This window comes from Pholcus phalangioides, unplaced genomic scaffold (genome assembly GCF_987345545.1).
Source record: "Pholcus phalangioides strain wild (caught in Gottingen) unplaced genomic scaffold, Ppha-v1.0 ptg000013l_1, whole genome shotgun sequence".
NCBI lineage: Eukaryota > Metazoa > Arthropoda > Arachnida > Araneae > Pholcidae > Pholcus > Pholcus phalangioides.
In genome coordinates this window covers 10,878,392-11,000,133 of record NW_028301606.1, presented here as the reverse complement: position 1 = coordinate 11,000,133, position 121,742 = coordinate 10,878,392, and the positions used below count along the sequence as shown (strand labels likewise).

Below are 121,742 nucleotides of genomic sequence, written 5' to 3'. Positions count from 1 at the left end.
TTGAGTTCCGATGAAGGATATTAAAAAAAGGCAAATTTGTAAAGGTTAATGGGTTTTCTTGTGAATATGGAATTCAAAGCGGACATAAAAAAAACGAGAATATTCAAATTGGCATTTATATCTTCGTGGGCTTTTTTCTCCCCTCATTTTCCCTCATCGCCTGAAGATAAATTAATTAATGAAGAACAAAGTTTTTTTTGCACATTTTCTGGTTGGCGTTTTTGCAAACGGAAGTTTCCTTTCTATTTTCTATATGTATAAGATATTACATTATTATTTCTTTCGTATTGCGTTATCGCTTTCAATTTGCTCAAACACTGAGGTCTCATTAAATTACTATGCTTGTTACGAAATTAATAGAAATAGTTATCATAGTTATCATTAATAGAAATAGTTATGTTTCATCAGTTTGTTCAAATACAGTCGAACTTGGTTAATTCGAAGTCAAAAGTCATTGGAAAAAAAAGTTCGAATTATTCAATTAATTTCTCCTGAATCCATGAAGAGTACAGATTGCAACTTAATCATCAACATTCACATAGGATCATAGTTATCAATTATTAAAATTTTTACATCAGTTAAGAAACTCTTTTCCAAATTATAATAATACTTATAATTGTAATAACTGATCTCAGCTGCTTGCTACACTATTCCACAGTTTTGGAATCGGCATCACTGAAGAATTTCTTGACCATGTTCAAAGCCTGATCTACGGAAAACAGTTCATGACCATCAGTTATGAGACTGTTTCGCAAATTTTGCTTATCAAGGACATATATATCTTCACTGACGTATTATAATCTGAACTCTCCGATAGTTTCCGTACTCTTAATGACGACAAAAAAGATCTCGATTTTCAATGTTACACCTTGATCTATAGGTTGAAAAGTATAATCGGTATTAACTGGTACACAGTGTCGATGTGTACTCAAGCTGAACAATGTTAAAATGAGCATTAAATTATCAAAAAAAAACAAAAAAGTAGAAAAAAAACAGAATTTTCAAACTTTTTATCAGTCTTTGAAAATATGTTGTTCACCAACTTCATCGGAAAAAGATTTGGCTTCTTGTAGAATTTTTGCTTATTCCTGCTTGCAAAACTTGCTTTCCCTCCAACTCACATTTCCACGAGTGTGATTTGATTTTATTTCGATGTTTTGTGCATGGTAGCTAATATTTGTTGCCTATTTACGTTACTGGAAATACAGAGAGGAATGAATATTGTGGTTATCAAGTAACTTATGTATAGTTTTTTTTAGAAGAAAATTCTCATTGTATTGTATTATATCGTATCTGGTTTCATTATATCAGACCAATATACATTATGTCAGTGTAAATTATTTTTCCCTCTGTTAACATGCTTTTTTTTTTTTTTTTCCTTTTCTGTTTCTCTAGTACAGCGGTTCTCAACAGGTGCTCCGCGGAACCCTTGGGGCTCCTTGTGCACTCTCCAGGGGCTCCGCGGCCGCTCGAGGAAACTAAAACGAATCGGTAAAATTAAAAAAAAGATAGTTATAAATATTTTTAAATAGTAAAAATCAGTCAGTAACTTTGATGAATAATTAAAAAATGGTCTACGGGGCTCCGCCATATAGAGTTTTTTACTTGAAAGGGCTCCGCGAGTCAAAAAGATTGAGAGCCGCTGCTCTAGTATGTATAACGCTGTAACATTTCTCTTTTATTTTTAACCAGTTTATCTATTACGAAGTTCATAACTATACTTTCTTCAATCTTTCAAGTGCCATAATTGTTCTTTTTGAGAAATGATTGCTTTTTCAAACAATGGTTGTGCTGGTTGCAAGCAATTTTTTTTGTAAGGAGGTAATAGTAAAAAAGAAGAATCGGTGAACTGCTTGTTTACTTAGCATTTGTTATTGTTCAATACTGATATAATTATATTTGTTTTAAGCACGTATGAGATAATATTAGTGTACACACTTAAGGGGTTTGGTGCACGCAAATTTTCAAAAAATAAATAAAATTTCCAATTTTCAAATACCACGAAATTTTCTGCGTCTAACTGTGTCGTTTCCAGTTTTTGTTCTACCTGTACTAAAAGTATTCTTAAAATATTTAAATATAAACTGCTGGCACGAATTACATATGCTAATGTTTTTCACTAAAATGCTTTTTTTCTTAAAACTAAGTTTTTTGTCAGGTAAGGAACATTTTTTTCTCAAACACCACTCATTCAAATGTTTGAAATTTTGTATGTCGCTCAACACTATGGTGTTACATACTTTAACAACATGAATTTAGAATTTTAGTAGTTGGTTATTTTTTCTTGAATTTCAACTATAACAACATGCGACTTTTTCAAAAATCACCAAAATTTACCTATGTTTTGTTCCATAAAATTTTCAAAAATAATTTTGATAAAAAATTCTCATGTTATAAAGTGTGTAATACCATAGTGTTGAGACACACAAATTTCAAAACATTTAAATAAATGGTGTTTACAAAAACGTTCCTTTTCTAACGAAAAATTAAGTTTTGAGATAAAAGCATTTTAGTGAAAAACAGCCTGTCAGCAGTTTATATTAAAATATTTTAAAAATATTTTTAGTACAGCTATAGAACGGAAACTTCAACACCGTTAGACGCAGAAAATTTCGTAATATTTAAAAATTAAAAAATTGGGAAATGCGTTTTTTGGAAAATTAGCGTGCACCAACCCCCCTAAGATTGATGTCTATCATGATCTTTCATGTTTTTTTTACTGCTCTCTACAGCGCCTTGAAATACCAGGATGACTCATTTGCCTTTTTTAACCAAACGTGTGACGTCAATATTATCACTGTAACCAATTTTAGGGCACCCTATAGAGGAGAAGCTGGCTCATCATCCTTAATTTTTGAATAAAGAAACTGGTTTTGTCGCTTTACGTGGCGTCTAATCGTTGATAAAAAAAATATAATGGGGGAGCATCGATTGGCTATAGCGATAATAATGACGCCACACTGTTGCTCGAAAATGGGGAATGAGTCAGTCTAGTATTTCAAGGAGCTCGTTTTAAACCCCGTGCAAAAGTTGATCTACAAAAATCGAAGATAGCCTGTTTTGGAGAAAAAATTTATTTCTGAGATGTAAATGTTGTAGTGAAAAATAATCAAACCCTCTTCCTCCCATTCATTCGGCCGATTTTTTTAAGAAACAGAAGTAACAATAAGTTTTTCCATCTTATCAATGGCTGCCGCATGCTCGAGGAGGTAATTGTGTACAATATATGTTCAGCCGTGCTTTTCTTTCTTTCAAGAAAGCCAGAGGCGGATTTCAAGGCCACAACAGGCAAATTGTCCAAGAGGTGGCTGAAAATCTGGGTGATTTGAATAGCTTTCGTTAAAAAGAGATTTTCGCTATAACGGTATTCGTTAATACGGGATTCGACTGTATTGAGATGCAAGTGAGAGGACGTGAGTTCCATTCCCCTCAAGGACACAGTTGAATTTCCTTTCTTTCCTAAATTCATTATCATCGGCCAGCTGTTGAAAATCTACGTATATGGATAGCGAAGAGTGACATCGTCCTCGGAGTATTAACCCTTTTAATTTGGCAAGCATTGATATCCGGGGGAGAAAATTGTTGACGGAGTTATGTTAAGTAAATGAGATACCCTGAATGCTATTGCATGACAAGTAAAATTTTATTGTGAATATTTAAAAAAATATGGGATTGTTGCACTGTATTTATATGATTTACATAGATTTGAATAGTGTCATTTATTGTTTGCCAACTTACTTTTCTGTCACTGTTGAAGAACGCACAGCAATATGTCTCCTCCACACATGGCATTTCCTCCAAAATGCAAAGGTTAAAAATCGTTCTTGCTTGGCTTGTCATGAAATAGGAGACGCGTACTTTCGAGCCATTCTGCTGGTAATTATAGAAACTTCGTTAACAGCTCGCAAGTAAAAATCGAATGTTTTGGAGTTGCTTAGAAGCATTAATGCCGAAACGAGCTCAAAATATAAAATGTCTTTTGTGAAAAATTACAAGAAACACGTTGCTTTTGAGAACAACACGGCCAAATAAAGGATTAAAGAAATTTCATTGTTTCGGAGAAGAAAATTTAAAAAAAAACCATGAAAGGAAATTTTCTGAAGCGCATTTCGGATTTGATTAAATGATTTAGAGATTAAATTTCTCTAAAAGATTGTCTGATAACATTGGGGAACACTTTCAAAATCATCTCTCCTTCTTCTCAGCTTCGAAAACAATTTCTGTGTCGCGGAAGCTCTTAATTTCTTTCCATAATTATCCAACTCACGCTTTTTTTTGGTTACTTCATTACTAAAATTCAATTTCTATTATACAAAAGTTTAGGTGAAATAATGCGTGAGAGAACGCTAACATTTCAGGCAGTTTTTGGCGTCGAAATTCTGAATATTATATTCGAAATCGGGGCTACCCTTACTGGACGCGGTTGCATCTCAAAAATTTCGGGGCACAAAATTGTTAGGACCACTTTGCCCCTAATATACATTTTCATAATTCCCCTATCTGATGAAAGAAAAAATTCCCGATTTGATGAAAGAAATAATTCCATATTTGATGAAAGAAATAATTCCAGATTTTATGAAAGAAATATATATATATATATTTCCTGATTTTATGAAATAATTCCAGATTTGATGAAAGACATAATTCCACATAATTCCATATTTGATGAAAGAAATAATTCCCGATTTGATGAAAGAAATAATTCCAGATTTGATGAAAGACATAATTCCACATAATTCCATATTTGATGAAAGAAATAATTCCCGATTTGATGAAAGAAATAATTCCCGATTTGATGAAAGAAATAATTCCAGATTTTATGAAAGAAATATATATATATATATATATTTCCTGATTTTATGAAATAATTCCAGATTTTATGAAAGAAATAATTCCAGATTTTATGAAAGGAATAATTCCAGATTTTATGAAAGGAATAATTCCAGATTTTATGAAAGGAATAATTCCAGATTTTATGAAAGAAATAATTCCAGATTTTATGAAAGGAATAATTCCAGATTTTATGAAAGGAATAATTCCAGATTTTATGAAAGGAATAATTCCAGATGTGATTAATGATTAATTCCATATTTAATTAATGATTAATTCCATATTTGATGAATGATTAATTCCAGAATTGATGTGAAAGCCTCTAATAATTTAACTTGAGTGTGGAGCCTCACAAAGCGCGGAGCCCAGTATGACCGCACCTGGCGCACACTCTCCTAAGAGCGGCTCTGTTCTGAATATTAAATCTTGAACATTCTTAGGTATGATGGGGTGAGATGTTAAATTCATGTGTCGGAACATCTTCTGTACGTGGCTTTTGTTTTTAACTTCCTATTATAGACGATAATTATATAATATTTCTTTAATTATTAAAATTTTAATATATCCCTCTCCCAATCATTATTTTATGGAGGTGTTACTATAACAGCTGAATTTTCTTGCTGATGTCTCTCTTCCGCATTTTACATGAATTTAAAACAAACCACATAAGTTTCATTCCGTTTAGAAACACTTGGTGAAATATCCTGTATCCTCTCTTCAGTATCTATCAACTCAAATTAATCAATTCAATAATTGACTTATTAGTTTGGGTTGATATCTTTTTCTAATACCATTTAAGTTGGGTACACATCTCAGGTCTCTTAACTCGTCGGAAGAATCATTGAAAATTATTTAAAACCGTTAAAAATGAACTCCACGTTATAGGGGCATTCAAGTATTACGTCAGCAGATTTTTAGCCATTTTTAACCCTCCCCCCCCCCGTCAGCGAAATATCGTCAGCTCTGCCCCCCCCCCTTAATGCACATCAGATGCGTTCGCGAGGGGGGTGGCACGTGTCCCCCTATGCCCCCCAGACGTTCAATTTTTTTTTTATGCAAAAAATATTTTAAAAAATGAAATAAAATGCCTTTCACCTGGTTATTATAATCAATTTCTGTTGATTTCAATGCTATTTTAAAGGCTAAGAACTCAAAAATTCTTTTTAAGAAATTCATTGCGAAACACCCCCCCCCCCCATTTGAGCCATATATGCTCAACCCATGGCCCGCCAGCCAAATGTGGCCCTCAGGATTATCTTATGCGTCCAACCACACAAAACCTAATTTTGTAAAATTGAACAAAGCAGCGCATGCCACGGGCACAATTTTAGAGCATTTAAGCTACCCGTGGTGCATTTCAGATCATTCAAGTAAGTAGAATCGTTGCACATTCACAGGGCCGTCATTTCAACTTTTTCCGGGGGGGGGGGGGACAAAGAACATGTACTGGCAAAGTACATGGTGTATATAAACTGAAGAGCCAAAAAAATGGTACAGGCATGCGTATGCAAATAAAAAGATATGTAACGAATCAGAGTACGGCGCTGCGGTCGGCAACGCCTATATAACACAACAAGTGTCTGGCATAGTTGTTAGATCGGTTACTGCTGCTACAATGGCAGGTTATCGAGATTTAAGTGAGTTTGAACGTGGTGTTATAGTCGGTGCACGAGAGATGGGACATAGCATCCCCGAGGTAGCGATGAAATTTGGATTTTCACGTACGACCATTTCACGAGTGTACCGTGAATATCGGGAATCCGGTAAAACATTGAATCTACGACATTCGCTGCGGCCGGAAAAAGATCATGCAAGAACGGGACCAACGACGACTGACGAGAATCATTGAACGTGACAGACGTGCAACCCTTCCGCAAATTGCTGCAGATTTCAACGCTGGGCCATCAACAAGTGTCAGCGTGCGAACCATTCAACGAAACATCATCGATATGGGCTTTCGGACTGCACGACACAAAGCTTTACGCCTCGCCTGGGCCCGACAACACCGACATTGGACTGTTGAGGACTGGAAACACGTTGCCTGGTCTGACGAGTTTCGTTTCCAATTGCTTCGAGCTGATGGACGTGCACGGGTATGGAGACAACCTCATGAATCCGTGGACCATACATGTCAACAGGGGACTGTTCAAGCTGGTGGAGGCTCTGTGATCGTATGGGGCGTGTGCAGTTGGCGTGATATGGTACCCCTGATACGTCTAGATACGACTCTGACAGGTGACAGGTACGTAAGCATCCTGTCTGATCACCTGCACCCATTCATGTCCATTGTGCATTCCGACGGACTTGGACAATTTCAGCAGGACAATGCGACACCCCACACGTCCAGAATTGCTACAAAGTGGCTCCAGGAACACTCTTCTGACTTTAGACACTTCCGCTGGCCACCTAAATCCCCAGACATGAACATTATTGAACATATCTGGGATGCCTTGCAACGGGCTGTTCAGAAGAGATCTCCATCCTCTCTTACTCGTACGGATTTATGGACAGCCCTGCAGGATTCATGGAGTCAATTACCTCCAGCACTACTTCAGACATGAGTCCATGCCACGTCGTGTTGCGGCACTTCTGCGGGCTCGCGGGGGCCCTACACGATATTAGGCAGGTGCACCAGTTTTTTTGGCTCTTCAGTGTGTATATATTTAAAAAAACTGTGTATATATATACAATTTTTTTTAGAGCACTTCAGCGGCCCTCTACATCACTAAAGTTACCCGCAGCACATTCCCAGATTACTTAAGTGATCCACGGCATATTTACGGATCATTTGAGTGATGCACGGCACAGTTCCGGATCACTTCAATGGCCCGAGACACATTTACAGATCACTCAAAGGATCCGCGGAGCTTTTAGAGGTCACTAAAGTGGCTCTACAGAGGATTTGTCAATAGGGGAAATATTCGTTCATGGCCCTGTTCCGCATTACGAACAGGGAAATTCGAGGACAAACATTCACAAATTAGTGAATGGTTTCCTCGTTTTTGGCACACTCAGTGAAGATGCAATTAAGAATATTTCATATTTTTATAAACTGGGGTTGATGACGTAAGTATCATCCCCCCCCCCTTTTACTCAACAGTCGGCAAATCAGAATCTGCCCCCCCCCCAAATTGATGCGTAATACTTGAATGACCCCTTATCATCGTAGCGTAGTTTCTTAATGGGGGTTTGGACGATTTTGAATTGCCAAATTCTCCCTCTCTGATCCGAGTTCTGGAGAAATAATTTAAATATTCTTGGGTATCATGGCGATGTGGAATCTTGCATTGATGTGTCAGGGCGTCTTCGGTAGATAGCTGTGGATTCCAACTCCCCATTATAGATGATAAACGCTCGTCTGCAAATGTCTGCAATCACCAACGACTGCCTTCAAATTGTGAAGATATTCAAAGCTCACCATTTTAGTAATAGTCAACATCCGTGGATTTTAATTCAATAGTCAACTATGTACACACATAATTCCCAATATTGGCATCCCATAATTGTGTTTATACCATACCCTATACAGTAATACCCCCGAGTTACGTCACCATGTCTTTACGTCACTTAGTGTCAACTATGTTCATAGTAAACGGACCACGGGAACCATAATCTACTTATCGTGAAATGCGCATATCAGAAGGACCATGGGAACCATACTCTATCGTGAGATGTACATAGCAGGACCACCGGACCATACTCTATCGTGAGATGTACATAGCAGGACCACCGGACCATACTCTATCGTAAGGTGTACATATCAGAAAGACCACGAGAACCATGCTTTCTTGTACTTGGTACAAGGACCACGGGAATCATGCTCCATCTATAGCGAGATGAACACAGCAGAAAGACCAAGGAAACAATGCTTTATTTATCTTGATATGTACATATGTACATATCGAGAACCATATACCACGAGAGCCATTCTCTATATATCGTAGATATATATATATAGATATCTACGATTATGTATATATCGTAGATATATATATCAGAAGGACCACGGGAACCGAATACCATACCCTATCACGAGATGTAAAGAGCAGAAAGACCACGGTAACCATTCTCTATATATCGCTAGATTTACATATCAGAAGGGCCAAGAGAATCATACTCTATCTATATCGGCAGATGCACGTATCAGGATTATGAGACCTATGCTTTATTTGTCGCGTGATGTACATAGCAGAAGGACCACGGGAACTATGCGCTATTTATAGTGAGATGAGAATACCTACATATCATAAGGGCCACGAGAACCATGCTTTATCTATCGCGAGTTACATAGATGGACCACGTGCGAACCATATTCTGTCTATCGCCAGATGTACATCTATCTAAAGCGAGATGAACTTATCGTAAGGACCACGAGAACCATACTCTACCTATCACCAGACGTACGTATCAGAAAAGACCACGCTAACCATATTCTCTCTCTCGAGATGCTCATATCAGAAGGCCCACGAAAACCCATACTCTATCGAGAGATGTACGTATCAGAAGGACCACGTGAACCATTCTCTATCTATCGCGAGATATTCGTATCACAAGGACCCGGAAAACATGCACCATACTCTATCGGGAGACGCACAGAGCAGATAGACCATAGTATATCTATCGGGAGATATATGTATCTGAAAGACCACACCATACCTTATCGCGAGATGTACATATCGGAAGGACCATGGGAACCATACACCATACCTAATCGCGAGATGTACAGAGCAGTAGGGCCACGGGAACCATATTCTATCTATCTCGAGATGCTCATAGCAGAACCACGAGAAACATGCTCTATCTCGAGATGCCCATAGCAGAACCACGAGAAACATGCTCTATCTCGAGATGCTCATGGCAGAACCACGAGAAACATGCTCTATCTCGAGATATTCATAGTAGAAGAGCCACGGGAACCATACCGTATCTATCACGAGATGTACATATCAGGAGCACCTCGAGAACCTTTTTCTATCGCGAGATGTACATATCAGGAGCACCTCGAGAACCATACTCTATCTAGATGTATATAGCACAAGGATCACGCGGGAACCATATTCTATCTATCGTTAGATGTACATATTAGAAGGACCACGGCAACCATACTCTATCTATCGTGATATGTACATAGAAAGGCCACGGAAATCATACCGTATCTATCTCGAGCTATACATTTCAGATGGACTACGTTAAGCATACTTTATTGCGAGATGTTCGTATCAGAAAGTCCACAGGAACCATACTCTACCGCGAGATTTTTACGCGATTAATTGGTATGAAAAATGATCGCTTCGTGAAACACGTCGTACAGTGAGATCGCGTAAAGCGAAGGATACCCATAACACAAAAACGGGATATGGGCAGGGCCGTCTTAAGAGCATCATGGGCCCCCGGGCCAAATGATTTTTCTGAGGCCCTACCAGGCAAATTTTCAAAAATCTCAAACAGATCCCATTTTGTGAGGCCCCCAGGCCGTGCCCGGGTGGGCCCATGCCTTAAGACGGCACTGGATATGGGAACAAAATTTCTCGTAAGTGAAGGACCGGAATCCGTGTCAGAATAAAGATCGATTTGAAGTGCTTCTCGGTAATTAAAAAGAGGGGTGGTAGAGAAGAGACAGAGAATCGGAATAGATGATGATGCGAACTTCGAATGTAGTTATGGGGGGCGGAGTGTCAATAGAGAGAAGTGTAATGAGAGCGCATGAAATAATGCTAAGCGACTTTAAGTTGTTGGTGTCAGACTTGCGGTAATAAGGTGCTTACTGAGCTGCAAGCCATCACTTCTGAGGGTTGGGTAATGTCTGCCGCAAACAAGAACGAAAGTGATTCCGCTCATGCACGCATACGAACGCCAGTGGCTGTGCTGGTAAGGAAAGCGGCTGTTCAAGGCATAACGGAAAGGGCTGTCTAAGCCCTTCGAAGCAGAATGCAAATCCGAGCCGAAATGGCTGCCCAAGCCCTTCAAAGCAGGACGAAAGCGGCTGTCTAAGCGCTTCAAATCGGAACGATAATTGAAACGGCTGTCCAAGCCGTTGAAACCAGAACGAAAGAGCAGCTCTTTCTAGCTTGTACTTTGGGAACCACTGCATTAACTCATTAAATTTGTTTCGATTACAGAGAAAAGATTATATTGAGTAGATTGGCTTCTCGCGCGCTGAATTTCGGGTGATACTTCATAATTAAACATCGTGATGATTTTGTTTTGGTATCTTTTGTGGTATTTTAATATTTTTCCATATATTTCATCTATAAATAAAATTGATTGCGTGCGAGTGTGTGTGTGTGTTTTCTTTATACAAGTCTGCAATTTTAGACCGATCGTCGCCAACTACAGCATATATATCAAACAGGACCCGAATTTCAACCAGATCTCATTTTGTGAGGCCTCCTTCTTGGCTTGAGGACTCTGGGCCTTGCCCGGGTCGGCCCCATGCCTTAAGACAGCACTGAATGCAACAATAGTTCTTGGGCCTCAACAATGGCTTTTCGAATGTTAAACTTTGGTTCCTTAACAATGCGTTCAAGACACGTTATCTCCTTTACCATGGTTTGACATTTCAATACTCACAATATCGAGAAAACCCGGGCAGCGCCGGATATTATAGCTAGTTTTCTATACTTCTCAAGAAGTCTTAGAGCGCAGACCTTTTACACGATACTCACATAAAGTGAAAATTCTAGCATCTGGTTATTTTTCACTTCAAAATGTGGAGAAAGGTGGTAGCACCATTATAACACGAAACAAACATAACTCTGACAACATAAATTCGTTAGGGCTGCACATATGCACGACACGTTTCTACCTATAACCAAGTCGTTCGAAACTCCCTAAAAGGAATGTTTACGGGCTGCATGTACGGTCAAGTAGTAGAAGGCAATAAACTTCATATTAGGTGCATGACGGCACATTCCGACGTGTACCAATTCATTAAAAGTTCCTCAGAGGAATATACACGAGGTGCGTATCCCTGCCCATGTCGCTCATTTTGGTTAAACCACACTTACGAGTTGAATGGTAAAATTATTCCGAATTCGTTAGGCTCACCGATTCGGGAAATTCTGAAATGACGAACGGTGGCTTAGGTTTCCCCTGAACACCGTTTCCACTGCGGTTAAAAAACCAAATAAAACGTTCGGTTTCCTTCTTATAAAAAAGTTCTCTACGCGTTTTCTCTCTCCTAAGTTCTCTTCTCCTAAAGTCATTCTTCCGCTTTTCCGTGGCCTAGTTTGACTTGGCCCAGAGCAGTGTTTCTCAACCTATAGGAGAGTACGGACCACGTCATTGGTTTTAAAACGTGTCGCGGGCCACTTAAGTGATCTGCGAATGTCCTGCGGACCACTATGATGGTCTGGAACTGTGTTAGTAACTGGAACGTTAGTCAGTCTGGAACTGAGTAACTTGAGTGATGTGGAACTGCACCGCAGGCATCTTCAATGCTCTGGAATTGTGCCGCATGCCACTTAAGAGATCTGTAAGTGTCCCACAGGTTACTCGAGTGATCTGTGAACTGTGCCGTCATTTTAGTGGCACGCAACACGTTTCAAAATCACTGAAGTCATGTGGAAGTGTTCCGCGTGTAACGAGTGATGTGGAAATGCTGCGTGCACCACTTAATTACCCTGGAACGGTGCCACACGTCACTTAAGTGATCAATAAATGCGCCGCGGGTCACTTAAACGGCCCATGGTGCAGTTATACAGCACTCAAGTGTTCTGGAGCTGCGTCAGATGTCACTCAATATGTCACGGGTCACTCAAGTGATCTGTAAATGTGTGCCTGCCGCCTAGTTCATTTTTACAAAATTAGGTTCTTCGAGGTCACGGGCCACTTCAGATGACTCCGAGAGTCACATTTGGTTCGAGCATATGTGGCCTAGAGTATGCCGCAGGCCGGAATCACACTATAAACGTTTTAAAAAAAAAAGTCATTTTTATAAAACTTGGAAAATGAAACCGATAAGCGTATCGGTTACATTGGAGCGATTGTAACCGTAATTATTTGAGTTTTTTCACACAAGTTTTGCAAAAGATATTTTATCAAACTTTCATAGTGTAATCCCGGCATTGCGGTTTTTGAGACTACAGACATACAGAAAGATATAGACTTATAGCAACTCGGGATCTTGTTCGTTCTCAGACCTATTAGAATTTCCCCAAAAGTATAAGCAAGACCTTTTATAAAAGATTATTTTGCTTCTTGTCGATAAGAAATGAATTGACTGAGTTCAAAAACTCAGTAAGCCAAATCAAATTCGAATTGATTTTCGATGAGATATTTCATCTCAAGTTCAAAGAAAGAGTTTTCTTTCAAAATATCTTATAAAGAAGTTCAATTTCTCGGTGACATATACTCTTCCCTAACGTAGAGCAGTGCATTAGAGAAAATAATCTGATTCTGTAATAAAGTAAATTTACGAAAAAGACATCTTTTATTCACTCGATTCAATTTCAAATTTATTTCGATCATAAATGTATCTAATAAATAATGTCCAATACACATAAATATATATTTTTTCCTCTTAGATGAAAATTTGAAATATAACTCAATTCACCACTTAAAATCATTCCATCCAAGTAATAGATTCGAAATTACATTTTAAATCTTGACATTAGTTATTGAAGAATAACTACGTAAGAAATGGGATATTTATATTTTTCTTTTGGATGTGAGTGGATTATGTAATACAGTCGAGCCCTTAATTTCTATAATGAATTTTATGTAAATAATTTTCTTTGATTTAACGAATTTCTTTGAAGTTAATTTGTGCATATAGGTGTTCTCATGTCAACGCCGATTGAAAGTTTTTCTTCGATTTAGCGGACCATAATGTCAGTCTCACTCGGTTCGTTAAATCGGGGTCTCGATTTTACATTTTCCTGTTGTGTATCGTCTTTTTTTTTTTTTCTTTAGTAGTAATGAGTAAATTTATTTACAGTGCGTCCCATAAGTTTGTAAATAGTTTAAAAATTCATAAAAATTGAAGAAAGTGGCATATTTGATTGCTGATTGTGAAAAAGTTATTCTCACGAAAGGGAAATTTTTTTTCGTACAGAAAAAACAAATTTAGTTCAAATTTTCGTCGATAGATCGCAGAACCTTGAGTTTCTTCGATCTCCTGTGAGTTCGAAACGTTCGTAAAACTTCAGCCGGCTGGGATAAAACAACTTCACCTATAAGTCGATAGCCTATATAGTCTTCACTTATATAGTCTTCATCCACCAATGTCGATATCACAATGAAAACCCTATTTTAGCGGCAGTAGCAAGAAAATTAGCCCATGTAGTAGTGAATTTGTGCAGTGTTTGGTGGTCCTAGGTTTGATTCCCGGAAGAAAGAAGGACACTTGGACGCTCGAGTGGTGTGGTGGTAAGAGAGATATCATACCTCATTACCTCTACCACCGTGAAAGTAACCGTCAGGTCCATCCCAGAGAAGAATATAGATAACAAGAATTTTCCCTAATGAGATTGAGGTGACCACCGATAGATGGCACCTTCATTTCAAACCCAACTCGCTAACGGTAATTAATTGCTTTTAGCGATATGACCGGAGTTGTGTGTGGTGAAGCAGTGGTAGCAGGAAAATTCAGAAATAAGCTCTTAATTTTACACCCTGCATTTCATAGGACTATGTGATTTGCGTATTTCCAGTGATTTGTTTTCGTGAAGCGCCTTCTATCGACTAAAATTTAAATTTTTGTTTTTCTTGTACCAAGAAACAATCCCCCTTCGTGATAGTGATCTTTTCGGCAAACCGCATTCAAATTTTCTCTTATATGAATTATTTAATTATTTAAGAATTCATGGGAGAACCTGTAGATTCGTCTGTATTTGAATTATGTCAAATTTAGAATATTTTCAAAAGAGAAATGCTACTTTTAACGATTTTGTTTTTCAAACTTTTGACATCGTACAAACTCCTTTGACTTTATTAGCTTACGGAGCTGCTTTTAACGCATGAGGGGGGCAATTCCCCCGTATCTCCAACCATGTTACTTCCTCAGCTAATACAGTGGACCAGTGTTTCTTCAACTTTTTTTCATCCCTGCCCCCCCCCCCTTTGAATCATATATTTCCTTCTCGTGGCCCCTTTTCTTATCCAGGACCCTTCCATGCCCCTCCCCCCATCAAGGAGAAAGACCCCCTCCTATATACTTATCGAACTAGGATTTTTTTTTTGAGTGAATTCATAGAACAAAATTTTTTTCAGTAAAATCAATAACTGATTCAGTGAGTTTTTGTGTGTGAGTGTGGGGGGAGGGGGGTGAAGGTCTATGGTGTTAATGCGAGTCTATGCAGTACCGTCTCAGCTTCATCGGTCCTTGGGCAAAATGATTTTGTTTGGGGTCTTCCGTATTTAGCTGGAAGTAAAAGCCTAAATATTTATTTAATCTCGCGAATCATGGTACCAGACCACATCATGTTAACCTCCCCTATTGGTATGAGGGTCAGGACTATGATTGGGTGTTCCCCCCCCCCCCACGTTGAGATGGCTCTGATTCTATGCATGGCCATTTAGCACCATCTCGGGAGCAAACCTTCAACATGTCAGCATCAGTAGTACACGGAACTGGCACAACTCTGACAACAAATATACCTTAGAAGTCACGCATAGACTTAGAAAAAACACACATTCTGCATGTACCGATTCATCAGAAATTCTGCAAAGGAATGTGTATGCAGTGCATGAAAAGTTGTATATTAACCCTGCCCTTCTCTACCTGGCTGGGAGTGTACCATATATGTACCTTTCTTTTCTTTCTTTCAAACCGAGCACAACCCAGGTCTATCGCCATGGGCAATTTACTGCCTAGTTAGTAGTGCCGGAAGTGTATATAAGTGCGTTTACCTAACAGTCTGAGTGCTTATCTAGAGTGGCGCCTGATTTTTCAGTCCTGCCATCCAGGCCCGTAGCCAGAAATTTCGTTCTCTGAGGGGACCACTTTCATTTCGGACGGGGGTCAAAGTGATAGAACAATAAATTTTGCCATCTTTTTCCGGTCATTTTCTTCCATTTCGGGAAGAAATGGTCCAAGCCCCCCCCCCCTCCCTTACGACGGCCCTGCTGCCATCTACATTTCAGAAGTGAAGTGTAATGATTGAATATTTGTACTGTTTGTATCCTGTTACTCCCTTTTTAACGGGAAAATCGGCAGTACCCAAGTACCTCCAACAGATACCCTTTACGTTAGAGGTTCCGTAAGGAATATTAACGTGGGTATCTGTCTGGTAGTTCAAGTTCAAGTACCCAAGTACCAATTAACATACTTATTCTCGAAAAACAGTATCAGATATTATCATAGGACCTCCTCGAGGTTCCCAGGATGTGTTCGGGTGATTACCATTTATTTAAATTGCCCTGGTCTTATGGGTAGCTCTGCTTCTCATTCTGACAGTAATCACTTTTACCCACCATGAATCACTTAAAAGCTTCTACGTCTGATTCCCCGCCCCCCCCCCCAGCTCTTTGTGTAGCCTGTCATGGCTCCTCTTAAACTCGACTTTTATCTGTGGGACCTTGCAATATCTCAGGGCCATAAGGGGGGAGGGGGATATAGCCCCAGGTTAAAAACACTGCTGTAGACCAGTATTTGACAAAGTGAGCAATATCGCCCTCTGGTGGGGGGGGGGGGTCCATGAAATGGTCCAAGAGGGCGATAGCTGCTATGGGTCTAGTATAGGATACTATAGGTGGGCTTGATTAGGCGGCGTGGGAGAGGGGGGGTGAGGCGATGAGAAATAAAAAATCTTACGGAAAGGGCGACATTGGAACAAAACGTTCGGGAAAACCATACGGTATGCTGATTTATCCTCATAAGTCAGCATAGGTCAGTACATATTTCTCTGTACTAATCAACCAAACAGTTCTTATTTCATTATATTCACCAATATAGCTACGATTTCAGCAATTTACCTGGGATTATGTTTGAATTTGAAAAATATGCATTTTTCGCAAAAATCTTTGAGTTAGCGTAATTCCGGGGGTTACTGTATTAACTAGAAATTTCTCTAGAAAATTCTTTGTCCCGTCTTTCTTCCCCCCCCCCCCCAGAAAACCCTTCGTGCTTCGGAAAAGTCTAAATAATAACTGTTTTCGACCACTCCTCTCGGGGGGGGGGGGGATATTTAGCTGATAGGAAATTCAGCTGGCACCAAAAAAAAATTTTTTTTCTCAATTCGTCGAGCCCGGATGGCTGCATTTTGAATACATCAAAAAAAAACAAGAGACCATAATTTGCAAAAATGATGATGTATTTCCATTCTGGGAGTCCCGTTCTCTGCGGAAACAATAAAAGCCACGACACATCCGGCAGATATACATAGTATGCTCCACTTCGTCCTCGCACACATAATACGACTTTCAATCAAGACTAATATACATACACACATAAAAAATATATAATAAAAACTTCTATTAAAAATCCGCTTTATCTGCTACGCAGTTTTTGATGGAAGAGAAGAGTCAACATAATATCCGTCCACCGAATGTTTGTTGGAAAGCAGCAGCAACTGCAGCAGTGACAAAGATAATTTAATATCGCCTTGAATAACAGCAACAAAAAGCACGTAATATACAGGAGATGACTCGCTGGAAATTGGCCTGTCAAAAAGTTACTCGGGATGAAGAGGAAAATTAGGACCAAGCTCTGTTCCCCCCCCCCCCCTACCCGAAAGTGGGACAATCATATCTTGAATAAGACAGACCTCTGATGTAGACCTCGTCTTCGACACCAATTGCTCTAGAAGTCAGTTAGGGTATATAGTACTTACGAGATGAGGATGGAAAGTAATTGATTCGGAGACGTGAGGCGACAATCAAGACGAGATTCGGCAATAGTTATTGTTCAAGGAGGAGTAAAGACGTTATGGAAGGTGATGCGTGTTCTTGATGTTTTCGGATGGATGTCTCAATTTTCGGCCGGAATCACATCTAATCCAATTTTCCAGAACTCGTGTCTATCAAGATTGCATCATATTATACTCGAGATGGCACGAGATACTGAAATTATCGAGTCGAATCAACTCATTGCTTTATAAGGAGAAAATGATCCATGAGATTTCATGAGGGAAGTTTTTTTTCGGGTCGGTTTTTGCGGAGAAAAAAAAAATTCAACCCGAGTTCCACTAATAGCCCCCCTTCTAAAGCAGAGTGCTTTGCATTGTTTTGCAACGAGCTCTTGGCTCACTGGAAGTGTTCTGCGGTAAAAATTCCCATAAGTGTTTTCTACACTTTTCTTAAAATTCTTCCAGACTGTTCTGCTACGTACATAACAGATTTCGGCATATGCTGCTTAGGGGACCCCCCCCCCCTTACCGCCCATGGCAGAGATTTACTACATAATTCTGACCCGCAAAGTGTTTTACACCCGGCCCATCTTTGTAGCATCATGGGAGTCCCTTACCAGTTAAACACAATTAACGCTAATTGCTATGCAGTCATCTCAGGCTCATCATACATCAAAAGGCCCCAGGGCAGTGCCCCTAGGTCGAGTCCATGCATTAACCCTTTGAGCCTAGCAGCAGAAATCACTACAGCCCCGCCCCCTCAAAATGTCTCATCTCTTTTGATGAAATAGGCTTTCTTCCGATATTCAGCAGGTGCAAACTAAGGGCTATAAGAGTATCTCATCGAGAAATCAGCTTTACTAATTATCGGGGCTTGCTAATGCAAAATAAGTAGACAAGATATCTCCTCGTCAATGCCCTTTAAGGGTTAAGACCACCCTGCTTCAAAAACGTGTTTCTAAAAAAAAAGTATCAATCCCCACAACGTGATAGGTACTCCAGTTGGCGACGGTAGCCAGCAGGTCTCAACCACGGTCGACTCGACACAAGGCCAACAAAACTAGATTATTGTCAGGCTAAAATATAAAAATTAAACTAGATTAACTATCACGCGATTTTTTTTTTTTTTGTCCTCCGACTTAGGGAATATAAATGTATCCCCTACGCTCATCCACAGCGCGTCAGCTGAAATGTCATGTCACCAAACACAATCGAGTTGGCCATGCCCCAGGTTGCGGAAGGATCGTCACTTGATCTCTAGCTTCGTTGGCCTTGAATTGAGTCGGTCGTAGTGACGGAGTTGCGAACCCGAGTTCAAACCCCACTAGTGGTACTGTCGGTTATCGGCTGAAGTTGGTTTTCTATGGTTCCCAACATCAGAGCGCGAATGCGAGCCGATTACCCCGTTAAAAAGCCTCGCTACAAAGAGACTTTTATTGAAAAACCAGCAACAGACCTACAATTCTACAAGCATTCAATCATTAAACTTCGCTGATAGTTCGAATAGAGATGTCAGTACTAAAAAATTCACGGACAGCATTGGATACTCACTAAAACTGTAAGGTACACACACTTACACTTCCGGTACAATTATTCATTTGGTAGTAAAGGAGATAGGACCATGGCTGTGCTCGGTTTGAAAGAAAGGAAAGCAGGTATGAACATATTGTACACAATTGCCTTCTCGACTATGCAGTAGCCATTGTTACGATGTAAAAACATTATTTCTATCCCTTAAAGTGTCTGCCGAATGAATGGCAGGAAGAGGGTTTAATTATTTTTCACTAACATTTACATCTTATATAGAAACACAATTTTATTCTCTAAAATATCTCTAAATTTTGGGGATCGACTTTTGCACGAGTTTTAAAATGAGCTCCTCGAGATACCAGACTGACTCATTCAGTCTTTGAGTAACAGTGTAACGCCAGTATTATTGCTATAACCAATTGCTGTTCCCATCCTATTATTTATCAACGATTAAATGTCACTTAAATTGGCAAAACTAGTTTTTTTTTTAATTCAAAAATCAAGGATGATTAATATGCTTCTCCTCTATAGGATGCCCTGCAATCGGTTATAGCGATAATATTGAAGTCAAACATTTGGTTAAGAAGGCAAATGAATCAGCCTGATATTTCAAGGAGATCTAGAGAGCAGTAAAAAAACATGAAAGATCGTGATAGACGTCAATCTTAAGTGTGTACACTAATATTATCTCATAAGCGCTTAAAACAAATATAATTATATTAGTATTGAACAATAACAAATACTAAGTAAACAAGCAATTCACTGATTCTTCTTTTTTATTATTATCTCCTCACAAAAAAAAAATTGCTGGCAACCAGCACAACCATTGTTTGAAAAAGCAATCATTTCTCAAAAAGAACAATTATGGCACATGAAAGATTAAAGAAAGTGTAGTTATGAACTTCATAATAGATAAACTGGATAAAAATAAAAGAAATGTTACAGAGTTATACTCGAGAAACAGAAGAGAAAAAAAAAATGCACGTTAACAGAGGGAAAAATAATTTACACTAACATATACTGGTCTGATATAATGAAACCAGAAACGATATAATACAATACAATGAGAATTTCCTTCTAAAAAAACTATACACAAATTACTAGATAACCAACAATATTCACTCCTCTCTGTATTTCCAGTAACGTAAATAGGCAACAAATATTAGCTACCACACACAAAACATCAAAATAAAATAAAATCACACTAATACACACACACAAACACATTAATGTATTTGACATAGAAACTGCTGAACTGAATAAATGTCAAAATTAACATAAATTTCTTATTTAATTCATATGTAACTACATAATTGCCTTTTGTCAAAAATATTCTCACTTTATATTCTTAACAAATTCATAATAATGTATTTAGAATCTCGCAAAAATTGTTTTGATGTAAATATCTCATTTTGATACATAACTATTAGCAAAATCTCCTAAATTCATTTGGTTATTAGTTTACGAATACACGATTGGATAGACCACTGAATAAGAAATCTTATGAAAATTTCATGTTAGTCTTTATTTAAACTGTGTTTATAACAGTGACTTGATTATATGCTCAAATAATATTCAGTTGAACCTTATCAAGACAACGGTGTGTTGGGTAGTAATCAAATTGCTATTTTGTCGTTTAATGCAAAATTAACTCTTTCAATATATCATCTACTTACAAGGTAGTCTTTCAATATATCATCTGTAACAAGGATCAGCTGTATGAACAATTTCCAATATTTTTTCTTTTTTGAATTTCGATGGATTTGAAGCAATACACTCAAGAGCTATTTAATTAGAGACTGCTGGTGTTATACAAAAGGGGACCCGTGGCCAACCTCTGAATATCACAAACATGACCTAGACGGCACATGGGCAATAGATGAAGCAGCCACAGTTGAATAACATTAGGGGCAAAACAAAGATCTAAGTGCAGTTGATCATGAGTAGCCTGACAAATGGGCCACTCCATCTCACAAATCATGCAGGCACTGGGATTTTTACATGCCTTGGTGTCAAGGGTCTATCATTCCCCCCGTATGTCGCAAAACAATCACTGCCATTGCAGAACAATCAGGAAGAATTTTAAGAAAAAGTGTAAAAACCCTATTACAGGGATTTTTACAGCAGAACATTTCCACTCACCCAAGGGCTCGTTGCAGACCATTCCGCTTTAGGACTATCATGAGTATACATCGATTCCAGTATAAGAATGTCTGCCAGGAACTACAGCATGTGGGTGAGTAGGGTCAATGTCGGGTAGCTCAAATGGTAACTGTGGATAAACAACCCACATTACAACTCAAATGGTAGCAAAACCATCTAGAGCAATCTCCTCATTGGTTTTGTTCCATGAGAATACTGCTACTGACTACACGTCACAAGGCATAATGATTAGCCTAGGCACAGGTATCTCTAATTTCCATCACTCTTGAGCACATTTTCAATTTAATGATTAAGAATGAAAATATATTAGAGCACATATATACAAGTACTCATGTATATAAGTATTTATAAAAACTTAAATACATATGTGTACATATTCTAGTTGACACTAACATGTGAATGTTAACAAATTCATTCATTTTTGACACCACAGTGCTAGGGTTGAAATCAGGTACTCTTAAGATCTGCTTCTCATTCATCTATCTGGCTAAATTTTGACAACAAAAGCTATCTATAAATATCAATAAAATCATTTCTATGAGTTTCTAGCCAATTGAAGAACGAACTTATTGGATTGCAGCTGATTCAATAATTGGATTATTAATGATTTCAGTATACAATAATTTTTCTGGAGGCAGTCGTTATCTTAGAAAACTTTTTGGTCCAATCCAACCATGGAGGAGACTGTTACTTATACTCGATTGGATCAGTCTGAATTGGGTTGGTCATTTCAACGTTGGAATACTTTTATCAACAAAAAATAATACATGCAAAATATAGAATTTAATGAATTTTGTCAAGGTTCATAACTATATATAGTGGCATTTTCTGAAAACAAAATAGTAAAAAAAAAATTAAATGCACATGCACAGAACTGAAATCAATGCTAAATTATTTTTTTTTTTAACTGCACAGACTTGCGACATTTTTGAGAAATCCCCCATTGAACAGGACAAGTTTTGTGTGTACACATGCACAGAAGAATTTTCGGCAATGCATGAGCACAAGTTGAAGGGAAACATGAATTATAATATAGGCCACATACAGTATAAACTTGAATGAACCAGGGCCAATACTCCAAGTCTACATGGGGAGATCCACTTTACTAATGAGATCCTTACTTAACAACCCTTGAAAATATGAAAAATAGAAATCTGGGCTGATCACAGGTAAATTTATTTATAAACAGTAAAAAATGAAACTGGTAAATGGGAAATTTGTGAAAAAATATTTTTAAATAATGTTTAACTGGATGCTTTATTATTTTTGCACGTATGCTAGTGAAATATATAGCCTATGTGACTGGTCCATCTTGGCCTAAGAATGTACATCAATCGATAGAAAACCTTGATTGAGAAGTTAGCAAGGCACTACTGCACGAGTATTTTCATTTTAAAAAATTTTAAATAATCTCTATTATAACTGACTTACTGCACTTGGAGCTGACTATAGAAAAATCACAAAAATAAAAATGACTCCCGCCACTGCCCCCACAACTTAGCTGAATTCATTCAAATATATTTTTATACAATAAAATTTAAAAAAAAAAAGAAAAAGAGAAATAAAAATTCAGAATGTGGTATAGCTCTGATAACAATCATTTGTTTTTAAAAACATGTTCATTCACCAAACCAAATAATAAAATTAATAATTAAAAAAAACCATAGCCTCTGAACATCACTCTAAAATTCTTATAGACTTGTATAACAAGTAGACACGACCAGTGAAAAACTTAGAACATATCATAAAAATAAATGGAATCCAACCACATGAAATGGTCGTCCCTAAGAAATATCTTCAAGAAATTAGCATTACCTTAGTTGCAGTTTATGATAAAATATTTCAGCTGCACACCATATATGCATTAAACATTAGCATGTTCTTATTACTGAATCTAATTCATGTATATCTATAAAGTATGTGAATTAGGAAAGCTATCATGCTTCATTATTATGTTTCATATGAAAAACAATATGAAGCATACATAAATGAATTATTTTTTGATAATGCCCACAAAAATCTGTAACAGCAAAAATAAACAAAATTTAATTATTTTTTTAACGTAATGTAAATGCTGCATTTTCATATCAAAAATATATCTTTTTTATACAACAGATTCATCTGAAGCATTGTCTTATCAAATATTCAATAAGAAATATTACCAACGCCAGTGTGCAGTTATTCCCAGCATTAGAATAATATGGATACTGGATTAGATAATTTTAAAGAAAATGCTACAATATCAATTTTAAGGTATAGGAACTTCATGGGGGAAAAAAGTACATCGTACCAAAAAATTTACAATTATATAAAATCAGACATTCAAAACATATTTTCTGACCAAGTGTATATGAAACAAGCATTAAAATTATTTATTACAATGCTTCTAAATTATTTTTACATTACTTCAAATATGCCCTCGTACTGAATGGCTGTTTGAAATATCAGTCAAGCCAATGCCAACACAAATTTACAACTACTATTTATGAATAAATATAGTAGATTAATTTAATTATCAATATTCAAAAAGTAATAATTTCATACATAAAAAATAAATACAAATGGACAATGCAAAATACATCTAAAAACACTTTGCGTACAATGATCAATGACTAAGCTGAAAAATTCACAGAGGCACATATTTAGGCATAATTTTTATCTAGTATAGTTAAAATAGTATTTTATACTAAATAGTTTGAAGAAACCAAATATATGCAATAAGTAATAATATAATGCAAATAGCAGATAATGTTGTTCATAAAATTTTAAAACTGTCATCAACTTTTCAATATACAAAGCATTGTATCGACTACAGAAGTAGCTACCAATACTTATAAGAAAGAAAATATTTCTCAGATATCGAATGTAAATTCATTATCAATTATGAGATCTAAGGCAAATTCTTCCTAGAAATATATGCTGCAAATTTGTGTTTACAAATCCATTATACAGATTTGGCAATAATAAAAACTGCCAAAAAATTATGCATAATACATCAAGTAAATCATTTGGTTATGGATGATAAAAAATTTATCATATTTATCAAACACTTGACATAGCTCCTTATAAATGTGCAAACACCAAATGTCAAATGATATAAAAACATTTTCTAAAAAAACACTCACTCACAAAGACATAAGTAAAAACTTGTCAGTGCTGTAAAGGACGGTCTTCACGTGAAAAATTTTAGCTAACAAGCAAACAAACTGTCTAGGAAAAAAAAACCTAGATCAGAAAAAAAGCAGTGTAAATGGCAAACTTCATAGTTGTAAAAGGCACAAAGTTTCTTTTCCTCAATGTGTAAGCAGATATTGAGTCCATACTTTTGTTTTGACAGACTTGTCAAGTAAATTACCTATACACTGAATACTTCTGATGAATTGTTAAAAAAGCCACCTCACCATATAGAAAATGTTACAAGTTTTTTTTTTCTTGAAATGCAATTTAACGCCAAAAAATAAATTTCGGTTTTTATCACTGCTTTCCGCCATACATCGGATTCTTGAAAGTTGATGTGGCTTGCTTGTATATTGGATTTTCACCCTAAAAAAATGAAATAAATAATATTAAAACAACTGCATTTCAATTTGATGATTTAATTCAATTAAAAAAAAAAGCCAAGAGAAAAAAAAATTCAGGAGTCTGAACACAGACTATAAGATAATTTAGTTTTAAGTCGAACGCTTTTCCAGCAAAAAGGTATATTCTTCCCCCCATACACAACACAAAATATAGGGGAATTCTTATTGAGCAGGCGCAATGAATTTGCTAATAATTCAATAGTTGATGCATGCAACGACTAAACATTACGGCATATTAATCTAGCGGAATAGGTATGAATAATTTGTGAATAGCGAAAACAGGTGGCAGCAAATATGTTGCTCAATTCAAGGACACATAAGATCTCAGGTTCCCAGACCTCATAAGCATAATTTCTTTTTGTGGAGGGTTTTTCAGAAAACCCTCCATAAAAAGAATGTACACATTGAACATTGAAGAACTGGAGACACCCTACTTCCCATCTCAGAGAGGTATCAAAGCATTCCCAAAGAATGGGTGAATAGCAGAGTGCACACAAGCAAATCTTACATTCACACATTACAAAATTTGAAGAATAACATTCCTGCTGCTATCAGGACAATCACCCAAAAGAACACTGCAACACATCACTAAGAATATGAAATAATGAGTGGCTTCATGCCTTCAAGAAAACGTCCCACACAATCAACACCTACTCTAATCACAACGAATTGCAATCGAACATACAGTAGACAATTCAATACCAATTATATATCAAGCACATAATTGTACTGTATCTCATGATGTAGCACATTTTGTGGGGCCAGTTCTATATGAATCACCCTGCATCTATGGTGATAGATAAACCTATAGATGGTCTCAACAACATTTCTGATAATAATTTTTACTACAGTGGAAGCTTGCTGCAATGATACATGATATAATGATAAATCCCTCTACAACAATATTTTTTGTCTGATTTGGAAGTTTTTATATGTTAATGTTAAATTGCTGCCTCACGATATGACAATAACCCTCTACAATGGTATTTTTCTTTACCCAAAGAGTATCGGTCAAAAGATCAAGGTTTCACTGTGTTGAAATTTTAAATATAAATTTAAATTAATATAGGTTCATTCAAGAATCCCTGCTTTTATGGAATTCAGGGCTTGGCAAACAAAATAAAAGTTATGCGCCAGCCAAATTTTTAGGAGCTGAGGTTATTTTTTTTTTAACAGTTTTTCCAAGAAATAGAGCTGGAAGTTATTTTTTCAGGCTTTCCTGGGCCTTGGTGATCTTTTCCTAAAGTTAGAGATATATTTACTAAAATTTCAAAAATTTTGCATTGTCCTCAGACACCAAATAGTCATCACACATGAAAAATTTTAGGTGAAACACTGATTCTTTAGTCACCATGATGGACTAGCAGCTTAGATTTGTCACGCCCTAATGGGGGGTATTTAATGTTTGAATCAGTTTTCGACCATAAGCAACATCAATTATTTTCCAGGTGAACCTGTTATTCAGATGAGTGATTAATGTTTCATTGAAAAATAGAATAACTATATTTAATTGACAAATCCAGTGAGAGCAAACTGTGCATTCCAAAAGATCTTTTGGAAACATCACAAAAAGAAGAAACATTGACTTTCTTCCCATAATTCTTGTTCAAAAGATTTTATTAGTCATATCCCAACTTACATCAGTAATTTGTTTCAAGAATAACAATTCAAGTTGAAAAAGATGCAAGTAGAAGTAAAGTTTTCTACTGACAATATTGTTGGAATAATGGGTAAATAAGCTTCAAAATCTAATATCCATAGTTCATATGTATTGTATTTAATAACAACATTATTAATTCTTTCTAAAAAAAGTTGCAAACACGCAAAAAATTACCAATCATGGCTGAAATAATTTTTGGATGAGTGATAAAGTCTAATGCCAATCTGGTGAGTTAAAGTGTCAATAAAAATAAATGTTAAACATGATGCAGGATGACATAAGTCAGGGTATTACTGTATTCAGTTTTCCCTCTGCATATACAGTACTGTTTGCTATGTGTGAATTAAGCATTATCCGTTATATTTCTCTTTTCCTTCATTTTATTTCTTCATTTCTTCCTGAAACACATTTTAATGTGCCTAAAATATTAACACTTTTCAACACATTAAGCCTCTAATTAGGAAATTTAGAAAGATATTGATAAATAAAATAAAAGACAATTAGATAAAACAAAAAGACGCATACCGTGTCCCACCTAGCCATCTGTCTCTCTTTTTCAAACTTCGCAAGTTCACGTCTATCATGAATTGTAGTGAGCAGTTTCCAGATCAACAGCAGTGCAAGACCAATGGCAATTATTCCACCAATGACACCCAATACAATGGCTAATATGTTAACAGGTTCAGGACAGTCTAAGAAGAGTATGCAAGTTGTTACAAACTAAATAATATTCAAACCTATAACTACTTACATAAGACTATTACTTTCTTAAATAAAGTTTAGATTGCTATATCATCTACCTTTTGTTCTTTGGGCATGGACCAATGGCCTGTCTTCTTCATCCAATTTATATTTGAAAGTGAATTGACAATCCTTATCATCTCTGAATACACACAATTTTTCATTTTCTTCTTCAACAACTGTAAAAAATTTAATTCAATAAAAACACATCATTTAGTAAATTTAAAAAAGCTGAATTATTATTATTATTTGAAGTTAGAAAAAATTATTTTACCAGCTGTGAATGAGCTTGTATGAAAAATAACTCTATATGTTTGATATGTAATAAAAATATGCTGGAGACTGAGAATAATGTGATCTTTTTCTTAAAACTTTGTTTTCCATTTACTGTGAGCCACATAAACTTAAAAACCTCAAATTAAAAAAAATAATTTTAAATTAAAATAATACTGGTACCAATGTCATGCAGTTGGAAATTTTCTTTCAACACTTTAAAAAAAATTTAATTTGAGATTTTTAACAATGCTCTAAAAACAACCAAATATATGCAATTTTCACTCACCTTCGACCTTAGCTACACCCACAGCAATGAATTCGCAATCTGTGCAATTTTCAGGAGGAACATTGTTATCATCTGGGAAGATCTGACACTCAACACAATCTCTGAATGCATCACATTTGAGTGGACAAGTCTAAAACATTACATATTAAAGAAAATCAATTTTAAAATCTATGAAAAATGTTTTTGTTCAAAAAATTGGATCACTTTCACAAGAAGGATGGCAATGAAAAGTTGAGAGCACAAGACAACTCACAGGACAACGTTCACAGAATGATCCACTATAATGACCCTCCGGTAAATCATGACACTTGCACATGCCACAAACACAATCTCCATGACCACTGCATATTTTCTAAAATTAGATTGTTTTCATTTAAAAAAAGTTTCACATATTAAAACTCATAAAAAGAGTTTGAGAGTACTATAAATGTGAATAAATACAATAAACGAAAACAAATAAAATCAACAAGTTACCCCATTTGGAGCGACACAGGTGTCATTGGTATCCCTACATCCACAATCATTTCCCTTCCATCCAGGTTTGCACAAACATTTTCCACATTCACATGTTCCATGATCAGGACCTGATGCCAAAATCCAAAATACCATTGATTATAATGTGGAAAAAATTCATAATAAATACAAGAATTTACAGAGGTTTATCAAAAAATTAATAATTATTAAAGGCTTACCACTGCATATTTTCCCATCAGATCTGTCACAAGAATAATTATCACATTGGCAAAATGCTCCTGATACTTTCTCTTCTGGGTTCTTTTACCATGCAAAAAATAAGCATAAAATCATTTTTAAAAGCTTTTATAAAAAATTAGTATGGGCTTAATTTATGAATTAAAATAAAATTTACTACATTTTACACTGGAAAAAAATTGTTTTTTTTGTCCCATTCATACAAAAAACTAATTTTTTTCTACTCGATTTTAAACCAGATTTTAATTAGCAATGCTTTATTATTATAAATTTGCTCTTTGTATTATCGCTTTTATTCTTAAAGAAAACCAAAATTGATAGCTATAGGATCAGAAAGAAATTTCATAGAAAAGAAAAATTTAAAAATTGTTTTTCTGTAGGTTTTTAAGTGTGTGTGTGTCACTGATACAAAGAGCATCCCAGCAAGGGAGTAGCAGCGAGCTGCAGATATTGATGATTGCCTGCTTAGTGCTTTGAAATGGTTCTTTTATGAACGCACAATACTTATTAACTATTCTGGGTAGCTTAGGATAAACAATGTTTAAGGCCAGGAAGCCAGGGTTGACCAAAGTTTGGTTTACTGCACTAAAATTTGCCTAAAACACAATCAGGCGATATATTTTTGTCTTAACACTATCATTTAACACTTAGCCTTGGTGTATAAGGGATTGAAATCTAGAATCAGCCATACCTTGTGTGGAATATAGTAAGTTCATATGAATGGTAGATGACATGATAGATTCCCATTATTAATTTTTTTAATAACATTACATAATAGCATTCACATGAATATAGGTCTACACTGCTTCTTGGATAATAATCGAATATACTTAAATTTATCAATGTGGAACTTATGTTGCAACTTGTACACCAGATGAAATATTCACCATTTAAAATTTAAAAAAAGAAAATAAGCAGGACAAAAATCTCCAAAACATTTACCTGTCTCTTGAAGCATTCACATTCTCCACACCTGCAAACACCTCTTCCTGAGCATGATTTTGTATCGTTTCCACTATAATGGGAGAAAAAAAGTCATTTTTCCTACAAATTTTTCAAAAATCTGCACTTCAAACACCAAGACTCATCTAGAAAAATTATTGCATTTATGGCATATTGTTAGGAACCAAAATACGAGTTCATAGAAATGTGTCGTAAGTAAATTATAAATTAAAAAAATCTAGCTACAACTGTCTGACCAATGTAATTACATAACATTCTTAAGTATTTTTTAGGAAACTCATTTTCTCTTACAAAAAAATCATTTGTTGGCATTTTTTCCATTAAAATGGTTCTTTTATGAACAATTTAAAAATAAGATTTGTAATTACTATTCATTCAATACATGAGTAAGGGAATAAAAAGTCAGTTATTTGAGAGAACAAAATCCCTCACAATTTCATGAAATGAAATTAAACTCATTTTGAGTTTAGATGTTGAAAAGGTTTTCATAAAACCATTTTCCTGGAACTATCAATTGTGAAATTGGTAATTTCTGAAAAATAACTTTTTCAATTAAAGATTCTCCAAATCTGTCAATAAATGGTTTACATTACATTCAGAAGAGAAAAAAAATTAAAGGCAATGTTCCAACTTGAAAAACATATGTATGATAAAATCAATCGCTATTTAAAGAAATTGGCGGCAAACTTACAAGAAACAACCAGCATCATCAGTTGCTTGATCACTATCTTTTGCATCACATTCGCATTCTCGTCCATAACGATTGTTGTAACAACTACAGACACCGCACTCATAAGTACCATTGCCAAAAGTACACTTATTGCTGTTACGTTCCTGTGAAAGAAACATTCATAAAATTTACAATTTTTTCCTGTAACAAAATATGTTCAAGTGAAGATTATCCAAAGTTCCAAGTGACTTACTTCATTCCAAGGTTTCTCACACTCGCATTCACATATCATTTCCAAATTTACAGTCAATGCTTCATTCAAACCAACAGGATAGATTTGGAATGTCTGATTCCATTCTCTGCGGTCTTTTGGACAGGAGGTGACCTCAATATTAGCTTCAAAAGTGACCTTGAAAAAAAATATATTGATCACTTACATCTAAAAACTCTTCACAGTATATGAATTTCACCAGGAAAAAAAACTACCATCATTTACATACATTAACAAATTATTTTCTTTAATATATTGTCATGCAACTAATTTTATTCAACTTAACAAAAAAAAATTGTAAGTATAAAAAAAACATGAAGCATTCAAATCATGAAGCATTATTTCATGCGATTTAATTTGATCATTTCCAACAAAGTACTAACATTTGTGCCGACTTTGAGACCTTTGCAGATGTTAGTCTTCTCTTTCTTGCCTCTGCAAAGAATGCAAAAAAGTAGCATGTTGAGTATGAATTGCACAAAGTAATAAAATTATGATATGCATCAAAATCAAAATCAACTTCTGAAAGATAACACATTAAAATATAACATCAAAACGAAATAGTTTGAGGCTGAAATTCATGCATATGTTGTAAATAGTTATTATTTATTGAAATTAATAAAATTTTATCAGCATACAGATGAGCCAACTTTTGGAATCCAGAGATACTCTCGAGGTGCCCCCTTCCCCCACCACGAAACTGATCGAAAAATTTTTAATAATTTTTTTTAATCAATTGAAAAAAAGGTGCCCCCTCCCTCCCAGGCAGTAGCTCCTGAGCAGAATATAATCATCGTGGATGTTATTAGTGATGGATAAGCTGGGGTATATGAACTCTCAAAAGCAGTTGTATATTTTCTTTTTGATGACATTTGATAGTAAAAACAAAAAAAAAACTTCAAAATATAAGGCTGCTGAGACAATAAAAGCTCTGGTAGTATCACATGGTGTACAATCAATCTCTCTCTGTTATTGTGTTTGCCACATAGTTGTTAATAGAATACAATAACAATTATATAAGGATGTCTGTAACTAAGACCATCTCTGATAAATGGTTGCCCATAAATGCTAAGTAAACAAATTTTGCGTAAATACGGTCACCAAGGCATTTTTTGATGGCTACTTGATGGAAGTGACATCTTCAAATGAGTAGGTAGGTTCCGTGGACTAGGGCCGCCCTCTATATATGTTTTCCCAACAGTGACCATAGTCATTGAGTCAAGACATCCCGGAAGCTCAGGAAAAATCAAAAAAAAAAAAAAATTCTATATTTAAAAGAAATTTTTAAAAAATTTCTCCCAAATCTAATTTTCTGGGCAGGTCTGAGCATATTATAACGCATTACCAAAGAAAAAAAAAGATTCTCTAAAATAACAAACATACACATTCAAGCTTTGGAAAACTAAAAAAGGAATATAAACAAATCTGTCCTTACCCCAGACATGAAGAATAATAAGTAACCTGGATATTTTTTCCAGCATTATCTTTGAGTTCTACTGCTGAAGTGATTTTCTGTAATGAAAATATGAAATAATGAATTCTCCAACATAACTCAAAGTAAAAGAAAAATGAAATAAAAGATTGAAAAGTTTTGAAACAACGTACAAATACACAAAACATCAAGGTGTTTTTTTTAAATATTAAAAACTACTTAAAACTAATTTTCATTTTAGAAAACCCTGATTTTGGACTGGTCATCATATTATAATTGCAAGTTTTCACTGAGCATTTTACTTGCTGGTGTGACAAGCATCTTCAGGAGATACCCATCCACTTTAAATGGTTGCCACTTAACTGAGCAAATATTTGAGAGAAAACTATCGCCCACAATGACCAAAGAGCTCAAAAACCTTTTTTATTATACTTTTGCAATGGCCATGAAAGCCTTATACTCAATAAATTCTAATTAACTTCCAATATTTTAGACCATAAAAAACATGCTGCTACTTTAATGCATTCATAAAATCATGTTCAATTAATCAGAACTTGTTTAAAAAAAAAATACATACTTCATACTGATTACGGACAAGGTCTACAACGTTTGAGGAATCATTTTCCAATTTTCCTGAACTAGAACCCTCAAGTAGATTGCTTAATCTCTCATATACAGGAACTTGATTGGCAGTGACTGCAAATATGATATTAACTTTGTTCTCTTGAATTTTTTGGTTGATCTGACTCAGAGAAGGATAATCTTGGTGAACACTTTCTGTATAATAACCTTCGGTATCCAAATGGCAATAACCATCATTTGGCTTCACAATTCCACCAAGCTATAAAAGGTAATGAAAATACTTCAAATACTTCAGGTAAAAGAACAACTATACTAGTTATCCCTAAAAAAAAAGAGATTTTGCCAAGACAGGTTTTCTTAAGGAAACTTTTTATTTCTCTCAAAAGTGAAGATAAAATTAGGTTTGTAGATATTATAATGGACTCGCAACTTACCTTACCATCACCAGCATAATGAAATCCACTGTCAGAAGAAAAAACAAGCATCTTCCTAGATTTTTCTCTCCATTTGATTTCTTCCTAAATTTTAGTAACAATAAATATAACTTAAAAAAACAAAAAAAAAACATTAAAAAAAATGGTCAGGCTACTTAATACTTAAACTCTGCACATCATATTTTAAAGTGTGTAAGGAACTCTTGTGTACAAGAAACCCGATATTTTAGGCTTAAAATTTGAAGGGAAAAAAGTTTAAAAGTTATATCTGCAATATTATCCATGTATAAGAAACTCCCCCTACCCTTGAGACCTAATTTTTAGCAAAAAGAGGTTCCTTAAACATATTAAAATATTGTAACTTGAATTATGTGAAAAAATTTTCACTAAAACTTATTTTTTCCTTCAAAAATATGTTTGTTTTTTTTAATTAAATAATTTCTAAAGAAATAATTTTGTATCTGAAGTGAACTAACCTTGCACACAACAGCTTGCATTATAGCATCAAATCCTCCTTCGGGTGCATCCAAATTTCCAGATACTCGAGCCTGCCTCACTAATGTAGCAAACTGCTGAGTTTTCAGGTCCAGGGGCATATGATTTCGGAACCCATATGGAGAAGCACAGTCAGAACATGGCTCCTTCAGTCTGAAAGTTTGAATTCCCCACATGAATGATACTAGCAAACAAAACTTGAATTTCATCATATCTAAGAGAACTTCATAAACATTCAGAATGCATCCAAATGTCTTTACTAAACATTTTCCAAACTTACAAAAAAATTGAAAAATTATAGAATTTAAAAAAATGGTAATTTTTAAAAACTAAAAACCATACTCACTTTTCAGGAACTGTGCTAACATATGGCATCACAACTTTGTCGACAAATGAACCAAATCCAAGACGAAAATTACTGGTGATGTTTCCCATTTCATAAGCAAGCTTATTTCCTAACTCTGCCAGTTTGTCCTTGTCATCCTTCATGGAGTTGGAAAGATCCATCAAATAATAAAGATCCACAGGATAGTCTTCTGCCTGTCTGAAATCAACAACTAAAGGAAATGGAGAATCTGGAAAGAGATGAAAATTTTATGAAATTAGAAAAGTTCCCAACAAAAGAATCAAAATGTACAGTAGAGCTTCCCAAATCTGAACACTTCCGCCAAAAATTTTGTTTTTCCACCAGGGACCTCTGATTTTATTCTTAAAAATTTATATTCTTTAAAAAAATTTTAAAGAATGATTTTTCTATATATATAATGCATCTGCAATTTTATTTCTTTTATGTACTACTTATTGTTGGTGTCCACTACGATTTCTGGGCTTCAGAGAAACAATGACGACAACTGCATGTCTCAATGAATGGTGATTACTCAGAAAGTCAGCTTTCATCAAAAGAAAAAGAGAAGTTTTTTCTTCATTTCATTTCTCAGTGCTACAGTAAACAGTGTTTTAGATTTTGTCCAGCACTCTATTATTTTCTGTCGTTATTTAAGTGAATTTCCAAAACATGCCGAAAACGTCAAGTTATGTGTCAGGTGCAAACAGTATTTATGTATACATGAGAAAGTTAAACTTCTGAAAAAGATTTTCGAAAGTGTTAGAAAGATGTTCAAAACTTCTTTTGAAAAGAACTTTTGAACGTGAAACACCAGTATGGATATTGTGTGCAGAATATAGAATCAAAAAATCAACTGTTTATATGATCTTCAGAAACAATTTTTTTTTTCAGTTTTTTTACTCTTCAGATCCAAGCAATGACTATAAAAATTTTTTAAAGAATAATGATTTTTTTTTCTATAGATGACTAACAACGGTACGTAAATTAGAGAAAAAAAATTGTTTTTTCAATTGTCTTACACACACACTATACACATAATATATTGCTTTATTAATTTTTTTTTTCGAAGGAAAATATAAATCAAAGTACTCTAACAAGTATATTACTGCTTTAAATATGTAGACAGGAATTCTCTAAAAAAAGTTACTTAAAAGTTTCTTAAATTTCAACAAAAGTTACTCCATAATCTGGAAGATTTTCTAATTCGGAGTCACCCACATCCCAAGGAGTTTGGAGATTTGAGAGATCCTACTATACTAGTATATAAAGTTATAATCTACACATTTTTCAATTAATCACAGTAAATTATTAAGAATACATAGAAACTGCTCAAGATTAATAAAATTTACAAAATATAAAAAGAACGACATGAAGTTTAATAACGAAAAATATCTACAACTAAAAAAGTTGACATGATAGCATTCTCATGATTTAAATGGCAGACACCTTCACAAAAAAAAGGACATACATACAAAGTAATATTGAAAATGCCAACTGAAAACTGATTTAGCAAGTCTTATTGATCAGTAACAAACATACTTGGTCTAAGTTTTAGCTTGATCTCTTGTGGTTTTATTTGGATAGCTTCACCTTCTTTGGCACCTTTGTTACTCAATTCATGATCCTACACAAAAAGAAACAATTAGCTATCAAAATCAGTTTTGGATGATTTATTAATCAAAATCAAAATGCATACGAGTAAAAAAAATTCTCACCTTCACTTTGACCATACCCTGACCTGGAATAACAATATCTTCCTCTGCACATTTGCCACGAAGATTTCCTGTGTAATCACATCTTCTACTTCCATCTAAAGTGAAGTCCTGGGAATGATTTTAAAAAGAAAAGGATAAATATACTTGTATGAATTCACGAAGGAATCTAAAAGTCTTGCCTCAAAAAATAAAATACTCAGTAGATACCATGTTAAGTAATAAAATCGAGAGTCAAGAATTTTGTTAACAATAGCCTATTCATGATATTTGAAAAATACAAGGGTGGCCATACATCCTGTTTTAAACTTAACAGTTTTAGCAGTGGTATCATTTTGATATAAATGCTCATTGAATCTTGTATGCTTCTGTTTTTAGACATTATTTCAATATTTGGTCACACCAATACTAATCATACCTAACTTCTTAAAAGTTTCCTGTATCAAACCAGTTTAGAATGTGTCAGCAAAGGTTGTGAATTGTCTTATTAATCAGCCATCAAGCCAATTAATTTCTCTGTGTGCTACCCACAGTGCCTCTTTTTATGAAAACGTGCAAGATTTTTTTTTTTTTTTTTGGAAGGTTGAAGCTATTAAAATATATTTTTTGATAGAATTTTTTATAAAAACATTAAAACTGATGTTTTTTGCTGTAAATTTAAAATCATAAAAATAATAGCAAGAAAAGTTAATTAGTAAAACTAATTAGTTTTTAAATAGAAATGTTGAATTGTTAATTAAATGAAATGAGAGCAAGGGTTGTTCAAGTTCAAAATAAAAGCAGGAAAATATTTTCAGTAATTCATGCTAAAAATGATATATTGAAATTTATAAAATGACCATGTGAATCTTATATTTTTTTTTTCTTGTATGTTACTAATTGTATGATAGAATGTATATCTTTAAAAAAAAGCTTGAGGACACAGCCTTGCAAAACATGATGAAGATAATAGTAATAATAACCCCAGATCTTGAAATATAGTTGTTCAACTCCATCTAGTGATGAGATAATGAAGTAGAAGGATGCCTGTGTAGGTGGCAGCAGTTGTATGACAAATTATTCTGTCATATCCATGTGATAAAGACTGCAAATCTGCATGACTGCATATGCCGTCGTAGGCACCGACGTTATGCATGGTATGCCGTTGTAGTCAGATGACTGATTAACATTAACAATAATCAGCAAGTATTGGTATATATTTTCTGGTTTATTTTAATAGATCTAATTCAAGGGTGAGTCTGGAAATTCAATATTCAGTTTTTTTCTCTGTTTTGGGCATCCAGACATGGTGTTTTTGTCTAGAGGTTCAGAGATGTAAGTGTATGAATAAATGGAGCATGCTGTTGTGGACAAAATGGAGATGCAACCTGTTGTCTACAGGCTGATACAATAATTTACAAGAGACAAGTGTGATATAATTTCAGTTTCAAAATACAAAATAATGATTAGCCTACACATGAGGAAGTGAAAAATTTCTATTGCTTTGGATGAAAAATAATTTGTAAAATGAACCAAAATCAATAATTATAAACAAGGTTATTTTTTATTTCTGTGGTTAGGTATGGCCTATACTTAAGACAACCATAATATTATTTATGGGCATTGTATAATATTTTATCATATGTATATATTGTTTATAATTTTTGTGATTGTGTTTTTAATTGGGTTGCTGTATTTTTTAATTATATGACATCCATATTTGTCATGGGCATCTTTTTCTCAGCCACCTCATTGGGCATTTTGGCTGTTGTGGCGTTGTATTTGTATACTTAGCATGTCCCTAATTATGTTACAGGCGAAAGTGATGAAAAATGCCCAAATGATATCATCCATGATTCTTATAAATGGCTTCTCTCTACCGTGTTATTCAAGTATGCTTATATACAAAATTATACATAAGGAAGAAACAATAAGTAGTTGCACGAGATATTGTGCATGTCAAAACTACTAAATTTATAATATTATTTACTTCTTGTGAACACCAAGCACATTCTGGATCTGCTGTTATGCATTCTCCACAAGTTTCTCTGGACACACATGGATTTCCCACAAGCTTTTCAGCTATCGGTTCTGCAATAAAAAGATGACTGTTAAAACAAAAATAACAATACCTTTTTGATTTGGAGCATAATCATATAGTGATATAAATCTGTTTTTCTATAAAATATGGGCTAATTGAAGAGAAATATCATTTGAACAGAGAATAAAGACATTGAAAATTTTGCAAAAACACTGAAGCCTAAAACCCTAATATTGTTGCTTAAAGCAGGATATCTCCGCAGTTTGAACTACAAACATTACAAGTGTAGAAATATATAGTTATTAAGTACAAGTATACTCCTACATATTATTTTTGAAGTTTTTAACAAGTGCATTCTTATCAGGCTATAAAGGATTCCGTATGACAAGATGCAATTCACAAACTATGATGAAGAAATAAATACCTTGTTCACAACATCCACAAGAAAATAAGGCTAAAAGGCAGATAGCAGGTAATCTCATTTTGGAAACCTGAAAATAAATTATCTCATGAGAAAACACATATTGCTTGGGAATTGAAAAACAGTTTTAAAAACATCTAAGAGGTTTATCTATCATTTACAATTTCGTAAATTAATCATCTTCAAGTTTAAATATAACATTCATATACCCAGCTCTAGAGAATATTATCTGCAACTTATCTCATTCAGCAATACTATAAATGCGGGTTACTTTAGTCTATTTTTTTCATTTCAAAAATTTACATTCCAATAAACCTAATATTATTACTACTTCTAAGTTCTGCTAACCTTTTTTCACATGGATAGGCTATCTTAGATTATGTAGGCATATATATAAATAAAAAAAAAGGGATTTTCTTAACTTAAGCTAATTAAAAAAATTTAAAACATTTTGAGCCAATGCTACCCTTGTATGCAGATAACTTTGGCCCACTTCACTTTTTCTTATTTTGAAACATTAAAGCTAGGATATTTCTTGAACCTTTGGGCTTGTGAGAAAACTTGAATTTTTGAAAGAAAACTTTTTTTAAATTGCAAAACAGCACACATAATTACATGAATACAGAACACAAATAATATACAAAATAAAATAAAGACAACACAACAAAAGACAAAACATACACTATGCAGCTCTTAGGGACCTATTTGGTCCGTCCTAGAGCTTAAAAAATTCTATACATAATAAATGGCACACTCTTGATTTATTTACTTAATTTTATTCTTTTTTTTTCTATAATAGATATTTCGAATTTTGCCTTGGTTACCTATTTATATTTCCAATAAGCTTTTCAAAATTTGTTATAGAATTTGAAAATATGAAAATTTATTTCTTGAGATGTTTATTTATTCTAAGGTCAAATTTGTTACAAATGATTGGTCCTAGGTAATTTATACTTTTCTGAACAAGGTATTTGTTTGTTTTTGGAGTTGAATAGAAGAAGTTGTATCTATTTGAGGTTCTATCGTTATTAGTTTTGAAAAATAATTTATGGCTTTTAGCCATGAAAACTATCATTTTATGCACATAAATTTGCCTTAGATCAAGTATTAAAATTTCTGATTTCAGTAGATCTGGATTAATGTTATTACCTTACGTTTTATGCAATTGTAGATGTTAATTAAGTTCTTGATGTTATCATGGTAGGCACCACCCCCACACTGTAATAGAGTAAGTTACTCTTGATTGGATACAAGCATAGAAAACTGTTTTAAGGAGTTCCGGACTTACAATGTTTCTTAATCTGTATAAAGCTGCAATTTGTTTTCTTGTATTACAGACATTGTTAGAATGGCTATTACATTTTAGATCGTCTTGTATAACTACACCTAAATAGCTATATTCTCTTACTCTTTCTATGTGACTGCAAGAACAGATTTGGGAGGGGTATTTGCAAACATGCAATCTTAGTGATATTGAGTTTCTGGTTTTATATCTCTATGATCGTATTATAGAATACTATAATATATTTTATATCTCTTGTATTGATCACAAAAATAGCAATATTTACATGTTTTTTTTTAATTTCTACTTAACAGTGTTATGTCTCACAAATTGGCCAAAAAAAACCACTCTTTTAACAGGCTTTGAAGGCTTAATTATTAGGAACCCATAATCACACATTTTGTCAACTTGACTATCAAATGCTAGTTCTTCATTAGATACTAAAACCTTGAGATGACCTGGTTTGCAAGGGTACTCATAATGGAATTACCAAGGATTGCAACAGTACAACCTATTTTGGCCTATTAAAATACTGGGCCAAAGTAGGACATACTTTTGAAGTTACCAGAGCTTAAATTTTCAATTAATGTTTTCAGAAAAACTGAAAGATTAAACAAAATTTTAATCATACTACAGTTGAAAGCATTAAATTGTATTTCCATTCTACCTACCTCACTTGACGAATCTGGATTAAAACCCCCCAGTTGAAAGTTTGAACAATGAAAAAAACACGCTCAATCACAGCATACAAATCCACAACTGTTGCTGCCTGGTCGGAGAAATTCCTAAACTACCAAATTCACTCAGTTGCCTTGCTTAAGCTACTTAGCAAAAACTACAAAAAAACTAGTTCCTAAAAAATTTTTCTACAGTAATTAGAGGATATTTTATTATTTTATCGTTTTCAGCCAAAGAAGAGTCCATAAATCAGGGCAAAAGTAGCCCACGTTTATGGTGCTTTTATGCATCAAAAATTATATGCTGGACGATATGAAAATTTGGAATGAATATTAATATGGAGGAAAGAATATTTAAAAACTAATTTCAATAAAAATGAGCATAAATTACTTGACAACACAAAAGTATAAATCTGTTGATTGCCCAGATCAGTGTTTTCCAAAGTGGGCAACATCACCCTCTGGGGGAGGGGGGGGGGAATAGAATGGTCTAGGGAGGGCAGTAGAACCAAAGGGTTCAGTTAGTATAGGATCCTATGGTTTGGTTTGAGTTGGAGACTGAGAAAAAAATTGGAAAACTATGATCCAAATCAAAGGGGTTTTTTGGGGGAGGAGTTCTATAATGTTAATTATTTCTTCGCATATATAAGGGTCAATTGGATAGCATCTTTCATTTAAATACATAATTCCATAAAAATCATGTAAAATTCATATATTTTTCAAATAATAAATGAGAAGTAGGTACACCTAAATTTGTTTCTCGAGGAATTCATGTCAATCACATGAACAAGAAATAAACCATTTTCACACAGCAAGTGGTGCAAATTCTAGACCTGAGGACCCCTTGAGCAACAAGGACTCCCCCCCACAGGGGTAAATTGAAGAGACATTAGATCAGTGCTGGACAAACCCCAGACGCCACAGCCATGAAGTTACCATGGTGACTGGAAAATCGATATTAGCATGCAAAATTTTCTAAATGTGGTTGATAAATTCGAGTAACTTTCTAAACTGGAGACTAGGTTAACACAAAATCTTCTGATTTCATTACACTGCATCTTTTAGCATGGAAAAAAGTAAAAGAAAACATTACTTAGGACCGTTTTTTCCAAGCAAAATATGCTTGGCTCCTAAGAAATTGGGCTGACGCAGAAATATTTTTTCGATTTGTCAGGCCCTGCCTTAGATACACCTCTGGAGGAACCAAGGGGGTCCATGGACAACCTTCTAAAAGCCACTAGTCTGTACCAGTTTCCCAAAGTCTTTTATTCTATCCAGGTATTTTTTTCCCCATCAAAAAGAAATCTCATCTTTTCCCCCTTCTTAAGGAAACCCTTGAGATGTCCTACTATATTTATATAGCACCTCTCCAGTATGTTCCAGCCTCCCCCCACACAGATACAAACTACTTGAAGCAATAACAAAGCTGGGTCTAAAGAAACATTTTCTAGATTGGCCGTGGAGCCGGGGGGGGGGGGTAATCGCCCCTCACAAGAGCGGAATAATATGGGAAAAATTTGTCTGTTCCATGCGCCTGGTCTAGACAGCGCATTTTCTGTACATCTTACTCACGACAGCGATTCATTCTTACTGAATAAATCAAAAGTTTCATCAATAAAAAAAATAGAATTTAAAAAAATTCTATGAATTTCCGTAATTTCTAGTTTTGTATCTAGAGCGACATTACGTTACATCAATTTCGATATGTATCAGACATTTCACATTAGAAATCAAAAACACGGACGACCGGTTGGTTCGTACGCAATGAAACTGTTTGTGGTGAAGAACTTCCGGCAGAGAAATGAGTCAAAAGTGAGCGTTTTTTCCAAGCAAAAACCGAGTCATTGCTCTTTCGGCGTGAGCCAGTAGCGATGAAAATTGCGTTCCCTTCTTTCGTTAGCTAAGGCAGAAGGGTGGAGGGGGGTCTCCCTCCAACTCATTGAATGAAGTTTTCAAGAGAGAAACACAGTCTGTGTATGCATATCGAATTGCAAGGTCGAGCTAGGGTTTGGACCTCTCCCAAGTGTGTTGTGAGTCGCTGCCTCTCTCTCCTACTTTTCCTTTTAACGCCTCTGTACCAGTCGTGGCTCAGCTCTTTGCAGGAGAAAAAAAAAAACTTGCCAGAAACAACTGCGAAAACTTCAAGGCAACAGATTACCTACATTTTTTTTTTTCAATGATACACATTACACTTTGAAAAAAAGTTCAAATTTCGTCCAGAACTGTTAGGTGTGATAAATAAAAGCTGAAAGCATCCGAGAGAAAACCACTAATCACGGGTTCTAGCAATACCTCGTTGATACCATGTAAGCCATCAGGGAGATATTGGTTCTAAGCGCCATATCACACGCAAACCGTATAAACATAACAATAATAAAAGCATAATTAAACATTAGTCATAAAAACGGGAGCATGATACATACTCCGATTTTGTGATGAATACCTTTGGTATCGATGGTCAACGATAAAAAATTTTAATTTAAATCTTACATTGAGGGGGAAGGTTAAGAAATTGATGACACGCAGATACATTTTATAGGATCGAGCTCGAATAACGGGATCTAAAGAAAAACACAGTAACAGCAGAAGTTATTTTTTATCAATCGTTCAATATCTTTTTCTTACCTTACAACCCATTATTTGGAAAACAAAAGATGCACTCATGAAAACCCCACCTTCAAAATAACCTATATCAGTTGTACAACTTCCGGAACGAGTGCCAAACGCAGCCCGCAAAGGGATTCCATCGGCCTCGCGGAAGGTATTAATCAAAAATTAACAATATACATAACACGATAAGAAAGAGAATTTCTGGCCCACGAGCGGTAGCTATCTCTCATATCCGGCCCATAAACTGAAAAGTTGTGCACCCCTGACCCATGGCAGAAATTAGACGGTGACAAAATTTAGTGGGGGGCTGATTTAGGCGGGAAAAAAGAACGTAAAAAAATTATCGAATTAAGTTGTGGAGGCGGCAAAATCATGTTTGCGCCGGTCAGCAAAAATCCCAGTTACGGTCCTGCCCTGCCCCATATAGGGTTCCGAGAATATAATCTCAAACATAAGTAAAAAATAAACCATAACCAAAGAATATGTTCATTAAAACATTTGTAATTATATATAAACACGGTTTTTTTTTCCTCTCCCTTTTTAGATTGAAAAAAGAAATACTTCCTCATTCGTGATGTAAATTTGAGATTCAATTCGATAATAAGGGTGTTTCTCTCGAGTCAGGGAGCGTTGAAAAATAGATTTCGATTTCACTGATAACATTACATCATGCAAAAAAAAAACTTTTTGAAGGAAGGGGGGGGGGAGAAAAAAAAAACCTCATGTTTATATTGCAGGTATTTGCCAGCGTATAAGACGCATTTGTTTTTCAGAGCTATTTTTCCTCTATTTTCTAAGGGTAAAACTGTGCCTTATTCACCGATACAGCCTTATATAAAATTGCACTGGCGTACGCAACGGTGAGATTGAGGTTCAACACCCTTAACTCCTCGAGCTGAGATTATTGTGCGCATTTGAACCTGAGTGAAGAATGAGAAAACAAAAATGACCCCCGCCCAAGAAAATCCCGTGTTCGCCGCTGCAAAGAAGATGCGTTTATCATACGCCAGCAATGACGGTGTTCTAAGTAAACAGCTATTTTGCTGGCGCCATGGATCCTTACCCTACTGAACACATTACAATAAAACCTTTCCGACCAACGATGGAGCAATACCGACTCAAAAAATTTGTTCAAAATGATGCTGGCTTTAAGGGAGAAAAAGGTGTTTTTGCTCATTTATAATTCTGGACTATATGCCATACAGCTCGCTATATTTTCATTCAAATTTCTGCTTTGTTCTGAAATACATCTCGCCCCCCCCCCTCCCAACTTTCGCGTATAAGCTCTTGAAAACCACTTCCCTAGAAAGCTATCCGCGTCAGTACCAGTAATTTTTATCGGGGCCGCCCTTACCAGACGCGAGACCCGGTGAAAAAATAATAGCGAGGCCAGAGGCGTCTTAATAATTTCGGGATTCCTCCTTAGCCCCGATTTTATATATTCTGTGGGAAAGGGGGAATCGGCAAATCCAAAATGGTGAAAAAGTACCATACAAAAAAATGTAGACACCACTACATATGAATGAAAATTTCTTACTGAAAAAATTTCAATTGATGAAAGAAATAACTTCACAAACTGGACCAAATGAAAGAAATTGTCTGAGACATAATGTAAATTCAGAATCGACGAATCAAAAATGAGAAAAATGATTAACAGAGAAATCCTATCACCCATGAAAATTCAGAATAAATGAAATAATTCCAGACTGGATGAATATTCAGAATAAACAGAATAAATGAAAGAAATACTTCTCAAATCGATGAAAATTCTGAATAAATGAAAAAATAATTCCATACCTGATAAAAATTCAGAAAAAAAAAACAAATGAAAAAAATACTTCAACAATTGATGGCATTCCAGAATTCCAGAAAGGAATTATCAATTACCAATACTGTAAGTGCGGAGACCCGGTTCGACTGCACCTGTCGCACACCCATAAGAGCGGCTCTGATTTTTATTTCCCGAGGAAACTCTAATACCAAATGGTTCGGACAATTCTAAAATTTAACGGAAACCTCGTTCAGAAACACGAGTCACATGTAATTTTGAATGATTTGGAGATAAAAATACAAAACCTAAAATGAATGGATTTTATTTGGTAGGAAGATAAGGCACAGGTCGATAAAACTGGATTTCCGTCTCGTTATGCTAAAGTGTTCCGTGAGTGTTTATGCTTTAGAAAGAAGGGATGTTTGTATTAGTCAGGTCTGGAAACACTTAACAGACAAAACAACAGATAAAATGCCTCACGCTCAAATCCTTTAGGCTCATTGGCATTTGAAAATTTTTTATACAACATAGATTCTAGTGCTGTTTATTTGAAATAAAAAATATATATATTTAATCGGAGAAGTCCAAATTAAATCATGAAGGATTCCCGCTGCTTAAGAGCCGTTGTGGAAACAAAATACAATGCTGGGTGAAAAAAAACCGATTGCTGGGATGTGGTGAAATTATAGTTTTCCAAAAAAAATGCATTTTCATTCATGATGCATTTTTTTTTCTTCCAAAAGAGAAGCAACTAGAAGAGCTCCAGATCCAAGATGATATATACAGGGCTCAGCACGGATCATGGCCTCAAAACTAGTGAAAATAGTGACCAAAATATTTAAAAAAGTGACCAAATAGTGACCAAAATGTTTAAAAAGTGACCCAATAGTGACCAAAATAATTTTAGAAAGAGACCAAATGGACAATGAATTTTGATTATTACCAAATTGAATGAATTGAAATTGAATTTAGTTTTCACTCAACTTTGTATTTCAATGGAGCTCATCGAAATTGCTTTTTTTACATATAGTAGTGTGAAATAAATCAAACTCGAATGCATTCTGCTAACCAGAAAAGTTTTGAATAACTTATCAAATTTATCAACAACTATGTGTGAGAGAGTAACATTACATCCTTTCTAAGTAACAGTAGCAATGCCTTCCCCCCCCCCATAGGGGCCGGTCAAGTACTACGTCATCATAGATGGGGGGGGAGGGGGTTTCCGATTTGCTGACTTTTGATGACAAGGGGGGAGGTTGAATAACGCTTACGTCATCAACCACCCTTTATGAAAATATGAGTTAGGATTCAGGGGGGCAGAGCTGATGACGAAATTTTGCTGACAGGGGAGGGGTGGTGGTCAAAAATGGCTAAAAATTTGCTTATATAATACTTGAATGGCCCATATTGCTATCCACAACCCATCTTAAAATCAATTTAAGCAGGAAAAACTTCAAAACGGGAAAAAATTTTCACATTCAAAGAAGGGAAAAAAAATGAAATAACACAAAATTTGATGAGAGAATTTGTCCCTTCTACATCCTAGTGAATTTTTCATTATGTTATGCTATGAATGACAGTATACGAAATGTACTCAAACTTTTTTTAACTAGTACAAATTGATTTACATAATGAGGTTTGTATAATATCTTCCAACAAATTTTAAGAAATTTACTATAATGATTGATTTAAAAAAAAACTAAAATTACATTTTTAACAATATTATTTTAAATTATTAAATTAAAATATTACTTAAACTACTGAATTAAATAAATCATTTAAATTATTAAATTAACTAAATTATTTTAATTGTTAGGGGCCGTTCAAGTATTACGTCATCATCGATGGAGGGGGTTCTGACTTGCTGACTTTTGATGACAAGGGGGGAGGGGGGATTTCGATAATGCTTACGTCATCAACCACCCTTTATGAAAATACGAGTTAGGATTCAGAGGGGCAGAGCTGATGACGAAATTTTGCTGACAATAGGGGGGAGGGAGGGGGGTCAAAAATGGCTAAAAATTTGCTTACGTAATGCTTGAACGGCCCCTTATACGTTGAGGGAGGGCAATCCATCCTCCCCCCAACGTCAATGGCAGAGCCTACTGATGTATACATGATGTATATCAATTGTCATCTGCCGCACCTCTAAGACCTTCAAGTCTATCTGCACCTATGGCTGGACTGGGAAGGGTGGGTGGGTCTACTCTTTTACAGGCGGAGGAGGCTCCAAAATAATACTGCCCTTGGGTGAGGGAGAAAACAAATCAGTTTTGAAATTGTTTGGTTTTTGAGAGAAAAATTTGTAAATATATATTTTCCTTTTTTTTTTACACACAACATACACCCCTGCAAAAAAAACATTTACTACTTTACCCAGAAACAATATAATTTTGCCCCCCCCCCCGTAATTTTTAACAGAAAAAGACTCCGCGGTCTTCCCCGGTAAATTTCCCATGAACCTTGTAAGCACCAACGTGGCGACTTTTTTCCGCGCCAACCAATCGCCGTTTTGCGGCGGTCAATTCAAGATGGCTGACAAAGGGAACATAAAATTACAAAAAAATATATAATTTATAACATGAATCAACCAAATATGCGGCAATATGCGAAAATCGATAGAAATATATCGGGAAATACGGAAAATTAGGATAAAATGAACACAAAAATCGAATCAACGACATACGAATTTTATAAATGCGGTTGATAGAGTTTATGGATGCTGCTGTCAGGGCTACCTATTTTAGCGCGAATAAAGTCGCCACGTTAGCTCGGACTCCTCCCGTAATTTTCAAAGAACAAAAACAGTGAATTCGCCCCCACCCGGGGCACTCGATTTACCATGGCCGTAATACGATATTTTTTCTGGAGGGGAAATGTAATTTTACTGCCCCTTGACTGTCAAAATTCGATAATTTTGCAAAGGAATTTATTTCCTTTTCTTAAATATACCATTCCATCAAAAATTCCATTCGAGGCATTGTCCCCCCCCCCCCAGTTTTGGATTTGATCACGGTATGTAGCAACCCGGGCCGCAAGTACGTACGAAAATTTACTATCGCCCGGGGCCGGTATCCATTTTTAATAACGGAAAAAAGAGTAAACTCGGCACCCTTCCTCGTTCAACACCCGTGGAACCAGACCCCGCCCTCTCATATTGCGGTCATAACAGCGATTCGAGACAAAAACGTTGTAATAACTTCCGAGGTCTGAAAAGGGGATTTTTTTACACAACACCGAGAATGGAGCGCAATATGTCGATATTAAGTCAACAATCAGCATCGTGAAGATGCTCTAAATTAAGTTACGACCAGAAGCGGATAAAGGTCAGTTGATGACGGCCCCGGGCTTAAAAAAAAATTAATATTACGCCCCTTAAATTAGGAAAAAAGTATAAAGTAAGGGCCAAAGGCGCGGTCAGTGTGCCCACAGTTAAATCCGCCTCTATGTACGGTTCGCATGCACGTTAACTGAGTTTTCATCAGCCTGATGACCAATTTTCATCTGATTTGGTTAAACTAAACGTTGAATCCGAAGGTTTTTAACAACTGGCTGTTGCGAAGATATATTTTGGAAAGAGAGAAAATTCAACTGCCCCTGCGGGGGATCGAACCCACGTCCTTTCACTTTCCGGGTGAACGCACTAGACTACAGAGGCAACGAATCTTTCCTTGGAGCTCGTGTACACTGAAAAGGACCGTACATTGTCGGCCAGACCAGACTCAGGCCAAGCTCACAACTGCTGACGTTGCCATCAGATGGCGACTTATGGAAGGATGACGTCACTCTCCGCTACCACACGAAGGTTTTTAACAACTGGCTGTTGTGAAGATATATTTTGGAAAGAGAAAATTCAACCGGAAAGTGAAAGGACGTGGGTTCGATTCCTAGCAGGGGCAGTTGAATTTTCTCTCTTTCCAAAATATATCTTCGCAACAGCCAGTTGTTAAAAACCTTCGTATGGTAGCAGAGAGCGACGTCATCCTTCCATAGACGTTGAATTGCAGGATTCTGTGATCTTTTCATAAATAGTTCTCCTTTTGATCATATCTGGGGCTACGGTTTCTTGCTGAGATTTAAATCCAGTTAGAAAAATAGTACGAATTTTATTTCTAGATAGATCGCGATTTTCAGTCGGATGATATTTTTTTTATTGTAAGTAAATTCAAAATACTTGCGAGCTTCTTTAACGTTGGCCAGCTACAAGAGTATTCTCCAAAGCGTACTAATAATACGCTTAATACGTATTAATAGTACGCATCTTTAATATGCGCGCTTTGGTATTCTCCCGCTGCGCGTAAGTCAGTTTCTGCATGGGCTCTCTTTATAAACTCGCTCAATGTAAATGAGCCTTTAAATCGTCATTTCAAATATTAAAAAAAATTAATGAAAGTAACGATAGAACAAACAACAAATGTAACTTGCTCGATGCTCCAAGAAAGGAATTCGGCCCTTAGGGCTAAAACTTTTTAAAACAAATAAAATAAAGGATCAATTTTAAAATAAGATGAAAATGAAAGAACGAGTGGGGAAATAAGAAAGAATGGTAGTAGAGGAGGGGAAAAAATTCTTTGTTGTAAATACGCCTTTTACGCTATTTTTTTCCGACCGGCTTTTCCATAAAATGACGACTCTTAACTATAAGGAGCTTTCTTTCCAAGCGCCTTGAAATCAAGTTATGCTGACGTCACACGGTATGCTCCTGGGAAGATTAAGACGCCTTCATATATATATATAGGGGTTCCTTGTACGATCGTAGTTCAATGAAGGGAGGGAGGAAATTAGCGACCTTGAACCGGTCAAGTTCCTCCTTGAAGAAAAGAAAAACACTGACAGCCGAAAAGCGCGCGAGACCGAGGTTTTTTTGCTAAAAAAAGTGGAAAAAGTGACCTGGGCCCGAAAATAGGTAATAAAAGTGACCAGCTTCTAAAAAAGTGACTTTTAGGGAAAAAAGTGACCCGTGCCGAGCCCTGTATATATCAAACCTAGCATAACCCGCAAAGTAACAAATAAGCCTTTCTTTCGTGTGGTTTCTTCTGCCTGCTCTCGCCCCCTTCCAACTGATGGTTATTCACATCCCAGAAATTTTTTTTTCTTCAAAAAAAATTCAGCAAAGCAGTTTCATAGGATATTCTCTACCAGATGAAACATCATTCAGTCTTCTTCGTGATTCACGTAATGATTGGGAAACTTAGCTCAATTAATTTCATCATGAAAATTATGTAGGTCTAATTGATTCATTACTATATAAGTTCAAGACTTTTAAAAATTGTTTATATACAGTCCCATCCAGAGTTCTAACATTTTTCTGCCATGAAAAAAATTCTTTCCATGTAACTTCAATGTTTAAAAATCAATTTTAAAATAACATGAGCATAATTTGGCTTCTTATTTAAAGCAGGGCTCAGCAATTTGGAGAAAATGTTTGTCACCAACACCAATTTTTTAGTCAACATGGTGGCTGAGATTTGTCAGGCCCTGGATTGAAGGCATGAAGGAGAAAAAGTTTCAATTCAAAACTAGAAATTTTTGTGTGTGTCTGATTAAAATAAGGATTTTTATGAACAGGTCTGTTTTTCTTCTTTAGATTAAAAATTTAAATGAATTCAAGTTTCTTCTTTAGAGAATTTCTTTCATAAACTTCTAGGAATTTCTAACCTCACAAAATGATCACTATAACATGAGTAAGCTAACTTATGAAAAAAATAGAGAAAAAAAAGGCAGAGGTCAAGCCTAAGAGAAACATAACATACAAAATATACAATAGAATCACCCTTATTCAGAACAAAGATAATTGACCCATTTGGAATGAGGAAAATTTCATATATATATATATATATATATGCTCCAAAGCAGAATATGCCCAAAACTGTGACGTGCATCATAGAACAATCAGTGCTGCTGCTGCAGAACAATTTCAAGAAAAGTGTTGAAAATGCTATTATGAGATATTTTTACCACAGAACATTTCCAGCCAGGTGAGAGCTTGTCACAGAACAATGCAAAACATTCTGCTTTGGGGCAGATATGAATGGGCTTTAAAGCTAAGATAGGGTCAAGTATTACATTCATATATAATTTTAGATATATAAATCAAACTAAGTTCATAAATGATTTTCATTTTATTTCTTTAGTCACTAACCCCCATTCCCTCAGCCCACACTTATTTTTCAATATGTTCATACAAAAATTTCTTTTTGTTGTACCAAATATAAGAGGTAGACATTTTTCACTGGTAAGTTATTAGCCCACTCAAAACCTGTTAGAAACATGTTTTGAAACAACTTAAGAATAACAAAAATACAATGCAGCATCTAAAATTCTATGGAAAAACCAATTTTTCATTGAATCAATTGTACCTGAAAAACAATAATTCAGGATCGCTATTCAATTTGCTTCAACATCACAATAACTGTTTCAATGGTCAAATTAGTTGTCTATTGTGACAGGAAAATATGACACACTGTTCCCCCTTATACCAGAAACATGAATGTCTAAATTCTTGGGGGAGAAAACCCACTGAAATGATGTTTTGAATGCATACTTTACCCATGTTACTCTATGGAGATTAATTTTCTAAAATATTTAGTAACATGCATTTCAATAAGGATACACATTCGTATTTCTGGCAAAAGTTGGATAGCAAAATAAGGGACCCAACCAGTTGATAAAAAGAAAGTGAAAATATACCCATATCCATGTTTTTGGCATAAAAGAGATGATGTATGATCAATGTAGTTAAATTCAGAACTGTTTTCACTGATAGTTACAATGCGTATTTCATTGATGTTTCATTGTATACTGATACCCCAGCTTACGTCAGTAATACCCCCATCCTCCTCGGAGGAGGAGAGGTGTAAATATGCAGCTTTTCTTCATTCTTACTTATCTGTTTGTCTTTTCTATGCAAATCTTTCAGGGAAACATTTCTTTTGAAGAACACGATGTGAAAAGCCTTAAAGTCAGGGCTTGAAAAATTGAAAAAATATGTAGGCACTAGCCAAATTTCTTAGAAGAAAAGCATGATTTTTGTAACTTTTTTTTTTTTTTTGTTTTTTTTCAACTTCTTCTTGTGTTAGGCACCTGAAATCTGCAAGCTTTGCTTAAAATGTATCAAATTGAAGGGGGGAAAATAATTTTTAAGACAGGACATAAATGTGGGATGGCGTAAGTCAACAGGATATTACTGTATTTAAAATCTGATGAGAATTGAAGGATTGCACATATAAGTGCACATATACTTAATATGAAATACTTTGTGAATGATATGAGTAAACAATGAACACATTATAGCAAAGGCTTGAAAAATCAAAGTAAAAATTCAGGCGCCAGCCAAATTTCTTTAGAGCCAAGAATATTTTTTTCTGAGAAATATGGGCTAAATTGACACTTTTCATACTTGTCCATGACTTATTGACAACTTTTTACATTGCCAAACATGCTAATGCAAATTCTGATAATTTTGTGTTTTCTCTAACTGTAATTTAGTCATCGCTCAAGGAAAGTTGTATACGCCAATACCAAATTTCCAGTCACCATAATGTTATCAATTTTTTTAAGCCCTGCACTGTAGAGTCAAAAATATTTTCATACTTAACAGGTTATCAGAATTTGTGCATTTTTTCCCTTTTAAGATTCACCTTAAAAACTGAACTATTGAGAGCAGAAAAGACCTTTACAAATGAGTTTAATAATTAATGCCACCAACAGAAAATAGACAGTGAGTGTATAAGCTTACAATATCACAATTAGATTGGTGCTTAAATTGGTCTCAAGGGAACGTCAAGCCCCCAGCTCAGATGTTTTATTTTGTTCATAAGACTCCAATCTATTTGGGACACACTAATGTAAATAGAACCATATGAGATCATGAACCATAAAAAGATCACAACATATATTTTGATGCAGGGTTGGCAGGCGTTTGATGCATGACAGTTTAAACTGTCAAGTCAAAAACCTCAAATAATTTTTTTCAATATGAAAATTCTCATTGGAAATACACACGTTAATCGTATGTAATGTTAAAAGTGACTGTTATACAAAGAAAAAACACTTTTTATGATTGCAAAATAATTTTCTGCTCTCTACAGAATTATTTTGGACAATATAAGATGTTATGTATTTCTTCTTAAAATATATAATTTGAATAGAATATAGTATAAAAACAAAGAAATATTATGAAATGATTTGATATTTTTTGTTCAATTCAAGAGGATTCTTGACCTTTCAAAATTTTTTCAATTGCATAGATATAAACATTTATGACAGGTGTTTAAAAAGTTCTATATATATACCTTAATGTTGATTTTTGTTATTATTAAAATATATCTTGGTAATCGAAATACTAAATTGTAGACTAAAATGTCTTTTAATTGGCAGTGTTATTTTGTATATGATGCTTAAGGAACTCCGGTAATTTATTCTTAGAGTAAAAATAAAAATGACTAAGTTTGACTATGATGTGGTATATTTACTAGTATTCATAATGCAAGGGTCTTCCAATTGAAGCTCTATCTAAACATACAAAACAATGCTTTGGGTATCAAGTCCTGCCAGCTCTACTTTGATAGAAAACACTCTTTCAAACTCTCTGGATTTATACAACCTGAGCTAAGAAATTTTTGGGTGAGAATAAAAGAGTTTAGTTAGTGTATCAACAGATGCCGCACGGGAATTTCTAGCATGGAATAAAATTATGGGCAGATCAGAAAATTTAAAATATCAAAATATATATTTTATACTCTGAGTAAATATAATTCAAAATATAAAACACTTTAATCTACATAAAAGTATTTTTGTTACTTAACATATCTATCAGGTTAAAAAAACTATTTGACAACATTGGCAATAATATTTTGACTATTTTAATACTGTGTAAGTTTCTGGGGTCAAAAAACTAACCCCCAATCCCCTAATAACACATTGAAAATACTCTTTTAAACTCTGAATTTACACAACCTAAGCTAAGAAATTTTTGAGTGAGAATAAATGAGTTTAATTGGTGTATTAACAGATGCTGTGCGAGAATTTATCATTTGGAATTAAATTTTGGGCGGAGCAGAAAATTTTAAATATTAAAATAGATATTTTATACTGGGCCTACTCAGTAATTATAGTTCACAATATGAAACTTTAATCAACATAAAAGTTTTTTGTTATTTAACATATCTATCAGGTTAAAAACAACTACAGTAAAACCTGTTAGTTTGGGACACCTCTGTATCCTAGACACCTCCCTACATTGGTTTTGAATGGAGCTTGGATGGTTTTGAATGGAGCAGGCCATAATTCTATAACACTGAATGTCCATGATACTGTATCTCTATATCTTGGACAGATTTTAATGGAACCATGGAATCACTCTTCTGTTCACTTATGTACTTGCTAACTCTCTAGGTCACTCTTGCTCACTCACCTGATTTCAAACTTTCTTTGTCAATCTGTTGATCACTCAGACCTAATCACTTGCTGTCTGAGCAAAGGCAGCTTTATTGAGGCTTGAGAGTTATAAAAATTTTGCCTTTCTTCAGCCATTCAACTAATTTGCTACCCCTCTGAACTTATCGCCCTAGTGTATAGCTCATCAGCCCCCCCCCCCAATCCATAAATATGCCACTGTTTAAGGTCAAAGTTTCATTTTTATACCGCATGCCAATTTCTTCCAGCTTTTTCTACTGCACTGTAGAATAATTAGACTACATCCGTAGATTATTAAACTATTTCTTAACGAATTTCTAAAACAGCAGTTTTACGGTGATAATTGCAAATTAACTAGATCCTCTAAGTCTAACCTCTTTAATAGATCTGATCTAAATATTAGATCTTACTAAATTAAGGCATGAACTGGATCTCACAACAGGCACAGTCATGAAAATTTATAAACATAAATGAATAAATTCATAAACAATGTTTTTGTGTTGAGATCATAAGAAATTTACGATTACAATCTACAAGTCCAAACCCATATCACCTCTGTCCAAACAATGTCTTGATTATTCACACCAATTATGGATCCATTATGGATATTGATTATAATTAAGGAGATATTAAAGTATAATTCCACACAATTTTTTTAATCTAAATTCAACCATAATAGCTATTTAAAATATAGACAAAGATCTAAGATCTGTATAAACAATTGACTCACGGGCACTTAACTTACCCTTGGCTGCAATGTATGTGTTACAAAATCGTCAACAAAGACCGAAAAAACGAGGCGGCGGCGAGAAATGGCTGATCGGTGGCAATTATGGCATTAAATGGCAATGTATATGGCAATTCAAATGGTTAATTTCGAGCTGCATCAGCTAATTATTGCAATTTTGAAACACAGGTGATGTGAAAATGAACGGAACCCTCCCTGAAAAGGCTTTTGACTATTTATGGCATGCCCACTCAAAATATGACGTCACCGGAAGCTGCTTCCCACGAAATGACTGACTGGCTGGCTCTTGTCTGCTTACTCTTCCTCACGCCCGCCCCTCTCCTTTTTTTTGTGCTCTACTTTCAATTTTTCTATTTATACCTCATGACCATATGTCCCGTATTTTTGTTTTTCTTCTGGTCCTCTCGGTAAAGAAGCCAATTCGATTTTGTATTCTTTCAAACCAACGGTTAAAATTATCTTCCAAACTCAGAAACTACATTACGAGGAAAAAGACTTTCAATAAAAATATTCATCTAACATATTTGTCTCTTTTTTTTTAAAATTCACTTCAGTTTGCAGTAAAGCTTTTTTTTCCTCCAATTGGCGACTTTTCTTTGATCCAAGCAATACTCAGCAAGTTTGCTATATTTTGGCGACAATCAGCCATGTCCTGTATTTTCCCGTATTTTTTTAAGGTACATATGGTCAATAACTATTATTGCTTTGGTTGTGTGAAGTTACATTTGCGTATCACGCTAAATTTTTTTTAAAATTGCAGACGATAAAACAGCTGTGTAAAAAGTACAACCACAACTAATGTCATTCATGCGGCGGTAAATACCAAACACAAAGATGTAAACACTCCAACTGTCGTTTCCGCCCGGTATGTACGCACGGAAAAGAAATGCCGCTCCCAAAGAGCCCGGTTCATCCGAAGGATCAGGAAATGCCCGGAAAAACTGGAGAGGTAAAAGTTGGCGTGGGCGATGGATCAATAATAAGAAATTTCGAAATGACAGAAATTCTCCGCCACCTTCGGGAAGCGAGCCCACCGAAGTGTCTCAAATATGTCAAACGCCTGCACTCGTTTTAGACACCGACACATCATCGGGACCCTACGCGGCGTGGAAAGCTTATTTGCCAGGCGAGGTTTATGACGAAAATGCCGAGCCCGTAAAGAAACTCCAAACCATCGAAAATTACTTGCGGAAAAATATGGACACTAAGAAGTCGGAAATCGAAGCAAAGCAAAGCTTCATCATAGATGTCAACCGTGTACAAGCTGATGAGGATTTCATCTCAGAGTGGCCAAATTTCTATTTTGACTTGAAGAACTTTCCAAAGAACATTATCAGTTATTTCGGATTGGCGATGAACAATTTACTGCGCCAACAACAGGTGAAAGAGCTCCAAACAGAAGCAACTGATACCTCATCGACATGTTCAGATGAAGATCAAGATATCGCTGAAGTGCCTTTAGTCCATGCTAGGTTTATTGGTCTCGATATTTTGCCATTCAAACATTTGAAAACCAACACTTATAGGAAATTTGTTTCTGTTAAAGGTACCGTAGTAAGAGTAGGTAATGTCAAACCTCTATGTGTTAAATTAGCTTTTGAATGCAATAGATGCTTTGCAGTCCAAGTCATTCTACAACCTAGTGGAAATTACACTGTACCTAATCGCTGTATTACCAGGCCGTGTAACAGTCACAGTTTCAAGCCGCTGCGTAATTCAAACCATACAGAACTGATACCACTTCAAAACATTCGTGTTCAAGAAATATCAAACGATGAGGATGATAGCGAGAAGGGTAAAGTACCTAGGACAATTGAATGCGAGTTAGTTAGAGATTTGGTTGATAGATGCGTGCCTGGAGATATAGTTACTGTGTCTGGAATCGTAAAAGTCACCGATCCAAAAGAAAAGTCTTTTGGTGTAGTGAGAAGCAAGTCAACATATGTACTTTACATACTTGCAAATTCTATTCAGTGTTTAAGGGAGAAGCAGCCAGATTCACACGAAGTTATGCCTGGTGGATTGCAGTTGGGTACGGAAGATCTTTATACCATCAAGGTAATATATGCTCAGGATAAACTCTTTCGACTCATAGTTGCATCACTTTGTCCCAATATCTATGGTCACGAGATTGTAAAAGCAGGATTAGTTCTGAGCCTTTTTGGTGGAAGTCAACGATATGCTGAAGATAGTAACAGAGTTCCTGTTAGAGGCGATTCCCACGTTCTGATTGTGGGTGATCCTGGACTCGGTAAAAGCCAGATGTTGCTTGCTTGCGCCAATGTTTCTCCTCGTGGAGTATATGTTTGTGGAAACACAACAACATCTTCTGGTCTCACTGTAACTCTCACCAAAGAACCTGGTGGAGAAAACGCATTAGATGCTGGAGCCCTTGTTCTTGCAGATCAAGGTTGTTGTTGCATAGACGAGTTTGATAAAATGACTCAACAGCATCATGCGTTGCTAGAAGCCATGGAACAGCAAACTGTGAGCATTGCTAAGAGTGGAATAGCTTGTGTGCTTCCCGCAAGAACATCTATTATTGCTGCTGCTAATCCTGTTGGAGGACATTACAATAAAGCTAAGACCGTATCTGAAAACTTAAAACTTGGAAGTGCTCTATTATCACGGTTCGATTTGGTGTTCATTGTTGTGGACAGAGCTGACATAGAGACAGATTCCAAACTTTCAGCACATGTTATGGCCATGCACTCTGAAAAATCAAATACTTTATTCAAACCTGCTTTACGACAGGGAACAAACACATTTGCCAACTGTTCACTGCTTGATGGCAAAAATCAACTGATAGACAGTTTGAGATTCGATCCTGATGAGAATATTTCCATAGTTCCTGTAGACAAATTAAGAAAATACATAGCATATGCTCGAAAATATGTGCATCCAAAGCTTTCGCCTGAAGCAGCTCAAATTCTACAAAATTTTTATTTGGAGCTCAGAAAACAGCACCAGTCTCCACACAGTACTCCAATCACAAATCGGCAATTGGAATCAATGATACGATTGACAGAGGCCAGAGCAAGAGCGGAATTACGTGAATTATGTTCAGAAGAAGATGCTCAAGTAGTAGTTGATATCATGAAATACAGCATGATTGATACTTATTCGGATGAGTTCGGAAACATTGATTTCGAACGATCTATCCATGGATCAGGAATGAGTAAGAGATCAAAAGCTAAAACATTTCTCAATCGTCTTAACACTGTGGCCACCAGATCTGGAAACAGTTTCTTCACGATACAACAGATGGAAGATATTGCAAAAGATGCAGGTGTCGATACTATGGCATTCAGGGAATTTGTAGATAATCTCAATAATCAAGGCTACCTTATTCAAAAAGGCCCTCGCCTTTATCAATTACAAACTCTGTGAAAAGCATATCAAAACTTGTATTAGGATGATTTCTAAATTCTTCACATTTTTCTCACATGAACCTAAGAGGATTTATTATTGTATAAGGGAAGATTTTCCTTAAAATTAGAGATGTATAATTTCACAGCATTAAAACTTTTTGTATTTTATTGTAATTATGTTTCTTAGTTATAATGTGAATACTTATACATTAGCCTGTTCAAGCATATATGTTTCATATACAGTTCTCCAAGTGCGAGATACGACTTATGAGTCATGTCAGATAATTCTGTTTTCAAGAAGGAAAAGCCAAACCTGAAAACTGTCATTGATAAGTGATTCTCGAGACACCGTTATTTTTCCTCAAACCAAGAGATTACCCTATAAAAGTTCTTTAGTAAACCAAAAAAAAACCAATGAGCTTATCAGTTACGTTCGAGCAAATGCAACTGATAAGCTTATTCATTACATTTGTCAAGTTTGATAAAAGAATTTTTATAAAACTTTTCAAGTGTAATAACCAGCCTTGGATAAGTCTCATCTCATGCTTGGAGGTAATTGGATAGATTAAATTATTTTAACATAAAAAAATTCCCTGTTTGCTATTTCAACTGTTCTCTCCAAGTTTGAAAAATTATATTTCATCAGAACTTTTCCCATCACTTTTGAAAAAATCAGTTCAATAGATCATCAGTACAAGGTATGTGAAATGCATCTAATATTACTCAAGAAACAACTCCACAAATTTTAGAGGGCGCTATATTCAAATTTAGACAACATACAATTCTCACTATTTATAAAATAAAATATCAAAATTCACTGATAAGTGAGGCTGCCACTTGACAAATCGTTCTACAGATGTTTGATTTGCTTCTCTTAGGTCAGCGGTTCTCAACCTTTTTTGACTCATGCAGCCCTTACAAGTGAAAATATTCTATGGCATAGCCGTACCAATTTTTTAATTATTCATCAAGGTTAGTGATTTATTTTTACTATTTAAAAAATATTTATAACTGTTTTAAATTTTACTGTTTTTTTTTTTAATTTTCCTTGAGCTTCCGGTGAGCTCCTGGAGAGTGCACAAGGAGCACCGGTTGAGAACCGCTGTCTTAGATAAAGGTTGTATTTTTGATTCAAATAACCATTTTCCACAGTCAAATGCAATAGATCTGCAATTATTCCTAGAACACTTCGATAATTGGGAAATGATAGGGATGGTGAAATTTTTGTTCAAATTTGGTGTCAATGCATAGATACGGTATTTTATGCAAACATTTGCTCATAAACAAACAAAAAATAAAACAATTTTAATAAACAAAGTTGCGACTAGTATACAAATAGCCAATGTCTCTTCAGTTCAATATTTCATAAGAACATATTTAGATGAGAAACTCTGAGGTCATTTTATAGCACAGCTGTCTGTGGATATCCAGTTCGTTTCAGTGTTTTTATATTTTTACAAAAATAAACTGTTATATACATACATACACATAACCAGATCATAAAAAAATAAATCTCAAAAAAAAATTTCAGGCGAAATAGTTTTTACTTGGCCCTCTGTTTTTCTGTTTCTCTCGTATTCTTGGATATCAGTTCCAAAACATTTAAGGCAGCGTCTGGAATCTTTGTACCTTAAAAGTAAAATAAGGGGTATATATATATATGTGTTTTATACGTACAGAACCAAATATAATTGCATTGCTACAATGTTTCAGTACACTCTCAGCAAAAATAATTTGTTCAAAATAATTGAGCTAAAGTGGTAAATCTTGCATTATTATAAATGCAAGCATACCGATTTTTCAGTTATTCAACCTAATAATTTTAAGTCAATAATAAGTATTGATAACAATTCTTAATTCTATCACATTTCTTCCATATATAGACTACTGTTGCTACACTTTAGAACGACCCAAATACCAAAAAATTAAAAACTGCTCATATAAGTGGGTCCAAAAAATATATATAATTTTTTCCCCGCTCTTCCCTTTTTTTTCCGCGTGATGCTGTACAAGAGAGCAGCAACAGGGCTCAAGAATGCAGGAGGGTACAGAACCATTTTAGTCTGCAGGTCATATATGAGCAATTGCTGGCTACAAACTGGCGTTGTTGTATTGTGTGGATTCATACTTTTTAGGAGCACTCCCACAGACAACTTTTGTTCATGAGTCAGAAGTTGAGCACCCTTGATATAGGACAGATGGCTTCGATCGTTGGCACAGCATGGACTACATTTGACATTTACTGAGCCCACAAGCCATTCATAAAAGATCCCTGCTAACTTACAAGTATAAGAGATGTTGGTAAAACCCGAGAGAGTCAAGTTTTTTTTTGACAGAAAACCAACTTGCACATAAGCCTAACCCTTCCCCCCCCCCCCCACTACAATTTTAGAAAAGAACTTTTAGATTGAATTACTCAGCTTATATATACCCCAAAAGAGAACATGCTGAAATCTGTGACATATATATTAAGTATTTTGGTCATATTTGACATCCATATTTTTTATGGGCATAATTTTTTCAGCCACCTTGTTGGGTGATTTGCCTATTGTGTCCTTTGTATTTGTATGTCGCAGAACAATCTGGAATATTTAAAAAAAAAACTATGTAAGGTTCAGGAGAAAAGAGGTTGGAAAAAGGCCGAGGAGAAACAGGAGTGGCGAGAGAGGGAAACGAGAACGATTAGAGACATTCGAAAAGAAGGGGAGTGTAAAAGTTGGTACCGAAGAGACAGGACGGTTTCGTGGAGGTGTTGGATAATAAATTAAATAAAGTGTTGTTTTCTTCTTTTTGGGAGTCTAGAATCCAGTTATTTCGCCCTGGAATCGTAGTGGAGGTACAGCCAAGGACCTACGACCGATAAGAAGAAGAGGGGAACTTTACTGGCGCAGTCGACAGGATGAGGTCGTAGCTTCAACGACTCAAGATTGTGAGCTGAATTCGAAGAAGAGTGTCCTAGCGACGGTGGAACCACCCGGTTCGTATAGAAGGATAGTAGCAGAGTCGAGCACCCACTCTGTTTTTTTTTTTCGTGTAGTCAACCCGACAACCGGTGCTGAGAGGGGCAATCCTGCCCAGGCAAAAAGGAGCAAGTGTTGTACGGCGGTATCGAGACAATAAATAAAGATGGTGTATTTGGCAAAGGGGAACAAGGAAGATCTGGAGACCATGGCCGCCAACTTGGGGGTAGAAGTCCGACCGGAGTTCAACTTAATGCAACTAGTGAGTACCATACAGGAAAGTGAACTGTACAACGAAGTGACGTGCAGAGAGATGCTGAAAACGATCATAGGCAATAGGAAAGAAACAGAAGAGATGGAGGAGAGGCGTAGAGAGAAAGAGATGGAGGAGAGGCGTAGAGAGAAAGAGATGGAGGAGAGGCGTAGAGAGAAAGAGATGGAGATGGAGGAGAGGCATAGAGAAAAGGAGATGGAACATGAACTCGAAAGACTGAGGATCGAGACAGGAGTCAGAAGAGAGGAGAATAATCAAGCTGGGCACGGCAGAACCCCCAGCCGGGATTTCCAGAACATGATGCAAAAGTTCAGAATGGAAGAAGACATAAGTCTGTACCTGGTGCTGTTCGAGCGGCAAGCTCGTCGCGCGGCCCTGGCACGGGAAGATTGGTTAGCTGAGCTCTTGGGACTTCTTCCCTACGAGATGAACCAGTTAATTGCCCGCGAGCCGGAAGAGCAAGTACAGGACTATAATCAAGTTAAGGAATTGTTATTGCGGAGATTCAAACTCACCCCAGAGAAGTTCCGACAGATGTTTTCTTCGCGCCACAAGAATCAAGAGGGCACCTGGAGAGATTTCTACCACGAACTGTGTACCTATTTTGATGGATGGACAGAGGCTTTGGGGGTCATGACGTTTGAGCAACTATGAGATTTAATCATCAGCGATCAAATGAAAAAACGCGTCCCAGCAGATTTTAAGGAACACTATCTGGACGAATGGAGCGATATGGTGTCTCCAAGTGAGCTATCGGAGAAACTAGATAGGTTCGATGATGTGAAGAGGACTCTGAAGACACCCTTCCCTAGTGACAGAACGAGAACCCCAAAACCGGTTCATCAAAATCCGAGATGGAAAGCCAGCGAAAACCAGAGACTTCAGGGTGAGTCCTTCCCACCTAAAGCGACGATGGGTTCGAATACCAGAGAGAGAGCCGCAGTCACTTGTTATGCGTGTGGAGCAGAAGGCCATATAGCAAGGTTTTGTCCTGCAAGAGTCCAGCAGGAGCCCTTGAGTCGGGCCCAGGCGAACTCTGTCCAGACAGAAGAGGGGAACATGATTGAAAAAACCACGGTCCTAACAGCACATATCATGGTGCCGGCAGCTGGTGTCGGTGCGGACATTGACACACCGCAGACCGTGAGTTTGAAGTATGGTCAGAAGACAATAAGAGGCGTGGTCGATTCTGGGACCCAGATCTCAGTCGTTAGATCGGATTTGGTTGAGATCGACGACAGTGAAGGCGAGGGGAGAATAAGGATCAAGTCCGCATTTGGCGAAAGTGAGATAGCCCCTCTGAAAATATGTATGATGAAGATCAGCGACGGCAAACACGGGTACGTGCCGATTTCTTGCGCAGTGTCGAGTCGCTTGATAAATGAAATGTTGATATGTCCGACGGCGTACGACGCACTCTTGGGAAATGTACTAGTTCCAAGTCCGATCAATGAGCCAAGCCGTAGGGACGGTGTGTGTACTTCATCTGCCGATGGCAAACAGAAGGCCAACGACGGCAATAACAACGATTTTTGCATACCTAACGAAGAACTTGAAGAGAGGATCATATCCCAAGTCGAGAGCTACTTCACTGACTTCAACATCATGAAGAACAACTTTCTGCTGAAACAAATCCAGAGAAACAAGGAGGGCTACATCAGCCTGAGGTTGGTCTCATCTTTCAGGAAGGTCAAGACCCTGACCAAGGACTGGAGGGTCGTCCGGTACTGTCTCAGGAGCTCGAACAAATTCCAAGTCAACGGAGGAGGCACTAAAGTGCGCCGGATTGTGCCCGTACCGACTTTCGAGACCAGATGCGCAAAAATGATCCTGGTCTGCAACATGCCGTTCAAGGAAACGACACCCGAGTCAGTGTCGCGGTTTATATCAGAACACGGAGAAGTCATCGACGTGGCAGTCGTCAATCGAGGATCTAGGATACCGGATGTCTGTACGAGGCGCTGTCTGTGCGTCAACGGGAATATGGTGAAGACGTTCGCCCTTATCAAGTGCAAGACCAATCGGGTCGCGTCCGCATCCGAGGGCAAGGCCTCGCAGCTCAAGAAGATGAACTCGAAACGATACGACGATGATCATGCTGTCAAAGGGAGGGGATCGGCACCGAACCGGTTCCCGGCTAGGCAGGAAACGTCCAAGCAATCAAACTGGCGATTGTTTTCGTGTCCATTTGCCAAAGGAATCAACAGAGCTACGAACCGGCAGTCGAAGACCGAGAAAACCAGAAGACAACCGGCTAAATCTTCAATCGCCAACAACGGCGTGCCCAGGAATCAGGACAGGGAAAGGCCATCCTTCTCTTATGCCGGTGGTGACCACCACCCCATGAACTCTTGGATGAACAACCGTTATTTGCCATTCAAGGATGGTATGGCCGCCAAAGTAGTTGCTGCTGGACGATGCAACGCTCGCCTACTGGATAGCGTCATGCGTTGGCCTGGCGGACCCGGAAGGGGGATATGCAAGGTAATGCCGACGCCCTGTCACGGTAGCCGTGAGAAACCGAGTTACGCTCTTGAAGCATCATCATCATTTAAAAATGATGGATGTGCTTTTCGATGATGGGACGTGTAAGGTTCAGGAGAAAAGAGGTTGGAAAAAGGCCGAGGAGAAACAGGAGTGGCGAGAGAGGGAAACGAGAACGATTAGAGACATTCGAAAAGAAGGGGAGTGTAAAAGTTGGTACCGAAGAGACAGGACGGTTTCGTGGAGGTGTTGGATAATAAATTAAATAAAGTGTTGTTTTCTTCTTTTTGGGAGTCTAGAATCCAGTTATTTCGCCCTGGAATCGTAGTGGAGGTACAGCCGAGGACCTACGACCGATAAGAAGAAGAGGGGAACTTTACTAACTAGAAAACACTTTCATGGGGATTTTCACCGCAGAACATTTAATAGCAGCCTAGGGCTCATTGCAGAACAATACAATGCATTCTGCTTTGGGGGTTTTATATACAGTCGATCCTATTTATAATGTTCCCACTTAGAACATTTTCCCGCTTAGTACGACTTATTTTCATATGGCCTGAACTACAACTAATTCTCATTAAGATTTCCTGCTTACAACCCTTTTTAATGACAGTTTTTTGAAAAATGTTATAAGCGGGATCCACTGTGTATATATATATAAGGCAATCAAATTTGCAAACCACATAAATCGGTTAGGAAGACTTTTCTTTTCCTTATACATAAATTCATCTATAAAGATTTACCTGGACCAAAGATTGCACCGGCTCCTGATTTATACAAAAATTCATAATCTTGTGGTGGTATGACTCCTCCCACAACTATCAAGATATCACTGTAAATATGAAGATTGATCTTATTAGAATGATATCATATACAAAATATGAAGTAGCAGAAAAAATTTTCAACAAATGTGGTAATCATTTCATAATCAAAGTTCAGAGACGTAGCGGCATAAAAAAATGGGACACTGACAATAAAAAAATGACTTTCTTAGCTTGCTGATGCATAATGACGAAACATCTACTCATTCATACATGCACCTAGTACACATTCCTAAGCAGAATTTCTACCAAATCAGTACATGCAGGAATGTGTCGTGTGTGCATGAGCAAGTATATGCGTAACCCTAATGTATTTAAGTTGTCAGAATTGTACTTGTTTCATGTTCTTGCTGGTGCTATCATCTGTCTTCCATATGGCTGTCAATGCTGATGAGCAGCATACTACTAGTAACATCTCTGAAGAAACGTGAAAGGGATATTTAAGAACATGTTTTTGCCAGATGCAAAAAGCAGGAGCGTAACTGTGACTTTTATCAGGAGAGGGGAAAAGTGTTATCCTTTCTCCCCCACAGTAAAAATTCATAATTCTTTTAATAAGTTTTTACAATATTTTTTGACATAAAAATCAATTTTTTTCATTTTTTTATCATTAACATTTTGACACCTGGGGAAGTCTCCCTCTTTGTCCTCCTCCAATTCCGGCCTCGGCAAAAAAGTAGTACTGTGAAAAGAACTTTGTGAAAATGTACCCTAAACCATGTAAGCACTTTCTCCTACTTTTTCAACATCTCATGTGCAATCAAACTTGGTTATAATGGCATATAAGAGATTCCACAAAATATTTTTCATTATAACTGAGGTGACATTACAACCAAGGTTGAGGTTTCGAGACCTTTTTTGATAAAAATACAATCAGTGGCAATCAAATACTTTGCATGAAGTTTTTATTTCATAATGATTAAGTGAACATTTTGATTGGGGAAAAAATGAGAAATTGAGACAATCAATATGCGACATCACTGATTCTTGCCAAATGTTGACGAAATTACCAAATATTGTTTATAATTAGTCCTTGGAGAGAAAAACAATGCTAAACAAGTCTGCTAAAACGTATAGCACTGAAAGACTTGGCAAATATGTGGGATGAATATTCATTCATATTCATTGCAACAGAATTTATGAATTATGCAAATTACCTTCATTCTTGGGTCTGGTAAAAATTGTAAATTAGAGCAAGCTTCATTAAAAAACAGGACACTTTTATAAAAAATAAGGGCAAAATATGGAAATTTTTTGTTTAGTGATAAATGAGAAAGTCAGAAGGTCAAATACACAAAAAATCTTTTTTTTCAATATTAGATATAAATAAAACAACAGATGAGCATTCCCAGGATGTAATCAGCTCTAATCTTAGTAATTTCTTGGTAAAGCATCATTGAAACAGAAACAAAAAGGTTTGTCATAATATGGTTGCTTTGCATTGATGTTATAAGCAAGGTTCATTCACATTATTTTCTGTTTGGAATTCAGTTTGGACTGTCAATTATTCACAGTATTATAGCAGAGGTGTCGTTATAACCGTGTTTGACTGTATTTGTCTATCAAAGGCATTGCACAAGTAACAATGCCTTTGCAAAACGACACAATGTTCTAGTAGCAAAATTGATTTTTGACATTCACATGCTAAACTTCTCTTGTTCTACTTACGGCCTGCCAATATCTTTCAGTGCTTTTGCCAGCTGAGGAACCAGAGTTCGGTGGGCAGCTGCTAAACTACTCACGCCCACAGCATGTACATCCGCATCAACAGCCTGCTGTGCAACCTCAGATGGAGTCTGTATTAAAATGTGAAAGTATACAGGATTACTTGATATTTCACCGCAAACAAAAATACTCTGATTTTACAACTCATTATAGAGGAAAAACTTAATCTATGTTGTTTTCAGTTACTCTTTATTTCTCCAAAAATTTACTTCTTCGGTTCTATGTTTTGTGTGTATAGAGATAAATATTGAGGTTGTTGATTCACCGTGATGATAATTTTTTCATCGCACATATCATAGATACATAAAGAAGGGACTGCAGACCAAAGCTTCTCTCCCCAAGCCAATATGATAAAAAAATTAATTAAAAGATGAATAAAATATCTTCATATGCTGATTCAATAAATTTCTGTCAATTTAAAAATTTTTTGAAGGTAAACTAAAAGTTTCTTTGAAAGAGATTCTCTATACTTCTATTCTATTCTAAATCTAAAATTTATCAGTTCCCCACCCCCTAAAAAAACAGGGCTGTCTTAACACTTGGGTTCATCTGGGCATGACCTAGAGGCCTCATGTTCACAGGGACCCTCCTTAATGACATGTGTACTCATAAACGCAAACTTGTATCTTGCCTTTCCCTAAATATACATATTTATTTGTCACCATCTCCATAAGTATATGTGGATTTGAAGGCCCTTCTCTCAATATTTCCAATAATTTCATCTCTATGCTGGTACTGCAGTCAAATCCTGTTTTGGCAAATACCGTTATAGTGAAAATTTCGTTTTAATGATGAATACTTTTCTAATACCCCAGATAAGTTTACATAGGAATGAATTCCTTTATAACAAAATTTTATTTCGTTATAATGGGATTCAACTGTATAATTTTTTCAGAGTAAATATATTAATTGATAGGCTGTTTGAATTAGGTAAAGGGGCCCCAGAAAATAGTTTTGCACTGGAGGTCCATGTTCTCCTTGAGACTGCCTCCTATGGAAAATCCATATAAGGTTCAATCATGCAATATGATTGACAATTACAATGAACTAGAATGGATAGAATATAGAGATTCTTACCCTAAAGAGGGGTCCAATATCAACATCAAATCCCAAGTCAGCAAAACCAGTTGCTATAACTTTGGCACCCCGATCATGGCCATCTTGACCCATCTTTGCAACCAGAATTCTAGGTCTTCGTCCTTCTTCTTCTAGGAATGCCTGAAATTCAAAAAAAAATATTGGTTTTTTTATGATGTTGCATTTGACTTGATATTAATTGGTAGTGATTAAAATTATCACTACCAATATAAAACAAATTTTCTATTTATGATCACTTTAAAAATTCAAAAAATTAGTTCATTGTTTCTTAATTAAAGATAGCAAATTTTTTGAACAAAAGAAATTTAAAAAATTTGCTTTAATTTTACGTGTCATCTTGCTAGGTACTTATTTGCTCATCACTGATTTGATTGCAGTAGCAAAATAAAATTTGGCTTGAAAAGTACAAAATGTACATGTGTACACTTTTTGTGATGATAATAAGTAAATAATCACAGCTAAGAATAAATACATGAGATGGTATCCTGCAAAGGCTTATGAATTTCCTTAAACAGGAGTTCCGATCTCCCACTTCACAGTTTGTGTCATACTTTTATGGATTCAAGCTAAGAACAACAAAAACCTCTTTACATTGTCCACAGAATTTAAAAAGCCGCTTGTACAACCTGTTGACCTTCATTAATATTATTTACTAATAAAAATACCAGGCGCTGCCTGGGTTTTCTCAATGTACCGTGAGCATTAAAGAAGTAACAAACCATTGTAAAAAAGTAAATATGTCTGAAATGCATTGTTTGGAAACCACAGTAACCAAAGTAAACATTCTAAAAGTGATTGTTGTGGCCAAGAAAATATTTTTGCAAACATAGTTTTTTGCCCATTTCGAGCATTTTTTCAGCTCTGACAAACTTTTAAAGTAGCCTATCATTCAAGCCGTGTTTTGCATGATACAGATGCAATATTTGGAAATTGATCTAAAATTGTAGATTTGAATGGAGAGCATATACAAAGAAAATCAATTTTATATACATAAATATGCGACCTGTTGACCTTGATCTGGCTTTGTCCCTCGGTTACCAGAGGCATCAATTAAAGGAGGCTCTACTGAATAAACCTTTTTCATGTGTATCTGCACCATTTTCTTCATCAGAACCTATACAATGGACAAAGTTACAACAATTTAAAGGAAAAACTTATTGAAAATCACACCTCTACTTTGTCTCGAACAACAGCTATTTCATTTGAATCACCATATTCTGATTTGTATGCACCAGAAACCATTCGATCAGCAGCAACATGACGTCCAAACACCTAAAATAATAAGAAATAGAGCAAATGTGATGTATGAGTGTAAATAGAAAAAATTTTATGTACGAGTGAATGCAGAGCAGAGATTAAAAACAATAGAAAATATATGTGAATTTGACTCGAGTGCAGAACATGCATCTCGCTAAAAAAAATTACTCTCTTAGCAACTGAAACTTCTGCTTAAACAGGCGAGAGTAATATCTGTTTTGTTTTTTACAATTGATGTTCAATTTGATGAAACATTTTTTACAAAATAGCCCTCTGGTCCCAAAAAGGCTAAAAAAAAATGCTAACCTTTTCCATGGCTTGTGTAATTTCACCAACAGTAGCTCTTGCCCTGGCAGCTTCAACAGCTAATCCCAATAAATTGCCATTTCCAGATTTGGCACATTCTGTAACCGCATCCAAAGCAGCCTTAACCTGTTGAATGAAAATAACATGTAAATTAGCTTTTATAAAAATATTTCAATATGAAATCTGCTAATCCATTTAATAGCTTCAAACTAAGGCAATGATGAAGAACAAGAAACTTCATTTAACATTGGTCAGTTAATTATGGTGTGACACCATAATTGACAATTATGGTGTCAGAGCAAGGTTTGTTATGGTTGTCCACAATATTCATAGCACTGGCCCAAGCACCCCCAAGAATTCAGAAATAAATTTCTCTAAAATAATGCTCAAGTCAAGAGTAACGACTCGTCTGAAACACTTCCGAGGCTCCGGTTCTAAATAATATTCTCATGCCCACATATCAAAATACATTACAAATGAGTTTTACACATCTAAGCAATATGCAATTAAATGTAAAAAATGTATGTAACTGCATCATTTCATTGCTAATGAAGAAAACCCAATAGCATACTGTCACTTGGTCAGAGACAAAAAGAAAAGCCATTTGGAATTGGCTATAAACTATAGAAAAAGATTATCTTTCAGGAAAAAGAACAGAAAAAAAGCATAAAATGTATGTAACCAACCAAGATTTCAATCATTCATCCATCGCACAACAGTGCTGGTTCTTTGACCATAAATTTGAATTTTTGTCAGCTAAAACCATTTAAAAATGTGATTCATCTTTTTGACTTAATTTTTACAAATAGTTCTCCATCTCAAAAAACTTCAATCCACTTGTCAACGACCTAACAAACACACCATTCTTCTCAAAAACCTTGCAACAGTTTCTACAGGTCTCCACACCACAATAATTTTCCTTCATCATCAGTATCACATTCTTTTCCGTGATTGGCTCTGTTTTCCTTCCTTCCTCCTCCTTATATGGCCAGTCAGTTTAACTTTACATATTGACAAGTGAGCAACCTCTTCTATATGGGGTCTTTTTTTTTTTTTTGTCTTTTCGCTACTGAAGAACAAACTTTATATGCAGTAGACACTGCTTATTAGAATGATGAATAAGTTATTATTTGGATATTATTATCACTTTTGCCAGGAACGGAATGGACCAATATCATGGGGAAAAAAATTGTTTTTAGTTACCTGGACTTCTTATCAATTAATTTTTTTTTCATTCCTCCCCCTCCGTAGACAAACATTTCAGTACTTAATGTTGTAATCAAGCTTTAGTATTATCTAGCTATTATACATGTAGAGCCTCATTTTATAATGCCCTGCCTATAGAAAGGCATATGTATAAAAAGCTTTTCCCTTCAGTTCTTGAGCAATTTCTTTCAGTTGACCAGATTTGACTACCTTTTTCTGAAAGACTTTCTCAAGGGATCCGTGGAGAGAGAGCATATCATACATTAAATAAAAACTAATTCATGATGCACATTAGACAGTTCCATTTTAATTCCTCACAATGGCTGAATTAGTAAAATTTTAGATTTTAGCTTATAAAGGAAAAAAATCCCATTTCATAATACGGAAAAAAAAAAAAGATTGAGCATTTTGCAATCAGTTTATGTGATTGGATAATGTGGGAAAGAAAAACTGAGTTGTTCCTCTCTGGTCACAAACTCGATGACCATACGTCCTGTTTTTGTCATACGGTTGCAAGTACAGTGACCATATGTACTTGCAACCGAGATTTGTTTAGGATATACTTATCAATCAGTTATTTTCATTAGAAACCCTGAATCCCAATGTGGATCACATCAAATGCTCTGCACTGTAGTTCTGGAATGTGTTTATCTGTCATTCTCACCAAATATATTTTTGGTATATCTACATTGTATACATATTTTTATTATAAACTGCCCGAGTTGCTGCCCAAGTTTGATTTACCTTTGTGTGCACACAATGATTTTGGTGTGAAATAAATTATATATTACATTAAATTAGTAGATTTTTTGGATTAAATATGAACAACCTACACAACAGAGAAAGAAAAAAAATTCAGATTGGACTTATCCAATTCTCTAGAATGCATTCATGCTACATGCAGTCGAGTCACATTATTATAACCACCACCTATTTTTTGACATCAACTGGGAGAAGTTAATAAAATGAGGCAAGAGTCCCAAGATGGCTTTGTTTCAATATAACGTGAGATGTTGCATTCCGAAAATATATCAGTCATTACAGTCACTAGTTAGACAAGCTATTTATTAGGTCTAATCTAAAAAAAAAGGTAATTGGCAGGTTACAGTATGCCCAAAACTGAGCAGTTCTTTCTCTAAACATCTTCTATGTAACACTTTCCAGCAGCTATTGAATTGACTGCTGTTGGCGTGGCTCTAGATTATACATGCTCAACCCATAGCTTATGGGCCAAATGTGGCCCTCAGAGTCATCTCATGGCCTGCGACAAATTACCAAACCACTCAAGTGTCCACGAAATATTATTATTAAACATTTAAGTGGCTCGCAGCACATTCCCAGATCATTTAAGCAATCCACAAGCACATTTCCAAATCACTCCAGTGGGTTATGATATATTTGCAGATTACTTAATTGCTTGCAGCAGATTTCCAGATCACTTGACTGGCCCGCGGTATAATTCCAGATTACTTGAGTGGTTTGCAGCACACTTATAGTTTACTTAAGTGGCCTGCAACATGCTTCCAGATCACTTGAGTGGCTCGCAGAATACTCACAGGTTCACTTAATTTTTTTTTAATCAATTCAGTGATTCTTGGTAAATTTCTAGATCATTCAATAGACTCGAAACACCTTTCCAGATCACTTAAATTGCCTATGGCACATTTCCAGAACACTCAAACAGCCCACAATACACTTTCAGATCACCTGAGTGGGGTGAAGCTTATTTCAGATTACTCAAGTGGCCAGCGACACATTTCTAAACCAATAAAGTGGTCTCCACTCTCCAAAATGTTGAGCACCCTTGCTCTAGATTAATGTAACGACCTTCCAGTATTTTATCAAGTCACTTTCACACAATCTCCTTGCGTCCCGCATAGAACCAATTATGCAGATATGAGCCAGTGGTTATAATAACATGGCTCAACTGTGTTAATGAATGATAATTTTATAAGAAAACACATATGATTATAATTATCAGATGCTCGTTCACAAGGAAATAGTGTCAGCGATTTTTTTTCAGACAAAAAATCAGAAATTCCAAAAAGGTATAGAAATTTTAAAAAAAAAGTTCATATACTTTTTCTTGATCTCTTGTCTCTTTAATTTTCCGCAACTTTTCGATTTGCAAAGCAGACACCTTGCTGTTATCAATTATCAGCACATCTATCGGATCTTCTTTTTCTTTCTGGTACTTATTCACCCCAACTATGACCTCTAGATAAGGGGAAAAAAGGGTAACATCTTGAATTTTAGAGTTATGCAGTCATACTCCCTGCTTTTCCTCCCCCACCAATAAAAAAATAAGCGAAAATTCCTTTGCAGAAAAAATGAGCAACAAAAATTTTAAAAATTTCTCATCTTAAATTTCTCATCTCAACTTTCGCAGCAAAAAATAGCAATCACTTCTTGTCAAGATGAATCAAACATAGCCACCATAATCAAGTTTTATGAACAGTGACTGATAACAGCGGTTACATGATATCTGCACACAGCTTAATGATAGTTATTGGAAAGTCATAAATTTTTTAACTAATCAATGAAACACATCACACAAAAAAAAAAAATCACCAAAAATGAGTGAAAAAATTGTTGCATTTTTACTCACAATGTGAATAAAATTTAATCATATTTGTAATTGTGATTACCTTTGCCACTATCTATACAAGCTTGACGTCTTGCTGCACATTCTTCTATCCTCAATTTCGGCATACCACTTGCTACGGCCTTGGCCATTCCTCCCATTTCTTCTATCTGCATCACAAATGAATTCGAGGATTATAAAGAATTATATCATACTTCAAAAAACTGTTGTACTTTCCGATACATGTGAAACACAATGTGCCATTAAGATGAGAACCTCAGTCAAGTAATGATAACAATCACATAAGACTTCAGCTAGCTGAAGAAATCTTTATGAGAATACAAGACACAACATGGAAAAGATGTAGTTTTGTGTTTATATAGCATTTTTATCAGAGTGTTATCCTCTAGGACAGTTTCCCAAACTTTTTGTTCCATCACTTTCTTCAGAAATATTTTTCTCTCATCACCCCCAACTCAAGCATACCCATAGGATCCTATGCTACTCGTAGCTTCTGTCACCCCTCTGGACAATTTCATCGCTCGGCGGGGGCAATATTGCCCACTTTAGGAAACACTGCTACAGGACATACTCCAAAGTTCAGTTGTTATAAGCTCAAATTTGAAATACAGTGTATGCTGCTTATTAGAATCACAGATGATGATTAATTTGATTCCGGTATTGTTATCACTCTTGCAAAGAACGGAACAGACTAATACCATTGCATAGAAAAATATGCGTTTATAGTTATTAGAACTTTTGACAATGTTATTATTTTTTTCTAAATTGAAAATTTATTTTGTACATTTTGAATCTAAAGTTTAGCCAGATCATTTTTTTCTCTGTAAGTTATTGTTATCAGCCTGCATGACAATGTAGGAGGCTAAAAAGTGTTCCTCCCTCCCACTTGTTGCAAATATTTCCATACTTGATGTCGTAATCGGTCCGTAGTATTCGCTGTGATCCAGTGATCCATATACAAGTGGAGCTGTTTTTGCAATGGCTTTCCTATAGTGAAGGTAAATGCATAATTAAAAAAAGCCTTTTCCTCCACTTCTTGTGATTAGTTTCTTTTATTTCACCAGATTCAAATTTATTTTTCAGAAAGACTGGCTCAAGGCATTTATGTAACATCATATTGTACTAAAATATAATTTATAATTTAACTATCATATAATTGATGATATAGCTACATTAGACAGTTCCATTCTGATGCCTCACAATGGCTAAAATGCAAAATTTTAACTTAAGAGGGGGAAAGTCCCATTTTAGATTTAGAAAAAAAATGGGGCGATTGTTCTGTTTTACCAATACCCTTTGACCAAACGGAATGTATAATCACAGTACTGGCAAACAGGATTTTTCGGACATACTTATCATTCGGTTATTGTTATCAGAATCCTCAAGTCACAATACGATCAAATTAAGCAGCATGGACTGCACTAGAACGAGAATGAATACAAATAAAATATTTTTCTATCATTCTAAACTATTGCAACATGGAAATGAAGTTAGTATTTCCTCTTACTTCTTCAATAATTTTTTTGGATTCCTCATACACCTCATTTGTTAAACTTTCCATCATGTAAGAACCACCCCATGGATCAATTACCTAATCAACAGAAAGATAATACAAAAACAAAAATTAGATCTATACCTCATATTACTTATACTTTTGTTAGCACAAAATTACATTAAATAAATGAACATATATATAACTGTAGGGTAAATACATGAATACCTTTGGTATTCCAGTCTCTTCTTGAAGAATTATCTGTGTGTTACGAGCGATTCGAGCACTGAACTTTGTAGGTAGCGCCAAAGCCTCATCAAAAGAATTTGTATGAAGCGACTGAGTCCCACCAAAAACAGAGGCCATTGCTTCAATGGTTGTTCTGATGATATTATTGTAAGGATCCTTTTAAAAAATACATTAAAAAATTATTTTAGTAGCTTTGTATTTAATGTAAAAGTAAAAACAATTACAGATAGTACGTAGAAAAAGAAAATATTTTCTACTTAGAGTGAAGATGAACATATCAATAATAATTGACTCAAAATTAATCTTATCCATATGAGTTTAAAAGGGAATGTGAAGAGTCATGTTTTATTCCTGTTATTCCTTGTTTACATGATGTAAGGCAGTATTTCCCCCACCCTTTATGACGTAACTGACCCCCTGCAGTAAAGGTCAATAATAAAATGCAGAGATCCCCCCCCCCTTGGCAAAGGTCGATTTCAGGCTCCACTCCAACTATCATAAAATACAAAATGTATTATTTTTTTTACAATTAACGTCATAAAAAAATTTTAATTAACCATTACAATTTCACTGCACCAAATGTGTCATTCATTGCAATGATTTCAATGGTAGTAAATGAAAATGATTCCGTGGACCCCCTTACAAAGTACTCACAGACCCCTAGGCCAAAAAAACACTGAGGTGTTTGTTTAACTACTGTGTATATAATATGGCAAGTGTAAAATATCAGATGAGGTAGTATGGGGGAAGGGGAGTCCCCTCAATTTCTTTTAAAACATACCTCCATCTTAATATATGTACATTCATCCATCTTAACTAAACCCTGAAACTTTTCTCCAACTCCCAATCCCATCTCGTCTGTAATCACAACAAAATTTGTTAATCGCAACAGTATTCAATTGTTCGGGTAAAATATGTTGTAAAAATTTTGTATGTTTTTTTGGTTTTTTTTTTACACAAAATAAAGTGTTCCAGACTATGCCATGAAGCTGCGCTGGAAGAGATTTCGGCGCATACGGGATAAGTTCAGTGGCAAAGTTCTGGCATTCATTCATTCATTCATTCATTCATGAGGTAGGGCTTAACAAATTTTAGGCTACAGGTTGTCTGGACAAGAAAATTCGTATTGGTGGTCAAAGGCTGATATTATGAAAAGGAAGTGACTGCTCTCGGTTAGTGGCTGAAGTTTTCAGAAATGTTGTATTTGATTGGACTGTAATAGAATAATCAAATTCTGTGGATAATCCAAAATTTTTGTAATTCGTATTAGTTATTCACATTCCTAACATGCAAAGGAGTCACAAAAGTCGAAAAAAGGGAAAAACAATAACTTCAAGCAACAATCTAGGATGATGATTCTAAAATACTGTGGGGGAAAAAACACTTGATATTAAAAATTGAGAAATCATTAAAAAAATTATTTGATAATTTTTCCTCAATCTCATCACTTTGGAAAGTTAACAAAAACTAATGGTTTGAAATTATAAGATAACACATACAATATAATTCAATATAGCTTATTTGCTTGTAATTAGAGACAAAAATAATAGAATAATAACATTGGTGCTTCACCTGTTCTGTTAATGACCAGCCAGATGTCTGAGAGTGAGTTCGCAACATTAAGGACTTATTGTCTTTGGGACTGAATTTCTCCTTAATGAGATTTGCCCATAAACGACGAGCAGCTCTCATTTTGGCAATTTCCTGATTAAAGAAACAAAATTATTTGGGAAAAGAATAGTAGTGGAAGCAATGAATTGTGTAAGTTGATCATTCAAAAGTTGATGTGTGTTTGTTGATCTCATATTCAATGAACATGAGATCAACAAACATGATTTGAACTGAATGAAAATTAATGTAGGAGTCTAACTTGTGTGATTAACTCACACAAGTTAGACTATTAAGAACAAATTAACTAACTTAACAAGTTAGACATTAATTGAACATTAATGAAATTATTTGAACATGATTTAAAAAAAAAACTACAGCGGACTCTTGATAATTCGGCACATATCGGACCAGGAGTATGGCAGATTACTGAAAAAAATGAATCACTGGAAGGTCAACGAAAAAACAAAGCATTCAAATTATTTAAGCTACTATACACCAGATTTTTATTAACACAAAATCATGTAAAGCCGAAGAGAAACTAAATTTTATATATGAATAAAATATTGAATATTTTATAAGTTTATTGAAATGAGTTTTCATAATTAATCTGTACATTCCTTTTTTTTCATAACAAACAAAACTGCAATTATGTTTGTTTCCATTAGAGTAAAAAAACTGGGGTTGCACTGGGGCATATTCTTTGCCAAGGTCAACAAACTTCCCATCTTTCTCAAGCTTTTCAATAATCTCATTTTTCTGAACAAGAGTTAATGTTTCATGCTCTTATTTTGACTGCATCAACACTGCACACACAAGAGACAAAGGAGATGCAAGACTATCACAAATGAAAGAGACTGAGAATCAAATCAAAGAAAAGGCTGAACTGTATAGACACGATAGATGGGTTGTAATACAGAATATTGTTCAGTATTGGTTTCCTCTCCACAGCAGGTGTGTGCAGAGACATGTGGTGACGTTTTCCATCTTTCCCCATTCACAAGAAGCCAACAACCCTCATAGATAAGATATTTAAGGGGGAAGGGCCAGATAACACTGACAGGCGATATACATAATGCGCATTTTATAAGTTATATTATAATTAGGGTTAGCAGATGTCTGTATTTAGTATAGACAATCTGTATATTGAAAGTTCTGTCCATGCAATACTTTTATAAAACATGCAAATTTTTCTAATTTCTCTGCATCATATACATTGATCTAGTTCAAATGAGGGGAAAAAATGATTGCAATCACTTTTAAAATCTTTGGTGACAAATGATGCGACACATCATTACGTTTTAAAAATTACGAATTGGTTTTGTCAAAAAGTGTACAAACCATATAAAAATTCATTCCGATTCCCCAGAAAAATGAAAGTCTTGGGGCAAAGTCATCAATGCTTAAACCTGCTTTGATACCTAAAAATAAAATTAATGTTCACAACTGCAAAAAAAATGCATACATAATTAATTATGCATTTATAAATTATACACAGTTACGGTTTCAGAAGAAGGAAAAAAAAATGGAATTTCGTAACGTGAATCAAGAAAATAGAAAATCAAAGAAATTGGCTGAGACAAAATCAATTTTGGAAATAGTAAAATTTCCAGAAAATAATATTTTTTAGTTAAATGTAAAGAGGTGGGAAAACCACAGAAATAGCGTTAAAAATTTGAAAGCATATTAAGATAAATGTTTAAAATTTATATTAACCATTCAATGTAAACAAGTGAATTATAAATGGTTTTTATATTGTGACAGACTGGAAAGGAGATAAGAGTACAATGAAACTAAGATTCTGACGTAATCGAAATGAGCCTACATCAGTGAATTTAAATTTCAAGACAAAACAGAATATGTTTTATGGATAAAAGAGGGTCATGTAAGCAAGAACAGAGGAGGAAAAAAACAATGATTCTTTTCAATACATCTCCATTTCATACAAAAACAAACAATAAATTTTCTACCTGTGCGGCAATACTCTAACCCGTCAGCAATTGTGAAAGCCAGTTCTAAAACAGCATTTGCTCCAGCTTCTTGTATGTGATAACCAGATATTGAAATGGAATTATACTTTGGCATATTCTACACAGAAAAAAATGGAGATAATAAACAATACTATTTACACAAATTATGAGTTGAAATATATATTTGATATGGCAATTCAAGGGATCATAATCGCACAAAATTCAAACTCTAAGTTATGCCATTTGCTTGATCCTATCCATACATAAAAAAAGTATGCGCAGTCAAGCCTTTATATCTCAAATCTTGTGGAAATATAAATATAAGAAAATGTATAAGGAAATAGAACACACACACACACACGTTAACCCAATTATGCCCGCACCTTGATGTGCTTTCAGTTCCATTTCATTATTGGAATGTTTTGTTAAAATTTCACCCATTAAGAATATTCCAAGAGATTTTTTAAATACATCAACAAGAAGTATGGCACTGGACACAATAACTTAATACTCAATTGAGGACCGCAAAATATGATGACTTCTTTGAAAACAAAAGTTAAAGTGAAACAAAATTGAATTATGTTAGTTTTATTCATATTACACTGTAATCTAAATAATCAATTGCAAAAGTTCCCTGGAGATAATCCATGGGATCTTTTCATTTGCTATTATTGTGTAAAATATCTTCAACACATCAAGTGTTGTGAAATTGTAATTTACTGCTAAAATTTTTTTATGATATGCAAATTATAAAAAAACAATGCATTTTGGATTTCACGGAAATGGGTTTTCGATACAGTGAGTCTGTGGTGCCTTGACCTTCGCTAAAAAGGACCCACTATATCAAAAAGGTTGGGAAGCACTGCTATACAGTACAAATACACACTTTCAAAACAAACAAAACATAAGTGTAAAATGTAAGCTAAGTTCTTACAAAAATTATTTGAACTTATTCATTGATAAATTATTACACAAATGTGAAAAGGTAATATTGTAATGCATTAATGTATTATTAAAGTATTATTGTTTTTAAACAAGGCCAGATAGTATAGAGGCTGTGGATTATTATCCTAAGCATTTCATAAGTTCATTCATTTATAAAAAATTTCGGATCATCAAAATCAAAGAATATATAAGGTCTTAATCTGGATAGTAAAATAGTATATACCTCTCTTATATATGTCTTAATCTGGTGAGTAAAACCACAAAAAAATCTAACAAAAATCTTGCGAGTAAATTTCATTAAACTTAAATTTAAATATGACAAAAAATAAGTTTATAAGCATACATACCTGGGAAACATATGCAAAAATTTCACCAATAATTCTCATAGAATGTTCTGGGGGATAGATGTAAGTATTTCTCACCATAAACTCTTTCAGAATGTCATTTTGTATCGTACCTGAGAGCTGCTCTATTTTCACACCCTGCAATAAAGTGGCATTACATCTACATTATTTCCACATTGAGTAATAGCAGCAGGAAAATTCAGCAAATTTAATGAAAAAAACAACCCGTAACAAAGAGAAAGCAGCTACAAATTCATTTTCAATTATCAATAGTGTAATTAAAATTTCAAAATTGTAAATTTTGAGTCAATAGTGTAATATGTTTTTTTTTAGTGTAATTAAAATTTTGTTGATGAAATCATAACGAATTTGTAAGTTTTGTTATTATTACATATGAACTTCAAAATACTGTAAGCATGGATCGTAATGAATATTTTTACAAACATATCCATGCATATATCTGTAATTCCTTGCATATAATCAGCAGATGCAAATTTCGCTACTTTGATTTTTTAAAATGTCACCATATAGTATGCAACAACTTTATAATCCTCATGTGAAAAAATTTCATTAACCAATGATGAAATCTTTATGAACAAAAAGCGTTTTTTGTCATGTTTTCATAGGAAAAAAATATTTATTTTTCTATTCACGTCCATATATGTTTATAAAATTATTTTCTGCTAACCAATTTTTTAAATATTTATTTCCATTCCGACCTCTTGGGAAAAAAGTAGCAGATAAATACAAAATTCAGGGCTATGTCTAGACTATTTTTTTGTATGGTCCTGTTTTTGTGAAAATTTTCCTTATTTTTGTGAAAAGGATCATTAATTTTGTGAAAAATAAGTAATTTCGTGGGAAGTGAAATAATCTAGTTAATCTATGACAAAAGAAATGAAGTTCAAAATTTATAGTTTCATTAATTTTCATTTTATGAAGGGACTGTTTTTCAGGTCCAGAATTTTGTGAAGGAACCATTTTTTAGATCTGAAATTTTGTGAAGGGTCCGACAGTACATGATACGCACCAAGAAATTCTGATGTTTTTTTAACACATTTGATCCTCGGATTATATGCAGAAAAATATGGCGTATATAGTTCTACCTCTATAAGCGGATACCAGATAGAAGGATAAACTGGTTAAGTGGATAATACCTTTTGAAATTTTTTCCTCTATACTTCCATGCATGTTGAATTATATTCGGATAGGTAAATTCTGTTTGTGGATAAAACTATTATTACTACAGTTTAATAATAGATTAAATACATGGTAAATAAATTTAATGAAGCAGTTTCATTATATTTTTCATTTGCTTGAGTGAATATAGTACTTTTACTCCCAATAATATGAATTTAGAGAGGTTCAAATGTATACATATTATATTATGCGTGTATGAATACCTGTTCTTCACCAGCAACAATGAACATGGCGAGCACTGGAATAACTGCTCCATTCATCGTCATGGAAACTGAAATCTTATCCAAAGGAATTCCATCAAATAAAGCTTTCATATCTTCAACGCTGTCCACTGCAACGCCAGCCATTCCAACGTCTCCCTGAACCCGAGGATTATCAGAATCATAGCCGCAATGGGTTGCTAGATCAAATGCCACAGACAGACCCTGCTGACCCATCTTGATGTTCTCTTTGTAAAACTTGTTGCTCTCTTCGACTGTACTGAAACCAGCATACTGATAACAAAATAATTGAAGAAAAAAATAGTAATTAATTAGGAACTTTAAACTTTATGATTCATTAAAAACCAAAGAAATCTGCATTGACAACATACCTGCCTTATAGTCCACGGTCTCTGAGCATACATAGTTGGATATGGACCTCTGGTATATGGAAATTTCCCTGGAATCTCATCCCCCACATCTTTCACATCATCTTTTGTGTAAAGAGGTTTCACTTGAATTCCCTACATTAGATAAGGAGAAAAGATAATTCTAATTTCCGAAAACTCATAGCTATCGGAACTACAGCCCATCTACTTACTAACATGGAAAATAGAACAAAAAAATCCATTATTATGATATATCACAGTATTTACATATTGTCTGTGCCAGGGCAATATAGACAGTCAAAAATGGTACTAGCAATAATGTAAATTATATGTGATTATGGCAACCCCTTTCCTGTGAGAAAACCCTAATAACCATGTAGTTTGTCTCGTGTTGGCACATAGTTTAGTTAGTCATTGTCTCATGTTAGCAACTAGGCACAGATAATATGAAAGTACCAAGATTACTAGGGCTAGAATTTTTTATGACCTAAAAACACAACGTCATTACAGATTTGTAAAAAAACTTGAAATTCAGATTTTTCAACCAATCAGTAATGATTGGTTTTTAGTAACGTACTGTTTTTAAGTCATAAAAATTGTAGTCCTAGAAATTACATTAATGGGAAAAGTTGTTGTTTGATGGATTTCTTTTCACATTACAATTTAATGAATGTAATGAATACAAAGTGTCTACTTCATACAAAAAGCAAATTTTAGTGACTGGCAAATTTAACACTCATTAGTTGGTGGAAAAGCTTTTTGCTAGCTAAATGAAACAATTTGTTGAGATTTGGCACAATGATGATCAACAATAGAAACCCAGGCTGTTTCTGCTGCATACTATGGTGAATTTTTTCCATCACATTGAAAACTGAGTTTGCATTTCAAAGTTGGAAAACCATAAAAAATCATCTTCAGTCAACCACTACTGCACGATCACCGGAATCTCTTGAACTTTCACAATAGGAATCCCAATAAAGGGCCATGATTTTCTGTGTTAAATGGAACAGGGGGGGAAGTGCTGGGAAAAATTCAAAATTTTATTTGTTAAAAGAAATGTGACCTTTCTTTATTTCGTGACTTTTCCATGATAATGGACACCCTGGAATATTGTAAGAAAATTGTATAGCAAAACCTCCTTGTCACACAGTACATTTTTATGGCATTTGAATATTTTGCGTCTCTTCTTAGAAAGGCTGTTAAAAATTTGACTAATGCTGGAGCCTAGATAAAGACGGCAGTTACATCATGCTTTCAGTATATCCCAGCTTCTTTTCTTTCTTTTCTTTGTCTCTCAACACACCAAATATAATGAAGGGTTGCTGTATTTTCAATATTGGTTCATTGCTGGTACATTTCAAGTTGTGCTCACTTCTCCAGTACATACATTAACATTCAGGGCTGTAGTGTGCCTTCTCAAAGACCTGGGTCAGGCTTTTTCTTGAAGCCCTCTGCAAAGGATTATTTCAAAAAAAGGGGGGTTGCCCCAGCCTAGTTACGGGCCTGCTGAAATTAAAACAGAGGTACATTTCAAATTACTCATAATGTAAACTCTGCTTAAGAGGTCACTTATGTCAAAGTATGCTTTCAGCATTTTTCATGGAAATCAAAATTCTTCATACAATGTACACGAAATGTACACTAGGGTATGGTCCATTAAGAAAGCCCAGAAGATATGGCAAATTTTACCTCTCTCCTCTTTTTTTTATCAGAAAAAAAAAAATTTCTTTGTAGACAAAAAGAAATTTCTTGGTAGTCTTTCCTTTCAATTTTGTGTTTTCTCCCAATTTTGAAAACTACCAGTTTGGTGAATCCAACATTGATGTGTGTCACGAAAATGATATTGTTGCATCATTTTATCAACAATGTTTCGGTATATACTGCAGCCTATAATGCTTTCATTGTTAAGAAATAATTACAAAAGAATAATAATTCAAAATCTTTGAAAAATAAATGCAATTAATAGTTCTTAAACCGGGGCCGGACAAATCTCGGGCATCAGGTTACCTTGGTGAGTAAAAAATTGGTATTTGCACTTAAAATTTTGTATAGCTACTAAATTTGCAGGTTGAGAGCAGGCACATCTACCAATCTGCCAACATGAAAGAGGGTCACTATAACCTGGAAAAGCCAAAAGAAGCGTTATTGTGGACCTTTTTCTTTGGGTAAAAACGTTTGCCTAAAAACTTTTTCTGGCACATAGATTTTTTGCGATTTGTTCAGCCCTGTTTTAAACTCCATGGGTTTTTAGTAAACATAAATAATTGATTTGATAGTAATTCTAATGAATAATATTTGATTGAGTAATTGTAATTTATTTTTCTTTCAATACATTTTATGTCCTGAACCATTTTTTATTATTATTAGTAGGGTAGTTTTCAATACAAAACTATAAAAAGTCTACAACAGTTGAAATGACTCTACCTTAGGCTTTTACAAAGTTCCATGTCCTATGATGGAAAGGAAAATGTAATTTAATCAACTGAAATTACTAAATTTCCGAGACATAACTCATTTGAATAACAAAAAATTGGTTTTATGTGTGCATTGTAACATATCCCTTTTGATAGCACAAAAGTCCGAGAAAAGTCTAAGATTATATTGTTAAAATAATATATGTTTATTTTTTTGTTTGCCAGATCATCGGCAGATAATCGGTGATTGGCGTCAATCTGTTTTAGTATGTTACTGTTCAGATTGATATAATTTGAGTCGCTATTATTTTTCAAGTTGATCAATTATGCAAATTTGCCTGAAATGTTTGCTATGACATATTTATCACCTTGAGGTGGATGGCACATGAATGTTCTCTGTACCAAGATTTAAATAGGTTATTATTATATAAATATTGTTCCTGTCTGTAGCAACTTCATGTTTACATTGTATCTCATTGACATGTAGTCGTTTACAGTTTAACTTACTCATTTTGCCCTTCGCATGAACAAATATTCTGTATAATGAATTATTTAACATAGATTTGTTGCCTTTGTATTAGCTGATCTGGATTGTTATGTGGAATCGAGTCTAGCTTTCTTTACAAGATTTTCTTGAAGCCGTCACCGATAACCTAATCACTGATGGGTTCTCACCGAAATGGTCTATTGATGTATGATCATGTTTCTGAAGAACCGGTGTAGACTGTTGGCTATGATCCTCTGTTGACAACATCACTACAACTGGTAGGATCAGGAATGTCCTCTTCAGCTTTCTTGATTGCTCTTCATGCTACGTTCAACTTCTGATCAGCGGAAAACAACGGCTGGGGAAATATCAATCTGAATGCTGCTGCTAACAAGACGTGATGAAAACCTCTAATCTTGGTTAGATAAAATTTTGTATTTGTTGTGAGAGACATAGGATTTGGTTCAAAAATAATCTCCAAAAAATTGTATTAAGATGAAAAACCTAATTGACAGTTAACCCCAATCTGATAATCTTGCCTGTGAAAATAAATGTCTTGGTGGAAAACTATTTTCTTGTAATCCATTTGTTGTCTGCATGATTTTAAGGTATTGTGAATCTGATGATATAACACCATTTGTTGTGGCACGAGTGTATCAATGGGAGATATGAAATAGCAATTATGGCTTACTCCGTTTATCAGATCACTCAGGACCCTAAAATCCCAACAAGGAAAGATCAAGATTTTTCTATGCAAAAACTGACCTGTGTATAAGTGGACCCCCCCCCCCCACACACCCATCTTCCCCTTACTTTCAAACCAAATATTTGTACAAAAAGACTTGACTGATATAAGAGTACATGCAGTATAAGCCTATATGCATTTCTTATTACTTCATATGTCCTCCAAACTAAAGACTCTGCAGGATCTTTGCCTTTCAGCACCTTCTTTGCCATCGCAGTCCATTGCTCTGGCATCCGTAGGTCGCTAGCACATCGAGTTGGTTGCTTGACCTGTTTCAAGACAAGAAAATAAACCTGGTAAAGATCACTTTTTTATCTAAATAATTGTATTATCGAATTAGCTATTAGAATAATTGCTTTAATTATTATACAGCGATACTGATATTGTTACATCATATAAAATTTATATCGCAGAGTTTTTCTTTGTAAAATGATTCTGTAAGTAAGGTTACAGTCAAAAAGATCAGTGGGAGGATTTTTTCCCCTTTGCTAATAGTTTACCTCGGAGCTTTGGCTCTTTTGGAATTTTTCATTGAAAACCAGAATATTTTCAAGCCAACATGCGACCCTTACTTTCTTTAGCATTATTTTAAACAGTGTCTTTGCTCTTTTGCATTTTTGCGCATTACTCCAATATGCATCCTTGACTCGCTAATTTTTTTGTTCATGAATATTCTCAATCCAAAGGGAAAACTTTCATTTTTAACAAAAGTCTGTCTCCTACCAGGACAATTCACATCACATGTGACATTAGAATATCTGGCAACAACGGAGATGCAAGATAAATAATTGCAAGAAGTGATGACTCTTCTTGCAATTATTTACAACTGACGTTTCCCGCATCCATTCACATCACACTCTCGATGCCAACAATATGCATCGAGCATGACATTTTGTTACATCCTGCAATTTTTTACACTTGAGCAGCTTCCACAATTATTTACTACTAACATTCACTGCACATATTTGCGTGTTTCAATTATGCTTACTATTTGTGTCAAACACAACATTTCAAACACTTCCTGCAATTATTTACACCAACTCCGGTCATATATTGCCATATGGCCTCAAAGTTGGGAACAGCAGAAAACCAATTTCAGCCAATTACCACTGCAGCGACAGTGGGGTTTGAACCCAGATCCTCGCGATGCAAGTCTGTCACTATGAACACTCAACCACTACAGCAGCTAGAATATAGCTACATCACTATGACCACCATAGTGACTTTTGTTTCCACTGGCAGCTGAAGATGTATAATTTCACTCCATTCGAATCTGAAGATGTGTGCATAAGCTTCTTTCGCAGAGGAAGATATCTACGCTTTTTGCAGCTGAAGATTTCTGCTTCATTCAGAGCTAAATATGCCTGCCTCAGCTTTATCCGCAGCTGGAAGGTGTCTGCTTCCACTTAGGCACAAATCCAGGCATCGCTTAGGCACGTTAGATACGATCGCTCCTCCCAAGAACCAAATAACATGGGGAAAAATTGTATGTCCTGTAAAACATGGGACAATTCAATGAACTTACACATTTTGCCCTTCATGACACATCGCCCTGGATCCCCGACGGTTTATCAGTTGGGGCAAGCATGATTTTTGGCACCCCTGTGTAATATATCAGGACTATTAAAGGATGAATTCCTCCTAGTTGCAGCCCTGTGGAGATACATCCCATAAAATTAATTATATTACACGATGATATAGCAAGGTATCTACGTTTTTCCTCGTGAAACAGGAACAGCTTTGGTATAAGGGACACGCCAAATTGGCGACTTTTTTGCGGCGATAAGTTGCCAGGTGTTGTTCTTTGACCTTTGAAGACCGGATACACCCCGCTTCCCATCTCAGAGAGATATCGAAGCGTGGCCCGGGGTTTTATTTAAACAACGGTTCGGGCTTCATTTAAACAATGCCCGGGTTTTATTTAAACCCTGATCGATTTATTATTTAAACAACGGTTCAGGCTTTATTTTAAACAATGGCCTGGGGTTTTATTTAAACAACGGTTCGGGCTTCATTTAAACAATGCCCGGGTTTTATTTAAACCCTGATCGATTTATTATTTAAACAACGGTTCAGGCTTCATTTAAACAATGCCTGGGTTTTATTTAAACCCTGATCGATTTATTATTTAAACAACGGTTTGGGCTTTATTTTAAACAATGGCCGGGTTTTATTTAAACCCTGATTGATTTATTTTTATCCACAGTTTTATTTTTTAAACAATCCAGAGCTTATTTTTGTTTATACTATTTGTTTTTATTGTTTTCTATGCTGGCGATTTTTTTTTCTGGCGCACGTAGTGTCTGGCGGCTTTTTCTCGGACATATTTGGCGTCGGAAAAAAAGTCGCCAAAAATCGCCAACCTGTTCCTTATACGAAATCTGTTCCAAAACAGCTCTCATAGCGGTTTCATTTCCCCACCGCTTAATAGTATTTTATACGGAAATGTACCCTGGGGTCGACCAATTTTATATTTTATATAATCTTACCTTTCTTAAGGCTACCCTCAAATGTTTCAGTTGTCCGGCAAAGCTGAGCATCGTTCAGCTCTTTCTCAATATTTTAAACACGGGAATATGCTGATGTACATAAGGGGAAAACATTAAAGATTGAATGTTTTGTTTGTTTACAACACATCCACTACTACTGTTGCCATTATGGTTAAAGAAATTTCATTAACAAGTTTTCATTTGAGAATCAATCCCCCAATTTCCCTTTTTTTTTCTTTCTTTCTTTTTTTTTAATCGATTTTTAGTGTCATATCCACTGAGCTATAAGCACTGGCTATAAGTAAATTCTTTCCTTATAAATAGGGTGACCATACGTCCCGTATTTCCTGGGACAGTCCCGGTATTTGCTGTTTTTTTGGCCGTCCCGACTTTTTGGCAAAAGTGTCCCGGTTTTTACCGTATTTCACACGAAGCCTACTTAAATTTTAATTCTTTATTAAAGTCGAAGATAGAAATTATTTTTCAACTCAAATTATTTTATGATAGTTACAACTATATATGGGATATTAATCTCCCACATTTGCCTTGGTAAACGTTTTTTTCCGTGGAATACATTTTAATCCACTGCAATTTGCAGTAATGCATCATTTCCCACCATTGTGATTTTTCCGTAATTTCTACAATATTTGGCAACTTTGTTTGGTTTTGGCGTCGTTTTTGGCGATGATTGGCGAAGTCCCGTATTTGGAATCCCGATGTCCCGTATTTCTCTCGAGAAAATATGGTCAGCCTACTTATAAACCTTTCCTTATAGCTCAGTGGCTATAAGTAGGATGACCATACGTCCCGTATTTTCCTGGACAATTTATTTCTCCTCGATGGTATTTCCTGTTTTTTTGGCTGTCCCGACTTTTTGGCAAAAGTGTCTTGGTTTTTCCCGTGGTTTTCACGAAGCCTACTTGAATTTTTATTGTTTGTCAAAGACTAAAATTATTTTTCAACTTATAAATTATATTATGATAATTACAACTATAAATGAGAATATAATAATCATATAATAATAATAATAATAATCTCCCATATTTGTCTTGGTGAAATTTTTTTCGTGGAACTCATTTTAATCCACTGCAATTAGCAGTAATGCTGCATTTCTCGCAATTGTGATTTTTCCGTTATTTCAACAATATTTGGGGACTTTCATTCGGTTTTGGTGTCATTTTTAGCGATAATTGGCAATATCCTGTATTTCTCTCTACGAAATATGGTCACTTAAGCTATAAGTAAATATATAGCTCAGTGATGTCATTTATCGACAGGCTTGGAAAACATCATCCGAAAAATGAAACCAATTATGGAACAGTTACTGCCATCTGATATTTAAAAAAAAATCAAACTCAGAACTAGTACCATCCTTGAAAACTAGATGGCAGTAAACTTTCAATCAAGGAAATATTTTCACATGAAATTGTCTCTAGGTCAAAACCGTACAGTTTTCGTGAGTCAAGTCAAGACCGACCACATTTACATCCGTAACGTGTACTTTAGCCACTGAGCTATAAGGAAGGTTTACTTACGGCTCAGTGAGTTTAGCTGAACAATCATTAAATTGGCGCGATTTTTTCCTGATTGGCGCTTTTAGGGAGATGAGTTATTGCATCGATGGTAGCCTGCATCCGGGGCACGAATAGATGCTTGGTCACCCGGGGAAAGCACACATTTTGACGCCCCCCTTGTAATGTTGAAGGGGAGATTTCAGAATGAAATTTGACCCGGGGCACGAAACCCACCTGCTCCCCCCCCCCTTCAGTTGCGGCCCAGCCTGTATCAGCAACGTATGTATGAATTGACATCATCATCATTGTACCCTCCCCACTCTCTCCTTCCCCAGACCTTCCCAAGTCTGTCTCCGCCTATAATGTGGTGTCATCTATGGTTCAGAAGTTGATAGTTTTTTCGTTGCTTTCATAGTCGTCACGCTACTACTAGATAGTTTCTCGTTTGCTTTCTAAATAACAAATGGTTTCTATTTTCTCTTTGTGATTAAGTCATGAAGTTCTCAAAATTCTGGGTAAATGGTGACAAAAGCTGCAGCATTTCGACATGGATTTCAATTCGACTTCACTGAAAATACGTGAAAAAATGTGACTTTTTTTCTTTTTGAAAAAATCGGGATGGCCAAAATTACCAGAAAATAGGGGAATGATCATATTTCGTCCTCGTCTTCTACCTAAACCAGAAGATGGCTTACCACTGTGTCTCAATGAAGAGATTTTAGCAAGTGATCGAAAAAGACCTAGGCTATGCTGGAAGAAGCTGTACACGTATGTGTTGTGAAACTAATATAAAATCTGTTTCTGTGTAATGTTTATGTGCAGTGCTGTCATCTGCCGTCAATTTTTCTACCATGAGTGAAGCGTATAGTTGTACCGTTGTAGGCCTGTTGTTCTCTGTGGCGAGACTTTTCAACGACTATATTTCCCCGAGAAACATACGGGAAATTGTGATCTTGAATACGGAAAAAGCTGGCTATTGTTAAACGTCGCCAAAAATGATGCCGAAGGTAAACAAAACCGCTAATTACGACAAAAATGTCTGAAAAATTCCCCGATGTTGGCATGAGATTCGGGGGGGGGGGGAGCAAACGTCAAAGGTGGAGCCGACTGATCTAATTTATGTTCGTATGTGTAAATTTACATCATATCGTCATCATGTCCTCCCCCAGCCAACACCTTCTATAACAAAAATCGTGCGAGGCTTTGTTTGTACGTCACTAAAATCGCCCATTTCACCTTTAGCCCGCAGTCCGATGTATGCGAAATCTTTACCTTTTTTGCAGTATAGTGGAACTTCGGTTAGCGAGCAATTCACATAACGAGCAAAAATTTTGAAAGAAAATTGATTCGATTAACGAGCGATGATTCGCATTACGAGCAAAAATTTTGCGCTTGCTTTATTTATTGTCCCGTTTTCACAACTAAGCTGATGATTTTTCGTTTTCGTGCACACACGTACTGTGGAATTGTAGGTAATATTCTCTTCTACAGTGTCTGGTCAGCGTGCCTCACTGGAAAAATTGAGTGTGACGAAACTGTAGATGTCGCATTGTAATCGCGCGTATGTGCGCTTGTTTTTTTATATAAATTCTGTTTGGCCCGGAGTAGACCATAGACGAACTGATGGACCTCCATTGCACGCAACAGCAAGAGCTTATATTGAAGGTACCTTTTTCTGAGGAAGAGAGAGAAGAAATTTCACATCTGAAAAGTGATTAGAAAGATGTGTAAAATGTGCGGAATCCGCTTTCATTTGCATGAGCGATTGAGATTAAAAAAAATTATACTTTGCGAATTTGATTATATTATTTTACTTTACAAAATCAGCAACTGTTAAATTTTTTAAACAAATTTGATAGTTTAATAAATATTATTGTTTATAAAAATATTTTATTACATCGTAAGACATTATTTTTTTCAATGTGTTTCACCAATCAGAAACCTTCAACCAATGTCAATTGAAAAATCATATTAGTTTTATTTGGTAGGTGGCAGCAGATATTTTCAGATCAATGATTTATGTTATTAACATGTTTAGATCGCAGAATAGATGGTTTTTAACCAGCAGGATAGTCCATAACATGGGGCCATATGGCCCTCTAGCGTCTCTGGGATATTCTGGGGGAGCACAGGTGAAAATCAGATGAAGGGAAACCACGACAAGTGCTGAAGATGGGCCCTTAGAGAGGTGATAGATTTCAAGTGAATTATGCGTGTGTGTGGTGGGGGGAAATGTTAATTCTTTCCGAATCCAGCACAGCATGGGACCGCGACCATCTAAATTCGTGGGCCCTCATATCCATGGGAGGGGGGGGGGGGCTCACATGATTAGATCTGGTACTACAATTTCTGGATTTAATTTATATGTAAGCTATTATTTCTCTCCAGCCAAGTACGGGGACCCCAGAACACATTGTCAGTGCCGACTTAATTCGTGGGCCCACCCTGGAACGGCCCGGGGAGGCTCAAGTTTGAAAGGGGTGCTCATGATAACGATATTTGGTCAAAATTTTCGAGCTTCAATATGTGAATAGTATACTAGACAGGCAATTTCTATCCAAGTACGGGGCCTTAGGAAAATCACTGTATCCGGGGGGGGGGGGGACCGATGGGGCTCTTAAGACTACCCTGCATTTTTCCTGAGGACCCATGATGTTGAGACGTCCTCCCCGCAAGAGGGAAGTTCACTGATTTCTTGCACAGGATAGGCGCGGGACAAGGTCAATATATCTGAAAATTCATTGGCTCGTCTGATATATTTTATTGTATTATATATATTATTATTGCATTGTATTATTAAATGCCTTTCTTATTAGTCATTTTTATGTGAATGAATAATTGTGGAATGAAAATTATCCGTTTCTCCATTATTTCCTATGGGGGAGTTTGATTCGAATAACGAGCACGTTCGCGGAACAAATTAAGCTCGTTAACCGAAGTTCCACTGCATATCCAATGACTATAGGTGAAATTATAGCCACTAGAATAAGGGAAGGACTAAGGCGACTAGATAAGAATTCCCTTATCTAGTCGCCTTAGGTAAAATTAAAAGACGACTTCATATACGTGACGACTTCGTATATTAAGGAGTTCTAGGTGAAATGGGCGACTTCAGTGACGTCACGAGCTTCGCGCGGAGGCTTTCTGTGTGTATGTGTGCTATAGAAAGTCTCCCCCTCTCTTCCCAGACTTTCAATTCTATATCCGACTAAGCTTATGAGAGATTCATTTCAATGGCGAAAATGAAACTCTCATAAGCGGAGATGGACTTGATTGGGTGGGGGGGGGGCACGTTAATGATGTCTAGGGCTCGGAGATTTCTGTCTCTGTATTTTTTTTTTTTTGCTTATTTCGCTATTTTAACGTTATGGAGCATATTTCCCAAAATTTTCAGACCTTTTGCATATTTCATAATAATATAATATATAATAAATACATATTTTCGATAAAAAGTAAATTTTTCTCCCACTATTCCACCTCTGACGAGAGCTCTAAGGCTAGGATTTTTAATCACTAAGAATGAAACGTCCTTGCTAATTGATAAAAAATGCCAAAATTTAGCTTTTTCAACCAATCAACAATGACAGAGTTTTTAGAGAAAGAGCACAAAAAATATTAACCCTTCAACGACACTGGTGTATGACTGTAAATACATTATCTGAATCGGCCATGTAATTCATGGGGAAATTGGTCCACGGGGGATTTTTTTAACGAAATTTTGAGTTTTTGATCAAATAAGAATTATTAAAGATTTTTTTTTTTTTTTTCATTTGTGTGCAATGCTTTTCTAAAGCTAAATACTCAGCTAGGTATTTTTACCACTAGATGACATCACATTAATTCTGAATTTGTGGAGGAAAAAACTTAAAAGGGAAATTTTGGCTCGAGATGAGATTACCATCGGCATCTCATCAAGCCCAGATAAAAAAAAAAGCTTTAGGGCCTCAATATTTCAAATTCTTCAGAAGTTGCCCTTATAGTGACTGTTAATGATTCCTGTATTATAGTATTGTGAAATCGAATTTTCAACATGCCAAAGTGAAGCAAAGGACTTCACAGAAACTGAAGAAAATATGGTGAGAAAGCGTTTTGTACAAAAAATGAAACGGTATTGTTTTGCAAACTGTGCGGTACTAAAGTCTCTGCAGCACATCAACAACGAAAAACAAATGTCTTCGATGACTGGATGAAGATAAAAAAAAAATTTTCTTCTGTTTTTTAATTAAAAAATTGTGTGAATTCGGTACATTAACTGCAGGAAAAATGTTTTTGGAAGCTATGTGTTATTGGTTTTCTGATACTCCTTGTGGTTAGTAAAAGGAAGAATTTTTGTTCGTATACTAAGTAATCATTTAACATAGTTCAGACTGCATCATTTCTCATATTATTTTGCTTAAACTAATGTTATCTGAGATAGGAATGAAATTTTTTTAGGGCATAAAACCGTAGCCCTAATGATGTTAATACATATACACTAGTCTGACCATATTTCCTAGAGAAATAACGGTTTATTGGAATTCCAAATACAGGACATCTCGTGCTTGCATTCTTTTTCTCACTCTTTAGGTCACACATATGGTCAATCACTGATCTAGTCCCTCGCTCTCCCGTAAAATCTACAATTATAATTTTACTGTCTGTGGGCTACGTACATTTTGTCATCCTTCTCCCATTCTACTAATTTTCTTGACCACTCATTTCCTCGACCCTTCAAACTAGCCGCCCTGGGTTACAACCCGCTAAGCCGCCTCCCAACTACGCTTCGCACACCCACGACACTCATTGTTTTCAATAAAAATGGACCAGACAAGGATAGGCCTACATATGCAAAATATTCCTTTATAATACAATCTGGGATAAGATCACACGCGCATAAACCGCAACGTCACTCAATTAGAGTGAGCAACATTTTTCCGATTACAGGCGAATAGCCCTTAGCAATATCGAGGCAGAGAACCAATCATATTCGGACGTTTGGTACATGAAGAGTTTCTGTATATAAACTGATTCACTAGATAGATTCTAGTGAAGAAAAAGTGAAGTAAAAAGACCTATCATGCAACAACAAATACATTTTATTCATAAACACCAAAATATTCTGAAAGACAATCATTTCCTAATGATATACATATTTATACACATCGATTATACAGTTAATATGTACATTTTATGTGCGATTCGAATGACAACAAATTAGTTTTTTTTTCAAGGTATAAGATAAAAATTAGCTTAAAACTATTATTTTGACATATTTTGGAAAGGAAAAAAATTTCAGTATGTATATAGCACTTCTTAATTTCTTTTGGCACAAAGTTATATTTTACTGTTTAATCGGAAAAGCTCATCGGATTTCTTCGAGCAAGTGTATCTGAGGATCTTTTATCTTCGTTTAATTTTTATCATCAGAAAAACACAAATTTGGCTATTCAGCGAGCACTAGGTAGAAGAGAAACAAATTAATGTGTATAGTGTGTAAATGTCCTTGGTCCATCTAATTACATGCAGAAAATTTCGCAGCCTATTATATTTCTCGTATACTACGATATATATCTCGTATACTACGATATATATCTCGTATAATACTCTTATACGTTATATACTCTCGTATAATCAGATCTTGATTAATTATTCGCCTCACTTATATACAGTCGGACACGCTTATAACGAGGAGCTCGTTTCGGGCGAAAATGCTGGTTATATTATCTCGTTAAATCCATTTTTAAGTCGAAAAAAAATGAAATTTTTCCGATTATATATAGTGCTTATAACGAGTGTATATAAGACTATATTGATATTTGACGTGTGTGAATATTTTTTTCCCCGCTGTTTCTACAACAACTTTTTTTTTTGATGATTTCTATTTAACACTTTTATTGGCCAGCATTGAAATACCCAGGAGAAAAGTTTTGAGGGTTTATATATTAAGCAAACGAGGTTTCTTCAATGTTATTACATGACAAAAAAAAATTGGCAATATTTAAAAAAATATGGGATGCTGTCCTTTAGAGAAGTGTCCTTGGACCCATTACTCTTTTCAATTTTTATCGATAAACTCGATCAGGAAATTGATGGGATTGTCTGCAAATTTGCGGGTCATCCTAGAGTACGACGGAAGGTTTTGGAGACCTTATCTTCAGAAGGGTATAGACTTGGTGAAGGGGTGCAAAGAAGAGCCGCTAGAGCACTGGCTGTTACAAAAGGCTTGAGGTATGATTGAAGTATTTAAGATTTTCAAGGGGATCGATATGATGGTTCATGAAATAATGTTACGCCGTCTTTCATATAATTCGACTCGGGGACACCAGTTTCGATGAGTTAGGGATAATTCAGGGTTATTGTGTCGCAGGGAGTTTTTTTCTCCAACAGGGTTGTAATTATATGACATGAATGTCGCTCTCCAGTTGTTAATACAAGATATACGGAAGACTGGATGTTGTGAAGATATTTATTATTTGAGATGTTCATTTTTTAAGGAAGGAAAAAACTCATCTCTGCCGGGAGTCGAACCCGGGTCCCTCGATTGCCGGACGAGTGCTCTGACCACTAAGCTACAGAGGAGATAGAGATTTTCCTTCGCTAGAGCGTATATATGCCGAAAGGGTTGTAATTGCATGGAATTTTTCCCCTCCCAGAATAGACATCTTCAAGAGGAAATGTTATAAGATGGGTGGGTTTAATCGAGAAGCTATCCGTATTTAAAGAATTACAACCATATATCTATGGGCAGAGATATTTCAGTTGTTTAGTTACTTTTTTTTTGGTTTATTATTTTTGGGCAGCTGAATTCAGACTACGACAACCATAATTTTATGGGCTTTTTTTCTAATACTATTTATTTTTACATATATTTTTTCCAGGCACCTTGTAGAGTAATCTTCCTGTTGTGGTTTCTAATTTCGTATTTTTATTTTGTTGAATTTCAGGGAGCACACTATATTTATACGATTTACATAAATTTGAATAGTTTAAAAATTTCATTTATGTTGTTTGCAGGGCCGTTGCGTGCCTTCTCGGGGTCCCGGGCAGACTTTTCTTGGAGCCCCTGAAAGGGTTATTATTATGCAAAATAAGTAAATTTATTGTGGGGGACCCCAAACTGTCCCTGGGGCAGTGCCCCGGTTGCCCTAGGCTAATTATGGGACCAATTGTTTGCCAATTTACTTTTCCATCATTATTGAAGAATGCGCAGCAATGTCTCCTCCTTACATGGTATTTCTCTCCAAATTGCAAGGGTCCAAAATCGTTCTTGCTGGGCGTGTCATGAAACAGAAAGGCGTGTACCTATGAGCCATTCTGCTGGTAATTATAGAAACTTCATGAACAGCTCTCAAGTAAAAATCCCGTGTTTAGGAGGGGTTAAAAAGCATCAATGTCGAAACTAAAGAACAAAAGCTCACAAAATTACACAATTATAAATTTTTTGTTAGGTCATTTGATTGACTATCACCTCTCCTAAAGTGCATTATCCCGTTACAAAAGCTCTGAAAGAAAACTCAAATAGTTTTTGTGGCGGTTCTTGCATTCTTTTTTCATTTTTCTTTTTGTTTGTGTTCATTTTTTTCTTGGTTTTCCTTTTTGAAAGCATCATTAAATCCGAGCTGCTGTAAAAACCTGCTTTCTATAAGCAACTAAATTCTTATAAAATTAGCATTATACCAAACAATGAATTAATTTGCTTGTTGAATCCAGGATCTCGCTGAAAGCAGGCTCGTTGTAAGCGGGTCTGACTGTATATGTAATTTTAGTGGTAATTACAATCGGAGAGATTCAAAGTCACAAAAATTGTTCGGTTTGTCAGACATATTTACGAGGAATTCAACGTTCGAATTACAGTTGAAAACGTTGTTGATAATTAACGCGTTGGAACGAACTGTAGGCGTTAATAACGCATGCGATTCAATTTTGAATTTGTTCGTTAACACTTCGTTTGATTCGTATCGCCAGCTACACTCCGAGCAATTATGAGAATAGTATAGAGATATTTCCGTATTTAAAATTATATAAGTTGAGCCTTTAATTATATATCGTCTATATTATACCGGCATAAACAACCCTTAAATACAGTCATGTTATACACATAATACGTAAAGCTTTCTAGAACACCTATAGAATTGTTTCTACTCCTTTGGTTTTGATCGGAACCAACTACAATATTCAGAAACTTAATTACCATTTAAGTAACTCACAATGAATACATAAACATAGCGACCAAGTATTTTGTTAATAAAATATGAACGAAAGCGTCATCCAGAAAAGTTTTAACATACAATTGTAAGAATAATTACCATACGCTTGTGCAATAATTACATACATAATAAAAGTCCAACTGTTTTATTCTTTAAAGAAAAAAATTGGGGGAAATTGTCTCTGAGGTATTGAGATGAACTTAAAGGAAAAATGTTAAAAATTTGCATAAAGTTGGATTGCGAATGAGCTGCTCCCCCAAGACTTCGTATAAAAGACTAGAACTTTAGCAATTCATTTTGTGTTAAATACGGTAAGTGTGACGTTCATTTTTCTCGTCAGAAAGTCTTGAAAGTGTTGCTTTAGAACAAATGGATGGACTGTTTTGCAAATTTCTAAGTAAATATATGGATCTAAGTTTGCTATATGTTTGCAAAGTTTTGTCAATTTTGATTTTATTACAAAGGAATGAACTCAATTGCTAAGAAAATCAGTAAAATAGTATCATTTTTCGTCTGTTTTCATAGCGATAGTTATTGATGTTTTTCTTCACACATGGGGATTCACCTATTTACTCGCATATAGGGCAAGGTATGAGGATTTTAGGGACCAAAATAAGGAAAATTGGATTCATTAATTAAAAAACACTTTTTTTTCTTTAGTCACAAACAATAGAATTAGATTTTTTGAGCGAAGTGACGTAAGTCGAGGTATTAGTGTATTTATTGTGTGTATAAATAGAGGGGGATTTCTGAATAAGTTCTTGGGGGGGGGGGGGGAGAACTGTGTTACAAAATACCGTGGATTGCTTGAGCTCCCACTGCGCTCTCGGCTCCGACGCCACTGTTGGGATCCCTGAGACTGGCCCAAGAACCTGAATCGGAGGGGCACCAAAATAATTGAAAATTTTCACAAAAATATTGAATTTTCAATAAATTCCAGAACTATTTCTCTCATTAGTTTTCGATTGTTGTATTGTTCAATTTTCGATTACTGTATTTTATTCCGATTCTCACTCTAATTGTTTCATCAATATTGAATTTTCAATAAGTTCTGAATTATCATGTTCAATCACTCAAAATTATCATTAGTTCTGGAGTGATTTCTTAAATAAATTCTCATTTTCATTGGTTTTTAGTGACAATTTTTTTTTTTTTTTTGGATATTCGCTCGCACATATAGGACGACCTAGGTTTTTAAAGCACTGAAAATAGAATAAAAACCTCGTCCTATACACGAGTAAATACGGTATACTACTTTACTTACTTCGTACAAATTCCTCAGCGGAATCTCCAACTAACTGGTACATGTGGAAAGGGGTTGTGCGTGTACTCGTGAGTTTGGCCCTTACGTATTTATGTTGTCAGAATTATGCGTGTTTCATGTTCTACTGGTGCTGCCATCTATCACTCCTATACTTACATATACTTATTTGTACCTTGTAAAACATTCCTCTGGCCAACTTTGAATTAATTGGCCATACTGGAAAGTGTGTGTACGTGCTGCGCCAACGTTTTTACGATGTTATTCTTGTTCGAGAAGTGCTGCCATCCCCTCTCTCGTGAGGAAAAAGTTAATCTTGGATGGCCAGGATGGATGGAATTCAAACTATTCCTGGCGTAGTTTGAGACGTGAACCTCGCAATAGCTTCAGTAGATAGAAATGAGGGGAGCATCTTTTTACGTTATACGTAAGCTCTGCGGGACGACCAATACTACTATTTTTGACGTCTTGGTCAGGGTATAAACCCCCCCCCCCCCATCCCCACCGGTAGAGATCAAAATTGTTTCACAGGCAAATGTCAGTTCTATAATTGTGTTTTGGAACTTTGACTGTTACTTTCGTTCAAATTTTATTCAAAAATTCTCATGCTTATGAGAAGCACTACACAGTGGTATCTCGAAATGCAAAATTAATTCATTCTCTTGCAGAAGATTGCTCACGTGGCCCCATTCCCAAAGGGGGAGGATGGCAAGCCTCCAACATTGATTTTATTCTAATTATTTTCACAATAAATTTACTATAAAAAAATCAATATTGGGCCCCTCTATCGCAAGTTTTGGTTTAAATTCTCTGCTTTAAAGTATGGGAACTTCGACCTGGAATTGTGCAAACCTACTGTGCATATCGAAACTAATTTTTCCATACAAACATGAAGATCCATCAATTCACTCTACACACATACACCGAAATATTCATATTTGTATAAAAAGCATTTAGCATGTGACAGTATATTGTAATTTATGCAAGAAAAGTGAAGTGTGGTAATTGGCATTTTTGTGAATGCAGTAGCACTAATGATCTTCAACAGTTTTACACGTCCGGAATCAGAAAAAAAAACCCACATGGCATATCTGGCGTTGGAATCAAGACCATCATGATTTGAATTTTTGAATACAAACAACTTTAGGCAATTTACTGCCGAATGAGTTGTGCCGGAAGTGTACATGTGTGCCAAACAGTCTTGAGTGCGTTTCTAGTGTTGTGCATTAATTTTTAGTGCTTCCACCTATTTTTCAAACCATGAGAGAAGTGTAATGATTGGATAACTGCACCGTTGTAGGTCTGTTCGTTATCCACCTCCCTCTCCATCTGACTGTCCTGACTTCTTTGACGTCGATACTCGAGCAATCAATGCACTCCTCGCAGTGTGCATATGAAATACCAAGTCCGAATAACTACGATAATATTATCCAAGTATATCGTTTGACGATGGACAGGGTGCCTATCTTCTATACTTAATTAGGAGTAATGTGATGACTCGTTGCACAAATATAAATTCCTTAGTACGTAAGAAACTCTTGAGCGTTGAGAGCTTATTGAGCCTGTTGCTCTTTGTGACGAGACTTTTTAACGCGGAGATCGGCTCGCATTCATGTGAGCCAAGGTACCACTGCATGCACCTGGTGCAAGTCGAGATACCACTGTATAATTCTAGTCATGAACCCGAAAATCGCATACAGATATTGATACGCGTTAGCGGCACTATGTATTTCTAAGCCATGAATAGCAAGGCATCTCACAAACTGTACAGTAACTATTATCTTTATGTCTATTATCAATGCTTATACTTTGGCTCTAAGATTCTAATCGTAATTAGTTCTAATTATCCTAAAGCTGAACATCACGAAAAGAATTAAGATTTTTCTTCTTCCCCTTGACACTAACAGGTCAAGTAGGCAATATTTATAGATATTCTAAAATGGATATACGATCGTTTACTCTAAGCAATAGTAAAACGATCTTCCATAATAAGATAAGCAGATAAATATATGTAAAGCGATTTTGATACAAAGCTGTAGTTTTTATACAAGACATCTTATCTTTAAGCTTCTTATTTACTCACTCTCTCTGATTTGGAGATAACATGAGGCACACATCTCAAGCGGAAAGTATAAATTTTTGATATAGATTTTCAAATATATATGTATATAGAAGATTCAATATTGTGTAAAGGGCATATACATAGATATATATAAATTGTGTTACAAAATTTCCATTTTTTTTTTCAAATAATAGATATATGCAAATAGAGTAACAGAACTTTACTCCCAAAACGGAACTGGTTATTGCACACGTCAAGACAACCAATTTTTTTGCAATGGGACCTAGATTCGCAAACCACTTATCCGAGAGATACGCATTATCAAAGTTCAGAAGTCGCCAAATTAAGGCAACCTTCCCACATCATGAGGAACGACGGGGAAATTTCTTCTTTCCAGTCATAGGCAAACAAAACGGGGGAGGGGGAATATTTTTTTTTCTCACTCCAGGACCTCTAAAAGATTCTTTCCCCCCCCCCTCCCCCTTTTTTGGTGCCAAATGACTTGCTAACCTGTGTTAAAAATAACCCCATTGCCGTAATTGATGGCTTTATGCGTACTATAGTCAATCTCATTTTGGCGGGGTAGAGTTACAGGACATCCTGTATATTGATATGCGGATATGTATAATTCATGCAGAGGTCAATATCTTCTTTTATGAAAGAAAAACTTAATATTTTTGCTATATGGGAATCGTATATAGAGACTAGAGAACATTCATCATGAATCAATTATCAGTTCAATATGCGTCAAAATTTCATCATGTTTATATATATATATATATAAAATAATTCATATACAGACCTCGGAATAATATATCACTTAACATTCTCTCGGTGACGCTTTACAGAGCTCTGACTATTAAGTTGTCAGAGAATATTGTATACACCAGAGCTTGACAAATATCGAAAAAAATATATGTATAGTCGCCAACCAAATTTCTTAGGAGCCAAGCACACTTTTTTTTCTCGAGAAACATGGTCCTAAATGATTTTTTATTGATTTTTCCAGGACTTGGCAACCTCTTTCGGTGTTAGCCGATACGAAAATATAAATTCTGAAACATTTTGGTAGTCCCAAGACTTCAATTTAGTGATGATCGGAAATTTTAGGCACCAATAGCAATTGTTTAGTTCCCTCATTGAGTCTGGAATTTGTCGATCCCTGGTATTTAGAAATAGAAAACCGAGAAAGATACTATATCGCATACGATGTATATATACGTACAAGGTGGATGCTATCGACAACTAATAATTACGCACGGGATTCCTCGTGATAAACTAATAACGAAAAGTGTTCTCAATTTTTTTGATTTGACCAATAATTATGGAATTATAAAGCATTCAAAATTGATGACGTCACTTAAAAATTGTACCAAATTCACCAAACGTATAACTTGGCGTTTTTAAGCTTTCAGCAATGCTATAAACCCTGAGAGTAGTCAAAAAAGCTAAAGCTGTGTGCAAACCCCTTTTTTTTCCCTGCCCTTTCCTCAAAAAATGCGACTTAACAGTGAAGGGGAAAAAAATTACAACATTTTGACAAAACGGTTTTTCAAATAAATTTCATTTGCTTAACACTTTACGAATGAATTTGCCAATATAATGGGGCGAAGGTAATACGTAATAACAAGGTTAACATTTATGTGAAAATGTCCTCTCTACTTGTTAATACAAGATTCCTCGAAAATTGGTTATTTTTTTGGAGATGATGATTACAAGGAAGAAACTTTATCTCTGCCTCCACGAGTTAACGTCACTCAACACGGAGAGGAAAAAACGCCAAACGTGAAAGAAAATAACTGAATCTGGCTTCTAGCGGGATTGAATATTTCAGTTCATTTTCAATTAATGCCAACCCGTTTCATGGGTAAAAATTGTTGTTTTCGTTGGGTGTTAGTTTTGTAACGGTCAGCTACGTACTTGACACGTCACAAAATTTCAATGCGCGCGTTATAACTTCCTTAATATTCCAATACCAAAACGGAGAAAAAAAAAACCCTTTTCTATATTAGTTTTCACAAGGAAACACGTGTAATTATTGGGCGGTCGGTAGTACCCACCCTGTATTAAACTAATAGAGTATTATAAGATTTTAAACAACAAGCTTATAGCTCAATAAAATCGATCGAACTCATGATGTGCTTGCAATTCACTTCAGCGTTTCTCAACTAGGGGTCCGCAAAGACGCGAGAAAGGTGGTTTGGTCCTTAGGCGAATTTCAATCTGTTTTTGGTTCTAATTAATTGAAATTTATTCACTTACTTACCATACAAAAAGTATTGCCAGTAATTATGGTAAGACTAGAGATATGAAGTGCAAGTATGTTGAATTCTTCGGGACATTTCCCTGGTTCTTATGAATGTTGTGTTCACCCTTGTGTTCAAAACGATCATTTCATCCTTTTGTCGCACCACAGTCATTTTCTGCACGAGGGATAATTAGATCGGGACCTACAATTCATTGCCAATTCCGAACGACAGCGTTCGACATTTGTTTTTTTTATATACTCACCGAAAGGTTTGGTGCGCTAGCCCCTCGGTGTGGGACTCTCTGCGGTAGCAGTCTTTTTCTGTAGCCATGTTGTCATTTCTGTTGTACTCCCGCATCAAGTAGGTTTCGGACAAAAACGAATCGTGTATCGAACTCACGACACCTCTAAACATCTTTTGGTACAGTTCATTAGGTGAGTATCTTATCGACCTGGGCTACCCCACCCTGCGTTAAAAAAAGGTTGAGAAACGCTGATTTACAGATATTAAAGACACTCGTCGACTTATCCGAACAGTTACAACCAAAAACATTACAGCAATCGTGACAATAATCTTGGCGACATTCAGTGAAAATGGTTCAAATTACATGATAAAATGTTTTGAAACTATCATGTCTTATTTGTAATGGCCAACTGCTGAACGATATTAAGATTACAAACGATGATAGGAATCTGCAAAATGGAGAAATTTTGTAGTTGCCCTCTCGTCTTGAATCGTACTGTACTTGATGCGAAACTTGTGATAATCACTTTGATATCATACGAATTATGAATTATGTTGGTATGATATCAAATGCACTATTATATGTGTGATACCAACGAAGTCTGATTACTGTGCATAATCACCGGTAAAAGTGATAAACTTATCAAACTTACCAAGACGATTGGTAAGTGTGCATAACTACCGATTTACATCACATTTACCGTAACATATATATGCGAAACGCGTAACACATAAACGGATATTATCATAAAATTTTTTTGAAAATATTACATCTCACACCTATGATGGAAAATAATATTTTCGAATATTGTGACCAATGGTTATTTCCTTGAAATGCACGGTACAACGTTTTGTGATTACCAATGATGTATGAATTATATTATTCCGTAATTTGTTTTTTCCAATAAAGTGTCCGTTTTTCATCGAAGAATAACCACGTATATATACAGGGTGTCCTATAAGTGCTGATGCGGCCTTTATCTCATCAAACGTTCGTTGTAGAGGTATATTTTAAATTAAAAAAAAATGCTTAAAAGGCTTTCAAAAATTATCCTGCACCAGTTTTCAGACTGAGAATACAGTGTCACAAAATAAAAAATCTAAATTTTTATACGGTTCCCCTTGCTCTTTAACTTCCAATTAGAAATTTGTTGCCCTGTACCTCCTGAGGTCAACGAAAAAAAAAAAATCCCGCGTTTCTAAGAGCAATATTCACAGAGATATTTGAATTGAAAAATTGGAGAAAAGTTGGTAAAGAATAGCAAAAACTAACGGACGACTTCTTTCCCAACTTTGCTCCGACTTTTGGATTCGAATATCTCAGCAGATATTGCACTTAGAAAATTTTTTTTTAGTTGGCCTCAAAAGACACAGGGCAACAACTTTCTAATTGAAAGTTACGGGACAGATGAATCATAAAAATTCAGATTTTTCTTTATTTTGTGATACACTGTATTTTCACTCTGAAAACTGGTACAAGGTAATTTTTGAACGCCTTTTGAGCATTTTTTAAATTGGGATCATACCTCTACGACGGACGGTTGATGAGATAAAAGCCGCATTAGCACTTACAGAACACCCTGTGTATATATATATATTATTAGTCATTATCTTTCGTCCATATTACATTGCATCGAAGTAATCAGTTGTCACCCGCATGATGATGTTTGACCTCAACACATTCATTGAGCTGCGGGCCTTCATCGATACGCTATCACGTACTGACAGATGGTTTTGCGGTCGGAGAACTCCATCAATTATGGTTGAGTTAATTGGTTCTTTTTCTGCGCTTTGTTATGTTGCGTACCATCAGATATTCACTCGTAAAAATGAGGGTCGAAGGTGATTAAATTTTTCGAAAAAAAAATTTTTTTTTAGCCATAAACAAACAAAATTGTAATCAATTAGGTTTCAATTACTTTGAAATACTAAGAAAATTGTACGGTTGCTCTAATGCCGGTCTCTAATACATCGATTTACATTCTGAATCGTACTGGAGCTCCGAGGCAATGATTCTCCAATATGTAATGAGATGATGTGATCATGGGTCTGGCTAAAATGTGTCAGGAATGACGGGAAGTTTTAATTTAAAAAAAAAGCTAAGTGTTAGACATGATGTAAGGGAATGCATGAGTCACACAAGAACTTCCCGGGAAAAAGGGGGGGGGGGTCTGAAGCATGAAATTTTGGAATCATTACTCTAGGAGGAACAGCAATAAAATGCAATGTCAATCTAGCTCAAGGGTGCTAAACCTTTAAAAGAGTGCTGGCCGCTTCATTGATTTGAAAACGTGTCACATGCCAAGTGATTTAGGACTGTGCCGCGGGTCACTTAAGTGATCTGAGAATGCGCTGTGGGTCACATACGTGATCTAAAAATGTGCCACTTGGTTCATTTTTACAAAATTACGCTTGAGGTCATGGGCCACATCAGATGACTCTCCGCGAGCCATAGGTTGAACATGTATTGATCTTACTATATTTCTTTACAGCAGCGTTTCTCAAACCTTTTGTCGTTAAGGAACCCTTGAAATAATTTTCATATTTTGAGCAGTGCTGTCTTAACACATAAGCTCACCCGGGCACGGCCCGGAGGTCTCATTATAAAGAAATATGCATTAATTTCTGTGGTTAAGTACTTAAATTGGAAGGCCGGTATTTCCTAGCCAGGTAGGAAGACCCTAAAAAAATCACTTGGCCCGGGGCCTTTGATGCTCTTAAGACAGCCCTCGTTCTGAGGGGAATCCTTGGAACAATATCAATATGTTCTATGGATCTCTTGAAGTGATGGCCAGATTCTGCGGAACCCTTGAAGTCACATGCACATGTTCTAGAATTACCCGGAAAGTATTCATTATCTGGAACAGATTTCCAGCGTTTCAGTCTGAGCGAAGCCCTTAAATGTAATGAGATTATTCTCTGAAACCCCAAACAATAATATAGATATTTCTATTACATCACCAATTTATATATATAGCTTTTGATACAGTGATACCCCGTCAAAAAGGCAGTCAAGTTTTACACCAGAGGTGCACAACGTTTTGCGAATCCATGATCTTCACAACATTGCTATAATTATTGCACTGCCATTTCATTACCATAACTATTTTCAGGGCCACAGCTGGGGAGTGGAGTAGACGGGTCTGATGCCCGAGTACCAGACCAGAGGGGACGCAAATTTCACCCTTTAACCCTTCCTTCAACAAGGAGGGGCTGAAATGCATGCTTGTACGGGCTGACCAAGCATCTAGTTGTTACCCTGACTATTCTCATTGCTGTTAATTTCTAACTCTCGATTCCTTGGGCAACACCTATTTCGAAAAACGATGCTCTATAGCATTGGCTTTGTTAAAAATCTAATGCATGTATAATTAAACATCAAAAGGAGAGAAAACGGCATAATTTCGTTCTCATAGGCCTCAAATGATGAAATACAATAGCATTTTTTTCTTTTGCGTAGATACGTGAAAGTATAGTATTTGATTCATATCGAAGTTAACATAATTCACAGCAATAATGCATCTAGGGCAGTCTCAGCAACATCACGGACCTTACGAATACAGTCTTAAAGTCCCCTCCCTCCCCCCCCCCAAAAAAAAGACAAACACCAGCTTACCACTTAACATAATTGACTCTCGGAAACCAAAATATCAGATCTCATTATCATAGGGAGTCCTTTGCAAACGTAAGAACGGAGCAAGGCCCTACACGTTGAAACGGCCCCAAAAAAAGCACCCTATTGACGAGTCTTGCATCTGGCATAAACCATGTCTGTCGGTCCCGCACAAGGGTGGGGCTGGACAGGGATGCGGCCTGAATCCCAGGAGAAAAATGAACATAATTTTTTTCATGATATAAATTCACTAGAAGGGCGCGCGAAAATTCTGGCTTGGGGGGAACACCAAAGATCCCAGCCTAGGAGTCCTGCTCCAGGATGAGGGGAGGGGGAATGATACAAATACATAATTTTCGAGAGAAAAAGAAAACATCCCTTTACATGGAATCAACTATCTAAATTAACACATAATTTCGCTACTTCATTGAGATCAGTCATTGCCGTTGGGAGAAAGGCGTGACTCCAGTTACAAATTACATACACAGTACTATAAGGTTTTACATGAACATGACATACTAGAAGAAAAAAACACTTGACATTTTCTTTGGATTCCCAAATGACAATATGTAGCTCAAACATAAATGGACCTGGTGAGGGTATAGAGAAAGACATTCTTTCGTGCGCGCGCACACACATTAACAACATGGAAAGCTTTTTTCTCTGACACCAGAGATTTGTTTTTTCTTCTTTTTATGAAGAGCACCTTTAATAGCCAAAAAATATCAGATTCATGAAAAATGAGAGGATAGATATCAAGGTAACATTCAGTTCGGTAGACCTTCGATGGACAGGAAGGGAAGTTTCATGAAGGAACGAAGAAGCACGGGCTGGCCTAATCGTCTATCATTTTTTTTAATATATATATGCACTTTGTCTATTTATGAACAAACAACATTTACCAATTTCCATTATTACCTTAACGATCCTCTCCAGCACAAAAAAAAAAAATATGCACATGTTAAAAGTCGTCTCCAATTAGTTGGTCGGAGAGTGTGTCTCGAGCTGAAGCTGCACCTCTTCGGGAAGAGCCCGTCTCCTGAAGAGAGGCGTCACCACCATGTAAGCCACCAGGAGAGCGAAGAGGACTAGGCAATAGGCCAATAGGTTTGCTATAACTCCGGGGGCTGGTAGTTCAGAATATTTTCCGTTAGGCCTATAAAAATAGAGCAAAAAAAAAAAGATTTAACTTCACTGCTGGTTAAAAAAAAACTCGCAAAGCATTTCATCGCACAAACTTCTGGTAGTTTTTTATTTTCAAACCGAGCACACACACACACACACAACTCCGGTCTGTCGCCATGTGCAAGTTACTACCGAGTGAGTTGTGCCGGAAATGCGAGTACCTAGTCTGAGTATATACGTAGTATTGTATCTGATTTTTCAGTGCTGCCATCTATATTTCAGATGTGAAGCGAGGCGAATTGAATATTTTTACCATTGTAGACCTGTTGCTCACTATGGCGAGACTTCAGAAGTCGAGACTCTTGAAGTCTTTCCTTTTCCCTGTTAGACTAAGGACATAAAATGAAAACTGCTGAGTGTTTTAGCGTAATTTATGAACGTACAGGGTGTGTCCCATAAATTCGTAAATAGTTTGAAAATTCATAAAAATTTAAAGAATCCGTATACAGTATTTCAATGCGGCTTCGTGGGAAGTTTCAACTTCGCCCACCATGTCTGAAGACCCACACCCCCCCCCCTCCTTTTAACCCTTCCATGTCCTTTCAGAAGAAAAGTACTATCATGGGATGGGTAAATTAAATTTTTAACAATTATTTTCTAAAATTTTTTGCAATGACACGTCGGTAACTTTAATGTTAAAAAACGATTTGTCATGAGCGTTCGAATTAACAAGGACTTTCAGAAACCTTCGAAAAAAATTACCACTCTGTATTACCTCAGATGTACTTCGTATTAATTTCTCGGGGGAAACTTGTATGAAATTGTTGCATGCTAGAAAGTTTTATATACGTGTTATCCTCTTACGCAGTGTTTCTCAATCTGTGGTCCGCAACGATGGTAAAGGCGTCCGCAAGCAGACTTGATAAAATTAATTATAATAAAACTTAATTCTAACTGAATGAAAAATTATTGAACCTTTATAATTGATGTTAGTTTTTTTTCTCTCATATATGGGTTCAAATAAAAATACCTTCATACGTGGTGTTTTTCGAAGCGAAAATGGCAAGTGCCTGAATTTTTTGTGTCATGTAATTATTGCGTTGAAGGCCTATCTGCTCGCATTCGTGCCTCGAAGAAGGAAAACCACGGAAAACGAACTTTAACGGACCACCAGTGCCGCCAATGGGATTCGAACCTGGAAACTTGGGGAAACTATTGAAATGCAATGACCGCTGATGCAGAAAAGATGACTTACAAAGAAAATAATAGTTTCTCCGTAATTCCCGTCAAACAAGCGGCGACGCATATGATGAAGATGCCCAGGCCGAAGAAAATATGGAGCGGAAGGTACTTGGCTCGCCATATCTTCGTCAGTCCAGGATACAGGAACGCCACGATTCCACAGAAGTACTGAAGGATAGAAAAAAAAATATCCGTTACATCGCATATTACCCGGTAAGAAATCTACACTTAGCAAGACAACAAAATGCCGATTCATTAAAGATACACACCTGCATGGCGAAAAGTATGACAGCCGTTAAGCCGATCCAACTGTGCAGGGAGTACATATTCGGATAACCATTGCGGTTGTGGAAATCGAACACTGCCTGCAGCGCCACGATAGCCATCACGAACACAGTAGTGTGCAGCCCTAAATGCAGCAGTTTCAGGGACTTCTTCCTCTGATTGCGAAAGACTCTGAACACCAACAAAGCTGCAATAATAAATACAAGTAGAGAGAAGCTGCTGCACCTTGACCACAGCAAACCTTGAAACACTTTTGAGAGTGTTACTTTCAAACTGATGTTTTTGGAGAGATTTACAAGAGATTAGAAATATATAACCTACAACTGAACGTGGTTTCAGCTCTTTGTCTATGACAGAGATTTTGTGAGTAGGCACAGAGTAAAAATATGGTGTTCTTGTTTTTGCTGTGTTTCTTCTCAACGTTTCAAGTTTAGTGAACTATATTTAGTAATCATAATCTATGAGTTCTTATAAATCGTACCAAGTGCTGAATCATACCAAGCATCATGAAAAAAGTTGAATATTTTTCACGAATAATAGAGCATCGTGTATCTTGAAACAAAGAAGATCGTGTACCTTGGAGGGAGCAGTATAAAACTTGAAGATTTCCTTGGAATACTCAACTTACACTGATTTTTGATACTTATTTTTTGTTTTTAAATGCAATTTACATTTAAAATTTTAGTTTTATACATATTTTTCCCCTCTATAAAAACTTTAGCTATATCCATTTCTTCTCTTCCATTCACCTTCGGCTATTTCCCAGTCAAATTTGTTGGGAAAAAAACACGAAGTCTATATACAGAGTGGGATGCATTCAATAAAAACTTTTGCCAAATGAATTTACTTGGGAGTGGGATGACCATACATAGCGTATTTCTCGGGACAGTTCCGGTTTTTCTGGCCATCCAGCTTTTCCCGTTTATTAAGTGAACCCTAGTTAAATTTTTATTCTTTATTGAAATCAAAGATTAGAATTATTTTTTAAATTCATGAACTACATTATGGTAATCACAACATATTGGAGATTCAAGGGCGTAGCCAGGGGGGGGGGACTTGGGGGTCTGGTCCCCCCCCCCCGAAATGTGAGAAAATAACCGAAAAAAGGGAAAAAGATGGCCAAATCCATTGTTCTGTCACTTTGGTCCCCCCCCGAAATGAAAGTGGTCCCCCCCCCCGAACGAAATTTCTGGCTACGCCCCTGTGGAGATTCTATGGTGAACATTCTATTTCATGGAATTCATTTAGATCCACTGCAATTCATAATACCCCTTCATTTCCCGCATTGTTGATTTTTTTTTCGTGATTTTAGCAATATTTGGCGACTTCGCTTACTTTTTGCATCGTCTTTGGCGATAATTGGCTATGGCTCGTATTTTCCCGTATTTGGAATCCCAATTTCCCGCATTTCCCTCAATGAAATATGGTCAGCTTACTTAGGAGGGGAGAATATTTTATTTTCCCATCATTGCCAGATACAGCGAATGTTGACATCACGCACTCTGACATTACGGATGTTGTATCTCTAATGCACTCACCTAGCACGAGAGGAACTCACAGAACTAATGATTTAGAAAAATAATTTACCTTTCTACAAATGCAATAAAGAATAATTATACATTTCATCTATCTAAATACGTTCCTACCTCCATTATTGTTACTTTTGTTGAAAAATAATTCAAGCAATATATTAATAATCATATTTGTGTCATCATTTTGATATTTTATATTTAAATTCATGACATTAAAAAAAATACTTGCGTTATATTATTTTTCCTGTAACATTTATATTTTTTTATTTTTGTAATTTTACCCTATGGAACGGCGCATGCTTCCAGGTACAAGACCCCTTGTTGCACCTTGGAACATTTTTGCCGTTTCAAAAATCCATATTTTATGATTGAAGTGAGGGAAAAAATGTAATTTAAAATTAATGATGTTTCATCAGTTTTTAGTTACTAAAAATGGATTTCGTAAAAAACTTTACGGTAAACATTGACTGAGAAAAAAAAGTTTAAAAACTGATGTACCAATTTATAACAGTGACCCCCTTATTCAATGAGTTGTGAAGAGCGCATTACTACTCAAAAAATACAGAAGAAGCATTTCAAAACGTCGATCCTTACCGTCACCGTACAGGAAAACCATGCCCAAAATCATGAAGAAAGGATGATAGTTGAATTGCTTGGCGGGGTCGGAATCCCAAGCGAATCCGCCGAGGTATTTCCCGATCCAAGCAGACACCAGAGCTATGCAAACGACACCGAGCAACTGAGACACGAGCAGCCAGACCTTGAAGAAACCTAGATCTTGGCTCTCTTCTCCGGGCGAGTCCATGGCTATGGTCGAGTTCTTGGATGCTCCAGATGGAACGGCGGGATCTTCTTGTTGTTGCTGCTGCTGCTGCTCCTGAACGTTCGGATCCGGCTGGTTACCTTCTTCTTGCTGTTGCTTCCTGCGCTTCAGAAGACCTGCAATTCGAACAGGGAAAAAACAAATTAATCCTTAACCTCCTTCGCGTACAAGCTTTTGGCAACAAATTTGGATCTCTGACGAAATCGGCAATAAATCTGGTAACTGTATCCTAACGTAACCGCACGTTGGAAGAAAGAAGGGGAAAGAAAAACTAAGAAAAGAAGGAAAAAATAAACAGAAAGGGAAGACAGTATAATAGATAAGTATAAAAAAAATAATGGAGTACCACACCCAAGTGTTCTCTTTCACTCTTACATATGTATAGTAGTAAGATACATTATACATGGGTAAACATATATTATTAACAGGAGTATAGAAAAACGAGGGAAAACCAAGTTCGGCTCATAGGGTTACAATAAAGCTTCGATGATGAGGAGAGAGAAAAGAAAACACAGAACTGGATTGAATTTCTTCCTCTGCCGTTTGGAAAGAATATTTCCTCCGCGATCGCAAAAGGGTTAAAATACATTTTTTTTATGCATAAGAGGTAAATAATACTATGCAAATTTTTGTATGAAACCAAGATTTTTGGAAATTATAAGGTGTAAAGAGCGAGAGAATGTCAAATGAATGTCTAAATATAATTTTTGGAATTTGTTTGATCATAGAAATTTGATTCATGCCTTTTCGAAAATGAAATTTACGGAAATGTTTTCCTAATTTTCGATCTGAAAGTTTTTTTTTCCATGACCATGAACAGAAACAATTTTTTAAAAGCAGAAAAAATGTGGGGGGTTTTTTTCAAAAGGGTTAAGATTTCTCAAAATCATAACTATCAGTTGTTTTAAGTAAATAAAGTTGATTAATTTATATTACTTAAAAAGTAATGTAAAACTGATGGAAATTACACATCAATCACAAAGAAAAACCCATGTTAAATTAATGTCGAATTTCTTAAATAACATATCTGAGAGGTTTAAAGTAACCAGGGCTGGTCCGATTAATAAATAGATTAATCGGGTCGGTTAATCGATCAATTGTTAATCGCAGTTAAAAATTGTAGTTGAATTAATCGACTCGATCAATCTGATTAAAGTTAGATTAAAATTTGAGTAAATTTTAATTGATTTATTAAACGAAACCGATTAAGTGTTCTAAATTATTGTACCAATATATAAAATTTTCGATAAGTGGCCATATTGAAACAAATTTCGAAAAACACGAAAAATTTCGATTATTTCAATTTCAAATTGAGTTTGATGGGAGTTTTGGAAGGCAAGATCAAAATTTATTGTCTTCACTGAGCAGTAGTTCGTATTCTTGGAAGTATCAGTTCCTCTCTTCACAAGCACAACTTTTTGGGAAGAGTTTGAAGGAAAACAAGTAACAGTATGATCAAAAGCAGTTTCGAAATCAGTGACTGACCTAAAATAATCGATTAAAAAAAACCGCACAAGATCCAAATGAAGAAATATTCCAGGTTTTTACAAAATATGTTCAGCGCATACCAGTACTAAATTGCTTCAAGTGGCAGCATTAATTTCTTAGTCTATTTCTATACTTTACATCTAGCGAATAGGTGCGTGAAATGAATATATTAGTTTTTTTAGCATAAATTAATATTATATAGTTGTGAAAAATATTCAATTTAAATTCGATTAATCGATTAAAAGTTTTTGATTAACCAGTTGAAAATTTTAATCGATTCCCAGCCCTAGAAGTAACCAGTTATTACATTACATATTATACGTTACGTTTAATACATATTTACGTTACACATATTACGCTACATATACACATGGTATACATAAGAAATTGCGCAATTTTGTCATAAATTAGAAGAGCGATCAAAAATAATGGGTTAAATCATTTTATTTCTCCTTTCAATCAAGTTTTTTTTTAGTTCCTCAATAAATCAGAAAACATTTTTTTTTCACGCATTATTTTCCAATTCGCTAAAAAGATCTCAAGTGCTTAAAAAATTTGACAATAATTAAGAGGAATTTATAAGAGAAAAAAAATGCGATAAATATTCTCGCCCACACGCTTCTTTTATGGAAACTAATTTCGAAAAATGATTAATTAAAGAAGCGTCAAGAGACCATCTGCCAACTCTCATCCGCGAGACGAAAATAAAGTATAATACAGTGCATTCGACCAGACAGTTCCCCCCTTTTATCTCTCTCTTACAAACTATAAAGTAGATAATTCTATTAGGTGTTTTAAGAATTTACTAATTAAATAAATCCAAAGGTTTCCTTGCTTTAATTATCCCTTCTTATTAATCAACGCTTCCAATCATTTTTCTTCTATTTTTATTTCATTTACTTTTCAAGAAGAAAAGAACCGCCCTGAACGTAATTACTATCTCCAAGGAAAAAATAGGATTGACGAGAAAGCTAAGCAATTAATTTCAATTTGTTTATTGGTTTAAATGATTATCTCAAAGGCTGTCAATAAAATAATTCGTTTGATGGAGACCGTATTTTACATTTATATTGACGGAAACATAATATTTTCTATATTTTTTATCTCTGTTTCTCTTATATCTGTGGAAAAAAAACGCGAACACATTCTATTGAATGTGCACAATGGGTATTAAGAGAAAAATACGCATTCAATATTTCATACGAAAATAAGTTAGTATTGATAAATAATTTAAATGAGAATCTCTTATGAATCTATAGCGAGTATTTTTCATTTTGTAGCTAATTATGAGAATGATCTATGGCAGTGTTTCTCAAAGTGTGCGTCGCCAACCTTAGTCGGGGGCGTCACGGCGAGCTGGAGATATTGGTTTGTGTGGCTATTTATGCATTGGAGCGGTTCTTCCGCAAATGAACCATGAATTGGGCAAGAGAAGCCGAGGATGACAAAAGTTTGAGAGCCACTGATCTATGAGTTTACACCTAGTCACCCGACAGACACTAATGTGACACAATTGGGTCATTATCAAACATCTTCCAGAACATCGATATCAACACTACTAAATTACATTATGATACATTCGCTCGAATATAACTAATACCTCTTATTGATTGCATTTTCAAGTTTTATAAGAGAACATTTCTAAAACTTTTATCGTGTAATCCCGGATTAAGAGTCGTATACGCGTAACATCGAAAAATGAACGCCAAGATTTGTTCTGAACAACTGGGAGACCGTATGTTTGGATTATACGTATCAGATTTATTTCAATGCTGTTTCCTCTCATAAAGAAACACAATAAAAAGCAAAGCAATAAAAATCTATTCCTCGTCATCACGTAAAGCGAAAGTTCCATATCAACTTTCTCTCTCCAGTCTCACCTCATTATACCAGAGAGAGGGAAGCAATATTCCGCAACCGCATTAACGCATAGATAACGTTATCTTAAAGACCGCGAGTTTCCGGAGAAAACGTTTAATCTTAGCTCGTTAGTTCGCGCGCTCGCGAGATTTCTTCGTAATATTATTATTGGACCGAGTATAAGGGCCATAAAACTTGGAAATACCGAACGTACATGCGGAACTCGGAGAGAGAGAGAGAATGGTTTTTACGGGAAAAATCACTAATATGAAGACTTGCTCTCCGAAACGAAAAAAGAGGATTTACGATGGACTCTTTTCCGTTCATTAAAGACGTTCCGGGATTTTTCCCCCATCGTTAATCCTTTAGAAATCGTAATCTGCTGAGCCGAGAGAGACCCTTGAACTTTGTCGTTATAACATTCCGTTCGAATCAGCAATTTGGACGTAACAGCCATAAGGTTTGGAAAAAAAAACGACCAGAATCGTCAAAAATAAAAACAAAATGACTTAATCGCTTGATAATCCGTTCCATTAAAAGACTTATTGCAGTTATTGCAGACTCAAAATATAGCATGTTTGTAAAAAGTAAAAAACTAAAATGCAGCAACATATTATTTTGTGGGTTTTTTTTTTTTGTTTCATCTAACCTTTTGAGGTCCAAAGGTTTCTTTTCGGCACTTCGCTGGTACAGTTCGTACTTTAGTACTTTAAAGTGCGTCTCTCACAATGAGGAAGTTCCCCCCCCCCCCGGATGCTTGTCCCTTTGCGTTTTTGTATAGCTTACGAGTTCTGCTAAGAATGCGAATTTACAAGGGGACTTCCTTAATCGTAAGGGGGGGTTATTAAAAACATCGTTCAACGCTTGATGTAAGATTTGAATCGATTAAATTTGCAATATCTATACGGACTGTGCCAGGGCCGTAGGGTGCCTTCTCGAGGCAGACTTTTCCTTGGGGCCACTCTTGAAAGGGTTATTATTAAGCAAAATAATTTTAAACTTTTGTGGGGGCCCCTCCATTCAGCTCGGGAGCCAGGGGCGTTGCCCCAGCTTAGTTACGACCCTAGACTGTCCCAAATTGTTTGCACAGAAAATATCTCTGCAACTGCTGACTTTAGAAACACATACTTTCAATTACAAAAAGTTTTCAAATGGCGTGCATCTCGGAATTAACTTTTTTACACAACCCACGTGTGCTAAAACGTCCAATTTATTGGATGTATTTATTGAAATGTAGATTCGGCTCTGGAAATTCATTTCAAAGAAAAAAAATCATATTTTTAAATGCAATATACAGGGTGTTTCAAAAAGAATCGCCCGATTAAAAAAATCGTAACTATTCAGCATTTAATCCGTTTCGATCGAATAATGTATATGTATAAAGAAGGAAATAGAGTTTCACGCAGTTGCCGACTACTAGCGCTAACGCTCTTCCATCGGCCGCCACTTCAGTATTTGTCAAGATGGCGACTGCACAACATAAATCGTTTTGTGTTCTAAGCTTCGCGAAGTGAGAGTCCGTAACAACTGTTCGTCGTACTTTTTGTCGACAATACCCTGTGTTGAACTTCCTATCACTCAGAGCATTAGGCGATGATATAAACAATTCCGAGACAAGGGTGTCTGTGTAAAGGGAAATCCCCTGGCCGTCCCCGCAAGTCAGACGAAAATGTGGAGCGCATCCGACAGAGTTTCGCACGCAGTCCACAGAAATCCTCTCGCAGTGGATGCAAACATTCTCGCAAAAGTTTGGGACGAATTTGACTACCGTATAGGCATATGCCATGCATCCCAAGGTGGACATATTAAGCACCTTTAATTTGGTTTGTAGAAAAACTTTAATATTATGTTACATGGCTAATCATAATCTTAAGTGTCTATGTTCAATATTTTTCGTAATAGACGCGTTTCAAATCGGGCGATTCATTTGAAACACCCTGTATATCGAGATATCAAATGTACAAAATCATACCATGTTTTGGCAACTTACCACTGTGCTGGCGAATTTTCATTGGCTCAAAAGTTGCCATTTTCAGAGGCTGTACGCAATAGAATGAACTTGACCATTTCATTTTTCTTGTTCCCAATAAATAACAATTACAATTTTTGACAATTACAGAATTTTTACAACTTTGAATTTAATTGTTTCGAAATTTGTGAGTCGCACCCTAAATCACTGGCGATAAATGCCGAAAACTTCAAATTAAAAAAAAAAGAATTTGGTGAAACCTTAATTTCAGAATACGCAAAAAAAAAATTCAACACGGGAAAAAATTATAACATTATCCACTTTGAACGAATTTTTTTCCATCTGATGATATAGGTACGTTCCATTCCTTGCAAAATTGATAACAATACCCGAATGATAAGGTTGTCCGTGGTTCTAATAAGCGGCGTCTACTGTATTAATTTTCCAAGTATACCATGCCACGTGTAGAAACCGAATAAAAGACGTAACAGAGGGAAGAGGAGGGAAAACCAGGTCACTTTCAATGTTGAAATTCACTTCGTAAAATTTTTCATCTACATCCAAAATTTTTATTAAAATGTTAGATCATTCACGGTAAATATGCTAAAATCCACGCGCTATTCAAACGACGACGTGCAAACCTACTCAAAAAAACACTCTTTCCCCCATTGAATAAACATGAGACAACTTCATAAGAGTGGATAAAAACTAAATTCATACGATTCTTCTTCACTCTCGAAGAGATTCTCCAGAGTAACTCGTTGAATATGTAAAAAAAAGCACATATTTATATAGAATTTCACGAGAAGAGAGGAAATGAAAAGTGATGATAGGAAAAAATTCGCATTTTCTTAATAGCATTGGTTTCGCTCGGGGGGAAAGAAAGTCAATCTTTTCAGCTGACGAAAATAATTTTCAATCGGCATTTCCACAAGGGGGGCAAAAAAAGCAAATTTCTTCTATTCTTGCCCAATTTCAGAAAGATACGATGCATATTTGATACGACTGATTAATGGGTATCATGTAAATTCTAGTCTTCATTTGCAGGGAGAAGACGCTATCATGCATTTTTGGTATTACCGGGGCTCCGCGGCCACTCGAGGAAAATAAAAACAGTAAATTTGAAAAAAAATAATTATAAATATTTTTGAATAATAAAAATAAGTCAGTAACTTTGATGAATAAATAGAAAATAGGCCTACGGGGCTCCGCCATAGAAATTATATACCAGAAAGGGCATCCGCCGGTCAAAAAAGGTTGAGAACCGCTGACCTAGAGCAGTGGTTCTCAACCTGGGGCCATATGGCCCCCTTGCGGTCCTAGGATATTCTAGGGGGGCCACGGGAGAAAATCAGAAGAAAGGTGATTCACGACAGGTGGTGAAGGGAGTCATAGAGAGCTGTGAAGAGGAAAGGTTTGCAAGTGAAACATGGTTGAAAAATATTACTATTTTCAGAATTCATCAGATCCGTCCATACAACCAGGAGAGTCTTAACCCTTGGGTCTATGTGGGGCATGACCAGGGTCTTCTTGTCCATAATGAAGGGAGGGGGACTGCACTATATATGGGATCTGATACTCTGATTTTCATATGTAAGCTGTTACTTCCAGCTAAGTATGGACGGCCGCCAGAGCAACGGTTGATGTGTTGAGAGGGTCGATTTATCGTGCATGTTCATTGGATCGTCCCGTATTTTACACAGACCGTTTTTTGCAGTGTAATTTGACTCCTGGGAGAGATGATAATCCATCATTTGAATCCGTGCCTAGCCAGGATTCCAGAGATTGATCCGATTTATTAAAATTTCATTCATAATAAAAAAAATATAAAGTATCTCACTCTTGGATAAGGGTAGAGGGGGCCCCGGATAGGACAGGGGAGCCACGAGAGAAAAATGTGATCCATAGGGGGCCATGAGCTGAAAAAGATTAAGAAACACTGACCTAGAGTATGAGAATTCTGTTACAAGTAGATCCCGAAGGAAATAACCTGGTCATTTTTTTAAGGATGTGACTACCATTACTGAAAAAAATACGGATATTTTAATGAAAATCTTTCTTCTCTTACTGCATTTTGTCGTTTCTTTCCTCTTAAACCACAAAAAAAATTAAATTCATGAATGAATGAATTTGACGAAGTTGTGTCAGCTTCGTTGACAGTGTGACACCGCGTTTCCCCGAAAATAAGGCCCGATTTTCTATTAATTTTTGCTCCAAAAGATACGTTAGGGTTGTTATTTTTCCGACACACGGTAGAAATTTTCGATAACAGACACTCACGGGACCAATAAGTCTGTCCTCTAACGGAGAGTGTCCGCTATTGGGAAGGAACGATATGCAGCGGAACCTCGTGCACACACGACGTTTGGCTTCGGTCGCAATTGGTTCCTCAATACACACAGACACATTTTAATGTTAAGATGTTACTGTAAAAGTGATACACCGGTGGTTATGCATAATCACCAATAGTCTCGATAAAGATTGATCAAATTCCACTACATTTATCACTTTTACTTATGCATAATCTGATATACATGGGAAAAATTTATAACTTTCCACTTTCCTTCTGCTTCATTAAACCAATTGATTATTTTTGCTCGTATGTGAAATGTGCACTACACTTATTTTGAAATAAAAATTGAATTAAATTAAAATAAGGGTGAAGATGAAAACAAAAACCATTATCAGTCTTTTGTAATGGTGGATTCCTTCACACGTATCAACATGTGTTAACGAAACCAACATTACCATTCGGAATCAGCATCCCGGACCATAGTTATGTTCAGTTAATCAAGCAATTAATTGACGGATTATCATATTTACCAATACGAGCTTTTGATCATAAATGGTGATATATAAATCACCACCGAGTATGATAAATTCTCGATTCATGAACAAAAATTAATAAATTACAATGTGAACAAAAATTAGAGTTTGCCTGATTTCACAGTCCGCTATCGAGTATCAACTAACGGGGAGTGAAAGACATTAAATTCCTTTTCTACGAGACCGGGGATCAGAAAAGTCTCCATTACGGGAGGTTCCACTGTATAAAAAAACTACATTGATGTAAATATCTTCGAATGTCGGCTTTAATTTCTCACGAAATCAATAAGCCTCAACCCTTCCCCCCCCCCTTCACCTACAGGCTTTTGGCTACAAATTTGGATGATCTCTATTTGGCGTATCGGTGACAAACCTGGTAACTTTGTCCTAACCTAACCGCACGTTAGAAAAATGAAGGAGAAATTAAAAATAGAAAGAAAAGTAAGAAAAAAAATAAATAAATAGGGAAGGGGGAACAGTTTAAAATAGACGAAAGAGTGTACAGTAGGTTTCTCTTCCACCCTCACCCTACGTGTCCTCTTTCGGTCTTGCGTGTATAAAGAAAGATATGTTATATGTAGGGAGGAAATAGTAAAGAAAGAACATGGAAGAAAAAGAATAACAACTCCGAATAAGAACTGGATTGAATTTGTTCCAATGGCGTTTGGACGGAATATTTTGCCCGTTATCGCAAAGGGGTTGATATCCTATGTCCAGCAAAAGACCCTTCCCAAAATGAGCATATCTTGTGTCTATGTAGCTTGCTCTTAGCGCATTGGCAATACAGCTGTCACTGATTTGAGTATAGTCAACCCCCGCCTGCGCTAAGACGCTTTTAATAGCTTATCTAATACGCGCGCGCCCACAATATTCCGAATCTCGAGATGGGCAGTCTTTCTTGGGTAGCCGCTGTGAGATCGTTTAGGCACCGTGAGGCTCCATGAGGCACAGTGGTGGTCGGCTGACGTTGGTTTTCTACGGTTTTCCAACTTAAGGCGTTAATGTGTGCGCGAGCGGGTCTTTCATTTAAAAATGCCTTTCCGCAAAGAGCAGGCAGACCTTCAACACGATACTTACACAACATGAAAATTCAAGCATTCGGTATATACTTACTTAGATTATGATTTTATAGTTGTTATGATTGTAATGTATATTTTGTAATGTATGCTTTTTTATGAATAAATTGCCAGAGGTATCCAGTTCGTGAGGACAATGAGCCGATATTGCCATATGGTGATGTGGCCTGGGTATCTTTCGGTTGATGGTATCTATTTCAAAATATGGAAGCCAGATGGCAGCACCAGCAAGAACATAAAACAAGCTTAACGTTAATATTCCGATTTATTTAATATTTAAGTGAACTCGAATTTAGAAACTACTCAAAAGGAAATTTTAGGCACCAATACAAATTTAATTGCTATGTGGCCTGGCGCCTATGATTTGTCCTCCCTGGCTTACACATACGTGTAAAGTTCATATACCACACACACACAAGGCGTCATCCAAGTATTGCGTCAGCATCGATGGTGGTGAAGGAAAGTTTCGAGTTTGCTGACAAGGGGGGAGCGGGCCTTGAATGATGCTTACGTCATCAATCCCACTTTATAAAAATATGAAATATCCTTAATGGCACTTTACTGTGTGTGTAAAAAACGAGGAAAAACCGTTTCCCTAGTTTGTGGGAACAGGATTGATAAGTCCTCTATAGAGCCACTTTAGTGATAAATGTTCCACAGATCCTTCAAATGATCTGGAAATGTGCCGCGCGTCCTCATGTGATCCGTAATTATGCCGTGAATTATTTAAATAATCTCAGAATGTGCCGCGGGTAATTCGAATAATGGGGAATTGCACTTGCGGACTGCTTAAGTGCTCTAAAACTGTTCCACATGTCACTTAAGCGATCTCTAATTGTACCACGGATTCCCTCAGTTTAACTGTTCTGGAAATGTGCCGCGGCCTGCGGGTCATTTAAGTGATCTGTGAATGTGCCACGGGCCTACTTGAGTGATCTGAAAATATGCCATGGGCCGCAGGGCCGTGGGTTTAGCATATATGGCTTCGAAAGTGGGTGGCAATGAATTTCTTAAAAAGAAATTTCGAGTTCTTAGTCTTCAAATAGCATTGAAATTAACAGAAATTGATTATAACATAATAAAGGTATTTTCTTGTGATATTTTTTAATATTTTTTGCATAAAAAAAATTTTTTGATCGTCGTTAGAAGGGCAGAATGGGGGGGGGGGCTTGTGACCCCCACCCGTACGTCTGAGATCTAAATATGTGTTTGGGGGGGGGGGGTCAAAAATGGCTGAAAATCTGACGTAATACTTGAACGACCCCCCCCCCCCAACACGTTCCGATATGTACCGATTCGTCAGAAAATCCGCAGAGGAATGTGTACGAAGTG

General features: G+C 35.8%; 4 protein-coding genes across 6 annotated transcripts in view; 1 reads left to right on the top strand and 3 right to left on the bottom strand.

The window, feature by feature from the left end:
* Nucleotides 1-23,374: 23,374 nt before the first annotated feature.
* mys (position-specific antigen beta subunit myospheroid) lies at nt 23,375-54,690 on the bottom strand. Of its 2 annotated transcripts, none has more exons than XM_089240709.1 (21): nt 54,415-54,690; nt 37,916-37,982; nt 37,441-37,541; nt 35,475-35,582; nt 35,299-35,383; nt 33,760-33,988; nt 33,395-33,566; nt 32,919-33,002; nt 32,480-32,743; nt 31,906-31,982; nt 30,854-30,905; nt 30,453-30,608; nt 30,221-30,363; nt 29,509-29,581; nt 28,548-28,629; nt 28,330-28,439; nt 28,109-28,207; nt 27,856-27,985; nt 27,353-27,472; nt 27,078-27,244; nt 23,375-24,854 (listed from the first exon to the last, which is right to left on the bottom strand). In XM_089240709.1, the coding sequence occupies exons 2-21, from the start codon at nt 37,971-37,973 to the stop codon at nt 24,786-24,788; spliced, it is 2,379 nt and encodes a 792-aa protein (XP_089096835.1). In that variant the 5' UTR covers nt 37,974-37,982; nt 54,415-54,690; the 3' UTR covers nt 23,375-24,785. The 2 variants fall into 2 exon arrangements, with proteins under 2 accessions (XP_089096835.1, XP_089096836.1); XM_089240710.1 differs by having other exon boundaries at nt 24,654-24,854; nt 54,400-54,483.
* A 444-nt stretch (nt 54,691-55,134) lies between these two features.
* On the top strand, nt 55,135-57,978 carry LOC149078592 (DNA helicase MCM8-like). Its single transcript, XM_089240707.1, has one exon. It carries the CDS (start codon nt 55,285-55,287, stop codon nt 57,805-57,807), a length of 2,523 nt encoding a protein of 840 aa, XP_089096833.1. The 5' UTR covers nt 55,135-55,284; the 3' UTR covers nt 57,808-57,978.
* A 1,098-nt stretch (nt 57,979-59,076) lies between these two features.
* LOC149078591 (methylmalonyl-CoA mutase, mitochondrial-like) lies at nt 59,077-87,309 on the bottom strand. Its single transcript, XM_089240708.1, has 18 exons — nt 87,057-87,309; nt 84,717-84,836; nt 80,925-81,056; nt 80,536-80,826; nt 79,136-79,270; nt 77,844-77,961; nt 77,215-77,294; nt 75,838-75,969; nt 74,245-74,421; nt 74,032-74,115; nt 72,568-72,673; nt 72,000-72,136; nt 68,714-68,839; nt 68,321-68,422; nt 67,130-67,270; nt 65,996-66,123; nt 64,250-64,338; nt 59,077-59,417 (listed from the first exon to the last, which is right to left on the bottom strand). Exons 1-18 carry the CDS (start codon nt 87,105-87,107, stop codon nt 59,332-59,334), a joined length of 2,235 nt encoding a protein of 744 aa, XP_089096834.1. The 5' UTR covers nt 87,108-87,309; the 3' UTR covers nt 59,077-59,331.
* A 19,110-nt stretch (nt 87,310-106,419) lies between these two features.
* LOC149078590 (transmembrane ascorbate-dependent reductase CYB561-like) overlaps nt 106,420-121,742 on the bottom strand; it is a 20,655-nt gene continuing 5,332 nt past the window's right edge. For both annotated transcript variants that reach the window (XM_089240706.1, XM_089240705.1), the window contains exons 2-5: nt 110,963-111,307; nt 108,821-109,023; nt 108,565-108,719; nt 106,420-107,340 (exon numbers count right to left, since the gene is read on the bottom strand). In XM_089240706.1, the coding sequence (XP_089096832.1) occupies nt 107,163-107,340; nt 108,565-108,719; nt 108,821-109,023; nt 110,963-111,307 (881 nt within the window). In that variant the 3' untranslated portion in view covers nt 106,420-107,162. The remainder of the gene's footprint in view (nt 107,341-108,564; nt 108,720-108,820; nt 109,024-110,962; nt 111,308-121,742) is intronic.

What these genes read in the sequence shown, in the direction of transcription:
- LOC149078591 (XM_089240708.1), bottom strand. Translation starts at nt 87,107, where the DNA reads ATGCTCAGCTTTGCCGGACAACTGAAACATTTGAGGGTAGCCTTAAGA. An exon ending in TTGTTCGAGACAAAGTAGAG is followed by an intron (nt 67,271 to 68,320) that starts GTGTGATTTTCA and finishes TTTGAATTTCAG; the next exon opens with GCATTCCTAGAAGAAGAAGG. An exon ending in CTGAAAGATATTGGCAGGCC is followed by an intron (nt 64,339 to 65,995) that starts GTAAGTAGAACA and finishes TCATATTTACAG; the next exon opens with TGATATCTTGATAGTTGTGG.
- LOC149078592 (XM_089240707.1), top strand. Translation starts at nt 55,285, where the DNA reads ATGTACGCACGGAAAAGAAATGCCGCTCCCAAAGAGCCCGGTTCATCC.
- mys (XM_089240709.1), bottom strand. Translation starts at nt 37,973, where the DNA reads ATGAGATTACCTGCTATCTGCCTTTTAGCCTTATTTTCTTGTGGATGT. An exon ending in CAAGCTAAAACTTAGACCAA is followed by an intron (nt 33,989 to 35,298) that starts GTATGTTTGTTA and finishes ATCTCTTTCCAG; the next exon opens with ATTCTCCATTTCCTTTAGTT. An exon ending in TGATGGGAAAATATGCAGTG is followed by an intron (nt 28,440 to 28,547) that starts GTAAGCCTTTAA and finishes TTTTGGCATCAG; the next exon opens with GTCCTGATCATGGAACATGT.